Source organism: Thamnophis sirtalis, unplaced genomic scaffold (assembly GCF_051295495.1).
Source record: "Thamnophis sirtalis isolate CommonGarterSnake01/CBP01778 unplaced genomic scaffold, rThaSir2_p1.2 scaffold_10, whole genome shotgun sequence".
Lineage (NCBI taxonomy): Eukaryota > Metazoa > Chordata > Lepidosauria > Squamata > Natricidae > Thamnophis > Thamnophis sirtalis.
This window is the reverse complement of record NW_028261390.1, coordinates 62,781,012-62,925,190: the sequence shown is the minus strand read 5'-3', so window position 1 is coordinate 62,925,190 and position 144,179 is coordinate 62,781,012. Positions and strand designations below refer to the sequence as shown.

The 144,179-nt window shown below is 43.3% G+C and overlaps 1 protein-coding gene across 1 annotated transcript; it reads right to left on the bottom strand.

The window, feature by feature from the left end:
- Positions 1-55,266: 55,266 nt before the first annotated feature.
- On the bottom strand, positions 55,267-131,445 carry KDR (kinase insert domain receptor). The gene is made up of 30 exons (XM_087724731.1): positions 131,244-131,445; positions 113,380-113,470; positions 111,155-111,351; positions 107,737-107,858; positions 106,184-106,352; positions 103,544-103,683; positions 100,276-100,447; positions 98,932-99,043; positions 97,280-97,443; positions 94,560-94,716; positions 89,638-89,761; positions 87,454-87,562; positions 85,570-85,914; positions 83,471-83,617; positions 81,483-81,614; positions 76,904-77,010; positions 75,691-75,826; positions 72,487-72,591; positions 69,886-69,999; positions 69,474-69,562; positions 68,135-68,279; positions 66,335-66,435; positions 65,035-65,157; positions 63,926-64,037; positions 62,087-62,186; positions 61,705-61,810; positions 60,697-60,848; positions 59,287-59,383; positions 59,075-59,163; positions 55,267-56,105 (listed from the first exon to the last, which is right to left on the bottom strand). Exons 1-30 carry the CDS (start codon positions 131,314-131,316, stop codon positions 55,895-55,897), a joined length of 4,041 nt encoding a protein of 1,346 aa, XP_087580857.1. The 5' UTR covers positions 131,317-131,445; the 3' UTR covers positions 55,267-55,894.
- Between the last annotated feature and the right edge of the window lie 12,734 nt (positions 131,446-144,179).

The window sequence follows — 144,179 nt, the reverse complement described above, 5'->3', positions numbered from 1 at the left end:
TCCAGGGTCCTCCACATCCTCCAGAGCCGACTCATAGGGCCCTTCGCTGTCGGAGTCTGGTGGCAGCTCCAACGGCTCCTGCTGGGCCACAACAGACATCTATCTTTATGATATGGATACATTAACAGAATCTTGCAAGACTGATAATATCCCTGCTCTCCTTTCTTTTACTCTCTGAGGAACGGGGGAAGGTCCAGGGGTGGACTGTAACAAGTTCGCATGGGTTCGGGAGAACTCGTAGCTACGTTATGGCCAGTTTGGAGAACCTCCAAATCCCACCCCGGCTGGCCCTACCCACTCTGCCCTTCCCCTCCCTGGAATCTCCACATGGCCCATTTTGGATGCAAGATAAGTGCCAGTCCCGCACAGAGGCTTGGGGAGGGGGAAAATGGGCCTCCCAGAAGATTTCTGGAGCCCGAGGAAGGAAGCTCTCTGTCAGGGTTCCAAATAGCATCCAAAAGTAAATCAGAGTCCAAGGCAAAGGATTCCTCAAAGTTCCAATTTATGAAGAGAGCCATGTTGGCACACCTGGAAAAACCTGAATCTGAAAGCTTCCCGGTTTCCCCCACCCAGTTGAAAGTTCAAGATCTTGTCCCCACACCCACAAGTCCATCACATGGTCCAATCTCCCATTACCATGCTGGCAGTTCCACCCACCCAGTTCCGGTCAGGTGCAGAGACAAAGGATGACCTTGGCTTCCTAGAAAGAATGTTGTTGTGGCTACATAAAATGTGACTCCTTGCAATCCCCCCTCCCATTTTCCCACAATAGAAAATGCACAGCAGAATAATAGAAAGGAAAGACCCAAAAGAAAAGATGGCTGCAGGCCTGATACTTTCGCCCTCCCAGAGGCTCGAGGAAATCCTCAGGAGCCTGGGGAAGGCGAAAACGCCCCATCCGCCCACTGTGGTGCAGGAGGCTGACTAGGCCACGCCCACCATGGCCACGCCCACCCCAGCAACTGGGCAGAGAATCCGTTGCTGAAATTTTTGAAGGCCACCCCTGGGAAGGTCTCTTCTGAAAAATTTTCTACACCTTCTCTCTTTCTGTAGAAATCTTTTTCATGCTTGTTGTCCCCATCCTGTCTCCCGAGGTCATTCACGCAAACTTTTACAACGGGACCCATTTAGAATTGTTGAAGAATATATCAAATTTGCCTGGAGTACGTGCCTCCTGATGTCTTAAACTTTTTTTATTATTGTGAAATCATAATTTCAAGCCAAGAGTTTCTTCCATTAAAACAAAAGACTCTGACAAATTAAAATAACCTACGCAGTTATCCAAATTATGAAATGGCATGGCACTCTGCTGATCGTATCACGAACACAATTTTACATCAAGGCTTATAAAAATAACCGCTTACCAGATCTATGTGAACTCCACAAAAAAGATGGAAATTGAGCTTTTGTGTTTCAGGTAGCTAGAATGGTTTCTCTTTTATCCTTTTCTTAAATCTAATTATTTCCTTAATAATTCATGTCTCAGTTTGACAGGCATAGGCCGATAGACTGAAGTAATACTATTTTCCCCTCTCAGATCTAACTATAATATTCTTGTGTCAAACATTTTTATTAACCTGTATATTTTTAAGGTAGATTAATATTTTTAAAATCATACTTCCGAATTTTGAGCTCTGATTGTTTTCTATTCTTCTTCTTCTCTTTTTACAACATTCACTCGCATTTTGGAGGTCTGTTGTCTAGGAACCACACATACATTAATAACTTAGACATTATATATTTCAACTTCCTTGTTTTGGGCTGGTTGACAATTACCAGATGTCAGGCAAAGAAATTTAGGATGTCATGTTTGTTATGACTTTGTCATCAGATGTCTTTCCTATCTTTCAACTCATTTACATGGCCAAATGCTCTGTTCTTGGAAAAATGTAATTATTTGATCCACCAACTTCTTATACCACATCACATTATGAACACTGTGAATTTATTTATCACACTGGACCAGAGCATTCAAATATACTTCTGCTCCAACATGGAGATAGTAGCACATACAAATATTTACTCGTACCCATGGGTGGGTTCCGCCAGTCGTTACTGTCGGTTCACTCATGGCCGTGCAGCACTCATGCCCACTGTGTGTGCATGCGCAGTGCACTTTATCATTTGCTTGGAAATAGAATGGAATGGAATGGAATAGAATAGAATAACCAAGTTGGAAGGGACCTTGGAGGTCTTCTAGTCCAACCCCCTGCTTAGGCAGGAAACCCTACACCACTTCAGACAAATGGCTATCCAACATCTTCTTAAAGACTTGCAGTGTTGGAGCATTCACAACTTCGGGAGGGAATTGTTCCACTGATTACTTTTTCTAACTGTCAGAAAATTTTATTATTATTATTTTATTTTATAAATTTTATAAATATTATTCTTGAAAAGCCCTGAGGTCAATTCTTTTGTCCTCCCCTAGTTGTTCCACCTTCCGTATGTGTTTGGACTCCACATTGGCTGGAAATGCTAGGGAAAGCCAAGAGTTTTCTACTTCTATTCTACTTGTTAAGTGCTACTGAGATTCCATATTCCTATTAATATTTCACCATGCTGTATTATGCCAAATGATGTACGACAGCTAATCTCTTTTGTTCAAACATTTAGCCCACCGTGGGCAGCAATTGCAGCTTACTTCCATATCTGAAGATAAATGTAATTTTATCGTCTCAAGTGTGCTGGCATTCACTTGCCACGGTGGAGAGAAGGTATTCCTTGTGGCATATGTGTTACTGCCGAATTGCCCTCCAATACTGACAGCGGGTATTGGTTTCCTAGTCTGTCTAAACTTGGCATGGAAAATCCTCTTCGGTGCCCAATTATAATCGTTTAGTTCAGGTCCAATCCAAGTCCTACTGAATGCCTTGGAGAGACTCCTAATGGCTTTAGTGTGAGTTGCATCCATTTTTTTTTAATATCACCATAAATGGGTGGCTAGTTTGGAAGAAGGAAAAGATTTGTTCCAATTCTACCATTTGAAAAATGTTCAGTTCAAGGAACAGCTAATGCCATCAGAGGACTGAAGCTTTTACTAAATCTAGAAGCTGGTGGAATTAAGGAATGGTTGTTTTTACTGACTAGTATGGGATCAACTGAGATGGAATTACGTTCTTGAACATGACTCTGAAGGAGGCTCATGCTTTCCTCTGTCTGGAGATAGTTAAACTTCCATACATATTGTAGTATTGGAAGAAGTGTCCATCTGGGTTCAGTTCCAAGTGGAGGAAAAGACACTGGAAACATGGAGGCCTCAGTTCTAAGTTTGTATTTGTATTTGTATTTGTATTTGTGTTTGTGTTTATTTGTATGCCGCCCTTTTCCCTGGGGGGACTCAGGGCGGCTCACAATCCAAAGGAGGGGGGAAAACAGACTTTTACATATAAGACAGTACATGATTAAAACGCAACATTCATACCATTCGGGCGGGTTACAATCTTAGCCCCAGGCCTGACGGGATAGCCAGATTCTAAGGGCTGTGCGGAAGGTCTGGAGGGTGGTGAGGGTACGAAGCTCCACGGGGAGATCGTTCCATTGGGTCGGAGCTACCACCGAAAAGGCTCTTCTCCGCGTGGTGGCCAGTCGGCATTGGCCAGTTGCTTTTCTCCTTGATTAGTTTCCAACCATTGCTTCTTGTCCTACCCTCAGGTTCTTTGGAGAATAGCTTCACTCCCTCCTGTTTATGGCAGCCCCTGAGATATTGGAACATTGCTATCATGTCTCCCTAGTCCTTCTTTCTATTAAACTAGACATACCCAGTTCCTACAAACGTTCTTCATATGTTTTAGCCTCCAGTCCCCTAATAATCTGTGTTGCTCTTCTCTGCACTCTTTCTAGAGTCTCAAACATTTTTTCTACATCGTGGTGACCAAAACTGAATGCAGTATTCCAGGTGTGGCCTTACCAAGGTATTATAAAGTATATTATAAAGTGTAAATATTGCAGGAAACTGGTCCCAAATCACCTTTTTCTCGGCTGTTCTCTACTTCTATTACCTACTTATTAAGAAATGTGTGTTACTTAAAGATGAAGACAAAAGTGAATTGTTTTTATAATTCATTTTAAATGTTTCAAGCTCTTAAAGACTCTGAGAAAAATGTAAAAATGTGGTCTAGCAATTTGGCTGAATTCTAAACATAAAACAATAAATTTCGGGGCCTGGAAGTCTGGATCAAGACAGGACAACAAATGTTAATCCAAATCCACTACTCGTTATTTAGACTGGAAGTTGTTTTAAACCAAATCCGATTTTGGGTTTAGCTAATCCAGGAGTCCAGCGGCTCTGGAGCTGCATGTGGCTCTTTCATCCCTCTGCTGTGGCTCCTTGTTGCTGGTCGGTGCCACAATTTTGAGAGGAGCTTCCAGTTGGAGGGGAGGGAAGTGTGGCATGTCAGGAGGAGACTCTATGGCAAGGGGCGGGTTTTCCAGTCGGCTCCACAATTGATAGGGCTTTTGGTTAGGACAGGTCACCGTGCTAGGAGGAGACTCTATGGTGGGGAAACCAGACTTCTGGTCGGCTCCAGAATTGAACAGGGGGCTTCCGGTTAGGACCTTTGTGGCTCTTTGAGTGTTTAAGGTGGCCGACCTCTGACCTAATCCAATGTTGTCTATTCCACCTATCAGCAATTTCTCCAGGATCACATGTAGAGATCTTTCGTGTCAGCAGTGAGGGATGCAAACAAAACACCATCATCCTCTGAATTATACCCTCCACCATTCATCTAGGTTTCTTCCCATCCCCAAAAGAGGCACACAAATCTGTCTTTGTGCCTGCAGGACAACTAATGAATGAATACTTTCACAGCTGCAGCCATCAAGATGCTTCTCCCAAACCCCCCCCAGCCGACATGTTTTGATTTTCAGGGAAAGTTAATATAAGGGTTAGATAATACACCAAATGGAAATTCTGGGGAAAGAAGATTTTGGAACTTGTTCCTGGCAAGGGAATAGAATAGACAAAGCTTAGGCACAAACAAGTTTGCCCTTGTGATTTTTATTTTTTATTTACTTACATCCTTTGCCTTCTTCTTCCATTCTCCTTTTTTCTCCACTCCTTTTTTTACGAAGTGAATGGCATTTAGGAGTAGAGGAGATATGAAAAGGTGTGTTTTGTGTAATTTGTACTGGTTTTCAGAGAACAAAGCCAGGCTGTGACATGTAACATGCTCAGTGGTGATGTTTTCTGGAAGAGTATTCCATTGTCCTGGATGCCAACTAAAAGTGCTGCATATTTAAAAATGGCTGGAAATGGACTCCTTTCTGAGATACGTGATGGGAATTCAGAAGCAAGAGAGACTTAGTTGCTAATTAAGCTTAGTGGAATTTGCAGAGTATGTTTCTCAGAAGTAAATCCCACTGTTTTCACAGGGATAGACTCCCAGGAACAGCATGTAGAGGACAGGAGAGTTAATTGCAATTAATCTTTACAATATTGCATTTTTACATTTTTGTTGTATTAGTATCTGAACCTGGGAAATCAGCAAGAATGGCAAGGACGCCTAGATTCAACATCGAGGAGAAAATGCTTCCCAGATAGAGATATTCAGATATAGATATAGATGGGGACACATAGAGGTGGATAGATAGATAGATAGATAGATAGATAGATAGATAGATAGATAGATAGATAGATAGATAGATAGATAGATAGATAGATAGATAGATAGATACAGATACAGATACAGATACAGATACAGATACAGATACAGATACAGATACAGATACAGATACAGATATAGATATAGATATAGATATATAGAGATAGATAGATAGATAGATAGATAGATAGATAGATAGACAGACAGACAGACAGACAGACAGACAGACAGACAGACAGATATACACACAGATATTGATATATACAGATAGATAGATGATAGGTAGGTAGGTAGGTAGGTAGGTAGGTAGGTAGGTAGGTAGGTAGGTAGATAGATAGATAGATAGATAGATAGATAGATAGATAGATAGATAGATAGATAGATAGATGATAGATAGATAGATAGATAGATAGATAGATAGATAGATAGATAGATAGATAGATAGATAGATAGATACAGAGATAGATATACAGAGATAGATAGATAGATAGATAGATAGATAGATAGATAGATAGATAGATAGATAGATAGATAGACAGACAGACAGACAGACAGACAGACAGACAGACAGACAGATATACACACAGATATTGATATATACAGATAGATAGATAGATGATAGATGATAGATAGGTAGGTAGGTAGGTAGGTAGGTAGGTAGGTAGGTAGACAGACAGACAGACAGACAGACAGACATAGACAGACAGATATTGATATATAAGATAGATGATAGATGATAGGTAGGTAGGTAGGTAGGTAGGTAGGTAGGTAGGTAGGTAGGTAGGTAGGTAGATAGATAGATAGATAGATAGATAGATAGATAGATAGATAGATAGATAGATAGATAGATAGATAGATAGATAGATAGATAGATAGATATGGGAGAAAGAAACTAATGTTTCTCCAGTTAATGTGAACTCCAAGGATCCAGGTCTGGAGTTGTAGTCAATTCCAAGACAAATGGAATATGAGATTGTTGGTGGACCAGAAGTTTGTTATATCTACATAGGGCAAATTCAAGTCCCATAATTTCTTGAGAACTGGGAAAGTTAAACTAGTTTATCCTTGTAGTGCTGTTGGAAGAAATGTCGATCTGGGTTCAGTTCCAAGTGGGGAGAAAGACACTGATTGGAAAGATGGTTTAATGGTGAAGCAGAACCACCAAGCTTGTGTGATTCTGGGTAGCTAACCACATGGAGCGGAGAGTGAGTGTTATTTATACCCTCTCTTGGTCTTAACTTGAGCTTCCTGTTCCTGTGGCAAGGGCATGTATTCTATTGGCTATAGTCAGACTCCCAGGTGGAATCATATTTGTCTGAATCAGGTTTGGTTGAACCTTGGGCTGATGTAATGAAGTGGATTGATTGTGCCATGTGGTGAGCTCTTGTGACAGATAATCCTATTATGTCCTGAAGATGAAGGTTTTTTGTCTTGTAGATACCCTGGCACCAAAATATCTGCTGGGAGCAGGGAGCTGAGTTTCTGCCTCCCTTAAGATATCTATTTCTCTTTTAGGGGAAATATTCTGCCTTTTTTATATTTCCTAAAATATTTCATTCTTCTAGGAGAGGACGGTGGGTGATAACTTTTCACAGTGCAATTCTGTTTTTAAGCTCAACTTGCCGGGAAATTTAGAGATGTTTTTAAAAATCTTCAGTATTTTATATAAAAAAAAACCTGTTCTTTCTGATCGACATAGGCTAAAGTTTTATTTGCTGGAGAGCCAGTCAGCTGATTTCCCGGAGAAAAAATGAATCACTTCTTTTTGCAACTATAACAAAGCCTGGAAATATAACTGTATTTTTTTTTTAAACCCTTGAAAACTTTTCTCAAACTGATTACGTTACTGAGGCTTAGGGGAAAAAAACTTTAGTGCATTATTATAAAATGTTTACTGCCACAGATGTCAATGAATGGCTGAAAGTTTATTTTAAAGATAAACCAATTCATGCTTCTGGTAGGGGTTGCTTCCTCTTTGCGTAGGGAAGGGATTAAGATCCCACATTTCTGGGCATGTGATCAGTTAACCCCTGGATAGCATTTCTTTAGGAAAAGGGCATCATACTGCAGAAATTTAATTTGAAAGCTTGTAAATATTAAAGAAAGGTTGACGGTTCAAATCCCTAGTGGTGCAGAATGGAGTGAGCTCCCGTTACTTGTCCCAGCTTCTGCCAACCTAGCAGTTATTAAGCATGTAAAAAAAATGCAAGTAGAAAAATAGGGGCCACCTTTGGTGGGAAGGTAACAGCTTTCGGTGCGCCTTCAGCATTTAGTCATGCCAGCCACGTGACCACGGAGACGTCTTCGGACAGTGCTGGCTCTTCAGCTTTGAAACAGAGATGAGCACCACTCCCTAGAGTCGGAAACATATGCGCAAGGGGAAACTTTATCTTTATCTTTACCTGGTTTTTGCCTTTACGTTTACACCAGATGTGCATTTGTATCATAGCTAGGAAAATCTAGGATTCAAACTCACTTTTCTTGACAGCTAAATTCTTTGTGGAATTCATCTCAGTTCAATAGGTAAGGGGTTTTTGCTACCAGCGTAAGCCAATTTTGGTGGTGTAACATAACACGACTCAAGCCCTATAACTCCTTTACAAAGTTTGCATAGTGCCCAATAATTCCTCATAAAGCCTTAGTAAGGCCACACCTGGAATAGTGCATCCAGTTTTGGTCATCACATTACCAAAAAAGATGTCGAGACTTTGGAAAAAGTGCAAAGAGGGGAAACTGAGACAATTCAATGCCTGGAGACCAAAATTTATGAAGAATGGTTATAGGATTTGGGTTTGGCTAGTCTAGAGAAAAGAAGGACCAGGGAGGACATGACAATAGCAATAGCAATAGCAATAGCAGTTAGACTTATATACCGCTTCATAGGGCTTTCAGCCCTCTCTAAGCGGTTTACAGAGTCAGCATATCGCCCCCAACAAGAATCCGGGTCCTCATTTTACCCACCTCGGAAGGTTGGAAGGCTGAGTCAACCCTGAGCCGGTGAGATTTGAACCGCCGAACTGCAGATAGCAGTCAGCTGAAGTGGCCTGCAGTACTGCACTCTACCCACTGCACCACCTCGGCTCTATAACAGCAGTATTCCAGCACTTGAGAGGTTGCCACAAAGAAGAAGGGGTCAACTTTTTTTCCAAAGCACCGGAAGGCAAGACAAGAAATAATGGATGGAAACTAATCAAGGAGAGACACAACCTGGGATTAAGGAGAAACTTCCTAACAGTGAGGACAATTAACCAGTGGAACAGCTTGCCTCCAGAAATCGTGGGTGCTCCATCACTGGAGGTTTTTAAGAAGAGACTGGACAGTCACTTGTCTGAAATGGTATAGGGTCTCCTGCTTGAGCAGGGGGTTGGACTAGAAGACCTCCAAGATCTCTTCCAGCTCTGTTGTGATTGACGTTAGCAGAGAGTGCTCAAAGGTCAAGGGCATTCACAGGTCTGAAAGCTTTTGTTAATGGAATGGAATGGAATTTTATTATTTATATGCCGCCCTTCTCCGGGAGGACTCAGGGCGGCGAACAATTCAAAAGGGGAAAAAGGGGAACATAAAAAACGAAATACAAATAATAAAAATAAGCAGTTAAAACAATGCAAGAAGCATCATTCTGTCACACTGAAAGTGCTGTGGCCTGCCATATTACGACACACACATTAAAGAACGTTATATCTGATATAATGTCTGGTCCTTTAATATGTGTGTCGTATCATTGCAGGCCAGAGCACTTTCGTTGTGACAGAATGATGCTTCAATGGTGCAATGCTACTTTTATCATTTCCTTTCCTTTCCAGGCTCTGCCAACAGCCAGAGCGAGATAAGAGTTAAAAGATGACCACTTAAGCCCACAGACTCATAATCTTTCATTTACCTCTGCCATCCCAAACGGGCTGGAGTCCCATTCTATCAGAATATTCTACCAACGGTTGTCCCATATTCGAGATTGTTCGTTCCTCTTTTTTTTTTGCCCTTCCAAAACCATCCCAGATCTTGGTTTCACAACTTCTACTCTGCCTCCTTGTCTCTGTTACCTGCTGACGTTTGTAGATTAAACAAACAAAAAAAAATTTAAGGCACAAGGCAGAGAAGCAAAACAGGCTGGCAACTTTTAAAAACCATCCCGCTTACGTCTCCTCCCTCTAGTTAGAATTCTTCTGCTCCAATGTCACGGCGTCTCTGCGCGCTGCGAACGTTTGGCGCTTGTTCGCAGATCCTCTTTCAAGGGTCTGCTTGTGGAGTCCCCCCACCCCACCCTCTCTCACACACATAAACATTAACACATTTTGGAAAGTTGAAGATTGTGTGTGTATATGTTATTGTGAATGGATCTCAGAGAGGCCAGATGTTGGCATTATAAAGTGAGGGTCAAATTCACACCATTGTTTCGTCTCCTTTGTTTTCCTGCTTGGTCCTTTCCTGTCGAAGCCGGCTAGTGTGGCTTTTCAGCTGCGCAACGCAGCTCCTTAAGAGGCTTCAAACTGGAACTGCACAGCACATCAGTATGAGATGGCTCACAGTTTTCCCTTTCCTGTGCAGCTGGTGTATGCTAAGAGGAGCGATTTGTATGCGGCTTTATTTACCTAACTTCTTTCCTTGTCTTTTTTTTTGTTTTTAATCAGTGGACATCAACAGGCAAACTGTTCCTTGTAGATTCTGAAACAATGAATAACCTTAATTGGCACATGTGTGTAGATAAGGGGGGGGGAGAGAGAGAGAATCCTTGATCTGCAGGTGGGTGTCTTATGAATTCCTTTCCTTGTGAATGGCACAGGATGACTCATCGCTCCAGTCATTAAAGAATAAACTCAGAGGCAAGAAAAATAATCCACTATTTCCCCACATTTTAAAGCAAAATAATAATAATTATAGCCTCTGATTTTTAGCGCTAAGCTCTGAGAAAAGTCAGCATTAGGAATAGCTACTGACCAGGGGTGGGTTGCTAATCCCGTTCCAACCGGTTCGGTTGGAACGGGGCCGGCGGCGTCCTCGTGCACGCGCGTAGTTCACGCATGCGTCTTAGCACCTGTGCGATGCTCCAGCTGCTCGCGGAGACTCGCGCAGGCGCTGTATGTGCCATCCAGCTGCTCGCGGAGAATCGCGCAGGCGCTGTATGTGCCATGCGCCTGCGTGGAAGCGCAGTAGCCTTCAAAGACCGGTAAGGAGCGCAGGCGGGCGGGTGGGCCCTTCGCCGTTCCCGGAAGTTACTTACTTCTGGGTTCGTTGACCAACCGGTTCGCGGGGACCGCCGCGAACCAGTTGAAACCCACCCCTCCTACTGATCTAACAATTCTTTTGCTTCAAGACGGTTCCATTAGTCTCAGAGTTTCTTCAACGATGCCACAGAAGAGTCATTAGCTGTTAGTCTGAATAAACCTACGACCACAAGTGAGCCCAAAATTCCGTGACCCGTCAAAAGCGCGTTCCACAAAAGCGCGGTCGACGGAATCGCGTATGTGACGTCATCACAACGCGACGAAAAAGATCGAAAAATTGAAATAAAAATTAAATTACAGCAAGCCGATTCACATAAAGGTAAGGGTTAGGTTAAGGGTTAGGGTTAGGGTTAGGTTAAGGGTTAGGGTTAGGGTTAGGGTTAGAGCATTAGCGTTACGTTTAGCGTTAGGTTAAGGGTTAGCGTTAGGTTTTTCGTTACGTTAAGGGTTAGGTTTAGGGTTAGGTTTAGGGTTAGGTTTAGGGTTAGGTTTAGGGTTAGGTTTGGGGGGGTTAGGGTAAGGTTTTAGCTTTATTTTTACATTTTTCGATCTTTTCCGTCGCGCTGTGATGACGTCACATACGCGCTTTCGTCGACCACGATTTTGTCGTCCGCGGTTTTGTGGTGGAACCCAAAATTCATGCTACTAAGTGAGATATTTGTTAATGTCCTATTTTACCATCTTTCTTGCCACAGTTGTCAGCACCAGCGCTAGCAATTAGACTTATATACAGCTTCATAACGCTTTATTGTGATGACCTAGGCCTCCCAAAATCATGAAGCGGACTCCTGCAGAGTCCCAATAAAACCTCTTTTATTTAAGTTAAAGGGACTTCCTCTCCAGCAAAGTCCCAGCAAACAGTCTTTCATGAGATTTCACAACTACAGGCCTTGATCAGGCTTGGAGAGTTGCCAGGCTGATATCTTCCAAACGCCACTCTGTAGCAGACAATTACTTGGCAAGAAGTCAGGAACAGATCTTCACCCTGCCAAGAGCCAAGGTGGCGCAGTGGTTAAATGCAGCACTGCAGGCTACTGCTAGATCAGCAGGTCAGCGGTTCAAATCTCACCGGCTCAGGGTTGACTCAGCCTTCCATCCTTCCAAGGTGGGTAAAATGAGGACCCAGATTGTTGGGGGCAATATGCTGACTCTCTGTAAACCACTTAGAGAGGCCCGAAAGGCCTATGAAGCGGTATATAAGTCTACTGCTATTGCTAATGAATTGACTGGCCCATGTTCCTCCCCAACCTCCTCACAGTCTGAGTCTGCCACCAGCTCTGCTGGCCTCTGGCAGGCCATAAATTTTACAGCCCCCTCTAAGTGATATGTGTTTGAACTTTGTGCTTTGATATGGCCTATAGGTTAATCAATAAAGCTATAATAATAACAACGGTGTTGTAACTTTGAAGGGTTACTAAAAGAAGCGTAAGTTGAGGACCACCTATATTATAAGAAGCAGGTTCCTCCTTCCTGGAAGTCTTCTAGCAGAAACTGAACACCCACCTGCTAATAAGGCTAATAGCTCTGCACTTCCTATTTTCAGCAAAATGGTAAGACTAAATTACCTACAAGGATTCTCCAACCCTCAGACTGATTTGAGGACTCCCTGAGTGCCTGCGTTGAAATTCTCAGAATTCTGCCCATTTTGTCAAGAAAATTCTGAGACATTCAAATCATATGCCTGGAAAAATACCCAGGTTGGGAGAGGCTGTATTTGCCTGGAAAGCTATGGCTGCCAATTGTTCAACAACCTGCAGATGTTCTTTTAGTAGCAATTTGTTCTGCTGCAATTAGCAGAGAATAATGTTCAGCTCAGGGCTGGGAAAAGCTTCACCTGCTGGTGTCTGAATAACAAAGTTTTGAAAGGGCAAGAGGAAGCTTTTGACAAGATGCTCTTGTTGCAGCTGATTAACTCAACTCCAAACTGTTGGTTTTTTTTTTAAAGTAAGACATGCTTGCTTTCTGAGGGACGTATTTGGCTTAACCAGGTTGCAGCCTTACCCTTCCAGCTCACCCGAGAGTGCCAATCCCCAGGGTTTCTCCCAATTCTCCCCTTTTCCTGATGAGGGGGCAGAGGAAAGACATGAAGTAGAGACTATGCTTTGTCTCGAGAACAGTTTCCCCTGGGACTGCCTGGGGAGTTGAAAATTTAGTTTCCAAAAGTAGAGACCAGGCTTCATCAAGCTATTTTTCAGAGATGAGATTCCTCAAAGCGTTCCTGTGGTCTTGAAATGGCTCCTCTCATTATAATATGGAGGATGACTATAAAACAAAATAGTTGTTGTGACCAACCAGCGGCCAGTAAAGCTGGCAGCAGAGTCCGACAGTGAGGAGGTTGGGGAGGAACATGGGCCAGTCCTGGAGTGTGGGGAAGCCTCTGACATGGGCTCTGCGTCAGAGGCAGAGATGGGGCCAGGGCTGTCTGACAGTTATCAGCTGCCTTAGGAGTCGGACATCGGTGGGGCAGAAGAACAGCTGGAGCCTGTTCCCAGTGTGCACATGCGCAGAGATGCCAGGAGAAGGGAACAGCTAAGGAACAAGGGAGTAAAGCCACAGGTGGATGGTGAATGGCCCCTCCCATAGGAAATAAAGAGGAGCAAAAGGGGAGGGGAGTTTGCAGGAGACAATTAATTCAATTCATTCGGGTGAAGATCTGTTCCTGACTTCTTGCCAAGTATTGTCTGCTACAGAGTGGCGTTTGGAAGATATCGGCCTGGCAGCTCTCCAAACCTGATCAAGTTGTCTGTAGTTGTGAAATCTCTTGAAAGACTGTTGGCCGGGACTTTGCTGGAGAGGAATTCACTTTAAGCTAAATAAAAAGGGTTTTATCAGGACGGGGAGTCGGCCTCGTGCTTCTGGGAAGCCTAGGTCAGAACAATAGTGGTTTGATCCTGGACACTATGATATTTTCTTTATTTTATTATTTATTTTGTGTCCTGGACTTCTGGCGATTGTATGGACTAGCCCCTTGCAGCTTTTCTGGAAAGGTTTTTCAGAAGTTTGTTTGTCAATGCCTCCATCCTAGGGCTGAGAGACAGTGGCTGGCCAAAGGTCACCCAATTGGCTTTGTGACTTTAGCCTGGTGCCTTAACCATTACACAGACGGGCCCTCAAATGATCTTTTAGCCCTACTCCAAACTAGAAACTGGAATGAAATGGGATTTTTTTTCAACTGGGTACCAGTTCCACCCTCCCACATGCGCTCTCTCTCCACACACATGCCCAGGTAAGGCAGGTGTGATAGAGATATGGCAGATTTATTCACTTAGCTTCAACAAAGCTGAGAATTAATCTTATAAACTGGGGGAAGATAATGTCAAACAACCTAACAGTTATTTTGATATATATTATTTTGAGATATATTATTTTGAGATGCGAAGGTTGCTGCTGCTATTGTTAGTTGGATATGGTGACTTAATAAATTTTTCCCGTTGCCCTTCAGCCTCCCTCTGCATTCTCATCTAAAGAGCATCTAGTGAAATTTATATTTTTAGTTTATATATAAATTTAGAGACTGCCCATCTCACTCACAAAATTCCTCCACAATGCTAAAATATAGATCGTGGCAGGCTGCAGAATTCTGGGAATTGAAGCCCACCTGTCTTAAGGTTGCCAAAGTTAAAGAACATTGATTACTATAGACAGAAGCCAGGGAGAATTTGCAGAAAGATTAATCTACATTAAAAAAAAAGAATGTACCCATTTTTCTCCATGACCTTGTAACTAAATCCAAAGCATTTCTTTTGCATCATACAATCACAAAATTGAACCTGAAATATCTAGGAGATATATGCTACCCAACACTATTTTTTTAACACACTGACAGGTACTAGCATTACAAAAAAACAAACCCAACTCTTGCTGTTTGTTATAGATTAGAACAATCCTAATATCCCATAGATAAGAAAAATGGATTTGGCAGATGAGGAAGTGAACAAAAGGAGTGTAGAAATGACAAAACTTTTCAATTTGTCAGCAACAAAGTGGGCCACAGAATAAAAAATAGTTTCCACCACAAATCCGCGAAGCCCTTATCCGCGGAGACATAAGCGCGAAGACTAATTCGCGCCGTTTGAAGCGCTAAGGAAAAACGCGACCCTACCGTGATGACATAATCGCGGAGGGCAAATCCGCGCATTTCCAAGCACTCAGTACCCTAAACCTAACCCTAAACCTATCCCTAACCCTAAACCTAACCCTAAACCTAACCCTAAACCTAACCCTAAACCTAACCCTAAACCTAACCCTAAACCTAACCCTAAACCTAACCCTAAACCTAACCCTTAACCTAACCCTAAACCTAACCCTAAACCTAACCCTAAAACAAACCCCTAAACCTAATCCTAACCCTTACTTTAATTGAAATCGGCTTTCTGCTGCGGTGCCGTTTTAAAGCGCCCTTCTGTTGCTGCGCTGTTGTCACGGCGGTGATGATGCGCGGTGATGACATCACGGTGATGACATCACGGTGATGACGTCGTGGCTTTAGCGACGCGATTTTATCACCGCTATTTTGACAAGCGCCGTTTTGTCGTGCCACGTAAAAAATACACTGAAACTGAGAAATAAGACTAATACATGGTTAAAAATAATTATCGGTTCCTGAGCTAGGGGAGTGTAAAATACTTTGGTTAGGATTGATCCAATAGTTAAAAAAAAAATCTGCACTTTCAGGTTTCCTTCTGATCTCCCAATTTGCAGTTATTAATTCAAGACCGACAATTAGCCTCATTATCAGACCGGCCTCAACGTAAACCTCTAAATAGAAATGATCCTTGGCTCCATTTGCTGAGAAAGATATAATTCTATTAGAGATCCTATGACTCTCACTGAGTGTTGTATCTTATGATTTATGATGAATGTATTTTATGATTATGATTTATCACTTGCTACTTCTATGTACACTGAGAGCTTATACACTGGAGACAAATTTCTTGTGTCGCCAATCACACTTGGCTAATAAAGAATTCTATTTCTAATCCAAGCATATTCTGCAAAGTAATTAATCACCCCCCCACCCAACCCCCCCAATGCAATTCAACTTGGTTTCATATTAAGCAATCCAAGGGTGAAATTCAGCAGGTTCTAACAGGTTCTGGAGAACCGGTGGTGTAAATTTTGAGTAGTTTGGAGAACCGGCAAATACCACCTCTGGCTGGCCCCAGAGTGGGGTGGGAATGGGGATTTTGCAGTATGCTTCCCTTGCCACGCCCACCAAGCCACGCCTAGAGAACCAGTAGTAAAAAAAATTGAATTTCACCACTGAAGCAATCCCTTCCTAAATTCATGAAACCTTATCAACCAAGATTATTAACAACATTTAAGGATATATAGCCACATAATTTAGAAATAAAGAAGGTCTTCCAAAATTATACAAACCCCGGTATGAAGTAAAACAGATTCTCTTGAAAGCTTTTTGAAAGTATGAGAAAACGTCTTGGGATATGAATATGCTTAGTCAGCTGGAACTCTTTAGGATATAAAATTCACTTAAAAACTACTTTGGCAAGTCAAAAATTGAGAATAAAGATAAATGGCACTGCTACGCCTTAAAATTGCAATTTATTAATATCAATTTAGATTTGGGGAGGGGTTGTAAGATCGATTCGTGCTGCCATTTCTGGTGCAGTCCCCACGTAGCTAATCCTTTTGGATGAAGGATTTTGAGATAGATGGAATTACTCTGCAACAGCCTTCAATAGTTAATTGCAGGGCCCTTCCATATAACTGATTCTCACCAAATCTAAGCTGGCATTGTTTCCATTCTATCATCTCTTTCCTGCAGCTGAACTAATGAACTTCCAAGTCAGCTGAAACTCCAGAGGAAATGCTGGAAAAAAAAATAGTTTTGCTGCTTTAACGTCAGAGTTGAGAAAGGACAGGCTAAAGAAGGGGGTGTCAAACTCACCTCGTCAGGAAATCGTCATGTGACGTATCGGGATTTCCCCCCCCCCCTTCGTTAAACTGGGCGTGGGCGTGACACAGCCCACGGGCTAGGAGTTTGACAATCCTAATCTAAAGGATTGCTTTGTTCTGTCTTCTGGGCTATTACCTCTCAGTGGACCTTCAGTATTTGTTTTCAATTTTTGTAATATATTTGTAATATATTTTCAGTATTTGTAGCAATAGCAATAGCCCTTAGACTTATATACCGCTTTACAGTACTTTGCAGCTGTCAAGGCTGCTTCACTTATTAACCAGGAAAGAAACCACTCAACTCCATTTTGCAGAATTAAGAGTACTTTTACTGATTATAAGTAAATAGAAGCTAAGCAAAGCTGGATCTGAGCAAAAGCGCGCGAAAGCATTAGATATCAATACATGACCCATTCCCCTCTCCTTGGTAACCCCAGTCCATAGTCCAATCCAATATCTCCACAGCTGTCAGGTGGGAGACATCTTCAAAAATCATCATCAGGTTGGTATGCCGGACAGTTGGCCTTGGCGGGAAACTCCCCTCCTTTGCCACATGCGCAGAAGATGGTAAAAACAACTCTCAATTAACAATCCTCCTGTACAGATTATTGCCCTCACCCAAATACCATGCCCTCCCTCCCCGTTTCAATGGCAGCCGAAAAGCAAGCAGCAAAACAGAGGCTGACAGCAGCCCTCTCTAAGCGATTTTACAGAGTCAGCCTATTTCCCCCAACAATCTGGGTCCTCATTTTACCCACCTCAGAAGAATGAAAGGCTGAGTCAACCTTGAGCCTGGTGAGATTTGAACTGCCAAATTGCATGCAGCTGGCAGTCAGCAGAAGTGGCCTGCAGTACTGCACTCTAACCACTGCGCCACCATGGCTCATGTAACCTGTTATTTGTTCAGTCAAGGCTGTTTCCCATAATATTTCATAGCAATGGCCGTGCCTTTCTCCCAGACCTATCACCATTTTCCAAAATTTCTTGGAAAGCCACCATAGAACAACTGAAAGATGAAGGTTGAAGATAGGGTGTTCCCTTGAGCAAGCTTTGGCTCAATTTATCTTGAGATGTTCGTAAATTGGGGAGGATCAATTCCCCTAAAAGCTGGAGAGTGGAAACAGAAGCTAAATGAAAGTGACAGTGGCACAGTTTCATTACTCGTTTTTATTTTTTTCAGTTGAAAGAAAAATATGCAGGGCAAGAAATTAATTCAATGTTTATTGCAGGTGACTAGAGTTACCATAGCAAAACACCGGAAAATTAAAATACATATTTAGGGCGCTGGCTTTTAAAAAGAATGAGAAACAGGCTTGACTGAACAAGTAATAGATTAGCAGAAAATTCAGGTGACTTTTAAGTAAAATATCTTTTACTCGCACTGGTTCTCTATTTTTGTGGTTATTCCCATCAGCACAAGTGTCCTTCTGTATGAAAATATTGACTATAGGTGTTTGAACATTTGAGCCTTTCAGTAAGTTTACAAAGCTCTCTCTCTCTCTCTCTCTCTCTCTCTCTCTCTCTCTATCTATCTATCTCTATCTCTATCTCTATCTCTATCTCTATCTCTATCTCTATCTCTATCTCTATCTCTATCTCTATCTCTATCTCTATCTATCTATCTATCATCTATCTATCTATCTATCTATCTATCTATCTATCTATCTATATCTATATCTATATCTATATCTATATCTATATCTATATCTATATCTATATCTATATCTATATCTATATCTATATCTATATCTATATCTATATCTATCTATCTATCTATCTATCTATCTATCTATCTATCTATCTATCTATCTATATATATATATATATATATATATATATATATATATATATATATAAGATTTTACAACCCCCGGTATGCCCAAATATGGGAGGAAGATCACTACTTCCATTCTCTGTCCTTCGGCTCGTCACAAGAGACCATCCAGGCAGAAACCCAATATTTTTACTGTTGCCTTTTTGTTACATTTGTTGTATTTGTGCTGATAAATAAATAAAGGGAGACTAGTATAGATCTATTTCAAGCTATTTAGCTCTCATCAGCTAGCCATACCCTTACTGGGATTTGAACCTGGGCTATATTACATATTAGGCAGACATCTTAGCCATTAGGCCACAGGCTCTTATCCATTATCAGCCAAGCCAGGATGAAAGGTATCTATTAGATTTTACAACCCCCGGCATGCCCAAATATGGGAGGAAGATCACTACTTCCATTCTCTGTCCTTCGGCTCGTCACAAGAGACCATCCAGGCAGAAACCCAATATTTGGGCATACCTGGGGTTGTAAAATCTAATAGATACCTTTCACCCTGGTTTGGCTGATAATGGATAAGAGCCTGTGGCCTAATGGCTAAGATGTCTGCCTAATATGTAATATAGCCCAGGTTCAAATCCCAGTAAGGGTATGGCTAGCTGATGAGAGCTAAATAGCTTGAAATAGATCTATACTAGTCTCCCTTTATTTATTTATCAGCACAAATACAACAAAGGTAACAAAAAGGCAACAGTAAATATATATATAATATGCCCTTTGTTCTTGCTCTGTTTTGGCTCTATGTACTTCTGCTTTCTATTCCTTTATTTTATTTGGTTTCTTCACTTTCAATAGGTTGATCATATTTTGTTTTTAAAATAACAGGAACAAGAAGTCTCCAATTTCATTTCCTGGGATCACCCGCTCAAATAAAATTCAACAAGCCCGTTTAAAGTCCAACTTATCCAGAAAGTTAACCTGGGAACAGTCACTGGCCTCAAAAACCCACTGAGAACTAACAAGGTTACATTTCTGTTTCCTGGCTTAAGATAATCATCACTGGCAACCCAAAGGCCAACCTTGTCTGAATTGAAGCAGATCCAGATAATATCACTGCAGGATCCAATCTGGGTCAGTTACCGGGACCAGAGATTTAGTCTTCCAAGCTTTCGGATTTGTGCTGGATCCCATTCTCAGGGAACTTCTGTCTCACCAGAATGTGGTGAGAGAAGTTAAATCGAACCCATCTTTGGGTATTAAAGAAATGTAGGCATCCTTCCAAGAATCTGACATGGGATTCCCCTGTAGAATAGAATTCATTAAGTCCTTCACCAATGACCAACCAAGTTTGAATCTTGCAATATTATCCGCAGACATGTATGTTTGCCTTCATTCACCAGATAATACCCTCCAATTAATAATGAAATCAAAGTGTTTCTGCTTCTTGCCTCAAAGAATGTTTCAAAAGAAATAGCGATGATATAAGAAACAGAATGAGCAGCATCGCAAATGGTCATGTGATCAAAATTCAAACACTTGGCAACTGACTCATAGTTATGACGGTTTCAGTGTCCCGGAATCATAGGATCTCCTTTGGCGACCTTCTGACACGCAAAGTCAATGGGAAAGCCAGATTCACTTAACAACCATGTGATTCACTTAACAACAGCAGTGATTCACTTAACAACTGTGGCAGGAAAGGTTTGTAAATTGAGGCAAAATGCACTTAACATATGTCTTGCTTAGCAACGGGAATTTTGGGCTCAGTTCTGATTTAAGTCAAGGACTATCTGTAATTACGACATATTATGAAAATGAGATTTAGATTGGGTGGGGTGAGAATTGACTTACATTAAACTTCCTGCTAAGTTTTAAAAGCAATGCGATTCATCCAATTTTAGGGGACCAGGTTAGATGATGATTTGAAAATAATCAGATAAACATTTGCATGCATTGCATATTTTTCGATCAATAAAATCCCCTTTATTTAATCCCCAATGAGAAAGCAATTTCTTTTTCACTGAATGCAAAATAACCTTTGGATTGTAACATTCTGTGGCATTATGCTTCTATCTAGCAATCTTTCAAGCTTCCACTCTGAGGCTAAAGAACAAAATGGATTATTGTTGTTGAGGAATTTAGAAAAAGCAAAAGCAAAAATAAAGAGACATAGAAATTTAGAGTTACCCATCATGGGGTAAAGGGTGCTCATTATTCCTTCCGTGTCAGTGCTCAATTCAAACTCCTATTACCTCAAAACACATCTCAACCAGAGGTGGGATTCAGCTGGCTCAGGCAAACCAGATGCTAATTTTACACCTGGTTCGCCGAACTGGTAGTTGCAAGGACTGGCTGGCCACACCCCACCCAGGAGTCTCCATGTGGCCCATTCTGGATGCCAGGTAAATGCAGAGCCTGTATGGAGGCTCTGGGAGGGCAAGAAACGGATCTCCTGAAAGTTCCAGAAGTCCGGAAACAGGCCCATTTCTGGCCTCCCGTCCAGGGGAGACGGGTTTTGCCCTCCCGGAGGCTCAACAAAAGCCTCCGGAGCCTAGGCAAGGTGAAAACACCCCCCTCCCACGATGCAGGAGGCCGAGTAGGCCACCCCCAATATGGCCATGCCCACCCAGCAAGCAAGCAGAGAACGGGTTGCTAACATTTTTCAATCCCACCCCTGATCTCAACGTCTACTAAACATACATTTATTACATAGATTATTGTGCTAGGAATTTAGAAAAAAAAAACAAAAACGAAAATACAGATACATGGGAATTAAGAATTAAAAGCGTTCGATTATTCCTTTTGTGTTAGCCTTCAATTCAAAATCCTATTACATCGGAACGCATCTCAACATCTACTAAATAGACATTTATTATATAGATTTATCAGTTATTAATATGCCTTTTAAAAAGGCCTGCTTTTAGAAATTCCACTAGGATCTGAGCTGGCGGGTCAGCAGGTTAATTAATATTTATTTCTTGTGATATTTTAAGGTTACTTTTCAGGATTAAGTCTCCCAAGGCAGTCAGAGCTTATTAACAGATAAAACGTGATCGTATCCAACACCCCACAAAATCCACAATCTAAAAATACAAAACCAGAGAAGCGGTTTGACATTTCCAGCAGCAGAAAATAAAGCAAAGGCCAAGGCAGAGTATATTTTTAAAAAATGGAAAATGGGAACCATTAAATACAGATCTTCGCCGCATCAGCTAAACATCAGTTTGAAACATTATTTTTCAAGGCCTAATTGAAAAGTAATTATCCACACAAGGGCTTATTTACATCTGCCCAGTGACAAATTGCATGACTATAGGCCACGTTTTCTTGGCAATGGATGCCGTATGTATGAATGGTTCTCCACTAGAAGCAGTGGTTGGGGCTGCCACAGAGAAGAAGGGAGTCAAGCTATTTTCCAAGGAACCCGAAGGCCAGAGAAGGAATAATGGATGGAAACTGATCAAGGAGAGATTCAATCTGGAAATAAAGAGAAATTTTCTGACAGTGAGAACAATCAACCAATGGAACAGAAGTTGCCTTCAGAAGTTGTGGGAGCTTCATCGCTGGTGGCATTCACGTTGAATACAAACAGAGAGTCAGTTTGTTTGGTGAAAAACTTTATCTAATATTACGTGATAACCAGCACTAAATGACTATGATACAAAGGTAAGCAAATCCAAGTCAGTTCTAACCAAGTTAACACCATCACTCATATATATATATACCATTACCCCACCCAGCTCTACCCACAACTCAGTGGTGGGATTCAAATAATTTAACAACCGGTTCTCTGCCCTAATGAATGGCTGGGTGGGCGTGGCTCAGTGATCATGTGACCATGTGGGCGTGGCCAACTCAACGTCACTCACGCCAACGGGCGCTTCGCCTTAGCAGTTACAATGTAATAAGGGTTAACGGGAGAGGCAGTTTCTGTAAGCAGGGCAATAAAGATTAGGCTAGAAATAAAACCAGGATGTTTCTTTCCTGCCTTCCTTACAGGATTAATTAATTAAATTGTATTGTTGTTATGCTTTTAATATTTCCTTTGTAAGCCGCCCAGAGTCCTTTGGGATTGGGCGGCATATAAAAGCTTTAAATAAAATAAATAAATAAAGATTAGCTCTGTAAAGTGGAAAGCAACAAAAGGAGATTTTTTTCAAACAACTGGTTCTTCGAACTGCTTAAAAAGTTAACAACCGGTTCTCCCGAGTAGAACTGGCTGAATCCCACCACTGCCACAACTCCACACAGAAATACATCCAACCACCATCACCATGACCCACACCCTCAGCCACACCCCTACTCACTGTCATCATAGCCTCGTTCCTGGTTAGCCGCCTCCAAGCAGAAGAGTTACATCAGAGTAGGTAGTTGCACCCGAGTAGAAGAGTTACTCTGCAGAGTAGTGAGGGAAGCCGTGCAGCTACAGGCTCCGCCGACATCAGAGAGGCAATATTAGCGTTGGTTAGCATGTACGCATGGCCAAGCGGGCACAGTGGTGGGTTTCAAAAATTGTTCGAACCTACTCTGTGGGTGTGGCCTCCTTTGTGGGAGTGGCTTGCTGCCCATGTGACCGGATGGGAGTGGCTTGCCGTCCATGTGACCGGATATGAAGATGCCGACGACACTTGTCAGAACCACCTTAAATTACCTCACACACAGCACTGGCATGCATAAGAATAGGATGTAAACTTGTTTTTTAAAAGGCATCTTTGGTTTGCGTTAAAACAACTTCAACACACGCAATGTTCTGATTGCACCACAAACGCAGTAGTCATCCTTATCTTTCACAGAGGCACTGAGTTTTATAGATATGAGCATGATAGTGTAGAATAATCATATCCAAGGACCAGTGGTGGGTTTCAAAAAACTTTGGAACCTCTTCTGTAGGTGTGGCCTGCTTTCCGGGTCCACTGGTGGAACCTCTTCTTACCGGATTGGTAGATTTGACGAACCGGTTCTACCGAATAGGTGCGAACTGGTAGGAACCCACCTCTGAGCGGGCGTGATGATGGAAGGGCTGCCGCCTGAATGGCAGCCCGAGGGCTGACAACTGGAAGCTTTCAAGAAGAGACTGGATTGCCATTTGTCAGAAATGGTGTAGGGTCTCCTGCTTGTAGGTCAGATTAGATGACCTACAAGGTCCCGTCCAACTCTGTTAATCTATCTGTCTTTTATCTATTTCTGCATACTTAAAAAATAACTCCTAGATGTGGCAGACTAGCAGGCCAATAGTAATAGCACTTAGACAATAGCACTTCGAATTCTTGACTTGCAAGAGTTCATCCAGTGACATCACTGAAAATAAGTGACTGGGAACCATTTCTCAAACTTCTGACTATTGCAGCATTGCAAACGGTCACGTGATCAAAATTCAGGCACTTGGCAACTGTCTCATATTTATGACGGTTGCAGTGATCACCTGTTGTGACCTTCTGATCTGCAAGGTCAATGGGGAGCCCAGTTTCACTTAACAACCGTGTTACTAGCTTACTAGCTGCAGTCATTCACTTAACAAGTGTGCTAAGAAAGGTCGTAAAATGAGGCAAAACTCACTTAACAAACGTCTCAGTTCACGACATAAATTTGAGGCTCCATTGTGGTTGTAAGGTAAGGATTATCTGCATACCGCTTCACAGTGCTTTTACAGCCCTCTCCAAGCAGTTTACAGAGACAGCATATTGCCCCCAACAATCTGGGTCCTCGTTTTACTGATGTTGGAAGGATGGGACATCTGAGTCAATCTTGAGACAAATATCCATCTGGTTCAATTCCAAGCTTGAAGAAAGTCACTGGAAACAAAATGGAGGCTGGAGGCTGATTGGAAAGAGGGTTTAATGATGAATAGAACCACCTGGGTAACTAATCACATGGAGTTCAAAGAGGGAGGTATTTATACTGTCTTTTGGACTTTGCACTTGAGCTTCCTGTTCCTGTGCAAGAACATGTATTCTATTGGCTGTTGTCAGATTCCCATGGGGCCATGCACAAATCCTAGGAGTTTGTCTGAGCTTAAGTTTGGTTGAAGTTTCTGAGGGTGATGCAATGAGGTGGCATAGGGCAATTCCTATTGTGGCTGAGGGTTAATCCTACCTTTGGTGGATCTTGGGTGAAGGTATTTACTTATGAATAGAGCTACCATAAGAAAGACTGAGCGGCAAAGAATGGAGGCCTTTGAACTCTGGTGCTGGAGAAGACTCCTGAGAGTCCCTTGGACTGCAAGGCGATCCAACCAGTCAGTCCTAGAGGAGATCAACCCTAACTGCTCTTTAGAAAGCCAGATCTTGAAGAGGAAACTCAAAGACTTTGGCCACCTAATGAGAAGGAAGGACTCCCTGGAGAAGACACTAATACTGGGAAAGACAGAGGGCCAAAGAAGAAGAGGACAACAGAGAATGAGGTGGCTGAATGGAGTCATTGAAGCAGTGGGTATGAGCTTAAATGGACTCCAGAGGATGGTAGAGGTCAGGAAGGCCTGGAGGAATGTTGTCCATGGGGTCCCGATGTGTCCATGGGGTCTCTATAGGTCTGACATGACTTGGCAACTAACAAAAACAACAAGAGCTATCTATCTCTTTATCTCTTAAGTGCTGGCATTTGCTGAGGGCTATTAAGGAAGGTGGGGCTTTCTCCCTCCAGGGAAATAGACTATTCAGCCTTTGCAATATTTCCTAAAATTTTTCATTCTTCTAGGAGAGGCATAGGTGCTAACTTTCTACCTAATCATTATGCCACCATGGCTCTCCAAGGAAGTAGAGTTGGAATTGTGTTAAATTTGGGGGAGGGGGAGGAGAAGAGCAGAAGATGGTGGAAAATTCAAGATCAAACCAAACATTTTCTCCCATCAAAGACAGGAGCGCAGCCAAGAATGCATAGGAGGATCGTGGAAAACAACGTTGTCAGCCATCTAGGATTCTGAATCTTTCATTTTCTCTTTTTATAACCCATTCCCACCCCTATTTCCTGAATATATGAGTGGGCTTTTTAATTATTTCTTTATTTTACAGAGACAGGATTATCTGTTGTGCAAACCGTCAAGAAAGGCTAACAAAAATGACTTTAAGTGGGTTTGGAGTTAAGCATCCAACGTTATTCCATTTTTGATTGCTTTATTCCATTTTTTTTTTAATTTTGCCATGCACAGTTAAAGGACAGCATGAGAGCACAGGGAGATGTGATTATTTCTCTTTTTGCCTCTGGAAAGTGGCTAAATGAGGCATGTTTTCACAGGTTTTCTCAAGCCTCCCGAAGAAATTTTCCTGGAAATGACTCCGTTAAATGGAATTTAATTTCAGGGAATTTCCCCAGGATTGGGGTGTTTGAATGTTGATTTCTTGATGACAGTTTTTCAACCAGATAGTGTCAGCCTGGCAAATATAGATATTAATATCTGAGATAGATTAGAGGCATTTGGGTAAACAAACATACGGAATCTGTTTTACTTTTAACAGAAATTTCTCATCGATGGAGGGTTCCCCCCCCACTCCTGGCATAACTGAACTTTTGTGCCCTTTGTTTTCAGCCTGGTAGAGACTGCCTTCTTGTGGCAGAATCTTACCTGGAACCTGTGTCACCATCAAAATGTGCCTCCTTCATTTCTTTTAACCTTGATTAAATCGAGGCTTATGAAACAATTATAGATTTGAGTGCAAAATTCACACTGGCAATATTTTCATGAGCAGGCCTCAATTAAAAATATCCACTATGGTTTGTTTTTTTAAAAAATGGACTAACCCAAAAGTGCTTTTTTCAAGAGGCAACTGGACTTTCTGGTTTTTCTTTGAAGAAGTTTTGCTTCTCATCTAAAAGGAGCTTCTTCAGTTCTGACTGTATGGTTGGAAGTGGAAGGAAAAATTTTGCACTGCTCAGGTGACCCCTGAGGACACAGATAAATCTCCTCAATGACTCTCTAAAAGGATGAAAATGACCAGCTTTCTGCAAGGAATGTAGATCTTTCCATTCTCCACCCTCAGTTAGAACCAGAGAAGCTTCTTGGATGAGAAGCAAAATGTCTTCAAAGAAAAACAAGAGTCTTCCTTCTTCCAGTATTGCGCCACCAGCAGTCTAGCTGCGGTTATTAAATGCAAAATCGGGTTAATCTCTACAACTGTACAATCAGTAATTATACCTAACAGAAATAACTGAGGGGTAAACTTTATCCTTTTTTTAAGAACATTTTGCATAATCCACCATATTTTTATCCCAAATGCTTTAACTTTTTTACAAGTCCACCATATATGAAAGTAAGTAGCATCAGCACAATCACATATCCAGCATTTAGGTTGTAAATTCGGATACATAGAGGCCAGTTTTTTAGGATCTAAATGCCATCTATAAAACATCTTATAAAAGTTTTCTCTCAAATTTTGGGCTTGTGTAAACTTTACATTTCTTACCCAGATCTTTTCCCAAGAGCCGAGATGGCGCAGTGGTTAGGGTGCAGTACTGCAGGCCACTTCAGCTGACTGTTATCTGCAGTTCAGCGGTTCTAATCTCACCGGCTCAAGGTTGACTCAGCCTTCCATCCTTCCAAGGTGGGTGAAATGAGGACCCAGACTGTGGGGGCGATATGCTGACTCTGTAAACCGCTTAGAGAGGGCTGAAAGCCCTATGAAGCGGTATATAAGTCTAACTGATATTGCTATTGCTATCCAACATTATTGGTTCTAGACTTGCCTACTATTCAAGAATGGACATTGAAAGTAACAAACCTAGCTGAGAGGGCTAAAATATCTGCATATCTCAAGGACCACTCAAACGAGAGATATAAACTGGAGTGGAGAAGATGGATTGACTATACTCAAAATAAATATGGGACGAAGAAATTCCAGATAGCTTATGACTGAAGAAACAAGGAATGATATAATCTGTTTAGAGCTAGCCTAGCAAGGAAGAGTTAAAGCTCAAATGAAAGATGATATTAACTTTTTTTAAAGTTTATTTTAGAATGTTTTTGTTAAAGATTTATACCTTGTATTGGTTCTGGAAAGTCGGGGGGGTGGGAGGTTGGAGGGGGGAGGTTGGGGGGAGGGAAGTAAATATTTGTAAAAGTTTTTTTTTCCAAAATGCTCAATAAAAGAAAAAAGAAAAACAAGACAATCCAGCTGGCTCTTGAAAAACCGTCATCTGGATGGCTGAGAATCTCCACCTTTAGATAAATAGCTATACAAATATATGAAACTTTGTGGATGGCAAGGTAATATGATAGTATCTCGGTGGAAATATTAAAAGTAATGAACAAACAAGAGATAAACATTTTAACCAAATTGCTCAGTACAGATGATCTACATTTATCAACCACAATTGGAAGTAGAAACTCAAGTCGTTAAGCAAAGCAATAGCAATAGCAGTTAGACTTATATACCGCTTTCAGCCCTCTCTAAGCGGGTACAGAGTCAGCATATCGCCCCCACAGTCTGGGTCCTCATTTCACCCACCTCGGAAGGATGGAAGGCTGAGTCAACCTTGAGCCGGTGAGATTAGAACCGCCGAACTGCAGATAGCAGTCAGCTGAAGTGACCTGCAGTACTGCACTCTAACCACTGCGCCACCTTGGCTCTAGCAGTCACTAAGTGAAACCACAACCGTGATTTGTTACCTCAGCTTTCCTTTACAGACCAGTGAAGGACATAAATATGAGGATTGGTCGTATAAAGTTACTTTTTCGTAACTACAAATGCTGCCTGAATGAAGCAGTTGCTAAAGGAGGAGTACCTCCTTATGATTTTTGATACACAGATTACTTCAGACAATCAGCTAATATCTCCAATTCTTGCTCCACCTAAAGCAAATTGCAAGAAAAGGAAATTTAACCCTTCATGGTAAGCTTGGTGTGTCCGTTTTCTCCAATATTTCTTTAAAGTTACACAAAACAGGATTTACTAAAAAATGCAAATGAGTAGATTTGTTTGCTATCTGGCTGTAAGACTAGCATTTTTTTGGCATTGTTTCTTGCTAGCTCTTTTGTTCAGAGGAGAAGCATGGATAATGACAGCTATGGCAATCTGGAGAAATGATGCCTTTGAAACACGGATTTGCAGAAGATTTAAATATCCGGAGGCTGGATGGGTATGAAATAAAACAGTTCTCCCAACAATGGACTACAGTAAAGAAACACAATTTAAGAAAGGAATGGTTAATATTTAGGGCACATGATATTTGGCAAGGGATATCGACTGATGCAAGGAAAATATGGAAGTGGAACCTTAGCTAAAAAAATTAACATGCATGGTTGGGCATAAATATAATGCTTTCCTTGACTGTGCTGGTGATTAATCTCATAGAGCCGTGATGGCGAACCAGAGGAGAAATGCAGAGCCCTCTCTGTGGGCATGTGCGCCAAGGTGGCGCAGTGGGTAGAGTGCAGTACTGCAGGCCATTTCAGCTGACTGTTATCTGCAGTTCGGCGGTTCAAATCTCACCGGCTCAAGGTTGACTCAGCCTTCCATCCTTCCGAGGTGGGTGAAATGAGGACCCAGACTGTGGGGGCAATATGCTGACTCTGTAAACCGCTTAGAGAGGGCTGAAAGCCCTATGAAGCGGTATATAAGTCTAACTGCTGTTGCTGTTGCTGTATTGCCAGCTGCCCTTCCAGGTGGTCCAGGGCACATGTGTGCGGCGGGCAGCTGCTCTTCTGGGTTTTGGTGTGTGCATATGTGCTGGCTAGCTGGACCTTGTGTGAAGACCAGCTCACCAGTGCACATGCATGCGCCAGAACCTGGAAGAGAGAAACTGTCCCGTGTTCATGTGCACCATGGAACCTGGAAGACCAGTTGGCTGCCACGTGCATGCATACCAAACACCTGCTCTCTTCTGAGTCCTGGCGCACACGCGCATGCCACTTGCACACTCCAGCTTTGGCACTCAGTGCCGAAACGGTTAGCCATCACTGTCATAGAGTGTCATGCCTGCAAACCCCTCTTTTGTTTTTGGACTTCAGGCCTGCCACATTTTCTACTGTGGGGAAATGGGATTATATGGAGTTTGGTGATATGTAGCTATAATAACGTTCTTCTTAGAAACTCAAGGTCATCCTTTGTCTCTGCACCTGGGCGGAACTGGATGGTGGACTCTGTCTTCGTGGAAGTGGAAGATTGGACCATGGGATGAATTCGTGGGTGTGGGGGGGGGGGAAGCAAGATCTTGAACTTTCAACTGGGTGGGGAAAATCGGGAAGCTTTCAGATTCGGGTTTTCCCAGATGTGCCAACATGGCTCTCTTCATAAATTGGAACTTTGAGGAAACTTTTGCCTCGGACTCTGATTTACTTTTGGATGCTATTTGAAACCCTGACATAGAGCTTTTAAAACTCACAGATTTTTTTAAAAAAAAATATTTCAAATGGAACCCAGAACCATAGAAGTTTCATTATAACAACCTTTTTTTTCTGGAATATTTTTTCAGTTTCTTAATCTGGTTTAATACCCTGAAATATGTGGCTGGCTACAGTATAATTTGCCAGTCATATATTAACCACACTTCACCCTGCTTAATTTTTTTTTTTAAAGAATGGATGAATGTTAGGTGTTCCTATTTTCTTTTTAACAGATTAACAGAATGGGAAAGGACCTTGCAGGTAAATCTAGTCCAACCCCCTGCCTAAGCAGGAGACCCTGTATCTGCCTCTACCCGGGACTGTAGGAAGTTACCACCCAGCCCTCTCCCAGAAAAATGAAATATCCTAGGAAATATTGAAAAGGCAGAATATTTCTCTGGATGTGAAAAGGAAGAAACATGTTTTAAAAGACAGAATAGCTGCCTGTAGCTTCCTGCCCATCCCCACTTTGTCAATGGGCCATTAAGAAGGTCAAGCTAGCCCCTTTACATAATAAAGAGTTCTCCACTTCAGCTCCAGGAAGATGGGATTAAGGCATGATAATATTGGCCCTTTGCCCAACTCACCACATGGCATCTGAGAACTCAACCAAACCTGGATTCAAAACGCAGCCTGGAGAGTTGCCCCTGCATGGCCTCATGGGAGTCTGACAACCAATCAGAATACAAGATCACGGTCAAGAGCCAGAGAGGGCATAAAACCAGGGACTTTCAGCATCTCAGTCCTCCCTTCTTTTCTTCTCCACCAACATTGAAGCATGTGATCACCTTTTCTGTTCAGGGCTAAAACCATGTGGTCCTGTCCACCAATAAACCATCTTTCCAAGCAGCCTCCATGTCTCCAGTGTCTTTTTCCCCACTTGGAGCAGAACCCAGAAGGACATTTTTTTTCATCAGGACCAAACTTACAATCTCCTGATTGTGAAGCGAGAGCGCCACCTCTAGGCCACAGCAATTGTAACTTGCAAATCAAATCAAAAAATTCACACACACACACCCCCAGTACCTGCTAGATTCGGTCAAATTGGTTTCTATAGGGCTTCTATATTTGCACGGCAAAATAAAATTCAGCAGGCGAAGCTGTTTTGGCTTTGAAATGCAATGCAGAGTTTTTAGCAGCTAACTTCAAATTGTTCTTCCGCTACTAGTGTCACTGCCCATTAAATTGTACAACCTAATAGCAGGGTAAGTTTGGCACGGCTTCTAAGCTGTTCACTAATATCTCCCGGAGAAAATTAAAAGGAAATAGCAGGAACATAAATAGCTATAATTATATGCATATGCATTTGGAGCTGAAGATTTGATAAAAACAACAACGCGGTGCAATTCCACTTCATAATGACTTTAATTAACTAATTGGTGATGTAATCACCGACGCTCCTCCTGCTATCTCTTTCTAGGCTTCTCGCATTGTGCTTAATTTCTAATATAAAAACTGGCTCAAACGTGCTTGGAAATCCATCATCAAAGGGAGTAGTTTTTGTTAATGAGTGAAAAGGCACTCTGCTTGGGCCTTCTTTGTTATCTTCAGACACCCTCACAACAAAACGGTTGCCAAGAGTATCAAAAATTATATCATTTAAGGGTCTTAAGAAAGTTATTTATTCATTAAATACCAGAAGAGCAGAGCTGGAAGGGACCTTGGAGGTCTTCTAGTGAAACACACTGCTCAGACAGGAAACGCTATACCAGTGATGGCTAACTATTTTTGGTTCCCGGGGCCCAGTGGTGGGTTTCAAAAATTGTTCGAACCTACACTGTGGGTGTGGCCTCCTTTGTGGGAGTGGCTTGCTGCCCATGTGACCGGATGGGAGTGGCTTGCCGCCCATGTGACCGGATATGAAGATGCCGACGACACTTGTCAGAACCATCTTAAATTACCCCACACACAGCACTGGCATGCATAAGAATATGATGTAAACTTGTTTTTCAAAAGGCATCTTTGGTTTGCGTTAAAACAACTTCAACACACGCAATGTTCTGATTGCACCACAAACGCAGTAGTCATCCTTACCTTTCACAGAGGCACTGAGTTTTATAAATGTGAGCATGATAGTGTAGATTAATCATATCCAAGGACCAGTGGTGGGTTTCAAAAAAGTTTGGAACCTCTTCTGTAGGTGTGCCCTGCTTTCCGGGTCCTCTGGTGGAACCTCTTCTAACCAGTTTGGTAGATTTGACAAACCGGTTCTACCGAATAGGTGCGAACTGGTAGGAACACACCTCTGCCGGGGCCAAAAGCAGGGGAGTGCAGGACGGTCGTGCACATGGGTGCCACAACCATAATGCTATGCGCTCTCCTCCTTTTGGTGTGCTTTAGGGAGAAAACAGCCCCACCGAGGCCCTCCGGATCTTCCCTGAAGCTTCCCTGAAACCTCCGGAGGGCGAAAAACGGACCTTCGGGGAACCCGGAAGTTCGGGAATGGTGGCTTCCGGTTTGTGGGTAGGGCTGATTTTTGACTTCCAGAGCCTTCAGGCAAACCAGAGCTCGTAGGGCCGTTTTTCACCCTCCAGAGCCTTCAGGGAAGACTCTTGAAGGCTCCAGAGGGTGAAAAACAGCCCTAAGAGCAAACCGGAAGTCCGTTACCGAACTTCCAGTTTGCCCATAGGGCCAGTTTTTCGCGCTCCGGAGGCTTCAAGGAAGCCTTCGAAGGATGAAAAACGGCCTCAAAAGAAGGTCGAAGTCAGCTGGCGGAGGTGACAGAGCAACGCCTCATGTGCCCTAAGAAATGGCTCCACATGGCCCTATACCAGTTTAGACAAATGGTTGTCCAATCTCTCCTTAAACATTTCCAGTGTTGGAGCACTCACAACTTCTGGCGGCAAGTCTGATTCTTCTTGCTGCCACAGACAAATCCGATATTGAGCTGTTTTCTTGTAACGTAATGAAAACTCTCACATAAGATAGCAATAGCAATAGCAGTTAGACTTATATACCGCTTCATAGGGCTTTCAGCCCTCTCTAAGCGGTTTACAGAGTCAGCATATTGCCCCCAACAACAATCCGGGTCCTCATTTTACCCACCTTGGAAGGATGGAAGGCTGAGTCAACCCTGAGCCGGTGAGATTTGAACCGCCGACCTGCAGATAGCAGTCAGGTGAAGTGGCCTACAGTACTGCACTCTAACCACTGCGCCACCTCGGCTCTTAAGATGCATCAGTTATTATTTTCTCTCCAAGTTAGAGTGTGCAATGAGTGACTTTGCTGATATTTCTTGACAATGGTTCCCAATTTTCTTAGGAAAATTATTCATTGGCTGTGCCTCCATGGCTAATGGAAACTATCCATTGTAATTCAGTGCTGTTTGTGAATGGAGCCTTTCCCTAAATGGTTTTAGAATAGGATAGGATAGGATGGGATGGGATGGGATGGGATGGGATGGGATGGGATGGGATTGGGATTGGGAATGGGAATGGGAATGGGAATGGGAATGGGAATGGAATAGAATAGAATAACAGAGTTGGAAGGGATCTTGGAGGTCTTCTAGTCCAACCCCCTGCTTAGGCAGGAAACCCTACAATTCAGACAAATCGTTATCCAATCTCTTCTTTAAAACTTCCAGTGTGAGAGCATTCGCAACTTCTGGGGGCAAGTTGTTCCACTGATTAATTGTTCTCTTCTTCATATGTTATAGCCTTGATTCCCCTAATCATCTTTGTTGCTCTTCTCTGCACTCTTTCCAGAGTCTCCACATCTTTTCTACATTGTGGCAACCAAAACTGAATGCAGTATTCCAAGTGTGGCCTTACCAAGGCCTTAAAAAGTGGTATTAACACTTCACGTGATCTTGATTCTATCCCTCTCTTTATGTAGCCTAGAACTGTGTTGGCTTTTTTGGCAGCTGCTACACACGGCTGGCTCCTATTTAAATGGTTGTCCACTAGGACTCCAAGATCCCTCTCACAGTTATTACTACTGTTGAGCAAGGTACCACCTATACTGTACCTGTGCATTTGTTTTTTCTTGCCTAAATGTAGAACCTTACTCTTTTCACCATTGAATTTCATTTTATTAGATATTAGACTTTATAAATAAAGTGTTGTCTAGGTTTTCCCCCATTACATATTCTGTTATGCATAGTTCATTTTACATCTTATTTTCATTCCATATTTTCCAGCTTAGCTTCAATTTCTTCTTAATACATAATCAATATCATTATTTGCCTCTCCAAGTTGTTCAGATTTCACATATCATTTCCATCTGTTATTCTGATTTACTCTCAATTACATATATCCTCAAATCTAATTTGATATAGTAAACATTTCACTTAGTTAATTATCCACAATTAATAGTATTAATCTATTTCCCTCACATCATATTGGCTATATACCATTGGCTATATTTACCGAATTTCATTCTATTCTACTAATAAATCCTTTTCCTTCTTTCCTCCTTTCAACCATTTTCTCGTAGTCTCTCGGGAACTTCACATATTCTTTTTTCTCCATCCATCCGCCTAGCATTTTCCCCCCTGTTCTTGTAGTTTCTATATTTTTTCTTTCCCATCTTTTTTCTCCTTTTTAATTCTATTGTTTTAGTATCTTTCCCCAGTTTTCCCCTTCCCCATCTTTCCCCATTAATACCACCTTTGCGATTTAATTTTCACTTTTGGGGAGCTATTTCCCCCTTATCTCTTTTTGGTGTGTAACGGTAAATCCCAATACAATCAAGTATTTTTCTTTTTCAATCTCTTTTTCTTCTGTAGTATCTTCTTGTTCTTCATTTAGTCCCTTTTCTTTCTCCTTTTCTCCTTCTCCTTGTTCTAGGTGTTCCCTCTGAGTTTCCACTGTTTTTTCCCATTTAGCGTTTTACGTGCATTTTTCAGCATGTCTAGTTTTTATTATACATCCAAAATTCCATAATGTCTGCTTAGTTGATTTAACAAATTATTTAAACTTTTTCTGGGAAAAAAAATGTTGAGCTCAATTGTGATTGTAAGTTGAGGACTATCTGTGCAGAACTACCTCAGGGTTCACCGACAAATGCGTGCAGGACAAAAGCGCGCCGACAAAACCGCAGCGATAAAACCGTGATGTCGAAATTGCGCCCACATAGGCGCGCCAACAGAAGCGCGCCATCAACAAACAACGCGAAAACAACGTAAGAACCCTAACTCTTACCTTAACCCTAATCGCGCTTCTGTCGGTGCTCTTTTGTCAGCGCGCCTTTGTGGGCATGCTGTCGACGTTGCGGTTTTATCATTGCGGTTTTGTCGGCGCGCTGTTGTCGGGCGCGCATTTATTGAGTCACGCTACCTCAGTACTCCTCGTTTATTGTTTCCGGGAGGAATGATGAGTTCCAAAAATGATGAGTAACAAACAATTTCCCCCCATTATGGGAATTATGTAGTGAGTCACAAGGCAGCCGACAATAAGTGGTTCTATCTTATATGTGGAATATCAAACAAACAATGAGTACTGGGCCAACATTTTCAGGTCCAAAATGCATTGAGTACCAAATCTGATATTTCAAAACAGATGTGTACCAAGGTACCACTGTATTAGCAATGAAAAAAATTCGCACACAAAAAGTTCACAGCATTTGCTCAAACACTAGATGTCTCTATCATCACATTATTGGCCCTCACAGCTTCAGTTCTTATACTAGTAAAATGCGTACTACTGCTATTAACTACTACTTTCCTTGAACTTTTCTTTGGAAAGAGGAATAACACTCCTACATTCAATTATGAAACATCTCCTTGCTTTTCTTCTTCTTATCAACTCGTGCATTCCATCCAATTTTTTTAAAAAAATCCGTAAGCCCCCTACAGCGGCTGTGAGCAAGTAGACAGCTATGTAAATTATCTAAAATTTTAAAAAATGAATAAATAAGTAAACTGGCCTCCTAAAATTACTTCTGAATATGTTATGTTGTTTGTTTTCTAGCTCTCTAACTTCAACACACGCAATGTTCTGATTGCACCACAAACGCAGTAGTCATCCTTACCTTTCACCAACATTGAAGCATGTGATCACCTTTTCTGTTCAGGGCTCAAGCCATGTGGCCCTGTCCAACAATCAACCATCTTTCCAAGCAGCCTCCATGACTCCAGTGTCTTTTTCCCCACTTGGAGCCGAACCCAGAAGGACCATTTCTTTCATCAGTCCCTATGAATATATGGATTAATAGCTTAGGTTAGAGCCTAATTGTCTTTGATTATGATACTTACTCCTTGCTAGAGCTGGCACAAAACAGCATTCCAACCAATGGTGGGATTCTAAAATGTTAGCAACTGGTTCTCTGCTTGGTTGCTGGGCGGGCATGGCGTACTCGACCTCCTGCAACACGGTGGGAGGGGCTTCCCACGAGCCTCTGGGAGGGCACAAATGGCCTCCCCTGGGCTCCGGAGGCCCTCTAGAAACAGGCCCATTTTTAGACTTCCAGAAGTCCCAGTTTTTGCCCCCCCCCCCAGACCCTCCGCGTAGCCCCCACACTTACCTGGCATCCAAAATGGGCCATGTGGAGACTCCTGGAAGGAGCGGGGAAGGGTAGGCGGGATCAGTTCACCCAAACCGGTGCAAACCAGCTGAATCTCACCAGTGACTCCAACCTATATTTAGTGACATTTAATCATCAATTCAAAAAAGGCAAATTCCTGAGCTTGAAGCAAGGAAAAGAGAAGGAGGGTTGGGAAGGAGGGAGGGAAGGAGAGGGAAAGAGAGGGGTAGTGGAAGCGGAAGGAAGGAAGGAAAGGAGGGAGGGGGGGAGGAAGAAATGAAAAGGGGAGGGGGAGATGGAGATAGAGATGGAGGGAGAGGGGGAAAGGAAGGAAGGAAAGAAGGTAAAGGAGAGGTGAAGGGAGGAGGAGGGAAGGAAGGAAGGAAAGAAATGGAGAGGGGAAGGGAGAGATAGCGGGGTGGGAAGGAAGGAAAGTAAAGGAGAGGTGAAGGAAGAGGGAGCGAAGGAAGGAAGATAAAGGAGAGATGAAGGGAGGAGAAGGGAAGGAAGGAAGGAAAGAAAGAAAGAAAGAGATGGAGAGGGGAAGGGAGAGATAGCAGAGTGGGAAGGAAGGAAGGCAAAGGAGAGGCGAAGGGAGAGGGAGGGAAGGAAGGAAGATAAAGGAGAGATGAAGGGAGGAGGAGGGCAGGAAGGAAAGAAGAAAGGAAAGAAATAGAGAGGGGAAGGGAGAGATAGCGGAGGGGGAAGGAAGGAAGGAAGGAAGGAAGGAAGGAAGGAAGGAAGAAAGGAAGGAAGGAAGGAAGGAAGGAAAGGAGGGAGGAAGAAATGAAAAAGGGGAAGGAGAGATGGAGATGGAGGGAGAGGGAGAAGGAAGGAAGGTAAAGGAGAGGCGAAGGGAGAGGGAGGGAAGGAAGGAAGATAAAGGAGAGATGAAGGGAGGAGGAGGGCAGGAAGGAAAGAAGAAAGGAAAGAAATAGAGAGGGGAAGGGAGAGATAGCGGAGGGGGAAGGAAGGAAGGAAGGAAGGAAAGGAGGGAGGAAGAAATGAAAAAGGGGAAGGAGAGATGGAGATGGAGGGAGAGGGGAGAAGGAAGGAAGGTAAAAGAGAGATGAAGGGGAGGCAGGGAGGGAGAGAAGGAAGGAAGGAAAGCTGGCTTATGGTCCACCCATAGAATGGTCCCTTTCTTGAAAAGCCTTGCTGGAAATCTTAACGTGTAAATATTTTCAGCGGGAGCCGCAAATAGCTTTAACCTGCATTGATCTCGGCTGCTATTTCTCATCAGTCATGGTTACTTGCCTCTCATGACTGAATGGGGAAATATTCCAGTTATGATACATGTAATTAATTATTGTCAGAAGCTCTGCCCAGGCAGAACTGCTTTTCTGCTTTAGTTCAACTACCTCTTACAGTTAAGTAGGAGAAATTTAATTTTTTTTTTTAAAGGCTTTGATGCTGTGCATCGGAGTGAGATGGGCTAGAAGAATGCAATTACAGCAGGTGCTTAGGACAAAAGGGAAAGGCAGGTGGGGGTCTTTATGGTTTATTGTATAACGAGAGGGGGGAATTAGGGGAGGGGATGCATCCCAAATACCTAAAGAATTGATTTATGGAGGGTGGAAAACTTGCAGGCAGCTACTGCTTTCAAACCACCAATTCGCCATATGCCTAGATTCTCCCCTGAGATTTTGCACTCAGTTAAGCAAATGCTATATTTGGGGCGATACTACTGGGGAGGGGAGCTTGCATTATGAGCAGAGATCCCTTCCCATGTGGAGAGGTGAGATGCCGTGAGTGACCCACTTCTTCATGGACTATGTCTTGCTCTTTCCTTCTCTGCTGTGAAGCCCAGAGGGCAGAGGTGGGTTCCTACCAGTTTGCACCTATTCGGTAGAACCGGTTCGTCAAATCTACCGAACCGGTTAGAAGAGGTTCCACCAGTGGACCCGGAAAGCAGGCCACACCTACAGAAGAGGTTCCAAAAAAATTTGAAACCCAGCACTGCCCCCCCCACACACACAGACTGAAACACACACACACACACACACACACACATACAGAGAGAGAGAGAGAGAGAAAGAAAGGAAGAAATAAATAAATAAATAAAACAAAGAAAAAAGAAAGAAAAAGAGTGAGGGAGAGATGAAAGAAAAAAGGTACAGAGACAAAAGGAAGGAAAGAGAGAGAGAGAGAGAGAGGGAGAGAGAAAACACATGGCTGGCAAGCCACTCCCACCAGGTCACATGGCTGGCAAGCCACTCCCACCAGGTCACATGGCCGGCAAGCCACTCCCACAAAGGAGGCCACACCCACAGAGTAGGTTCCAAAAAATTTTGAAACCTACCACTAACACTCACACAGAGACAGACAGACTGACACAGAGAGAGAGAGAGAGAGAGAGAGAGAGAGGAAGGAAGAAATAAATAAATAAATAAAACAAAGAAAAAAGAAGAAAAAGAGTGAGAGAGAGATGAAAGAAAAAAAGAAAAAAGGGACAGAGACAAAAGGAAGGAGAGAGAGAGAGAGAGAGAGAGAGAGAGAGAGAGAGAGAGAGAGAGAGAGAGAGAGAGAGAGAGAGAGAACACATGGCCGGAAAGCCACTACCACCAGGTCACATGGCTGGCAAGCCACTCCCACAAAGGAAGCCACACCCACAGAGTAGGTTCCAAAATTTTTTGAAACCCACCACTGCCAGAGGGATTGACGGACTTAAAGAACCATCATCCCGAAAAATAATGATCTCTAAAAATGGTGCGCATGCTTCTCGGGTCCCACCTACCAACCTCACTGTCCCCGCAGCAGAGTTGAAATAATGGGGGCTCCAGGTGGCGGTGCCTCCAGTGATATATAATTCCTTGTCCCCCCAGCAACGTCCAGTAGGTGGGAGAGTTAGCAGCTATCATAGCCCTTTTCCTTCTCTCAGCATTTCGGACGTGAGCGACATTGAGTTGGCCACACCCACTCAATCACATGACCACTGAGCCACGCCCACCCAGCTGGTCATTAGAGCAGATAACTGGTTGTTAAATTATTTTAATCCCACTGCTGGTTGTGTCCCAATGTAATGTTTTAAGACCCAGAGCATCTAGGAGGCCCCCAGATGCACGGAAAGCCCATTGTGGATACTATTTGCTCCAGCAGTTATAATAATAATTCTTTATTGCCAGTGCGCAATATATGGACAATGAGATTTGTTGAGCTCCCTCAGTGCACCCCCCTCCCCACACAATACAACTCACAGTGAAGACCAATAAAGAAAGAAAATGGGGGGGGGGAATAGATTAGGGTTAGGGTAAGACCTGGGTAATACCTGGCTTTCAAGGCAGTGGTGGGATTCCGTGGGCGTGGCTTGGTGGAGGTGGCATGACTTGGTGGGCATGGCAGGGGAAGGATGCTGTAAAATCCTTATTTCCTCCTGATCAGCTGGGACTCGGGAGGCAGAGAATAGATGGGGGCGGGGCCAGCCAGAGGTGGCATTTCCCGGATCTCCGAACGACTCAAAATTTAGACCCAAAGCACAATCTACAGCTCTGTTCTTTTATATGAGCATCCTTGAGACAGAAACAATAGGGATGAAGGAGGTTAGAAGAGTCAGAACATCATTGCACCCACTTGTGACATTGCTGTGATGACTTCATAACATTTGGAGTCCTCCATATGTACAGAATACAGAATAAGAGAGTTGGAAGGGACCTTGGAGATCTTCTAATCCAATCTTTCTCTATCTATCTATCCATCCATCCAATCATCTACCGTCTGTCTGTCTGTCTGTCTGTCTGTCTGTCTATCTATCTGTATCTATCTATCTATCTATCTATCTATCTATCTATCTATCTATCTATCTATCTATCTATCTATCTATATCTATTATCTATTATCTATTATCCATTATCCATTATCCATTATCCATTATCCATTATCCATTATCCATTATCCATTATCCATTATCCATTATCCATTATCCATTATCCATTATCCATTATCTATTATCTATTATCTATTATCTATTATCTATTAATTATCTATATCTATCTATCTAGCTCTCTCTATATATATGTGTGTGTGTGTGTGTGTGTATCTGTATATCTTTATCTGTATATCTATCTATCTATCTATCTATCTATCTATCTATCTATCTATCATAATCTATCTTTCTATCTCCATCAACTCTATCTCTATATATTGCTATCTGTCTGCTTGTCTGTCTGTCTGTCTCTCTCTGTTTGTGTGTCAGAGAGAGTGTCAGTCCTTCTGTCTCTCTCTCTCTCTCTCTCTCTCTCTCTCTCTCCCTCTCTCACACACACACACACACAGAGAAAGAGAGAGAGAGAAGAGAGAGAGAGAGAGAGAGAGAGAGAGAGAGAGAGAGAGAGAGAAGGAACAGGAAGAAAGGAGGGAAGGAAGGAAGGGTATATGTATATGTATATGTATGTGTATGTGTATGTGTATGTGTATGTGTATGTGTATGTGTATGTGTATGTGTATGTGTATGTATCTGATATATGAGACCCAGCAGGAAAAAATCCCTTTTGTTTATTCTTCAACTATACAGGGATATATTTCATTATTATGCTTCTACTTTTCTTCATTCACAGGCAGTTGATTATCTTAATAAACTTTTATTTAGAAAACTAAAACTTAAATAATATTTAAAAATATTATACCAGTTTCTATGGTGCCTTGAAGCTCTCATCATTTAGAGCTTTCTTGGTTTATAAGATGACAAGGTTAGGGTAATCCTCCATGAAATCAATTGCCATGGCCCGGCCCATTCTAGTTTAGACAAACACAGGCTAAAGGGATTTATAAGTTAGCTTTGTTTACCTACAGAAAGATGATCTTTCAAGTAACTTCAGTAAAACCGGAGCAACTCTGAAGGCAAACAGCAATCTCCTTTTAGAAGAATCTGTCAACAGGTTAAGGGTAAAGGACCTGATCTTGAAGAGCTTGTAGCTGAATTTTGGAGGACAATCGTTTGTCATTGCCACGAATTCAGCTTTTTCCGAGTCAAAATATTTTCTGAAAAAATATTATTAGAAACACAAGCTGATGTCAGAAGAATACAACATGTTGTTTGTCTTAAAGGTGTACACCGTGGGTATGGTGTAAGTATGTGTGCATTATACTGTTTGCTTTTAAAGCTCTGAACATGAATGGCTAAACTTTTTTTTTTTTTTTGCAATTTGTTTTTATTTTTAAGCATAAAAAAACAATATAAAAAAATTATCAACCATTACATACAGCATGTCGTTTGGTTACAAGTGTTTTGCATCCATATTCTCAATTACATTTACAGTCTCAGATTTTTCATCTAATATAACTAGATACCTCACTTTCATTGTACAGTGTATATTCAATTACAATTAATATATTTTCCCCAATAAACCTAATTTCCTTACATTCTTGATTGTCTGTTTAATAACAATATAGCTTTATATAATCACATATCCCGATATGATTTTTTTTACCAACGATTTATATTTATATATCACTGTTTTCAATTATGTATAATCCTACCAATTAACTATCGAGTATGCTTATGTTCATTATTGTCATACATCATACATTCAAACAAAGATGTTATTCCTTCATTTTTCAACAAGGTATTCTAAATAGTCACTTCACACACACACACACACACACACACACACACACGTATGTATGTATGTATGTATGTATGTATGTTTTTTTTTATTTGTGCTGATAAATAAATAAAGGGAGACTAGTATAGATCTATTTCAAGCTATTTAGCTCTCATCAGCCAGCCATACCCTTACTGGGATTTGAACCAGGGCTATATTACATACTAGGCAGACTTCTTAGCCATTAGGCCACAGGCTCTTATCCGTTATCAGTGAAGCCAGGGTGAAAGGTACCTATTAGATTTTTACAACCCTTGGTAAGCCCCAATTATGGGAGGAAGCTAACTGCTTCCATCATCTGTCAATCGGCTCGTCACAAGAGTCCATCACGACAGAAACCCAATATTTTTACTGTTGCCTTTGTTATATTTGGGTTTCTGTCGTGTTTATTTATTAGCACAAATAAAATTAAAAAAAATATATGTATATGTCTATGTCTATGTCTATGTCTATGTCTATGTCTATGTCTATGTCTATGTCTGTCTATGTCTATGTCTATGTCTATGTCTATGTCTATGTCTATGTCTGTCTGTCTGTCTGTCAGTCTGTGTGTGTGTGTGTGTTGTGTGTGTGTGTGTACCAATTTTTAATTACTTCCTTATTAAAATTATTTATCAACAACAAGATATCTTTATAATATATACATTATATCATCAATCCTCTATCAGGTATACATAAATTCGTTGTTATCCTTATCCATTTTAAAACAATGAATGGCTAAACTTAAGTCACATTCCATCCCACTTAAAGAGATGGTTTGCTGGAGGAAAAACAGGAAAAAAAGGTTTGGGTTTTGTTTTGTTTTTTTTAAAAAGAGCAATGGATCTGAAATGGCTAGAAAGCAAAGTGATATAATTATGCAGATTATTTCCCAACATGGAAACCTCTGAATTAGAGAAAGCTGAATTAATGACTTGCTGACTGTGAAATGAAAGTTGGCAGGGAGTAGAAAAGCATTCCACCCATATCATCTGTCTGCGGTAACATTGTTCTAGCATAGATGATAATAACGTTGATTCCAGTTCAGTTTTTTAACTCACCTGTGAAAATTTAGAATCAGAATCAAAATAGAATGGCAATGGACCTTGGCAGTCTTCTAGTCCAAGCAGGAAACCCTATGCCAGGGATGGCTAGCCTTTTCCACATTGAGTGCCAAAACTGGAGCATGTGCACCAGTGGTGGGATTCAATTTTTTTTACTACTGGTTCTGTGGGAGTGGCTTGGTGGGAGTGGTGTGGCTTGGTGGGAGTGGCAGAGGAAGGATACTGTAAAATCTCCATTCCCTTCCCATCAGCTGGGGCTTGGAGGCAGAGAATAGATGGGGGCGTGGCCAGCCAGAGGTGGTATTTACCAGTAGTTCTCCAAACTACTCAAAATTTCCGCTACTGGTTCTCCAGAACTGGTCAGAACTTGCTGAATACCACCTCTCATGTCGTGGTATTCCAGAGCACTGGAAGAGCAGCAAGCTGCCACATGCATGTGTGCCGGACTCTGGAAGAGCAGCTGGTGATTGTGTATGTTCTTCATAAAGGCCCTATACCATTCATACATGTCTCTCACATGTGGGCCCCCGCGCACGCATGGCACAGACTCAAAAACCAGCCGTGCCACCTGCATGGTCAGGAAAGCTTTGTATATAGATTACTCTAGATTTTTCCAGGGGGAGGAAAAATTGGGGTCCTGAGAGGCTGGAAAGGTGAAGCTTAAACCCAAAATTCAGTTGCTATAAGGATGCATCGCTTTTATTTCTGAATAGCACCTTCATTACCAACCCAGCCATTTTACCTGCACAAGGCGAAATTATAGGGACACAGTTGGTAGCCCATGGCTTCCCCAGCAGTGTGTGGAAGTGGTTCAGGGCACCAGCATCTGGAGAAACCCATCAAACGCATTTAAAGATGACCTCAATTAACACCAGGTATCTCGTTCGTTTTGGGCTGTGATATCAAGTGACTGTGTAATCCACGGATCTCCTCTTAGCTGGGCTGGCCGTTTTGTTTTCAAAACAAACAGTCGGAGGGCACGATTCAAGATTACAGCCCCCCCCTCCACCCCCCCCAAAATAGGTCTCTTGAGAGTTTTGCAGGACCGAGGCTGAAATCCTACAAATAAACCGAAGAGTTACTGGAAAAAGATCTGCCTGGATTGTCCTATTTCAGAAGCGGGCAATTGTCGGCAAGATCAAAATGCTATTTCAGGCAGGTCCAAAATCCTGCAGCAAGCAGAATGGAGGACAGACAGATCCCTTTTTAAAGAATCATTTCACCAGACTTTTTAAAAAGAAGATAACTTTGTATCCCTGCCTCACAGTCCATAGAGTATATTTTATAAAGGCTGGCCATGATCACTCAGTGCCGTGTACCTGAAAGAGGCATTGTAAGAACAAAGTAACAGATTTAATGGCATCATTAAATGTTTCAGCATTTTTGTTTCCATGTAAACCTCTGTTCATAAACTCAAGGTGCTTTCCCCCCCCCCTGTACTTTCTAATGTCAGGGTTCCAAGTAACACCCTCAACAAAAAAAGACTCTGAGGCTAGAGGTTCCTCAAAGCTCCATTTTATTAGAGATGTCATATTGGCACATCTGGGAAAACCCGAATCTGAAATCTTCCATGTTTTCTCCACCCCAAAGAAAATTTAAGTCCCTTCCCAGCACCCACATGTCCATCACATGCCCCAATCAGACACCATCCAAAACTGGCTTGCCTCCCAGTCACCTCATCTCAGCTGCAGGGCAAGGTGGCCTTGACCCTTTGAGAAAAGAATGTTATTTTGACTATATATCACCCACACTCCATATAATCCTCCCCTCCCATTTTCCCACAGTAGAAAATGTGGCAGGCCTGAAGGCACTAATGTAAAAGGTGGCTTCCAGGTCGGACACCTAGAACTTAAGTCTATTTATCATTTCCTTAATCAAGGAGAGAAGCAATCTAGAACTAAGGAGAAGTTTCCTGACAGTTAGACTAATTAATCGGTGAAATGACTTGCCTCCAGAAGTTGTGGATAGTTAGAAGCTCTAACACTGGACATTTTAAAGAAGAGATTGGACAACCATTTGTCTGAAAATGTATAGGGTGTATATATTTGTGTGTGTGTGTGTGTGTGTGTGTGTGTGTGTGTGTTGCATTTGTGCTGATAAATAAATAAAGGGAGACTAGTATAGATCTATTTCAAGCTATTTAACTCTCATCAGCTAGCCACACCCTTACTGGGATTTGAACCTGTGCTGTACTACATATTAAGCAGTTGTGTTAACCACTAAGCCACAAGGTTCTCCTCCTTTATCCACTGAGCCAGGGAAATAGGTATGTATTTAAGTGTTACAACCCCTGGTATGCCCAAATATGGGAGGAAGCAGACTGCTTCCTTTCTCTGTCTAACGGCTCGTCACAAGAGACCATCACGACAGAGAGCCATTATTTTTACTGTTGCCTTTGTTACATTTGTGTTGCATTTGTGCTGATAAATCAATTCCACCACAAAACCGCAGTAGACTAAAGCGCGCTCGACGAAAGCGCGTACGTGACGTCATCACAGCACGACGAAAACAGCACGCTGTGAGCGGTAAACTTAAAATTAACGCGTAAATCTAAACCTAACCCCCCCAAACCTAACCCTAAACCTAACCCTATACCTAACCCTTAACCTAACGCTAAACCTAACGCTAACCCTTAACCTAACCCTAACGCTTAACGTAACCCTAAACCTAACCCTAACCCTTACCTTTATGTGAATCGGCTTGCTTTAAAAGCGCTTTTTAAAGCGCCCTTTTTTCTCCACGGTCGTATTTGTCGCGCTGCTGATGACGTCAGGTACGCGCTTTAATCGGGCGCGCTTTAGTGGACCACGGTTTTGTCGTGCCACGGATAAATAAAGATTCAAATCCCAGTAAGGGTATGGCTAGCTGATGAGAGCTAAATAGCTTGAAATAGATCTATAGTAGTCTCCCTTTATTTATTTATCAGCACAAATGCAACACACACACACACACACACACACACACACACACACACACACACACACACACACACACACACACATATATATATATATATATATATATATATATATATATATATATATATATATATAAAATCTAAAATTGAAAGTCATAATGTTCCACGTAAATATCTTTCCTCTGTCATTTCAGTGTAGCATCTATAGCATTGGAATACGTAAAGCAGCTAGAGAACTTTTTCTATATTGTAGCTCATATTCATCAGTATAATATTGAACAGGAAAAAAGCATCACAAGATATGTAGGCATGTTCCCATTTTTGAAGGCTTCTTCAACATTCAGAGGGTAACATTTAATTCCACCCCCAATTTTGGCCTTCCAGAACATCAATGCTATTTCACTAATCCAGAGACCCCTTCCCCATTCTGGGAGTTTTCAGGCATGTAGGACTACAATTCTCATCACTCCCAGCCAGTCAGAGTAAATGAAGGGAGCCATTATCTAACACACTTGACTGCACTAGATGGAGAAAGTTGATCTTATTATATATATATTAAAAGGAGGTTATATTTATTGTGGAAAAATTAACATTATTATACTCTAGTGCTATCTGCAGCAGCCATAAACTTAATGAGAATTGCAAATTGCTAATAAAACCTAATTATCAAGAAAACAGTCAAATCATTGGGAGAACATGGTTGAAAAGGCCACTGATTTAATAATGTGGCTGGTCTTTGTGTTGATAATTGCATTTGCTTTATCTGCTTATGGCATGCTGGTTTAGTACTTAACCAAGCTGTGACACTTAACAGCTCCTGGCACTTTAATAGTTTTATCAGAAAATGTAAAGAAGTCTTGGGGGGCTGCAATTTAAAACAAAACATTTAAATGCATCCCAAGAGCGGTTATCGTAGAATTCCCACACACATAACCTTGCATTTGACGCTATGAAACGAAAGTTCGTTAAATAATCTTCTACAAATGAAGGGCTGTCTTTCGCCATTCTGGTTTTGCCTCCTACTCTGAGTAGTGGTATAAGTGGGAATTTATTAAAGAACAAACATTAACGTAGATTTTTGTACGAATCGCCCTGACTTTGCATCAGTGGTGGGTTCCAGATACCGTTGCAACCAGTAGAGGGATACAGGGCTCGGCATCCACCACACGAACGCGGGCATGCATCCTTACCTCCTGTGCAGTGATGTCCGGTGAGGTTTATGGCTGGTGAGGCAAAAAGAAAGAAAGCAGCTTTTGGCCGCCCCGCCACCCCAGCACTATCTCCGACATAGAGGTGGGATCAAGAAACAACCTTTCTTCCCTCCTTCTTTTTCTCTTTTTTCCTTCCTTCCTTCTCCTCTTCCTTCCTTCTTTCCCCTCTCCTCCTCCTTCCTTTCTTCCTTCTCCTCTTTCCCCTCTCCTCTTCCTTCCTTCTTTCCTTCTTTCCCCTCTCCCTTCCTTCTTTCCCTCTTCCCTTTCTTCTTTCCCCTCTCTTCTTCCTTCCTTCCTTCTTTCCCCTCTCCCCTTCCTTCCTTTCTTCCTTCCTTCCTTCTTTCCCCTCTTCCCTTTCTTCTTTCCCTTCTCCTCTTCCTTCCTTCCTTCTTTCCCCTCTCCCCTTCCTTCCTTTCTTCCTTCCTTCCTTCTTTCCCCTCTTCCCTTTCTTCTTTCCCTTCTCCTCTTCCTTCCTTCTTTCCCCTCTTCCCTTTCTTCTTTCCCTTCTCCTCTTCCTTCCTTCCTTCTTTCCCCTCTCCCCTTCCTTCCTTTCTTCCTTTCTTCCTTCTTTCCCCTCTCCCCTTCCTTCCTTCCTTCCTTCTTTCCCCTCTTCCCTTTCTTCTTTCCCTTCTCCTCTTCCTTCCTTCTTTCCCCTCCCCTTCCTTCCTATCTTCCTTCCTTCTTTCCCCTCCCCTTCCTTCCTATCTTCCTTCCTTCTTTCCCCTCTTCTCTTCCTTCCTTTCTTCTTTCCTTCTTTCCCCTCTCCTTTCCTTCTTTCCCCTCTTCCCTTTCTTCTTTCCCCTCTCCTCTTCCTTCCTTCCTTCTTTCCCCTCTCCCCTTCCTTCCTTTCTTCCTTCTTTCCTTCCTTCTTTCCCCTCTTCCCTTGGTTCTTTCCCTTCTCCTCTTCCTTCCGTCCTTCTTTCCCCTCTCCCCTTCCTTCCTATCTTCCTTCCTTCCTTCTTCCCCCTCTCCTCTTCCTTCCTTCCTTCTTTCCCCTCTTCCCTTCCTTCCTTCTTTCCCTTCTCCTCTTCCTTCCTTCCTTCTTTCCCCTCTCCCTTCCTTCCCTTCCCACCTAGCTACCTACCTGGCTTCCAATGGTGCCATTCATATCCCTCCAATAAACTCTCCCAGATATACAGTCCCAATCCATCAATAGTTCCAAAAGCAAAATTCCTGTATGCCTGCGCCTTTAGAATAGTGACTCATAGGAGCTAGGGTGCTAATCTGGCTTTCTGTTTCTATAGTTAATTAAATATATTTCGATCCTGGCCCTTGTGGAAGTTTCCGGGTGTTGTGTACAGGGTGGCAGCCCCCACCCCCCAAAAATCTGTCAGTTTATATACTCAGAGTTACTGTGCATAGTCTGCAGATTATGATTTCGAGCCTCATGAAGCTAAGAAGATTAATAGCTAAACTACATCTGTGGGTTATGCTTTACACAACCCCACTTAGGAGTAACAAAGGACAAGTTTCCCAAATCCCATTAAACAACTTCTCTTAGATACTTATCAGCAGCATAACTTAAAGGGCTGTTACTCTTCTCCCACATGAGGCCTAAATGATGTTTTCCAGGACCTAATCAGTCTAAAAAGCTGGAGAGTGTGGGATTTAAATTACATTTAGCAGAAACACTTAGCCTGAAGTTCAGCATTCTTGAGGACTTAAATAATGTTATCTTTAACCAATTGGACGCGTAAGTCAACCTACAAAAAGCGAGGAAGTTCATTTTTTGAATTTCTTCCTCATTCCTTGCTCTGTGCGATATGTTAATGTTTAAAGGTAACGGTTCCCCTCGCATATATGTGCTAGTCGTTCCCAACTCTAGGGGGCAGTGCTCATTGCCGTTTCAAAGCCAAAAAGCCAGTGCTGTCCAAAGACGTCTCTGTGGTCATGTGGCCGGCATGACTAAACGCCGAAGACACCCGGAACACTGTTACCTTCCCACCAAAGGTGGTCCCTATTTTTCTACTTGTATTTTAACATCCTTTGTTCTGAGTTGGACCTAGCTCTATTTTCACTGGCAGAGGGCAGTAGGAGGCTGTCACAGCCGAAAATGGAGCTCTGGAGCCCGTTTTCACTGGCAGAGGCACCACAGATCCAGAGGTGGTATTCAGCAGGTTCTGACCAAGTCTGGAGAACCGGTAGCGGAAATTTTGAGTAGTTCGGAGAACCGGTAAATAGCACCTCTGGCTGGCCCCGCCCCATCTATTCTCTGCCTCCCGAGTCCCAGCTGATCGGAAGGGAATGGAGATTTTACAGTATCCTTCCTCTGCCACTCCCACCAAGCCACACCACTCCCACCAAGCCACTCCCACAGAACCAGTAGTAAAAAAATTTGAATCCCACCACTGGTGCACACGCTCCAGTTTTGGCACTCGATGCGGAAAAGGCTAGCCATCCCTGGCGGAAATTTTGAGTAGTTCAGAGAACCAGTAAATAGCACCTCTGGCTGGCCCCGCCCCCATCTATTCTCTGCCTCCCGAGTCCCAGCTGATCGGGAGGAAATGGGGATTTTGCAGTAACTTTCCCCTAGAGTGGGGAGGGAATGGAGATTGTACAGTATCTTTCCCCTGCCACGCCCAACAAGCCACGCCCACAGAACTGGTAGTAAAAAAATTTGAATCCCACCACTTCACGGGCCCGTTCTTTGCTATTTCTAGGGTAGCCCCACGGGCAAGATCTAAGCACTCCACAGCCGGATCCAGCCCTCGGGCCTTGAGTTTGACATCCCTGATCTAGGAAAAGCAGTAATTTTTAAGTTTCTTTTCACTGTTTTATTTCTTTGCAAACAACATATGTGTTGGCCACATGTTCAGTAAGTCTGCTAATGAGTAAAATTGCCATGGCCTGCATTAAGTTATACAGGTAGCCCTGTATAAACTAACACGATCAACAGCACTTTAAAAAAAATATACAAAATGTTTTATCGTTGGCATTTACCACCAACAAGATTGGCTAAAAGGTACCCAAACATGAAGCTGACCTGCTGGAAGTGTAAAAAAGTACAAGGAGTCTTATTATCACATATGGTGGACCTGCCCAGAAACACAAAACTATTGGACAAAAATTGGGAAATGGGTGCAAGAAATTACAGGAGAACAGATAAAATAAAAACCCCAAATCTTTCTACTGGGAATAATCAAAGGGAAATATACAAAGAAAATTAAGTACATATTAACACATCTGCTAATTACAGCTAGAATAGCACTTGCCCAATGCTGGTAACAAAATAATACCCCCTCGGACGAATTAGTGATAAAAAAAACTTTGGATTGTGCAGAGATGGACAAATTAACACTAAAATTAAAAGATAAAGAAGAGTCGGAATATTATGAAATTTGGAACAATTGGTATAAATGGCTGCAAAACAAGAATAAAATTAATTAAGCCAAAAAACAATATTTATAAATATATATGAAACTGTGTATAAAGGTGTGTAAATATAGAAGCGAAATATTATATTCATGCACAGGTATGATGACATAACAATGTTGCTATAATGACTGTAAGGTGTTGTAGAAGGGAAAAAATAATTTTAAAAATCTGCTAAGGAAGTTATACAGGTAGCCCTCAATTGAACCTCAAAATTATGTTGCTGAGTGAGAAATTTGTTGTCACTCAGCAACATAACTCTGTGATAATAAGTGAGTTTTCTCCCTTTTTACGACTTTTCTTGCCACGTTTGTTGATCAAACCACTGCCGTTGTTAAATTAGTACCCCCGGTTGTTAAGTCAATCTGGTTTCCTCATCGACTTTGCTCGTCAAAAGGATGCAAAAGCGGATCACATGACACAGGAACACCGCAACTGTCAAAAATCTGAGTCGGTTGTCAAGCATCCGAATGTAAATCGTGTGTCTATGGGGATACTTGCACTGGTCACAAATGTGAAAAATCGTGACCCGTCAAAAGGGCGAACGTCAAAAGCGACTAAAGCGACTAAACCGCGTCGCTGACGTCATCAACACGGCGACAACAGCCAGCATGGAGAAAGAAAGGCGCTTTAAATAGCGCGTTGAAAGAAAGCCGATTAACTTAAGGTAAGGGTTAGGTTTAGGGTTAGGTTTAGGGTTAGGTTTAGGGTTAGGTTTAGGGTTAGGTTTAGGGTTAGGTTAAGGGTTAGAGTTAGGTTTAGGGTTAGGTTAAGGGTTAGGTTTAGGGTTAGGTTAAGGGTTAGGTTTAGGGTTAGGTTAAGGGTTAGGTTTAGGATTAGGATTAGGTTTAGGTTTAGGTTTAGGTTTAGGGGTTAAGTTTAGGTTTAGGGTTTACAGCGTGCTTCTGTCTCCGTGCTGTTGTTGCCCTGTTGATGACGTCAGCGACGCGGTTTAGTCGGGCGTGGTTTTGTCATTCGCCCTTTTATCGGTGAACCATGAAAAATGATCATCAGTCATTTTTTTCCATGCCGTTGCCACTATGAGTGGTCACTGAGTGAACCGTTGTAAGTCGAGGACTACCTGTACAGGAGTTGTGTTACAAACCCACTTAATAGACCGTGTTTCCAAGCAAACTTTATCAGGGCTGTGAGTGACAAGATACACTTCCTGGAATAAACTTGACATGCAAAGGTGAAGAGCACTGGGTGTGTATGTGTGCCGGTGCAAAAAAGCATCTGCATTTACAGTGTCATCATTAAAATATTGTGCAGTCTTGACATCTGCTCAAACGGATGTGACCCTACACACACACACTGGCATTTCGCCAGTAACACTGAGACTAAATATAGATATATTTTGAAAGGCAGATGTTTTGATGGACCAGATGTTTTCTTCTTCTAAAAATAGGACTATTAGAGCAACAGGTTCCTGAGATGTTCCTGGATTTAAAAAAAAAAACTAGGAACAAACAAGGACAGGGGATTTCCCACCCACCCCCCCAAAAAAGCCCAGGTGTGGGATTGTTCTTTTGCTGATCTAATATTTTTTGCAAGGGAAAAAAAACCTCATAATCATATCAACCATTCGAAATGATGCAGAATTGATTTACTTGGCCCATTGGATATAAATGTGGGAATTCTTAACTTGCAGGGGAGATATCTTGAACATGATGGCTAACCTTTTTACATGCCAAAAGCGCACCTGCACCTATAATGCAATGCGCGCGTGACCCCTCCAAGCACCCTGCCCCCCAGCACATGTGACACCCGCACAGTGATGTGCGGGGAGGTTTATGGCTGGTGAGGCACTGACACGAATTTTTTTAGACTTGTGGACTTCAACTCCCAGAATTCCACAGCCAGGCCATGCTCAATGCCTCATCTACGTCAGGAATTTTTCGGCTTTTAACCCTTGCTTAACTCTGCTCGAGTGATCATAAAATGCCTTAAAGTCAGACTAGATGAGGCACGTCGTTCTCCTGCCTCCTCCTGTAGAGGGCGCTTTTTAGAGGCTTTTTTAAACAGTTAAGCACTAAGCAGAGTCATCCATGGTGACTCTGGCAGCAACTAGCTCAGCCTTTTACATTTTCTTTTCTTTTCATGATGACGCCTCCCCTGCCTTCCCTGACTCCACCCACACTCCCCCCACCCCCTGCACATGCGCAGGTTTCCCATCACTGATGCAGATAGGAATGTAAGATATGAAAGACTACAAGAAATTGCTTCAAGATTGTTGTGAAGTGATGAACTTACACATCAACTACTGTATAAAATTCCCCAAAGGGGATTTTTCAAGAGGCAACTGGACTTTCTGAAATTTGTTTAAAAGACATTTTGCTTCTTAGAAAAGACAGAAAAAAAACCCCAGAAGTTCCAATTTGCCTCTTGAAAAAAACACCTTTGTGGAAGAGGAAGAGTGGAGGAGAGGTAAGGGAAGAAGAAAGAGATAAGGAAAGATGGGTGGAAGGGAGAGAAAGAGAAAGAGAGGAGAGAGGAAGGGAGAAAAATAGGAGAGAGGGTAGGAAGGGGAAGAGAGAGGGTAAGAGTAGGAGAGAGGTAAGGGAAGAAAGAAGGGGAAGGAGAGGAGGAAGGAAGGAAGTAGAGAAGGAGGGGAGAGAGAAAAGAAAGAGAAAATAAGGTGGTGTCATAACAGACACTTGGGATCATAAACAATACAATACAAACTGTACTCTATAATCTATTAAATGGAATAACAATAGTATAAGATTGGCAAAGAAAAAGAATAACCATGTGAATGTATACCTAGAATTGTATGTAAGAGAATAAATGATAGTAAGAATATATAGCACATTATAGATAAACAATATTTGGTTATAAATAGCTAAGTATGAATAAATATAGAATTATACATAACAATGGATAACGAATAAAGAGACCATGAATGTAATAATAGAAAGGTATAGAAAGGGAAAACACTAACTGCAAAGAAACCGATACGGAACTGCTATATGATATATGATGGAACTTCATGTTCCTATGTTGCCTTAAGTCATGTGTTTGTTCTTGTTGATGTGTTTATGTGTGTAAAATAAAAACTTAAAAAAGAAAAGAAAAAACACCTTTGAGACAAACCATGATCTGGATGACTGACAGTCCCCATAGTTAGCAGTTAGCAGTTAGACTTATATACCGCTTCATAGGGCTTTCAGCCCTCTCTAAGCAGTTTACAGAGCCAGCACATTGCCCCCACAGTCTGGGTCCTCATTTCACCCATCTCAGAAGGATGGAAGGCTGAGTCAACCTTGAGCCGGTGAGATTTGAACCGCTGAACTGCAGATAACAGTCAGCTGAAGTGGCCTGCAGTACTGCACCCTAACCACTGCGCCATCTCGGCTTCAAAAATGTGAACATTTGAACCAGCCCCGTTTTTAAAAACTAGGAGCCCAAATATCCAGCGAACTCAAGGATACGTTCCACTCGGCTTTCATTATACAATATATTTATTTATTTATTTTCATAATATATTACAATTCTTTCTACATATCCAGGCTATAAATACCGCGATTGTGCCTTTTACATTTTTGTTAATCCGTGGCTTTGTTCTGCTTGACGTATTAAACAAAAAAATACAAAACCATGAATGGAAAATATAAAAGTAACCAAAAACAAAACACGTGTCAAAATAGCTTCGTGATACTTTCCGTAAAGAAAACTCTTTCAATGTATCTCACATGCTGTGTTCTGGGCTCTGGTTGACCAAATTGTGGAATCTTTCCACTTAAAAGTTCCATCAGGACATTCTGAGCAGCTAATAATGGTAGAGGGTCTCCTGGTTGAAAGGGGGTCGGACTAGAAGACCTCCCAGGTCCCTTCCAACTCTGTTATCTCAGTGATAAAACTGATTTTATGGACCATTTTCTTGGCTGTGCTACAAGAGGTTATTATATCAAAACACGTATTACTTTCCATAGTAATTACTGTCCAAAAAAGTCATACTGTATGTGTCTGCATCTTAGGAGCCATACAACACCGATCAAGTAAAGAAATGTTCGCCCACATTCTTTGGTGAATAATGGTTAAACTCTGGAATGATTTGCTAATTTTAAGCCTTTCTCAAGCCTATGGGGGTTCATTTCAGAAGGAAGCCTTCTTTGAAAGAATCGAAAAGACATCAAGGCACTAGGCACTAAAAACAGAGCTTTTCACAAAGGCAGTTGTCCTGCTTTTCAGTAGCTTTTAGAGGCTTACTTTTAACAGCAAGATTTAGACAGGAAGGGTCCTTCAATGGAAGAGATAAACATGAAAGAGGATTTATTTAGCAAAGGCAGGGGCTCAGAGGTGGTATTTAGCAGCTTCTGACCAGTTCTGGAGAACCGGTAGCGGAAATTTTGAGTAGTTTGGAGAACCGGTAAATACCAATTCTGACTGGCTCCACTCCCATCTATTCTCTGCCTCCTGAGTCCCAGCTGATTGGGAGGGAATGGGGATTTTACAGTATCCTTCCCCTGCCATGCCCGGTTCCATCACAAATCCGCGGTAGACTAAAGCGCGCTCGACGAAAGCGCGTACGTGACGTCATCACAGCGCGACGAAAACGGCACGCTGTGAGCGGTAAATTTAAAATTAACGCGAAAACCTTACCCTAACCCCCCCAAACCTAACCCTAAACCTAACCCTAACCCTAACCCTTAACCTAACCCTAAACCTAACCCTTAACCTAACGCTAAACCTAACGCTAACCCTTAACCTAACCCTAAACCTAACCCTAATGCTTAACGTAACCCTAAACCTAACCCTAAACCTAACCCTTAACCTAACCCTAACCCTAAACCTAAACCTAACCCTTACCTTTATGTGAATCGGCTTGCTTTAATTTTAATTTTAATTTAATTTATTTTTAATTTTATTTGTCGCGCTGCTGATGACGTCACGTACGCGCTTTGATCGGGCGCGCTTTAGTGGTCCGCGGTTTTGACGGGTCACGGCCACGCCCACCAAGCCATGCCACGCCCACCAAGCTACGCCAACACAGAACTGGTAGTAAAAAAAAAAATTGGATCCCACCACTGCAGGGATTGTACTGTTAGACACTGTCTTAGGCTCCAGACGTGTGTCTTAGACCACACTTCTGAAATCTCATTGCTGACGAACCCAAAACTCAAAGCAGCCTATAGACGGCCTATTTCCATCTTCATGTAACTGCATAGAAAGATGGCCTCTTTATCGGATTTTACAATGTTTTTGCATTCCAACTGAGGGTGAAACGGTTTTCTATGACTGTCCACAATGCCGAATATATCTTCAAGCTCTCTCAAAGTCTTGCATTGCCTCCACGGGATTCCTTATTGAAATTTTCTTCTTTTTATCATGAAATAATAATAATAATAATGGGAAAATTCATGTTTTTCTCCCCTCCTGTATTCTGGGTATGAATACAATGGGTTTCAGGACGAGGCAGTGTTTGGTACAAGTTCCAGTTGTCGCCGTTTTTTGGGGAAGTCCTTATACAGACTGCGAACTCAGAGAGATAGCAGGGCCATAGGCCACGAAGGAGGTCTGAGAAGCGTCGTCCCTGAGCATTAAGAGTTCTGTTTCCTCACTAGGATACATGGCAATGTCCATGTCATCAGAATGGTAGCCTGACTGGTAGCCGCTGGTGGGATTTGAAGCTTCAGACATAACAGATTCGTTGCTTTTGCTGGAAATCAGCCCACTGGAAAACAAACAAAAATAAAAATGGCTCGTTTTGCACCACAGTTCAGAGTATCTGTAATGGTGTGTGGGAACGACCTTGGGGGACAGAACTAAGAGATCCAGAATGGACAACTAGCATATAAAAGATGTTCTAGCCCAGGGGTGGGATTCTACTGGTTCGGCTGAACTGGTAGCTCTGACTCTCAGCTGGGAGCTAACTAGTTCACTCCAACTTTCAGCTGTGCCCGCCCGCCCATCTCTGCGCTATACTAATTCTATATTCTCTTTTCTGAAGCCAGCTGTTTTCCTCCCCAGCAGTAATGCGAAAGGTGATTTATCTGTAAACTGCATGCAGCAAACTGGTTGTTAAACCACTGGTGGGATTCAGCCAGTTCGCACCTATCCAGGAGAACCGGTTGGTAACTTTCTAAGCAGTTCAGAGAACCGGATGTTGGAAGAAATCTCCTTTTGTTTTCTTCTACTTCACAGGGCTAATCCTGTAAGGAAGGCAGGACGGAAACATTTTGGTGTTGTTTCTAGCCTAATCTTTATTGCTCTGCTTACAGAAACTGCCTCTCCGGTTAACCCTTACTACATTGTAACAGGTAACGCGAAGCACCCATCTACGTGAGTGATGTTGAGTTGGCCACGCCCGCTTGGTCACATGGCCACCAAGCCACACCTACCCAGTTGGTTATTAGGGCAGAGAACCGGCTGTTAAATTATTTGAATCCCACCACTGGATCCCACCCCTGTTCTAGCCCACAGAAGGCGAGGAATTAGCATACCAAATGCTTTTCTGGACTACCTGTTAGGCCTGCGGCCAGTTCCTTTTAGGATCTTTGGCCTGCCACACTCTCTCTTATTTTACTCTGCTGTTTCATTAGTGGGGAATTGGTAGGGGGAATAGTAAGGAGTAGAATGCGTTGTTATCAAAATTAAAAATTCCTTTCTAGAAACCAAGATCATCTTTTGTTTCCCTACACCTCTCAGCCTGACCGGAACTGGATGGGTGGAACTGCCAGTGTGGCAGTGGAAGATTGGACCATGGGATGGACTTGTGGGTGTGGGGGGCAAGATCATGAACTTTCAACTGGGTGGGGAAAACCAGGAAGCTTTCAGATTCGGATTTTCCCAGATGTGCCAACATGGCTGTCTTCATAAATTGGCACTTTGAGGAATACTTTGCCTTGGACTCTGATTTAATTTTGGGTGATATTTGGAACTACCTCACAGGGCTATCAACATGGGGTTTTTGCCTGGGCCGACAAATATGGAGGACATTCTGTCTGGCTTGGTACAGGGACAGTTACAGACTCCAGCAGATAGAGAGGATTGTACAATTGCAACCAGCCTGCCTTCCATTGAGGACTGGTTTATTGCAAGGGTCAGAAAGAGAGCTGAGAGAATATCTACAGACCCGTCACATTCTGGACATAAACTGTTTCAACTGCTCCCCTCAGGATGGCGCTACAGGATATTGCATGCCAAAACAACTAGACACACAGATAGTTTTATCTCTTGAGCCATCACGCTGCTAAACACTTGATTCTCACAGCACTGTCTTATGTCTAAGTATATTTACGCACATTGTATGGTCGAAGTATTATTATTATTATCATTCCCATCTTCTTTACTACATCTTCATATTGGTATTATCATCATTATTATGACTTCGCTGTTTTGCTTCTACACTTGAGAGCTTCTGCATTGGAGACAAATTTCTTGTGTCTCCAATCACACTTGGCCAACGAAGTATTCTATTCTATATTCTATCCTATTCCGTGTGGATGAAACACAGGGACAGATGGAGAAGCATCTCCATCTATCTGGAATGTATCCCCCTAACTGCCATTAGCAGCAAATAGTCTATCAAATTGCTACAGAGGGAGAGAGGGAAAGGATGCGGGAATAAATAAACACAGGATATAGTTGGACATGTGATTCCCAAAGTGACATTGGAACCCCAGGAAGTCAAAGTGCGGTATTGTGTGCTGACATTTTCTTCCACCTCCCAACATCTTACAGCAAAACATTAGAGTGTGGCATCATTGATGGAACATTACTGGGTAAGAAGAATAAATCTGTCCAAAAGAGAAGTGGATAACACTAGATATTTCCTCTCAAGTAGAGAATTTAATTTATTTATGTATTTATTTGTATATTTATGTATGTATGTACAGTATCTCCCCCCCCCCAAAAAAAAGACTTAACTGGAAAATAAGCTGTAGCATGATTTTTTCGGATGCTCATAATATAAGCCCTACCCCCCCAAAAAATAAGCCCCAGTTAAACTCTTCAGCCAGACGGATGCATTTAGTACCGTATTTCCCTGAAACGTAAAACCTAACCTCCCTATTTTATGTAAGCCACCCTGAGTCCCCGCGGGGAAAAGGGCGGCCTATAAATATTAATAAAATATCTAAAATATCTAAAATATCTAAAATATCTAACCAGAAAATCGTTTTGGAGCAAAAAATTATTTTTTAAAAAAAATATTCTTATTTTTGGTCTTATTTTTGGGGAAACCCGGTATGTATGTATGTATGCATGCATGTATGCATGTATGCATACATTTATGTATATATGTATTTATTTATTTGTGTATGTATGTGTGTGTTTGTGTGTTTGTGTATGTATGTATATATGTATGTATTTATTTATTTGTTTGTTTGTTTGTTTGTTTATTTATTTATTTACTAAATTTAGTTTCCTCCCATTTTACCATAGGATAACTCTGGGTGGCTTACAGGCAAAAAATATGTCTATACATACACAATTAAAACATAAAAAAATTAACACCAAACATTGAAATCTAAGGACACATGGGGAGGGCGGGGCGGAGTTGAGGGAGGTGGGATCCATTGTTTCTCAATCAACCACCCCCATTGTGCTGTTCCCCCCCCCTTTAATTTTTTATTGGGTACTACCTTGATTTATTTATTTATTTTAACAAAATGGGTGTAATGATTGTTTCTCCAGATTTACCTGAAGGGCAACGCCAATTCTTTTGCTTTCTCTTCTAACGCCTTTAGTTCTTCGGACGCGAGAATCATCCCGCTGTCTGTCTGATTTTCCTGGGGAAAAAACCAGGGAGGGGGGGAAAAGGCTGTTTGGACAATCAATGGAAACGCAGGCAGACAGTCAGATGGGACGGACCAAAAGCACCCCAAAAAAGAAGAAGTATAAAATGAACTTACATCTTGAACCACTTTTATGGTCGGTTCCACAGGCACAGATTCAAAGGTCTTGACACTCACAGGACGACTGTTCCTTCTACTTCCTGTGCGATGCTGACTAAAAAAAAGAAATAAATCTCTTGTTAGCGTACCGAAGCTGAGTAAAACTGGCTGGTCAAAATTTCACTTGCCTTCTGCAATTATTACCCAAAGGAAGCTTGCAGGCTACTTCTGCTGCCTGCTGGTCGCCTGCAATTTGGCAGTTCACTCCTGACCGGCTCAAGGTTGACTCAGCCTTCCACCCTTCTGAGGTCGGTAAAATAAGGACCCAGATTGTTGCGGGAGGACAAAATGCTGATTCTGTAACCCACTTAGAGAGGACTGTAAAGCACTGTGAAGCGGTATATAAGTCTAAGTGCTATTGCCATTCTACCCCTCTTCTAACCCTAATTATATGAGCTACAGTAGCGCAGTGGATAGAGTGCGGTACTCCAGGCTACTTCTGCTGACTGCTGGTTGCCAGCAATTTGGCAGTTCGATTCTCACCGGCTCAAGGTTGACTCAGCTTTCCGTCCTTCCAAGGTGGGTAAAATAAGGACCCAGATTGTTGAGGAAGGGCAAAACCCTGATTCCATAACCCACTTAGAGAGGACTGTAAAGCACTGTGAAGCGGTATATAAGTCTAAGTGCTATTGCTATTGTACAACTAGCATTCCACCAAGCTGTGATCGTCAGCAATTTTGACCCCAGGCATCGCTCAAAAATTGCCAGAATCTTGTATGATTTGAATTATTACAATTTTATCCCGTAGACAGAGGTACTTCCTATGGATTCAGTCGACCCCTTGCTGCATCTAAATGCTATACGGAGTCTGAAACCTGTATTAGATTGCATGAAGGGTTTGTACAGGGGTGGGTTTATGTGCATGTGTGAATATGTGCATATTTAGTGTCACCCTTTTCTGTCCCGAAAGGCTGCTTCTTGCACAGTCATAAGTCACATTTTTCATTGCCTTTGTAACTTTTAATGGTCACTATATGAACGCCGAGGACTATGCGTAATGCAATGGATCCTTGTGATAATGTGAGGATGGTGTAACCCTGGTTGAACGTTCATCAACTTCCCACACCCTCAGTGTGTGGAACCTGCAGAACTCTCCCAGCAATAGCGTCTCTGTTACATGGACGCTGAAGGCATTTCTGGGAAGTTAAAAAAAATGTACACAATTCATTCATCTATTGTTTACTGACTCAATAGTCACCTCGTCTCTTGGATAGGACACAAACTGTTCTCACTTAGTGTGATAGATTGCACTGAAATAATGAGCAACTCAAATGCCTTCCTCCTCTTTGTTGCGATCCCCACATCATGTGTCAACCTTGGGAAGGAATTGTTGAATGCTCCCAATGGAATGCTCCGACTATTACAAACCTTGTTTGCGACATGGTGTCACAAGGGAACAGAGAATCGTGTACTTCCTCTTCTTCCTTGCAGGAAACAGGTGACGTTGGCAAGGAGAATCCGGAGTCTTCTTCCGTATGGAGCAACATAACTTGGGGAAGGACAACATAGTCTTTACCATCCTGGTGTGAGAGACAGACAAAAATAGGTTTACTTTTTATTATTAATGAGTGGAGCAGACGAAGGGGGAAAAAACCTCAGGGAGTTGGTGGCGGCTTGTAGAACAGAGATGGGGAATGATGGCCCCTTTATGACTTCTGGACTTCAACTCCCAGAATTCCTGAGCCCAGCATGGCTGGCTTAGGAATCCTGTGCTGTGGCCCGCCAGCGGAGCTGGTGGCAGACTCAGACAGTGAGGAGGTTGGGGAGGAACATGGGCCAGTCCTGGAGTCTGGGGAAGGCTCTGATGAGGGCTCTGTGTCGGAGGCAGAGAGGGGGCTAGAGCCGTATGCCACTTATCAGCTGCCTTCAGAATCAGACATCAGTGAGGCAGACAAACAGCTGGAGCCTGTTCCCGATGTGTGCATACACAGAGCTGCCAGGAAAAGGGAACAGCTAAGGAACAAGGGACGACTCGGGAATAAAGGCACAGGTGGTGAATGGCCCCTCCCATAGAGAATAAAGAAGAGCGAAAGGGGAGGGGAGTTTGCAGGAGACAATTCATTCAATCCATTAAGGTGAATAGCTGTCCCTGACGTCTTGCCAAGTAATTGCTGCTACAGCTTGGAGTTTGGAAGATATCGGCCTGGCAACTCCCCCAGCCTGATGAAGGTCTGCAGTTGTGAAATCTCATGAAAGACTGTTTGATGGGACTTGGCTGGAGAGGAAGTCCCTTTAACCTAAATAAAAGAGGTTTTATCGGGACAAAGAGTGTGCTGCGTGATCTTGGGAAGCCTAGGTCAAAACATCCTGGCAGCTGAAATCCACAAGTTATAAAAGGCCATCATTCCCCATCCCTTCTGTAAAACATTTCCATACCTTGTGAACATTTGCTTGCAGTAAATTCCCTAAGCTCTCCACCAAATCTGAGAAGGTTGGTCTTTGTTTGGGCTCACCGTGCCAGCAGTCCAACATTGTCTGATACCTGGAGGATTAAACCTACTATCAATAAATATGTCCCAGAATAAAACCCATTCGGCTACTTGTCGATGGTGTTTGTTACAAGGAATAAAGGAAGAACGGGAAAAATCGATTTGCTTGGTTGAGCTTTGCGCTTTCTACCCCATTAACATCAAAACCGTGTTGGCCAACTAATAAGTGTGTTTTATTTTTATTGGAGCATTCCTAAATAGAAGGGAACAAAATGAAAGTATGGTCAACCTCTGTTAAAAAACATGTTTCCAACAGCAAAAGTTCTTACATTTCAGGCGTTGTATAATCTGGTGGCCTCATCCTCGTTCCTTCTTTCAATCTTCTGCAGAAATCTTCATCAATTTTTACACCTGGGTATGGCGAGGCCCCTAAAAAAGTAGAATTCTTTTTTTTAAAAAAAAATGCCTTAAAATTCGGGGCTCCTTGTTCTGCTTGTCTAAACTTCACCAATATGAAAAATAGCTACAAGTTTAACAGGTAGATCACTTCAACCAAAGATAGTGAATCCCACCACTTCAGCAGTGGTAGGATTCAAAATTTTTTACTACCAGTTACTACCATATAGGAATCTCCAGCATAGAAAGAATCCATAATAAATTTAATGCGACAACATTAATTTTCTAAAAAAAAATATCTGGATATTGTTTTGCTATACATTTTCCAACCAAAACATGTGAGTCCTGTAATGGCATATAAAAAGTGTGATAATTTATTTATCATCATGGTCCAATTTATTTATTTCAGGAGGGGAAGATGTCTTCATGTAACAAAACAGACACCTTCGCTCCCTCATTTTTTGAAACAGTTTCCTGGGTGTCAGAGCACCCCAAAAAATGGGGTGTAATGTTTTAAGAGGAATCCTCCAAAATTAAATGACAAGGGGTTCCAGACCCATTACAATCCATGGAACATTTGATCCAGTGGTGGGATTCAGCCAGTTTGCACCTATTCGGGAGAACCAGTTATTAACTTTCTAAACAGTTCGGATAAATCTCATTTTGTTTTTTTTCCACTTTACAGGGCTAATCCTGTAAGGAAGGCAGAAAGGAAACATTCTGGTGTTGTTACTAGCCTAATCTTTATTGCCCTGCTTACAGAAACTGCCTCTCCGGTTAACCCTCATTACATTGTCACAGCTAAGGTGAAGCGCCCATTGATCTGAGTGACATTGAGTTGGCCATGCCCACAGTCACATGACCACCAAGCCCCACCTACCCAGCTGGTAATTAGGGCAGAGAACCAGTTGTTAAATTATTTAAATCCCACCACTGATTTGATCAGCATAATAATATGAACAGGAAACAAACTCATGGACACCATCATCACCTTGCGGGGTGGTGTCTGGACAACTGAATGGAGCTGAGTGTTTACTGGCCAGACACCCTTCCTGTCACCAATGCGGAGCTTTGTTCAGTAGATATATTCTCAATGTGCCCAAAGAGAGAAATATCTGCCTCTACTTAGGATCGAACCCACAGCCTCCTGATTGCGAGGCAAGAGCTCTACCTCTACACCACCGCATCACAAACTCACAGACATAATTGGGCCTTATTGAAGGTCTTGGATTGTATTAGGTAAAGTTTTCCCTTGCACATATGTGCTAGTCATTCCTGACTCTAGGGGGCGGTGTTCATCTCCGTTTCTAAGCCAAAGAGACAGCACAGTCCAAAGATGTCTTCATGGTCATGTGGCCGGCATGACTAAATGCCTAAGGCGCACGGAACACTGTTACCTTCTTCTCACCAAAGGTGGTCCCTATTTTTCTACTTGCATTTTTACATGCTTTCCAATTGCTAGGTTGGCAGAAGCTGGGACAAGTAACGGGAGCTCACTCCATTACGCAGCACTAGGGATTCGAACTGCCGACCTTTCTGATTGACAAGTTCAGGGTCTTAGCCACTGAGTTACCACGTCCCTTGGGTTTTATTAAGGGGAAACAAATAAACATATTCCAAATACGTAAATTCCTACTGAATATTCACATTTTTGTCCTACACTGCTGGAGAAATAGGTCTCTACAATGACACTGCATTAAAAATAAACAAATATGGTTACATTTCAGTAGTTAAACTTCGAGAATATTAGCCAGCAAAGACATCTGACTTACCTAATGAAAATATCTCCCACAGCAGCACACCAAAAGACCACACATCACTTTGAATTGTGTAAACGCGATCAAAAATGGTTTCTGGAGCCATCCATTTAAGGGGTAGTCTAGCCTAAATAGTTAAGAAACAATGTTATATATCTAAATTTCATATCCAAATATCTAAATTTAACCAATTCTGTTGTATTTAAGTACAATGACAATAAAGATTATACTTAAAATGCCATCAATCGATGACAAGAACATTGTTGTCATAGTAACTTCCATAAAAGTTAAAGTTATAGCATAGTAAAATTTGAAAGCTTATAGTAAACTGATTGCAACATGTTTACAAATCAATGAAGTGGAGGTGGGATTAGGGATTCAGGATGTCATGGTTAACTTTTTCTGTTCAGAAAAAAAACAACAGTTGCTATCAACCTACCTTTCATTGACTGCACGAGTCAAAAAGAGGGTTGTGAAAATAACTACAGACCCCTCACATCCTCGACATAAATTGTTTCAACTTCTACCCTCAAAATTGGGCACTGTACACCAGAACAACTAGACACAAGGACAGCTTTTTCCCGCATGCCATCGCTCTCCTAAACAACTAATCCCCACAGCATTGTCAAATTATCTACTAAGACTGTATTACTATTATTCTTCTCTTCCTTCCTAGTACCCAGTGATGGGATTCAGCCAGTTTGCATCCCTTTGGGAGAACCAGTTGTTAACTTTCTCCAATCTAACTTTCCAGTTGTTGGAAGAAATCATTAGGGCAGAGAACCGGTTGTTAAATTATTTGAATCCCACCACTGCTAGTACCTATCTCTTTCCTAGTACCTATCTCTTTCCACTGATGAATATAACCATGTTGCTTGTAGCTTTAAAATTTATATTGTTTTATTTCTTTCCTAGTATAATTTGATTGCTTATTATGAGTATCACTAAGTGTTGCATCTTATGATTCTTGATGAAAGCATTCTATTTTATTTTTCTTTATGTACATTGAGACCAGATGCACCAAAGACAAATTCCTTGTGTGTCCAAACACACTTGGCCAATAAAAAATTCTATTCTATTAACATCTCGAATAAACGTCTCAAAATTTCAGGCACTGAACTTACATCTCCTTTCCTGACATAATCTGGATCTTTGTAGATATCTCGAGCCAGTCCAAAATCACAGATTTTGACCACGTTGTTCTCCGATAAAAGGATATTGCGAGCAGCCAAATCTCGGTGTATACACTGAAGCAAGATAAACAATCAGTCACTTGTCTGAATTCTTCCAGAAAATAGGGCTAACCTTATCTTAAAAGCTATCATCCCTGCAAGGCTTGGTTGCATGACTTTATACTTAATAGTAAAATATTGTCCCCCCAGTCTTGGAGCTATCTGTTCTGACCAAGGCTTCCCAAGAGCATGAAACAAATTCCTTGTCCCGATGAAAACCCCTTTTATTAATTGACTGTGAATTCTGCTCATTGACATCCAGCAAAGTCTTTCAAGGGAGGATTTACAGCCACAGACCTTATCTGGCTTGGAGAGCTGCCAGGCCGATATCTGCAGAACTTGGCAAGGAGTCTCAGAGAGTCATGAACCAATTGTGAACTAATTGTCTCCTGCAAACTCCACTCCCCTTTCGCTCCTCTTTTATTTCCTCTGGGAGGGGCCATTCATCATCCATCTGTGGCCTTACTCCCAAGTCAACCCCTGTTCTTTAGCTGTTCCCTTCGTCTGGCAACTGTGCTCATGTGCACACTGGGAATAGGCTCCAGCTGTTCACCTGCCTCACTGATGTCTGACTCTGAAGGCAGCTGATAACTGGCATATGGCTCTGGCCCCCTCTCTGCCTCCAACACAGAGCCCTCATCAGAGCCCTCCCCAGACTCTAGGACTGGCCCATCTTCCTCCCCAACCTCCTCACTATCCGAATCTGCTGCCACTGACAGGCCACAACACTCTTTTTTACATGCATCACAAATGTGACAAATGCTTTTTAAAAAGGTAGGGCTTCTATTGTTCTATCATGGCCACTATCTCCCCCCCCCATAGATAATTCCTGCTCTACAGAAAAATATTCTGCTCCACACCAGAGAAGCTCTCTTACAAATTACCGAAGAGCAGATGTGGATAGCAATGTGTTGACATGTTCATTTACATTCATGAAATAAATAATAAAATCTGATCAGGGGAAATGGACAGAGAGCTTCCAGCTCGTATTTCAACGTTGTTGGTGAATTCACAAGTGCCGATGCCTTTACCAAAGCACTTAGGAGTATCAATAGCTTAAGCTCCAGAATGCTCTGAAGTCTCGAACACAAACATTATGGTTTCCTTCCCCCAAACCTCATCCTTATTACAATTATTTCCTGAAGGATGTTGTCACTCCACCAGTGTCATTTCCCTACAAGAAATTTCTTACTTTCCGAGACGCCAGGAATTCCATCCCCCGAGCCACCTGGAAGCTGTAGCAGATGAGATCCTCCAGGCTCAGAGAAGCTTTGTAAGGATCTTCTGAAGTGGCTGCAAAGAAATGAAAAATGAATTTATATACAGTGCATACTCTACAGCACGTCCTGAGCAATATACCCCGTGTTTCCCAGAAAATAAGACAGGGTCTTATTTTCTTTTCTTTTTTTTATTTTTTTTCTTATAGTCAAAGATTCTTTTATTACATTTTCCTTTATACAATCACTTAAATACTGTGCAGTTAAAAAAAAAAGAAGCAATAAACAACTCATAACACTTCTATCCTACATACACCCTTCCTTCTACCCCTCCAACTTTCATTTCTCCCTTCCAACAATCCCCTCTTCTACTTCCCCTCCCCCTCAGCCATTCCTTTCTCCCCTTCCCACCATCTCACCCTCCTTACATTCCCTTCTCACTCCCTCTTAATTCCCCCCTCTTCTTTCCCTCTACACCTCGCTTCGGTGTATTTCTAGTATTCATTGGTCTATTTGTTTTGTACTAAAACAAAAGAAAAAAAAAGGAAAAGAAAGAAGAAAAGAAAAAAAGAAAAAAAAAGCAACAGTATCCAAGTGCATTCATTGTTCTGAAAATTGAGTCTATACTTCCACCCTCCCCCCCACCCACCCCCTGATCTTATTTTCTTTTAACACCCCCCCTCAATAAGCACTTATTTTTGTGGTGGTCTTATTATTTTTCGGGTGCAGGAAGCAGCAAGCATGGTCACTTCATGGCTACTGCTCTGTTGCAGTATTTTTGGGGAGGGCTTATTTTGGGGGGAGGGCTTATTTTAGCGCATGCACTCAAAAGCCCAATTGGGCTTATTATCCAGGGAGATTTTCAGGGAAACTGGGTAGTTAAAATTGTAGCGTGCATGGTGATGATGAGATATTTTCCATGGGACCTGCTGAGGATGGTATCTATCCTTCATCAGTTGAATTAACAGAATGGAATATCTTCCATGGAAAATACCCTTGTTTAGTTGACAGATACCATTCTTTGTTGTATTACAGGATTTTAAGAAAAAACTCATTGTGGATTAATGAGATATTAGCAGTGAATGAAAACCCTGACCATGGACGGTGACGCTAAAGAAATACCAATTAATATTAACAACCTCACTAATTAGCCCTTGAAGGTATTTTTTTCCTTCACAGAAATTAATTCTTAATTTCGTCAGATTATTTGGGTGTAAAGAGGGTTTTATTTCATAAAAGTGATAACCTGACATTGCCCGGGTATTTATTTATCCCAATCCTGTATTATACAGGAAAAGGAATGAATTATATCTATAGTGTCAAGTCAAAGTAATTCACTATAGATATAATTGATTCCTTTTCATTTCAGCAGCCCAGGCGTTCCAGAGTTATGCTGGAACACACAGACACAGACACACATGAACTTGCATCCAGAAGCACACTATTACTGTCAAAAGTACTGTGATTTGACTTCCTTTTCATTTCAGCGGCCCAGGCGTTCCAGAGTTATCTGGAACACACACACCCAGACAGACAGACACACACACCGAGGAGTGTTCAGGGTGTCTAACCCCCCCAGTATTTGTTTCCAGAGAGTAAGTCATCTATGTACCAAATTTGATTGAAATTGCTCGAGGCGTTCCAGAGTTATTCTGGCACATACACAAAGATAAAGATATGGATATGGATATAGATATGGATATAGATATGGATATTTTATTATACATTTCAACTTTGGTCGTAACATTTGCTTAAAATATTATGACAAATCTCACTTTCTCCTTCTTCCACATCACTGAGGGATCGCTCCTCGCCAAAGCCTGAACTTGCTGAGCTCTGGCTGCTTGCAATGCTATCCAAGCGTTTCTTTAGGTCTGCAGAGAAGTCACCGTGTCCTCGCCCAGATCTGGTATTATTGGTCTATGGCGGTTCAAACAAATATAATTACAAAAGAAGCAATCAAATTTGTATCATTTTCTGTGACAGCAAAAAAAAAAGGGGGATGCAGCCCCACAGTTCTTAGTTGCTGGTAAATAATGGAAACTATACAATAAGGTATGCAAGAAAATGTGGCGAAAAAGATAGCACCTATTTTGCTGGAGTTATATCAGTGGTGGGTTCTGGGAGGTACGGCCCGGTATGGGCGTACCAGTGGTAGCTGGGAGCAGCGGCCACCGTACCGGAACAGTGGATTGTTTGGCCTACCCGCCCGCGTTCCTTACGGCTTTTTGAGACAAACGGGCCAATTGCAAGTGTTGCTGGACGTGTGTGTGTGCATGTGCAGGCGTGCGCAGCACATGTGCCCGCCGAGGACACCCCTCCTTGTCGCAGTGTACCGGTTGTAATGGGATCGGGAACCCACTACTGAGTTACATACAGTATTTGCTTCACACAAGCAAAGATTCCACATCATGGTATTGGACCTGGGTACTTGAGAGACCGCCTGCTGCCAATTACCTCCACTAGACCAATTAGATCCCACAGACTAGGCCTCCTCTGAATTCCATCAGCCGGCCAGTGTCGACTGGCGACTACCCGGAGGAGGGCCTTCTCTGTGGCTGCTCCGACCCTCTGGAACGAACTCCCCATGGAGATTCGTACCCTCACCACCCTCCAGGCCTTCCGCATAGCCCTTAAAACCTGGCTGTTCCGACAGGCCTGGGGCTAAAGACTCGCTGCCCCACTTCGAATGGTATGATTGTTGTGTTTTTTTAATTATGTATGGTTTCTATGTTTTTTGTAACTTTGTTTGTTTTTTCCCTCCCTTTGAGTTGTGAGCCGCCCTGAGTCCCTTTTAGGGAAAAGGGCGGCATACAAATAAAATTAAAATCAAAATCAAATAAATCAAATAAATCAAATCAGTGGTTAATCTATGTTATCTTCATACTTCCTTTAATGAAAGTCGTTATCACCCACATTTTAATGTGGTCTGCCTTTTTTTTTAGCAGTTCAGCCTCAGAAATGCTATTGCCATAACCAAAGTTGGGTACTCTTGCCTTCAGCTGTTTTAAGCCTTCTAGTCTTGTCCCACCATCGTAACCTCTGTAATCACACAATGTTCAACAAATCTCATCACCAATACAGTGAATGGCTCTCCAAGTTCTGAAACCTCACCTTGTACGGAACGAAATCATTCCGTTTGCTTCTTAAGTACACAGACAAATTTCCAAACTTGCAGTATTCCACAATCACCATGAGGGGACCTGAAGAAAGTCCAGGGAGAAAGAAAAAAAGGGCAGATCATGAAAACAGACCAAAGCATCATCAGACAGAACCTTACAAGCCTTCAGATAGGAAGACTCAAAGAGTATTAAGCAACCATCAACCTGCCCTATTGACTAATCCTCTGTATGTTTTCTGTTAAATATTTCTGCTTAGTTTTGCATCTTTTTCTTCATTGCTGAACTCCAAGGGAGATCTACAAAATGGGTTGCCATGTCAATCCATCCATTCATCCACTCAGAGCAAAATTAGTCAATGCAGTTTCTAAGATACATGAGAGATGTTCTTAAGTAGCAACACTGACCTCCTGGTTTTGTGCAAGCCCCAAGGAGGTTGACCACATTGAGATGATGGCCAATATGAATAAGAATTTTGAGTTCAGACATCAGGGCCCGATGTTCGCTGTGAGTTGCACCCTCTGCAAAACAAAAGGCATACAAACGATTGCAGTAATAGCAATGGCGCTTAGACTTATATACCGCTTCACAGTGCTTTACAGCCCCCCTCTAAGCTGTTTACAGAGTCAGCATATTACCCCCAACAATCTGGGTCCTCATTTGACCGACTGCGGAAGGATGGAAGTCTGAGTCAACCTTGAGCCGTTCAGAATCGAACTCCTGGAGTGAGCAGTGAGTTAGTCTGCAGTGCTGCATTCTAACCACTGCGCCACCGTGATTCTTTTTAATAAACCGAATTCCATAAATTGTAGTCAGAATTTATTCAAGGGCCTCAGTTAGCTGAGCTGCCAACTTCCATTCCAAAGGTGGGGAAGATTTTTTTTTTTAAATCATCAAGTCTATCAAACTTCGTTGCTGCAATGTAAGATTAAACAGGCAGGCTTAAAAGGCTGCTCTAAACCTTGAATCATATTTATTGAAGCATCTTAGAGGAATGGCCACCGTACCAGACGTTCTTCTGGACTTTCCTTCGAGCAATTAACATCTCTATTTTATGCCTGTTCTCTCAAGTTTCAGTAGGTTGAGTTTCTTTCTACTGTAGACAAGTCTAAATGATGGGAGGGTGTTTTGTTTTGTTTTTAGGCAAACCACAATAGAGATCAAAATAGCATCTTATCAAGATTTGTGAGCAAACTTAATAGAGATTTGTTATTTTTAGAAACTGCATAGAGAAGGTGCATAATGTGCAAAGGAACCAAGCATTAGTCCATGTGTAAGAAGCCTGCAGGATTTATATATACAAATAGCACGTGTAAGGAATATGATAGCACAGCTTTCATTCATAATTCCTTGCGAGGCCCTCCTGCAGCCTGTTTTCATCTGGCAGAGTGTTGCTGGAGGCCGGGGAGGCCAAAAAATGGGGCAGAGGGGGCCGCACACACACACCCGTGCCCCATTTTGGCCAGCAGGGTGCTGCAGGAAGCGTCCATCCCATTTTCCCCCTGCTCCCGACCCCACGCCACCCCCACCCCTGCCAGCCCACGGAGAACTACAATGCTTATCTGTCCTTTGAAGAAATCCAGTTTGACACCCCTGGTTTAGATGATAGATGCTTGCTAATATTAAGAGGTTTGTAATGTGTAAAACCCTATCCAGAAACAGTTAACTTGAGAGACCGCCTGCTGCCAATTACCTCCCAAAGACCCATTAGATCACACAGGGGAGGCCTCCTCCGGGTTCCGTCTACCAGCCAATGTCATCTGGCTACTACCCAGGGGAGGGCCTTCTCTGTGGCAGATCGCAGAGATTCGGACCCTCACCTCTCTCCAGGCCTTCCGAAAAGCCGTTAAAACCTGGCTGTGTCGGCAGGCCTGGGGTCGATGAGTTCCCTTCCCCTCTCGAATCGTGTGGCTATTGGTTGTTTTTAAAATGCCCTGTACTTTTGTAGTTTTTTTGTTTTTTTCCTTCCCCTCCTTCGGGTTTGTGCGCCGCCCTGAGTCCCGTAGGGAATAGGGCGGCATATAAATAAAATGAAACTCAAACTCGAAACTCAAACTTAACAATTACCCAGACTAGATAGGAAATGCAAAAATGCATCTGTTAATGCATTAATACTGCTAATGTGCATGTTACCTGTCTTTTGGGAAACAGAGACAATTGTCTGAACCAAAGAATAAAGCAGGAGGACATCTTTCATCCCTAAAATTGCTAAAATCAACTAAATACAGTACAACAATCCTCCTTGCCCAAGAGTTATAATCTCTGTAGTTTCTACATTTGCTTATCATCACTTCCTTGCTAGGTGAGTGTAGATTCTTTTTTTCCCCCAATTTTTTTTAATTTTTTATTCTCTTACATGCCCTTTTAAGTATACATTCACACAATTGTTATTCTTCTTTACATTTATCATTCTTGTACATTTGTTATTCCATTTAAAAGGCTATTGTTAGGGGCATATCTGTTGGGGGACAGAAAGTAGCACAGCGGGATGAACAGCTAGAGAGAAGGAACGTTGCTAGTAGAAGAAACAGAGTCTAGTAAAAACAAGTAGCTTTACTACTACTAATAGCTTCACAAGCAGTGATAGTAGGTATTTGTCCAAACACAATTCAAAGAACAAACCATTGCTTACAGTCGCAGTTCACCTTCCAGTCATCAAGTGATCAAGTAGTTATCAAGCATAGGCCAAGCAGAGAGAGAGAGAGAGTGACCTTTCCTGACTCCCTCTTATTGCAAAGTTAATTACATTTGATTGTAAAGGTAATTACAGTTGATTACATTCACCCATTTAAAGCAACATTGACCATTTTGGTATTGTATATGAAGCTATATTGCCTACCCAACACTAGGAGTATACTCCCAGCAGCTATAATATACAGTTTGGGTTGCTTTATTTACCATCCCTCCCGCCTGTTGTAACACCGCCTTATTTTCCCTTTCTTTCCTCCCTCCCTCCCTCCCTTCTCTCCTTCCTTGTTCCTAGGTGAGTGTAGATTCGTGATTCTTACCTTTAAGCATTTTGACTGCTACGGTGCTACAGGTAGTCGTTTTGTCAATTCCAAATGCATCAGCTTCGATCACCTGACCAAACGCGCCTCTCCCGAGGGGCTTTCCTGGATACATAGGAAAAAAGTAAAGAGGGGTATTTATCCCCAAGTGGCAGGAAAGAAATTTACACATTCCATTTTAAAAAAAGTGTGGAAGGAAAGAGTCTGAGAATGCTATCCTAGTTGGTGATCCTTGCAAATATGTTTCAGTACTGGCCGCGGAAATTTTGTCATCAAATCAAGAATAAGATTGTATTATTTTTGAAGATATGAGATTATTTTATATGATCTACTGGTCTAGGGAAGGAGATGCAGGAGACTCAGGCACGCAAGAATAAAAGCTCAACTCTTTGCCTTAACTAGATCCCTATTAGTTAGCTACAATCAATCAATCAATCAATCAGAATAGAGCTGGAAGGGACCTTGGAGGTCTTCTAATCCAAACCCCTGCAGTTCCCACGGTTAGTAAGTTTGTCCTTAATTCCAAGGTTGCTTCTCTCCTTGATAAGTTTCCATCCATTGTTTCTTCTCTTGCCTCCTGGTGCTTTGGAAAAATAAATTGACCCCCTTTTCTTTGTGGCAATACTGGAACACTGGTATCATGTCACCCTTCACCCTTCTTTTCTCCAGACTAGCAATCGGTCTTGTATTTGTCCCCAGGCCTTTAATCATCTTAGTTGCTCCTCTTTGCACTTTTTCCAAAGTCTTTTTTGTAACGTCGTAACCAAAACCTCCAGGCGTGGCCCTACTGATGATTTATAAAGCGATATTAATATTTCATAGGATTCTGATTGGAACATTTTAACATTCCTGTGAAGTTAGCCAATAGGCATCAGGGACCTGACACTGGGCTTACTTGACCAATGAGTGCATTTGTAGCTAAAGCAAAACGGGAGCTACAAATATCCCGATCAATTCTCTTAGCCTAGTCTACGGACATTCTCAGTCATCCAGATCATAATTGTCTGAAAGGCAACAATGTTTTTTCCAAGGAGGAGGAGATGGGAGGAAAGGGAGGGGAAGAAGAAGAGGAGGAGGGGAGAAGAAGAGGCGGAGGGGAAAGGGAAGGAGGAGAGGAGGAGGAGGAGGAGGAGGAGGAGGAGGAGGAGGAGGAGGAAGAAAAGAAGAGGAGGAGGAGGAGGAGGAGGGGAAGGAGGAGGAGGAGAGGAGGAAAAGAAGAGAAGGAGGAGAAGAGGAAGGAGAAGAGGAGGAGGAGGGGAAGGGGAAGGAGGAGAAGAGGAGGAGGAGCAGGAGCAGGAGGAGGAGGAGGGGAAGGAGGAGGGGAAGGAGGAGGAAGAGAGGAGGAGAAGAAGAGAAGGAGGAGGAGAGGAAGGAGGAGAGGAAGGAGGAGGGGAAGGAGGAGGAGGAGGAAAGGAGGAAGAGGAGGAGGAGAAGAGGAGGAGGAGGGGAAGGGGAAGGAGGAGAGGAGAAGAGAAGGAGGAGGAGAGGAAGGAGGAGGGGAGGAGGGGGAGGGGGAGGAGGGGGAGGGGGAGGAGGAGGAGGAGGAGGAGGAGGAGAAGAAGAAGAAGAAGAAGAAGAAGAAGAAGAAGAAGAAGAAGAAGAAGAAGAAGAAGAAGAAGAAGAAGAAGAAGAAGAAGAAGAAGAAGAAGAAGAAGAAGAAGAATTCGCTTCTCATCCAAGAAGCTTCATCTGTTGTGACTAGTCCGGTCTTCTTCTTCCCCCTCAAGGAAAAAAAACCAGTCCACTTGCCTTTTTTGGGGAGGGGGGGAGAAGCACCTTTTAGACCTATACAAATCCTTCTTCTGAAAACGCTGAGGAAGCAACAATGTGGAGGACATGGTCTTGTTCAGCCCCAGTGGTTCAAAATCAGAAACCTGATGGCCTGGAGCTGCCCACCTAACGTCCCTTTAAGAAAGGACAAGTGCCAGGAAGGGCTTGCTCTCCTCTGGTGACAAAGTCCTGGCTGCCAATTGCATAAATCCGACTGTGTGGGTGTTGGGCCACTCTGGGACAAAGGCGTGTATTCTGGTTTCCCTGAGAGTTTCTTTTATTATTAAATAGCATTGTTGTGGCTAATGACACTATTAAGAGAGGGATTCCAACAGGCACAGCTTTGGCTTATTCCCCAGTGTGTGGCCTAGCTGAGATTTCACCGCTATACACACACTGCCGGTGACTTCACCGCTCAGAAATGGTGGAAATTAGGGATGATTGTGCCCTGTCTTTTTCGGTATTCTGCCACACGTCTCTTTGACTGTCTGATGACCTCCCTCCAGTTGAAGGATGGGACCTGGCTGGCTTCCAGTGCTAATTAAAACCCATGAACCCTCCTGGGAAACTCAAACACGGACCCGATGACAAAGAATACCCTGAAACAAAGCCCTGTGAACAATCTACAATGCCTGCACATCTACTCTGTAGTCTTCACTGGATTTAAGAAGTATCCCAGTGGGGAATCCAAGCACAAACATGATAACTTTCGAAGTGTCCTGTGATTTCTCCCTATATCCCTATATCCACCCACCCCCAAAAGTTCTAATTTAATGTTATGGCCCTCCAACTGACAGCAGAGCTGGCAGCAGACTCGGACAACGAGGAGGTTGGGGAGGAACGTGGGCCAGATCTAGAATCTGGGGAAGGCTCTGATGGGTGCTCTGTGTCGGGACGCAGAGTTAGAGCCAGGGCCATCCAACATTTCCCATCCACCAGAAGAAGCATCTGCCTTTGGAGGCTTAGATGAATGAGGAGGAAGAACAGCTGGGCCCTGTCCCAGATGCATGTGTGTGCAGAGCTGTTAGGAGAGGTGAACAAGGGAGAACAAGGAGCCGACTTGGGAAGCAAAGCACACGTGGGTGCTGAATGGCCCCTCCATGGCTGGGAAATAAGTATAAGGAAAGGAACTGTGGTTGTAGGAGAAAACAGTTCGTATTTCTGAAGATTCTGCTCATTGTGTTTCGTGCATCAAAGACTGCTTGCCAGGACTTAATTTGCAGCCTTTTGGCCTTGCAATTGTCACAAGGAACTGATAAGGTCTGTTGCTGCATTTAACTCCTTGCATCACTCTGGCGTGGACTTTTCGGTGGGCGAATGCCGTTAATTCACAAGAGGTAAATAAATAAGGAGTGTGTTTCTTGCTTTAGCTAAGGCTGGGTCAGAACATCTAATGGCTATCAGGACATATTGGTTTGAAGGAAGAGAGCCCACCTAGCTTCAGCCTATCCCGGGGGAATTCCCATTTATTGGCATCGTAAGGGAGACGTTCACACTGCTCAACCATCGGGACTTCATCAGGATCCATGATGATAGACAGGTAGCCAGTTTTTAGTTCTCCTCCATTGGCCTGAAAGAAACACAACATCAACAATAGTAGCTTACCCTTATTACAGGTTGTCCTCAACCTACAACCACAATCGAGCCTAGAATTTAGGTTGCTAAGTGAGCCTTGCCCCATTTTATGACTTTTCTCACCACCGTTGTTCAATTAATCACTGCAGTTCTTAAATTAATAGCACGGTTGTTAAGTGAATCTGGCTTTGACTTTGCTTGCAAAAGGGGATCGCATGACCACGTCATAGATGCGAGTCGGTTGTCAAGCATCCAAAATGTAAATCACGTGCCCATGGGGATGCTGCAACGGTCGTAAGTATGAAAAATGGTCATAGGTCCCTTTTTTTCCAGTGCCATTGTAACTTCAAACCAGTGGTGGGTTACGACTGGTATGCCCCAGTACTGGTGTACTGGTGCCTGCTGGGAGCAATGGGTACCGTTCTGGTACGGTGCTCCGGGAGGGGCACCCACCCTCCTTACCTGTATTTGAGCTGTTCGGCGCTTCCGCACACGCATATGGAGCGTACGGCGCCTGCGCAACACTCCGCCAAGCAGCTGGAGCGTCACGGAGGCGTCGCGGAGGCATCGCAGGAGGTAAGAATGCAACCGTACCGGTTGCAACGGGATCCGGAACCCACCACTGCTTCAAACAGTCACGAGGTGAGTTGTTGTAAGTCGAGGACTACCCATATTGGGTGATCTGCCCTCTCTCACTAGCATGGTTAAGACTTGAAGCCTTCTTTTCCTTTTTTCCAGAAATGCAAGAACATTGTTTCCCATAACTGCTCCGTAAGGCACATACTCATCAACCGACCTTAGAAACTTGCTTTATTACTATCTGGGGGTGGGGGGGGGGGGAAGGCCTAATTTTTTCTTCTCTCATCCCACCAATTAAAAGCAAAATATTTGGATGCCTTCAACGTTCTGCAGGAATGTGATGCCCCAAGGAAGGGGGTGGTGGTGGCGGGGAGAAGCCTCTGTTGGTTTCAAGACAAAGCCAAGAACCAGGACAAAAGGAAACCCATCAGGTTTCATTTGTTATGCAAGACTAATGCCAACAGGACAGTGGGGGAAGGGTAGCTTTCATTACCCGTTTCACAGTCCGGAGAATGATTACGAGGAGCAGCCAGAAGAACATGGCGATGATCGCTGTCCCAACAAGAATAATGAGCTCAAGGTTTGTTTTCTCATCCGTCCCTGGGAAGAAACAATGAAATGATTCATGGATAGGTTGCAAAGCCTTTCGGGATAGGCCATCAGCTAAAATACTTAAAAGGCACCCTTGTCCAAGAAAGAAAAACTTTAGATGCTCAAACACCTACCGTGTTTCCCCGAAAATAAGACAGCGTCTTATTTTCTTTTGACCCCCAAAATAAATGCTTGGCCTAATTTTCGGGGAGGTCTTATTATTTTCGAGGTGCAGGAGGCGGCGAGCATGGTCACCTCTTGGCTGCTGCTATGTTTGCAGTATTTTTGGGGAGGGCTTATTTTTGGGAGAGGGATTGTTTTAGCGCATGCGCTCAAAAGCCCGATTGGGCTTATTATCCAGGGAGGTCTTATTTTTGTGGAAACAGGGTAGAGCGCGGGCTGCCTTTCTAAATATGAACAAGCATGAGGATGCTCATTTCCAAGGGCGTTAAACATCACTGCAGCATCATTCTATGCTTGGGTGTTTTGCTCTGATTGATAGACAATGCGCTAAAAGACAAAGGACTCTGGGTTATTTAAAGAAAGTTTTCCATGGGCTTGCTCCTGCCATACGATAATGACAGTTTAATGAAAAACCATTATTATATTTTCCAGAGTAAACAATCATTTCAATAACTAAGTTCACTATTATATACAATATGCATATTACAGAGAGAGAGAGAGAGAGAGAGACTGAGAGAGAGAGAGACAGAGAAAGACAGAGAGGGAGAGAGACAGAGACAGAGACAGAGAGAGAGAGAACAAGACAGAGAATCAGACAGAGAAACAGAGAGAGACAAAGAGTGAATTGAATTTGAATTTATTATATTTCTATACCGCCCTTTTCCCCGAAGGAGACTCAGGGCGGCTCACAACCCAAGTCAAGTGGGGGGGTACAAATAAGGGGGGGAAAAGAACACGAACAAAACAATACCACAATTTAAAACACACAACAACCATGCCATTCGAGGGGGGACAAAAGCTTATTAGCCCCAGGCCTGTCGGAACAGCCAGGTTTTAAGGGCTTTGCGGAAGGCCTGGAGGGTGGTGAGGGTTCGAATGAGAGAGAGACAGAGACAGAGAGAGAGTGAACGAGAGAGAGAGTGAATGAGAGAGAGACAGAGAGAGACAGAGAGAGTGAATGAGAGAGAGAGAGACAGAGAGTGAATGAGAGAGACAGAGAGAGGGGGGGAGAGAGAGAGATAGAGAGGGAGGCATAGAGTAAAGCTTTAGTTGTTTCCACTAAAAAAGGAAAGAAAACATGCTAGATTCTGACAAAACAAATCTTATTTGTTAAATAACTGTTGTTATATATTTGCACAAAGGTTTATTTACAGACATTTTTCATCCAACAATAGAAGTTGCTTAGCACAACACATCCACCTACGGCTGGAGATTGAAAGAATAACAGGATGTAACTCTGACGTGCTTGTTTTTTTTAAAAAAAAAACTCGTGACACTGAAGCAGTACTTTTGAAAAACGGTATAGAGAAATAGTATATTGATATTTAAATGTATTAACATGAAATCACAGGCGTGTGCATTCCATACCAGAACAGAGTTTTGCAGCATGGAGGCATGAATCGTTTACTCATCTGAAACTCTTTCAAGCAGCTGCATCTTTTTTCCTAAGACCACATGTTAGTTGCAGAACCTTTTGCAATCTCAAGAAAGATGCAGCTGCTTTACAAAAGTTGAAGACAGGGACTATATAATATTTGCATTGCCATGTGCTCCAAGAATGCTCCAACACTGGGAGTTTTTAAGAAGAGATTGGACAACCGTTTGTCGGAAATGGTTTAGGGTCTCCTGCCTGAGCAGGGGGTTGGATTAGAAGACCTCCAAGGTCCCTTCCAACTCTTCTATTCTATTATTTTGATTGATACTTGGCTCAAATTAAAAGAGCCATTCAGAAATTATCTAAATGTAGTATATATACTACATTTAGATAATTTCCAAGTGCCTGTCTGTCTGTCTGTCTGTCTGTCTGTCTGTCTCTCTCTCTCTCTCTCTCTCTCTCTCTCTCTCTCATATCTCTACCTCTATCTATCCATATCAGAGGTGGGTTCTTACCAGTTTGGACCAGTTCAGACAAACCGGTAGTGGTTTGCCGACCTGGGTCACCGGAACCGACAGTGACCCAGGCCTACCACACCTTCAAACCAGTTCCCCAATCAGTGCAGCATGGTGTTTTTTTTTTCATTTTTTAATGTTCTGCGCATGCGCAGACCTATTTATGGGTAACTACACACTCATGTGAAACATGCATCTGGCACATGAAGGGCGCATCTGACAAACCAGCAGTAATGCTGGCAGCACCCACCCCTGATCTATAACTATATCTATAAGATAAAGGTAAAGTTTCCCCTCGCACATACGTGCTAGTCGTTCCCAACTCTAGGAGGCGGTGTTCATCTCCGTTTCAAAGCCGAAGAGCCAGCGCTGTCCGAAGACGTCTCTGTGGTCATGTGGCCGGCATGACTCAATGCCGAAGGTGCACAAAGCGCTGTTACCTTCCCACCAAAGGTCATTCCTATTTTTCTACTTGCATTTTTTATGTGCTTTCGAATGCTAGGTTGGCAGAAGCTGGGACAAGTAACGGGAGCTCACTCCATTACGCATTGCTAGGGATTCGAACCGCCGGACTGCCAAACTTTCTGATCAACACGCTCAGCGTCTTCGCCACTGAGCCACCGGTCCTGGTCATCTATATCTATATCTACCTATCTGGCAGAATCTGTGAAGAGCGAAAATCCCTACACTGCCACGACAGAACTCAGTCTAACGTCCCCTTCTTCTACTCTAAGCCGGTTGCCAACCATTCGTTGAGAAGATTCCTGTGCATAAACTTTTAGCAATCAATCAGTTTCATTGAACTTTCGTGTGCAAATTTGGATTTTCATGCCTGATAGTAGAATCCACATCCCTCTTAGGTTTCAAGGTTTTCTCTTCCATTTAGATTTTGGCACTTCTCCTATGGCTGCCATCCAGCTTCTGGATTTTCTGTATGGCCCCAGATTTGGCAAGCTTCTCTTGAGCTCTGTTTTTATTTCACTATCAATTAGCAACTGGAATTGCATTAATGTGTTAACTCAGTTGTTTTTTTTTAGCAGATTTTTTTATTATTTTTCCCTCCTACAACACCTTGCAGTCATTATAGCAACATTGTTATGTCATCATACCTGTACATGTATATAATATTTCGCTTCTATATTTATACACCTTTATACACAGTTCTATATATATTTATATATATATTGTTTTTTTTTGGCTTAATTAATTTTATTCTTGTTTTGCAGCCATTTGTACCAATTGTTCCAAATTTCATAATATTCCGACTCTTCTTTATCTTTTAATTTCAGTGTTAATTTGTCCATCTCTGCACAATCCAAAGTTTTTTTATCACTAATTCGTCCGAGGGGGTATTATTTTGTTTCCAGCATTGGGCAAATGCTATTCTAGCTGTAGTTAGCAGATGTGTTAATATGTACTTAATTTTCTTTGTATATTCCCCTTTGATTATTCCCAGTAGAAAGATTTTTGGGTTTTTATTTTATCTATTCTCCTGTAATTTCTTGCACCCATTTCCAAATTTTTGTCCAATATTTTTGTGTTTCCGGGAAGGTCCACTATATGTGATAATAAGTCCCTTGTACTTTTTTACACTTCATGTTTGGGTACATTTTAGCCAACCTTGTTGGTGATAAATGCCAACGATAAAACGTTTTGTATAAATTTTCTGAACATATTAATAATATATTAATAGATAGTAGAAATACACCGAAGGGAGGAGTAGAGGGATAGAAGAAAGAGGGGTAGAGAGGATGGGAGAGAGGATTGGAGGGAGGGTGAGAAGGAAGGGTGGGAGTGTATCGGGAGAGAGGAGTGGTAGAGGGGGAGGGGAAGTAGGGTAGAGGGGAATGATGGAGGGAAGATGGAAAGTTGGAGGGGGGCGAAAGAAAGGGTGTATGGAGGGTCGAAGAGGTACATTGGGTTTCTATTTTGGGGGGTATTATTGACAAGAGGAATGGCTGTGTTTATTGTTTAATGTTATATGGCCCCGGTTCTGCACAGTATATGCAGAACAGCAGTTCAGCGGTTCAAATCTCACCGGCTCAGGGTTGACTCAGCCTTCCATCCTTCCGAGGTGGGTAAAATGAGGACCCGGATTGTTGTTGGGGGCAATATGCTGACTCTGTAAACCGCTTAGAGAGGGCTGAAAGCCCTATGAAGCGGTATATAAGTCTACTGTTATTGCTATTGTTATTATTGCTATATGTGACTGTACGAAAATGGAAATGGAAAATAAAAACACATTTACAAAACATTTTGTATAAATTTTCTTTAAGTGCTGCTGATCGTATTAGTGCGTTAACTCGGTTCTAAGGAGTTAACCAACAGAGATGACACAATTCTAAGGAGGAAGGACACAGAAAGAATGGCTTTCCAATATCACCCTGGGAATGCATTATGCTACCAACCTTCCACTTCAAAAAATGCAGCTGCTTTCGTACAACCGAGGACATTGCAGGCGTGGCACGTATAAAGACCTTCATCCTCCTTCCTCACTCTTCGGATGGTGAGCCGTTGGTTCCCATCCTTCAGGACAATACCTTGTAGCAGAGACAACAAGAAACACAAATAACGTCTTTTGCTATGACTCCAAATGGGAGCATTCTAAAACTCCACATTACGATTTCTCTTTGAGGTGGCGCAGTGGTTAAATGCAGCACTGCAGGCTACTTCAGCTGACTGCAGTTCTGCAGTTCGGCTGTTCAAATCTCACCGGCTCAAGGTTGACTCAGCCTTCTATCCTTCCGAGGTGGGTAAAATGAGGACCGGGATTGTTGGGGGCAATATGCTGACTCTGTAAACTGCTTAGAGAGGGCTGAAAGCCCTATGAAGCGGTATATAAGTCTAACTGCTCTTGCTCTTGCTAACAACTGAGCTATGGAGCTGGATATCGCATCTATCTGAACCTGAGCTTGGGTGGATTAAAATCTGGATCGATTTTTGTGATGAAGTACAACCCTAAGACATATATATATAGTCATGATAATGGAGATACAATATGAGTGAAACCAGCCCAACACAGTTCTATCCTTAGGAGAGGCTCCCAATCAAAGTGCATGACCTCTGTACCAATCTGATGACTGTAAATATAATTAACCAATAGTTGGTTGGGCTTTGGACATCTGTTTTTCCAGATGGAACTATATCTTTATCATTTTTTTGTTGAATCAAAGTTTTTTTAATGATTTTTTTTTGCGGGGAGGGCTGGTTACTTTACTTAATCCAGTGGTCTCCAACCTTGGCAACTTTAAGACCTGTGGACTTCAACTCCCAGAGTTCATCAGCCAGCAAAGCTTTGCTGGCTGAGGAACTCTGGGAGTTGAAGTCCACAAGTCTTAAAGTTGCCAAGGTTGGAGACCACTGGCTTAATCAACAACAAATAAATCAGCTGGCAATGGTTTTCACGCTGCAACCCTTCAACATGATCAATGAATTGTATAATGCCTTTTTGTGAATGAAGTCGATGATTACTGGGATAAGAATTGGGCAAGAAATTAATATAGCTCTTATTAAAAGACGTAACCGACAAGCATCAGCGGGAGAGGTATCAGATGTCAGACAAAAGGACGGAGCGTATTGTCCAATGGAATCACAGCTTTGTTCATTGAATTATCAATGAGTGATAGGAGCATTTAAGAGACATAATAGACGACATAATTCTTGAATAAGCAATACATTGAGCATTGCAACATCAACAGGCAATTTAACATGAGCAATTGGAGAGAGCAGAACTTTCTGTTCTGAGCTAGGCTTCCTGATAAAGCATGAATCACAGGCTTAGTGCCCAAAAACCCTTTTATTTAAACGGCTGTGAATTATGGTCATTCACAGCCCGTAATGATTCACGAATAGTCTGTGAAGAGTCCAGCAGAAGTCTGCCACAGTCTTTCAGGGTAATGCTGATAAGCACCCGCCTTTATCTCCCTTGAAACGCTGCCAGAGATCTAATTCCAATTAGTTTTGCAAGGCCAAACAGAGCACAGAGTCAAACGGAGCTTCTCAGAGTTTGAACCGACCAGAACAAACTAATTCCTTCCTTCAAAGGCTCTCGTCCATTTGCTCCTCTTTTATGTCTTATGGGAGGGGCCAATCATCTCCAAGCCTTACTCCCGAGTCGCCTCTTTTTTCTTAACTGTTCTTGCCTTCTGGCAGCTCTGCACAGGTGCACACTTGGAACAGGCTCCCCCTGTTCCTCTGCCTCGCTGATGTCGGACTCCGGAGGTTCCAGAGGCAGCACAACACTTCCAGATGGCCTGGGCCCCCTGTCTGCCTCTGATGCAGAGCCCTCGTCCGAGCCTTCCTCAGACTCCAGGACTGGCCCATGTTCCTCCCCAACCTCCCCAATCTCCTCACTGCCAGCTCTGCAGACTGCTGGCAGACCGCAGCACTTTCTCACCTGAATCTTCAATCAGAGAATTGTTGTTTTTAAACCAAGCGATGTGTGGGGAAGGAATTCCACTTGCTGTGCAGACAACTTCTATTGTTTTGCCAATGTTCGTTGTCTGATTCTGAGGGTGTCCTGTAATTGTAGGTGCCACTGGTTCTGTTTGCAAGAAAGACAGGTGTTAACAGCAGGCCCTGAAAGGCAAACCTGAAAGCAACCGATGCTTCCTTATAATCAATGGGAGGCACACAATGCTTAGGAGCCTTGCTAGAAGTTCTTTCTTAAAATTGCAGAATGAACACAAAATGTTCCACCATAAATACATGGAATTTGTTTGTGTCCGTTAATTTATTTCAGAAGCACAACCTAAATCCCTGGGAGACATGAAAACAGCCAGAGATGGGCATTACATAATGTAACAACCGGTTCACCCAGAACCAAAAATGTGAGCATGCGCGCCACTTCAAACACATGGCGATTATCATAATTTTTGGAGTATAAGACGCACCTATTTCCCCCAAAAAGAGGCTGAAAATCTGGGTGCATCTTATACACTGAATACAGTCTTTGGCCCACCACAAAGTTGCACAACCCAACCCAGTGACGTGCGGTGAGATTTATGGCTGGTGAGGCACTGACACAGTGGTGGGTTTCAATTTTTTTTAGACTTGTGGATGAGTCTGCTTAACTGTTTAAAAAAGCCTCTAAAAAAGCACCCTCTACAGGAGGAGGCAGGAGAACAACGTGCCTCACCTACATCAGGAATTTTTAGGCTTTTAACCCTTGCTTAACTCTGCTTGAGTGATCATAAAACGCCTAAAGTCAGACTAGATGAGGCACGTCATTCTCCTGCCTTCTCCTGTAGAGGGCGCTTTTTTAAGAGGCTTTTTTAAACAGTTCAGCACTAAGCAGAGTCATCCCCGGTGACTCTGGCAGCAAGTAGCTCAGCCTGACCTCAGCTCTTGCCTTTTTCCTTTTACATTTTTTTTTTCTTTTCATGATGACAGTGATGAGGCTCTGCCTCCCCTGACTGCACGTCCCTGACCCAACCCATATTTTACATAGTAAACCAATGTTTTTATGCAACTCAACCAATGCTTTACATTGCAAGAAAAGACACACTTTGGGAATATCTTAAATACCGTATATCTATTTTGGTATGCTGCCTTTTCCTCTCTATTTTCTTGCATTGCACAACAACCACTCCTTAAGTGTTAAATTGATCTAAGGTGACCTCCTTAGACAATGATGGCGGAAACTGACCACACAACTTCCTGTCGTTTGGAGGCTGGGAAACACATGAAAATATGCAGTGATTTCCAAGCCTGCCGTTGGACAAAATTTGATTTCTCTCCGCGCCCACCATATAGAGCCTTTGTCTACCAATAAAATTAACTATCCTTGCCACAAAGCATTTAAAAGGAACACTACCGTTAAAGTGAGGGGCATATATAGAAACACGGGTGAACCTGATTTTCTTTTTTCTTATCCTTGGACGGATTCAATTAGGATGAAAAATAGATTGAATAAAAATTGAATACAACATTTTCCCATACAGCATTGGACTCAGAGGTGGTATTCAGCCGGTTCTAACCAGTTCTGGAGAACCGATAGTGGAAATTTTAAGTAGTTCAGAGAACCAGCAAATATCACCTCTGAGTGGCCCCCGTCCCCATCTATTTGCTGTCTCCCGTCCCAGCTGATAGGCTGGGTCTTCTTTGTTGCCCTGCACAGGAGAACAGAGCTGGAAAGCAGGTTGGGAATGGGGATTTTACAGTATCCTTTCCCCAGCAGTGGGGTGGAATGGAGATTTTACAGTATCCTTCCCCCAGCAGTGGGGAGTGAATGGAGATTTTACAGTATCCTTTCCCCAGCAGTGGGGAGTGAATGGAGATTTTACAGTATCCTTCCCTGGAGTGGGGTGGAAATGGAGATTTTACAGTATCCTTCCCCCAGCAGTGGGGAGTGAATGGAGATTTTACAGTATCCTTCCCCCAGGAGTCGGATTTTTCAGTATTGTTCCCTTGCCACCAATCCATGCCATGGCCACCAAGCCACACCCACAGAACCGATAGTAAAAAAAATTGAATCCCGCCACTGATTGGACTTACCATGAATGGTGAGGTGTTTGACAAGGCAGTGTTGGGTTTTGCTCTTTCTATCCACAGCGATGCACACGTACTCCCCGCTATCTTGGAGGGTGATATTGTGGAGAAAGAGACTCATGGTAACGGTCTCCCTATTGGCCTTTATGGTGGTGCCATTCAGTTTCTGGAGGGCCTCCAAATTCTTGCAAACAGGCATAGGCAGTCTATCCAGGTGAGTCCTTGAAACACGAGGGGTGAATTTAAACCAGGTGAGACTTTCAAAGGTGTGCTTGCCTGCGGTGCATTGCAAGGTTACGTTGTGCTTCTTAGTAGGCTGGCCTTGAGGCTGAAGGCTGATCTCAAGGCCTCCTGGGAATAAAAGGAAAAGGATCAGAAAGGATCTGAAGGAAAATATCAGAGAGCCACTGCCTGTCATCCTCTAAGAGATAATAATGCTTCAGGAGCCTTTGAAATATTCCGAGATCTCTTCAGGGATATTCAACACAGGAAAACAACTACAATAGCAATAGCACTAAGACTTACTGTATTTTTCGGACTATAAGACCCATCGGAGTATAAGACGCACCATGATTTTGAAGAGGTCAATATTAAAAAAAAGTTTTTGCACTCTTGCATCCCTCCCAAACCCTCTGCATGCCTTAGCTTCTGCAAAAAAAGGGGGGACATGCAGAAGCTTTGGGAGGCGTGTAGAGTGCTCCTTGGGCTGGGGGAGACAAAAACACCCCATTTTATTATCTTTTTTGCCCTCCCCACCCCTCAGGAGCACTTTGCAAGCTTCCTTAACCCTTTGCACGTCCATTTTTGCAAAGGGGACGGAGTTTCAGTAGGCCGAAAATGCTGTATTCAGTGTATAAGATGCACCCAGATTTTCACTCTCTTTTTTGAGGGAAAAGGTGCATCTTATACTCCGAAAAATACGGTATAAACTGCTTTCCAGTGCTTTGTAACCACCTCTAAGTGGTTTACAGAATCCGCCTATTGCCCCCAACAATCTGGGTCCTCATTTTACTGACTTTGGAAGGATGGAAGGCTGAGTCAACCTTGAGCCGGTGAGAATCGAACTGCCAAACTGCAGGCAGCCAGCAGTCAGCAGAAGTAGCCTGAGATACTGCACTCTACCCACTGCACCACCACAGCTCAGGCAAATGACTCAGGCAAAAACCTCAGCCCTTTTCACATGTATGAAAAAGGGAGAAGGTTTTGATCAAGCAATTGCAACTGTCATCTTAACATTTCCTGGAAAATGCTGGAGATGAGCAGACTCTGTTTCTATCCGCTACTTCCGAGGTGAGCCGAGGTGGCGCAGTGGGTAGAGTGCAGTACTGCAGGCCACTTCAGCTGACTGCTATCTGCAGTTCAGCGGTTCTAATCTCACCGGCTCAAGGTTGACTCAGCCTTCCATCCTTCCGAGGTGGGTGAAATGAGGACCCAGACTGTGGGGGTGATATGCTGACTCTGTAAACCGCTTAGAGAGGGCTGAAAGCCCTATGAAGCAGTATATAAGTCTAACTGCTATTGCTATTACTTCAAGGATGGGCCATAGACTAAAAAGAACATTCTTTCAACCCAGAGTGGGTGAAGCTGAACCTTCCGAGAAAACCTCTTCCCCGAGGAAAGTTTCAAAGGAGGGATGCTATAAGCCTGGTGTTTGACAGCAGTCGTCCATTTCTCTTCTGACCTAGGCTTTCCAAGAGCATGAAGCAAACTCCTCGTCCCGACAAAAAACCCTTTTATTAATTTACTGTGAATTCTGCTCATTCACATCCAGGCTGTTCCTTGATCCTAGCAAACCTGGCCTTCTTGCCGTGTTCTTTTACATTCATTTTGGAAGCACGCACAAATTGCCTTAGAAAAATGTGACAGATAAGTTGGGAAAGCAAGACTTACTAGTTACATGAAAGGAGATGATTCGTTCGCCTTCTCCAGCTTTATTCTTTGCCACACATCTGTAGAAGGTGGACACATTTGCTGCTTGAATGGTGAGGCTGCTGACCGTCTACAAGAGAACAAGTCAAGTGATTTAAGGCTAAAGTCTTGAGCTGGTCGTTTGCAAAATGAGTCAATGGAACAAGCTATCTTGTTCCATTGGAATAGCCAAGCTATTCCTTCTACTGCAACACAATCCACCTGTGATGGATGTATTGCAGTGGTGGGTTTCAATTTTTTTTAGAACCTCTTCTGTAGGTATGGCTTGCTTTGTGGGAGTGGCTTGATGAGCATGTGACTGGGTGGGAGTGGCTTGGCAGCCATGTGACTGGGTGGGAGTGGCTTGGCAACCATGTGACTGGGTGGGCGTGGCCAACTTGTAAAATGTGGTGAAACTCACTTAACCACGCTCTTGCTTAGCAACCAAAATGTTGGCTCAGAAACTCTGGCATTTGAAGCACATAAGTCTTAAAGCTGTCAAGTTACAAGACCCTTGCACCCCTAACCCTTTAGAAACGCCCCCAGGGGTGTTCAAACTTGACAGCTTTAAGATTTGTGGATCTCTTGTAGAGAACGCCTCCTCTTGCTCTTCATCTTGATGATGTGCAGATGGCCAGGGGGAGGGAGCTGGAACCGGTTCTAAACAGCACTGTAGATTTGTGGAACCTCTTCTATAGAAGAGGTTAGAACTGGCAGGAACCCACCCCTGATGTATTGGCATCTGAAATTTAGATTGACTACCCTCTGAGATGAATAGAAGTAAACTGTTTATCATTCCTCAACTCTCCCAATAGAGAGCTTATTGTTGTCCATAAAAATCCAGGGATGGAGTGAAGCTGAAAAAACCAGCACATTCTCCAGAAATATCTTTCGATATCACACTGATTGGGCTGATCCATGACTCATGCAAAACTTAGACTTCTTGAGTTCAGATTCAGAATGAATTTTCTGCTAAGAATTGATTCATTGACCTAAAAACCGTAATACAAATAGAGGCAGTAAATATTAAATAATGTTGCTTAAAATTTCAGCCTTAAGCTATAAACAAAACTGTATGCTTCCTGGAGAAAAGCCATTATCTTATGGGCCCCAGGTAAACACACATGCGACAGTTATCATTAGCATCCTTTCTATATGGCTTCTCATATCATATTACAAATTTCCAAGAACAATTAAAATGCCATTTCTAACTAAACCCAACGGCTTAGTTTCAAATCTTTTAAAATTTATCTTTTGTAAACCTTTTGTAGACCCTTCAAAATTAGCATTTCAATGCATTTATTTATGATAATAAATGTTAGAGATGATTAATAATGGTAACAAAAAAATACCTGCTAAGTTTTGTTTAGCTTGATCCATTATACTATGAAATCTATTTTACCACTAAGTTAAAGGTAAAGGTTCCCCTTGCACATATGTGCTAGTCGTTCCCAACTCTAGGGGGTGATGCTCATCTCCGTTTCAAAGCCGAAGAGCCAGCGCTGTACGAAGACGTCTCCGTGGTCATGTGGCTGACATGACTAAATGCTGAAGGCGCATGGAACGCTGTTACTTTCCCTCCAAAGGTGGTTCCTATTTTTCTACTTGCATTTTTGCCGTGCCTTTGAACTGCTATGTTGGCAGAAGCTGGGACAAGTAACAGGAACTCACTCCATTAGGCAGCACTAGGGATTTGAACTGCCAAACTGCCGACCTTTCTCCATGGTCATGTGGCTGGCATGACTAAATGCTGAAGGCGCACGGAATGCTGTTACCTTCCCACCAAAGGTGGTTCCTATTTTTCTACTTGCATTTTTGACGTGCTTTTGAGCTGGGACAAGTAACAGGAACTCACTCCATTAGGCAGCACTAGGGATTTGAACTGCCAAGCTGCCGACCTTTCTGATTGACAAGCCCAGCGTCTTAGCCACTGAGCCACCTTTTTACCACTAAGTTACTGGGGCTAAATGATAATTAAGACCAGCAGGTAACATTCTGGAGCCAAGGGATGCTCAGTTTTCGGTCATGGGATTGTGTCATTTTCTTTTTTTATGCACAGTTCTTTATTTATATGGAATTTTGTTTAAGCCCAACGTAGCAACTTAAATTCTACCGCCCAACTTTCCACCAGCTTTGCAAACAGCAAGTAAGAAATCCATGCCTCACCTTCATTTTCCCAGCTATAGCAACAAACTGGTCTTTTAAGATCTCAATCTGATTTCCCCCTCGTCGGTCTTCTATGGTTTTCCACTTCTTACATGCATAGGGATTGTTCCCCATTCCAGCTTGGCTGAGAAAAATCAAAGAAATGTCCTCTTACACTTGGGTGCTTTGCTAACAAAATTATCACCAAAAAAGTATCACAATTGTTAATATCAGATGGCAATAGCAATAGCAGTTAGACTTATATACCGCTTCATGGGGCTTTCAGCCCTCTCTAAGCGGTTTACAGAGTCAGCATATCGCCCCCCACAGTCTGGGTCCTCATTTCACCCACCTCGGAAGGATGGAAGGCTGAGTCAACCTTGAGCCGGTGAGATTAGAACCGCTGAACTGCAGATAAGAGTCAGCTGAAATGGCCTGCAGTACTGCACCCTAACCACCGCGCCACCTCGGCTCTTGCAAATGTCTATGGAGATTCTCACTCATCCAGGTCATGGTTGTCCCAAAAATGCTGTTGTGGCCCGCCAGTAGCCAGTGGATCTGGCAGCAAATTCGGACAGTGAGGAGGTTGGGGAGGAAGATGGGCCAGTCCTGGAGTCTGGGGAAGGCTCTGATGAGGGCTCTGTGTCAGAGGCAGAGAGGGGGCCAGAGCCATATGCCAGTTATCAGCTGCCTTCAGAGTCAGACATCAGTGAGGCAGATGAACAGCTGGAGCCTGTTCCCAGGGTGTGCACGCGCAGAGTTACCAGACGAAGGGATCAGCTAAAGAACAGGGGTCGACTTGGGAGTAAGGCCACAGGTGGATGGTGAATGGCCCCTCCCAGAGGGAATAAAAGAAGAGCGGAGTTTGCAGGAGACAATTAGTTCGCTTAATTAGTTCGTGACTCTCTGGGACTCCTTGCCAAGTTTTGAAGACATCGGCCTGTCAGCTTTCCAAGCCAGATAAGGTCTGTGACTGTAAATCCTCCCTTGAAAGACTTTGCTGGATGCGAATGGGAGGAATCACAGCAACTTAATAAAAAGGGGGTTTTGTTGAGACCAGGAGTCTGCTTCGTGGTTTGGGGAAGCCTAGGTCAGAACAGGTGCCTTTTTTTAAATACTTCACAAGAAACATTGCAGGAAAAATTGTAGTTTGCCACCTGCTGTCCCAAAGGTGCTTTTTTTTTTCAAGAGGCAACTGGAGTTTCTGTTTTTTCCTTGCAGGCGTTTCGCTTCTTGGATAAGAAGCGAAGAAGCTTATTGGATGAGAAGCGAAACATCTTCAAATATTGCAATATTTCTTGTGAAGCATTGTGCAACATTATCTCTCCAATACGCTACGATTGTTAACTGGTCATGTAGCTTGTGTGTGTGTGTGTGTGTGTGTGTGTGTGTGTGTGTGTGTGTGTGTGTGAGAGAGAGAGAGAGAGAGAGAGAGAGAGAGAGAGAGAGAGAGAGAGAGAGAGAGAGAGATCTAGACCTTTTGAGTGCTTTTGTTTTATTGTTTTAAAAAGTTTTTTAGCATTTTTAACTGTAATATATTTTTTTTGAATTGTAAGCCATCCAGATTCATTGACTAAGATTGGTGGCTATAGAAATTGAATGGATGGATGGATGGAACGTGACCCGTCAAAAGCGCGGTCCACAAAAGCGCGCTCGACGAAAGCGCGTACGTGACGCTTTATAAAAATAAAATTAAAGCAAGCCGATTCACATAAAGGTAAGGGTTAGGTTTAGGGTTAGGGTTAGGTTAAGGGTTAGGGTTAGGTTAAGGGTTAGGGTTAGGTTTAGAGCGTTAGGGTTAGGTTTAGAGCGTTAGGGTTAGGTTTAGCGTTAGGTTAAGGGTTAGCGTTAGGTTTAGCATTAGGTTAAGGGTTAGGTTTAGGGTTAGGGTTAGGGTTAGGTTAAGGGTTAGGTTTAGGGTAAGGTTTTCGCTTTAATTTTACATTTACCGATCACAGCGCGATGTTTTCGTCGCGCTGTGATGACGTCACGTATGCACTTTTGTCGAGCGCGCTTTTGTCTACCGCGGTTTTGTGGTGGAACCTGGATGGATGGATGGATGGTTTGGAAAGTGAGATTGAGTGCTTTTCTTTTTATTATTTTAAAAAGTTTTTTAGCATTTTTAACTGTAATATATATTTTTTGAATTGTAAGCCATCCAGATTCATTGACTAAGATTGGTGGCTATAGAAATTGAATGGATGGATGGATGGATGGATGGATGGATGGATGGATGGATGGATGGATGGATGGATGGATGGATTGGAAAGTGAGATTGAGTGCTTTTCTTTTTATTATTTTAAAAAGTTTTGTAGCATTTTTAACTGTAATATATATTTTTTGAATTGTAAGCCATCCAGATTCATTGACTAAGATTGGTGGCTATAGAAATTGAATGGATGGATGGATGGATGGATGGATGGATGGATGGATGGATGGATGGATTGGAAAGTGAGATTGAATGCTTTTATTTTTATTATTTTAAAAAGTTTTAGCATTTTTAACTGTAATATTTTTTTTTTGAATTGTAAGCCACCCAGACTCATTGACTAAGATTGGTGGCTATAGAAATTGAATGAATGAATGTATAAATGAATGAATGAATGAATGAATGAATGAATTGGAAAGTGGGATTTAAAACCATGTACCAGTGATCTCTCTTTGCATGAATCCCTTGGAGTAGGGGAATGAAATCATCTCATGTCTAAGTCTAATTAAGGTCTTACTTCCAACATGTTGTAGCTAAGTGATCAGCTGACCTCCATGGGAGTTCTACAGCTGAAGATGGATTTACGTAGGGATGTAGAAGTTGCTTATATGGGCTTTATGAATATAGTGACTCAATGAGAATATCTGATTGTGTAAATAACCTTGGTCACCACAACAATGTAAAAAAAGATGTGGAGACTCTAGAAAGAGTACAAAGAAAAGCAACAAAGATGATTAGTGACTCGAGGCTAAAACATACAAAGAACGGTTGCAGAAATTGGGTACGGCTAGTTTGATGAAGAAAAGGACTAAGGTTGACATGATAACAGTGTTCCAATATCTAAAGGGCTGCTACAAAGAAGAGGGTAAATCTCAAGGTAAATTGTCCTTATTTTGGCCAGCTCAGCCCAGTTAGATATTAAAGGTAGGAAATAGTGTTTTGCAAATAAACCAACAAATCGGAGTGAATTTTGTTAAAAGAAAGGCAAAGGTTAATGTGCAAATCAATATTTCTCTGGAGTACCCAGACTTGCATAGGAAATAGTTAGGCACCAAAGGAAGAAGACAGAAAGGAAGTTGTTTTCAAAACAACAACAGGAAAACAGATTCCCTTCTCTTTTTCTTTTTTTATTCTAAAAGGAAGTCTGTTCTTGTGCAAAATTCAGATAAGGGAAGCGAAGTGGCCCTTGGTCAGAAGCTCACTCTATCACTCCTGCCATCAATCAAAGGGTTTCCGCTGACATTCACTTTCATAGAGATAAGACACCCAGCCAAATGAAGGCCTGGTTTGTCCCAGGAGAGAGAAAACTGACGGAGAACACTACAGATCTGTTATGTGTATCAACAACAACAACAACAAATTCCAAAACAGAGAACCAGCAGTCAGCTCTAGCCAAAATCTGGCATACAATGAGTACAGTAGTGTAGAGTAGAGTAGGGTAGAGTGGAGTGAAGTGGAGTGGAGTGGAGTGCAGTGGAATAGAATAGAATAGAATAGAATAGAATAGAATAGAATAGAATAGAATAGAATAGACAGGGTTGGAAGGGACCTTGGAGGTCTTCTAGTCCAGCCCCTTGTTTAGACATGAAACCATCAGACAAATGGATATCCAACATCTTAAAAACGTCCACTGTTGGAGCATTCACAAATTCTGGAGGCAAGTTGTTCCACTGATTAATTGTTCTAACTGTCGGGAAATTTCTCTTTAGTTTTAAGTTGCTTCTCTCTTTGATTAGTTTCCACCCATTGCTTCTTGTCCTGCCCTCAGATGCTTTGGATAATAGCTTGACTCCCTCTTCTTTCTGGCAGCCCCTGAGATATTGGAACACTGCTATCATGTCTCCCTTAGTCCTTCTTTTCATTAAACTAGACATACCCAGTTCCTGCAACCGTTCTTCATATGTTTTAGCCTCCAGTCCCCTAATCCTCTTTGTTGCTCTTCTCTGCACTCTTTCTAGAGTCTCCACATTTTTTCTACATCGTGGCGACCAAAACTGAACGCAATATTCCAAGTGTGGCCTTACCAAGGCCTTATAAAGTGGTATCAACACTTCACGTGATCTTGATTCTATCCCTCTGTTTATGCAGCCTAGAACTGCGTTGGCTGTTTTGGCAGCTGCTGCCCACGGCTGGCTCCAATTTAAATGGTTGTCCACTAGGACTCCAAGATCCCCCTCACAGTTACTACTATTGAGCAAAGTACCAATGAAACCGGAGGGAATCTGTCTAGTTTTGAATTGTGGCATAACCGGATGTAGGTAGGCATTATTTATTTATTTTTCACATTTCCAAACCACCCGTCTCCCTCAAAGAGGGTTTCTGGGCGGTGCACCATAAAACATTGAAATACCAAAAATTAAAATGCTGGCGTTAAAATTTTGAGTTCAAGATTTTTTTAAAAAATATGGTATTTTGTTTTAAAGGAGGCAAGAATAACCCTGTTAAAAATCGGTGGGGAAAGGCAAAGCAAGGACTCTCGTGGCACTAAGCAACCTCACAACTCTATGCTCTTTTGGCCTTCTCAAGCATGGCCATGGAGCCATGTTTTAACCCTTTTTCAAAAGGATAGGAGACGGGGGACCTGCCTTATCTCCGGGGAAATAATTTTCCAAAGGATCAGAAGAGATTTGCCAAGAGATGTCCAAACAAGTCACCAACACAATGTATTTGTACAAAATCAAATGCACGGAGGGGCAGGGGGGAAGCAATCACTGGGAAATCGCGTTCTGCTTACTGTGGATTGAAAGTGCATTCTTCTTCCAGTTGCCAGTACCACTGAATGTGCCTCACCATGGGAGCCGCATACACCGTACACGTAAGAGTTTGGGTGGAGCCATACTTGTAGGAATCCACAGAAGATAGGAGCGCATTCTCCCCGATTTGAGGTGGCACTGCCAGAGGAAAAGATAAGTAAATGAGTAGCAATCAGCAGGAAGTAATTCTGTGAGAAGAGACGGCCATGCTTTGAAACACAGAACTTTTCTATTGTAGTGTATTGTATTTTATTATTTGTATGCCGCCCTTCTCCGCGAGGACTCAGGGCAGCAAACAATTCAAGGGGGAAAAGGGGGAACATAAAAAACAAAATACAAATAATAAAAGTAAACAACAGTCGCACAACCATATGTCGAGAGGGGAGGGAACTCATCACCCCCAGGCCTGCCGGCAAAGCCAGGTTTTGACGGCTTTTCAGAAGGCCTGGAGAGTGGTGAGGGTCCGAATCCCTGCAGGGAGTTCATTCCAGAGGGCCGGAGCTGCCACAGAGAAGGCCCTCCCCCGGGTAATAGCCAGGTGGCATTGGCTGGTAGATGGCACCCGGAGGAGGCCAACCCTGTGAGATCTAATGGGTCTGTGGGAGGTAATTGGCAGCAGGCGGTCTCTCAAGTATGTTGAAGAACATTCATGGCTGCAATTTCAAACAGAAATCTACTTAATCAATGTAGTTCACCGGCATTTCCCCTTTTTCCTCTTTCACTGGCTAATAAGAAGCAATATCTAGCATTCCCGTTCTGTTACTGAGGTCCTTTCATTGGAGGAAACTTTATTGTCTGCCAACTCTGGATGAGTCAGGACTTTAGGACATGAAAAAGGAAGCTTTCTGCAACTGATGAATTAATAAAATTGCTACCAGAAGATCTGATGAAGACTGTGAGATTTGACCAATTGATGGTAGGAGAACTCATCAATGGCACACAATCATGGCGCCTTCAAGCATTCTCTAGGTTTGGAAGGCATCTAACTACTTCCTCACTCCCAATTGTAGAGAATAATAACAGGACAATGGATTCAATTTTCAACTAGAATTCCAAACGAAGTTTGGTCTCATACTAAATGAAAAATAAGCAACCACATTATGATTTAGGGCTGCAGGCCAACCAGCAGAGGTGGGTTGCACCCAGATCGGCCTGGATCGGGCAAACAGGTAGTGGTGGCAGCGGGAGGCTCCACCTACCTGCCGGGACACCTCTGCACATGCACAGAAGCATTGCGCGAGTGTACGCATGCGCCAGGGGTGGGTTTCTCGCCCCGTTCCAACCGGTTCGGTTGGAATGGGGCCGGCGGCGTCCTCGTGCACGCGTGCAGTGCACACATGCGTACTAGCGTCTGTGCGATGCTCCAGCTGCTCCTGGAGGATCGCGCAGGCGCTGTATGCGTCCTGCGCATGCGTGGAAGCGCAGAACTCGTCAAAATCGGGTAAGGAACGCGGGCGGGTGGGTGGGCCCTTCGCCGTTCCCGGGGACCGCCGCGAACCGGTTGAAACCCACCCCTGCCACCACCACTGCACTAACCTGGCTGTTTTCTTTTTAAAGCAAAGGCAAGGAAGTTTTTTGAGGATGCAAAGTGAAGCTCTAGACGACAGGATGGGCGAGGTAATGGGAAGTAAACAATGTGGTGCAGGAGTAAGAAGAAGAATGAAGACAGGAAAAGACCAGGACACAAAGCCCAGACCAAAATATATATATACAAAAACAACATTCTTTCAGTAACAAAACTGGATTTTCAAAAGCCTGCCTCTTTCCCCTCCTTCTTGAAAAATAAATAAACAGAGAAGGTTACTGAAGTCAGACAAAATAAATATGTGCCCTCCATACATCCACCTACCGTATTTTTCGGAGGATAAGACGCACTTCCCCCCCCCAAAAAAAAGAGGGTAAAAATCTGGGTGTGTCTTATACACTGAATACAGCATTTTTGGCCTCCTGAAACCCTGCCCCCTTTGCAAAAATGGCTGTGCGTTGCCTGACTGTTATCTGCAGTTCAGCAGTTCTAATCTCACCGGCTCAAGGTTAACTCAGCCTTCCATCCTTCCGAGGTAGGTGAAATGAGGACCCAGACTGTGGGGGCAATATGCTGACTCTGTAAACTGCTTAGAGAGGGCTGAAAGCCCTATGAAGCGGTATATAAGTCTAACTGCTATTGCTATTGCTAACTGCTATTTAGGAGGCTTCCAGAGTGCTCCTGGGGGCTCAAGAGGGCAACAATGAGAAAAAATGGGTCGTTTTTTGCTTGTTTTTGCCCCCCAACCCCAGGAACACTCTACAAGCCTCCTAAAGGCTATACATGCCCTTTTTTGACAAAAACGGGCCTGTTTTCACAAAAAAAATGGCCCATTTTTAGGAGGTCTGCAGAGTGAAAAAACTTTTTTTAAAATTTGCCTCTTCAAAATCTTGGTGTGTCTTATACTCCGGTGCGTCTTATACTCCGAAAAATACGGTATATTGTTTTTGCAATTTCATTACGTACATTTGGCCATCTCCCCTGTATATTTCTTAAGTCTGCTTTACCCTTTTGATAAGTAAGCTTCTACAAATGTACCTGTTCTTGGTGCATTCCTTGCTTTAGCAACAATCTCTCTAAACTTAATAGAGAACGTGATGCCAGCTTCCTCCCCTCCCCAGTTTATTAGCAACTGCAAAAAATGTAGCTTTTTTTTTAAGTGGAGCAAGATCTTACCGTTTACCACCAGATGAAATGTGTGCTTCTCTCGCTGCTGGTTAATGGGATTGGTCAGCACGACGGTGTAATTCCCAGCGTCTTTTTCGCTCATTTCAGTAATGATTAAAGAGTAACCAAGTTTCACCGTACGATTTGCAACAATGGCTTCTCCATTTTTATACCTGCAAAACACAGGTATAATGCGGCTTGATTGAAAAATGAGGACAGGGAACAAAGAAAACAATCACCAATGGCGAGGTTCAAATAATTTAACAACCGGTCTTCAGCCCTAATGACCAGCTGGGTAGGCAGGGATCAGTGGTCATGTGACTGGGTGGGTGTGGCCAATTCAACATCACTCAGGTTGATGGGCGCTTCGCCTTAGCTGTTACAATGTAATAAGGGTTAACCGGAGAGGCAGTTTCTGTAAGCAGGCCAAAAAAATGAGGCTAGAAACAACACCAGAATGTTTCCTTCCTGCCTTCCTTACAGGATTAGCCCTGTAAAGTGGGGGGAAAAAACAAAAGGAGATTTCTTCTAACAACCGGTTCTCTGGACTAATTAGAAAGTTAACAACCGGTTCTCCCAAATAGGTGTGAACCGGCTGAATCCCACCACTGCTGACCACCTTCTATTTTCTACATTCTCAGTACAGAATCTGATTTGGCTGCAAAATATTCCTAAGATTAGGTTAGAGTTGGGTGGGGGGCAGTGGGGGGTTCCAGATCCCTTTGCAACCGGTACGGTTGCAACGTGGCCCGGCGTCCTTCACATGAATGCGTGCAGCGTGTGCACACACATGCGCAGCACGCACATGCATCTTACCGTCCAGTGACACCTCTGCGAGCCTCCAGCTGTTCAGCGTAGCATAGTGCAGGCGCTGTATGCAGGCACGGAAGCGCCGCAGAGTTTAAAGATAGGTAAGGAGCTCGGGTGGGCGGTTGGGCCCTCCGGAGCACCGTACCGGAATGGTACCCAGTGCTCTGGGCAGGCACCGGTATACCCGTACTGGGGCGTACCACCTACAACCCACCATTGGTGGGGGGGGAAAGGTTGCAAGTCTGCAATTCTCAGTGAAGTTCAGTGCTAAATAAAGATTTTCATTTGTTTAAAAAGAAAAATGTAAAAGAAAATGGAAGCAGTTAAATACTAAGCGTATAGTTCAGGGGTCGGCAATCTTAAACACTCAAAGACCCACAAAGGTCCTAACCAGAAGCCCCCCATTCAATTCTGCAGCTGACCAGAAGTCCTGTTCCCCCACCATAGAGTCTCCTCCTAGCACAGCATCCTTTTTCCTCTGCCAACCGGAAGTCCGGTTCCCACCACCACCACCATAGAGTCACCTCCTAGTGCGGCATCCTTTTTCTTCTACTTGTCCTAACTGAAAACCCTATCAATTGTGGAGCCAACCGGCAACAGGGAGCCACAGCAGAGGGATGAAAGAGCCACATGTGGCTCCAGAGGTAATAATTTTATAGTAAGTCACATCACCATAATAACAAAAGCATAAAACTTCATTTGGGGTTAGGCTTTCTTCCGCTACTCACAAAGGAATCAGAAGCCCAACATTTTCTTTTACAACTTCAGTGTTTCTATGTGATTGGACATTGTAAAATGCATACAGAAAGGGAGAGAAGCCAAAGAAGAATAAGATTTGCTCAGGTTCTTACCATTTTGCTTCTGGGAGAGGATATGCTTTGAATAATACAGGCACTTTAGCTGGTTCTCTGAGAATTGTCTCCACCAGAAGTGGCATTTTGCCCAAAAAGAGAAAAGGCTTTTCTGTCAAAAATTTAAAAGATGATCATTTAAAACAATGGAAAGTACAGTTGACGACATTAATAATATAATGGATACTGTTCCCCCTATTTTTCAAATTGCTTATTGACTTTAGAAACAAAAATCAGACTTTAACCACTCAAAACCACCAACTTATGATATTTATTTTCAATCATCCTATAGTAAAAAAAAACCAAAAAACCTATTGAATTGACCAATATGAAGGGACTCAGATATCCTGGTTTGTGGAACAAGCCACAGTAGCAATAAGAAATAAGCCATGTTCCTTGCTAAACTAAGACCCAGCAGTTTAGCTAGCATATGTCTGAACCCATCCATCAAACCACAAAGACTGTCAGTCAAGGTCACCCCAGTGGTGGGTGAGTGACATCCCCCCTCCCAAAACCTAATTCAAGATTTAAAATCATTACATTTTTTTCAAGACTTTGTGGAATCCCTGTGTTGTGGCCCACCAACGGCCAGGGAATCTGGCAGCAGATTCGGACAGTGAGGAGGTTGGGGAGGAACGTGGGCCAGTCCTGGAGTCTGGGGAAGGCTCTGATGAGGGCTCTGCATCAGAGGCAGAGAGTGGGCCAGGGCCATCTGACAGTTATCAGCTGCCTTCTGAGTCAGTGGGGCAGAAGAACAGCTGGAGCCTGTACCCAGTGTGTGCATGTGCAGAGCTGCCAGGAGAAGGGAACAGCTAAGGAACAAGGGAGTAAAGCCACAGGTGAATGGCCCCTCCCATAGGGAATAAAGAGGAACGAAAGGGGAGGGGAGTTTGCAGGAGACAATTAGTTCAATTCATTAGGGTGAGGATCTGTTCTTGACTTCTTGGCAAGTATTGTCTGCTACAGAGTGGCGTTTGGAAGATATCGGCCTGGCAGCTCTCCAAGCCTGATCAAGGTCTGTAGTTGTGAAATCTCTTGAAAAACTATTGGCCCTGACTTTGCTGCAGAGGAATTCACTTTAAACTAAATAAAAGGGGTTTAATCGGGACGAGGAGTCGGCTTCGTGATTTTGGGAAGCCTAGGTCAGAATATTCTGTGACGACATCGCATATCCACAGCCCATGGATTGAGAATCACTGGCTGGTAGGATTCATTCCGAAGATGAACGAAGGTTTGACTCAAGCTGTTTGCTTTGCTTTTTGTGGACAATTCATTTCATGGTTTCTCCCAGTAGCTCACATTTTAGAACCGTAAAGTCCAAGTCCATCCTGAATCAAGCCTTACCGTGAACGATGACATTAATTTTGTGTTTCCTTGTCATCTGGCTACTGGTGGCTGTGCAGCTATACACACCCCCGTCACTTAAAGTCACGTGTTCGATGGTGAGAGTGCTCACAAACTTCTTCATTTCACTGCCCAGGGGTGTCATCCCTTCCTTGAATGCAGCATTCATTTTCTGCAATAGAGTTCAAAGTCATTGATTCAGCATTATCCTTTCAGCCGCAGACTGGGCTGGTTCAGGAGCAGAGGTGGGTTGCTACAAGTTTGCACCTATTCGGTAGAACCGGTTCATCAAATCTACCGAACTGGTTAGAAGAGGTTCCACCAGTGGACCCGGAAAGCAGGCCACACCTACAGAAGAGGTTCCAAAAAATTTGAAACCCACCACTGCCACACAGAGAGAGACAGAGACAGAGGCAGAGACAGAGACAGACAGACTGACAGAGAGAGAGAGAGAGAAAGAGAAAGAAAGAAAGGAAGAAAGAAAGAAAGAAAGAAAGAAAGAAAGAAAGAAAAAAGAAAGAAAAAGAGTGAGAGAGAGATGAAAGAAAAAAGAAAAAAGGGACAGAGAGACAAAAGGAAGGAAAGAGAGAGGGGGGGTCACATGGCTGGCAAGCCACTCCCACCAGGTCACATGGCCAGCAAGCCACTCCCACAAAGGAGGCCACACCCACAGAGTAGGTTCCAAAAAAATTTGAAACCCACCACTGTTCAGGAGAAAGCATTACAATCAAAGATCCAGTCCTTTGCACAGGTATGCACAAAAGGGCCAGGCTCACTCACAAGGCTGTGTCCAAAATCTTGCAGATGTCCCTGGCCTTAAAATTGGTAATTGGACCAGAAGGAAGAAAACGGGGAGTATTTATTTATTAGCATTAGATTTCTGACTCCTAGGACATGTAGCCACTGAAGTAGATAGCAATTGCAGTTACCCTGTTTCCTTGAAAATAAGACCTCCCCAGATAATAAGCCCAATTGGGCTTTTGAGCGCATGCGCTAAAGCAAGCCCTCCCCGAAAATATTGCAACACAGCAGCAGCCATGAGGTGACCACGCTCGCCGCCTCCTGCACCTCAAAAATAATAAGACCTCCCCCAAAATAAGGCCAAGTGCTTATTTCGGGGGTCAAAAGAAAGTAAGACTCTGTTTTATTTTGGGGGAAACACGGTAGACTTATATACTGCTTCACAGTGCTTTTACAGCCCTCTGTAAGCGGTTTACAGAGTCAGCCTCTTTCCCCCAACAATCTGGGTCCTCATTTTACCAACCTCGGAAGGATGGAAGGCTGAGTCAACCTTGAGCCTGGTGAGGTTGGAACTGCCAAATTGCAGGCAGCCGGCAGTCAGCAGAAGTAGCCTGCAGTACTGCATTCTAACCACTGCGCCACCGCGGCTCAAGATAAACATCCCTCCTCTGTTTAAAAAATGGCACCAGATGGGAATGAACCATTCAACAATTGCTTCATGAGATTTCTGCCCCGTGAATTTCCTTTCTTTGTCATGGGACCAAAGTTGCACCAAGAAGAAACTCTACGGGGGGACGGTGGGGTGCTTCTCAGCCTGCAATTCAATGGTGCTACTGGGGTTAAGAGGGGTCCAATCAACTTGCCCTTTGAACAGGCTCCCCAACCTCTAATGGACATTTTTGGGTAAAACAGAACACAAATAAATAAATGTATGATTTATAGTTTTAGCACTTAACTTATATACCACTTCGTAATGCTTTTTACAGCCCTCTCTAAACGGTTTACAGAGTCAGCCTATTGCCCCCAACAATCTGGGTCCTCATTTTACCCACCTCGGACGGATGGAAGGCAGAGTCAACCTTGTTTTGATTATTTGTCAGGGTAGAATACAGAAAGAAGAGAGTTAACTTGTAACCATAGAATAAGAAGTAAAATTATAATTGGGCTTGTAACGTCCAACAAGATTGGAAGTTACTTCATTGTATCTTTTTGCTTTGTTTCCCTACCTTTCTCTTACTTTTTTACTTTCTTGAACTTTTATCTTTTTCTTTTCTTTTTGTTATTTAAGATGCTTTAGTGTTGTGGCCCAGCAGGTGCCACTGGAGCTGCCACCAGACTCCGACAGCGAGGGGCCCTCTGAGTTGGCTCTGGAGGATGTGGAGGACCCTGGACAGGGTTCTGACTCCGAGCAGGGCGCAGAGAGGCTAGTTGGCCACCAGGAGGCACCTGAGCCTTGGACCAGTGGGGAGGAGACTTGGGAGAGTGAGCCGGAGGCCAATAGTGAGTTGTTCCTGGATGCACACCATCGAAGAGCTACTAGGCGTCAGGAACAATTATGCAATTACAGGAAGTAATTGTGCTCAGCTGGTGGTCATTAGGCTCCTCTCCAGACTATAAAAAGCTACTTGTGCACATGCCCCTCTTTGCAGAAGTCAACGCAGGATTGAATGTCGGAGGACATTATTGTGAGCTTGGCAGGCTGGATTGCTGCCAAGCCTTATCTGTGTTTATTGCTGCCTGAGTTTGTCTGAGTTGCTGCCAAGGTCCTTATCTGTTTATTATGCTTGGCTTTCAGCCACCGAGGTTTTGGTTTCTTGCTATTAAAGTACATTCCAGTTAAGCTTGTCTCAGCAGTCGTTACTGGACAGAGGAGGGGGTCAGAACAGTTTTGCATTACTTTTTATTTTCTTTTTTTAAAAAATAATAAGAAATAGCTACATAAAAAAGAACATGATCCCCGATGATCCACAGAAAATCACACCCCAGATTTATTTTCCCTGCTTAGCCCTTCCATTTCAGCACTCTCAAAACCTCTTCCATTTTGTCTTTTCTCTCTCTTCTTTCTCACGACCCTGGCTTCACGTAAGTTTTGTGTAAACCAGTTGTCTCTAGGAAACAGAGAAGGGAGATGGAAAAGAATCAAATCTTGGTCCAGAGCAGTGGTGAAATTCAGCCGTTTCCAACCAGTTCGGGCAAACCGGTAGTGCTGACGGTGGGAGGCTCTGCCCACCCACCCGGACGTCATCACGTCCAGTTTTTGACGCTCTGTGCATGCATGGTGGGTACTGCGCACACGTGGAGATGGTGGGGACTTGAACTTGAGAAACTCCTAACTGACTCCCAATGGTCCAGCTCAGCCAACTCTATTGTTACTAATAGTCAGACATCAACTGATTGAGGACTAGATTGATGACTGAAATTGATCATTTCGATCAATGCCTTTGGAATATTTTTTTTTAAAGAATAACACACAACACAGTTCCTTAGCAAATTCCTCTTGGATTTGGAAGCTCCCTGCTTCTCTTACCTGTTTCGAAGGGAAATCCCACTGAAACTCAATTCTCACATTCAGCTCGGTCCTTGCTGTGCAGTTTAAGGATAGCTTCTCTCCTGCAGCCAGTTCCACTTGGTGCAGAGGGCTCATGCTGAGCTCATGAATTCTATATCCTAAAACGGAGGGGGACAAATCAGAAGAGAAACTCCACTGAATATACAATTGTGAAACAAAACGAATAGCAATAGCAGTTAGCAATAGCAGTTAGACTTATATACCGCTTCATAGGGCTTTCAGCCCTCTCTAAGCGGTTTACAGAGTCAGCATATCGCCCCCACAGTCTGGGCCCTTATTTCACCCTCCTCGGAAGGATGGAAGGCTGAGTCAACCTTGAGCCGGTGAGATTAGAACCGCTGAATTGCAGATAACAGTCAGCTGAAGTGGCCTGCAGTACTGCACCCTAACCATTGCACCACCTCGGCTCTTGATGTGGGGAAATGGGTTATCGGAAACATTAAAAAAACAGATTTTTTTTTTTGCACCAATACAAACAGTACGCATCCTATTTAGTTCTGCTACTAAAGAGAAAGACCTTGAGGCTTCCACTAAGTGTCCTGTCAATGGACTATAGCAGGGGTGTCAAACTCACATCATCACGGCGGCATCATGTGACATATCGTGATTTTTCCCCCCTCCCTTCGCTAAATCGGACGTGGGCAGTGTGGACTATAGAAATAGTGCTTCTTCTTTAATTGTGGAACATTTTGCCGACACCCAGATCCCCAAGTATTTTGCTTTCTTAGTTATTTGCATTCTGGTTGCTACTTCCAGTTCCTCTTCTTGCTTTTTTGTCATGTTCTTGGTTATCATTTTTGTTTTGTCTTTATTGATCTTTAGTCCTGCCACTTCGCCATATTCTTCTAATTTTTGAATTAATTTCAGGCTGGATTCTAATGGGTCCTCTAGAACAAATACTAAGTCATCGGCATAGGCTTGGGCCTTATATTCTTCATTTTTGAGTCTTAAACCTTTTATTCCCTGGTCCTTCTGAATTTCATTTAATAAAATTTCCAAAGTTAATATAAACAGCAAAGGAGAGAGGGGGCATCCCTGTCTGACACCTTTTTTTTTATTTCAATCTTTTTTCAGAAATACAGATCTCTGCTGGTTCAGTGCATGCGTGATTTGTGTGCACTCCGCGTGCATGCGCAGTTGCCTTTAAATAGGTGTGCGCATGCACAGAATATTTAAAATGTCAAAAAAAAACATTCCGTGGTGTCCAGGGAACCGGCCTGGGGGCATGGTGAGCCTGCCATCCCTACCAGTTTGACGACCCAGTCGCCATTTCTACTACCGGTTGGCGTGAACCGGTAGCAATCTACCTCTGATCTGAAACCCACAGAAATTGTAAATTGTAGAGGAACATTAAAAGAGCGAGGTTGAGGTTTATTGGATTTATATGCCACCCTTCTCCCAAGGACTCAGGGCAGGGTACAACATAAAATAAAACACATATTACAAAAATTTAAAGGGACATTAAATAAAGTATCCAAAAAAACCCCACAATTGATATTTATAATAAAAATTTAAAAATTAAATGAAAATTAACAACCAAATTAATCCTATGTTTTATTCTAATCAGGCCAGGCCAGCTTGCTGGAAAAGGCAACTTTTTAGGGTGTGTCGAAAGGACCGGAGGTCGGGGATTATGCGACACTCCGGGGGCAGCTCATTCCAGAGGGAAGGCGCTCCCACAGAGAAGGTTCTCCCCCTGGGGGTGGCTAGCCGACACTGTCTGGCCGATGGCACCCTGAAGAAGCCAACTGGATGGATCTGTGGCAACTTGCCACAGCCAACTTGCCACATATAATTTGCCCCAGAGAACTCGCCATGGCCAAGTTGCCGAGGGACAAGAATTCTACTAATATCAAAGAAATAGTGGAATAGAATCATTAAAGAAAGGATGCCAAAGGAGGGACAGCATGAAATGTGAAGGACAAACATTTTAAAAAAATTAAATTATTTTAAATAATTGAATTGTCCCACAGCGAGTTATCCTGTGGTGAGTTGGCTGCGACAAATTGTCCCATTCGGAAAGAGAACATGCAGGTAGTCCTCGACTTACAACAGTCCATTTAATGACCGTTCAAAGTTACAACGGTACTGAAAAAGTGACTTATGGCCATTTTTCACACTTATGACCATTACAGAATTCCTCCCGCAGTTACATGATCAAAATTTGGACACTTGGCAACTGATTCACACTTATGATGGTTAAAGCATTCCGGGATCACAAGATCCTTTTGTGAAAAGCAAAGTCAGTGCAGAAGCCAAACTCACTTAACAACCATGTTCAACTTCAGTGATTCACTTAACAACTGTGGCAATAAAGGTTATAAGATGGGGCAAACCTCACTTAACAACTGCCTTGCTTAGCAATGGAAACTTTGGATTCAATTGTGGTCGTAAGTCGAGGACTAGCTGTACTGAAAAAAAACAAGAAAGTGTTCCAAGAAATCTTTTTTGATGTCAGCTATCAGGTCATTAAGTTCCATCTGAGTGGGACTTTATCTTCCCCTTTCGATTATCAAGCTGTTGAGGTGGTTTAAATTCTCATTTTCCAAATAGTTACTTTATAAACACCCAAATAAATAAAAAAAGCCCATCACTTACCTAAAACAACCACGACATACATCACCGATTGATAGCTCTCGCCATCTATCTTAGTTTTGCAAAAGACCATTCCCACATCACTGATCATGTTAGTGGGAATTGTAAAACCTTTCTGATTATCCCACGTAACTGACTTTCCATCGGGAACAAACGTTTTTTCTGGATATTTCTAGATGAAGAATGAATCAACAACAAATTTTATTCTGATGTGTTCTAAAATAGTCTAGAAGCTACGGTAGATAAAGAACTAAAAGGCCCCCATTTGAAGGGCATGTAAAGGAGTAAGACATCAGTAAAGCCTAAATTGAATTTCAACCGAAATGTAATAAAAATAAAAAGTAATTAAATGCAAATGCATGGCAATTATTTATTTCCCCATATATTAAATCACCTTTCCATTCCGGCAAATTCAAATTTACAAATGCTTCATCGTTTTTGGGGGAGAGTTTTGGAAGGCACATCAAGACTTAGGGGAACAGTGATCTAATACTGGGCTGTAGCAGAGGTGGTATTCAGCAGGTTCTGACCAGTTCTGGAGAATCGGTAGTGGAAATTTTGAGTACTTCAGAGAACCGGTAAATATCACCTCTGGCTGGCCCCGCCCACATCTATTCTCTGGCTCCCAAGACCCAGCTGATCGGGAGGGAATGGGGATTTTGCAGTATCCTTCCCCTGCCATGCCCACCAAGCCACACCCACCATGCCTCGCCCACCAAACCCCACCCACCAAACCCCGCCCACAGAACTAGTTGTAAAAAAAATTGTATCCCACCACTGGACTGTAGGTTATACACCTTGAATCTAGTAAATTATGGAAGTATCTTTCACAACCTAATTCCCCTGTCTATTTACAATTTTTTACACAGTGCCGTTTTATCAGGCCATGTGCCTCAAATGTAAAATGTGTGTTGTCAACATGAACACAAAAAGGAGCTAGAATCAAAAATACATATATGGCTGGAAAAAAATGATAAATCAGCATATTGATTTAAAGCCAGGAATATTCTTTTGTTGGGGATTTTACCCGAAAAATATAGTAAAGGGAATGCATATTTACTTATTCATATATTAACTGCAGCTAGAATTGTATTTGCCCAAAATTGGAAAAGTGAAGAGATGCCCACAGATGGAATGTGATTGGGAAAATATTAGAACGCGCAGAAATGAATAGAGTAACACTAGCAATGAAGGAGAAAGAACAAACTGAATGTTATATGACTTATTTTTATCAATGGTTAGATAACAAAAATGGAAGTTAGAAACAGGGTAACAAAAGAAAAAGATTAGTGCGATAAAGAAGATATGTTAAGAGAGAGAAGCAAATATTATGATTATTATGTTTAATATTATTATTTTAATATTATAGAATTAATGCTAATGTAATGAATATTGTTGTAAATTTTGATTGTCATTTTACAAAGATATTTGTACCCAGAATTAATTGAAGATGGAATTAGTATGTATGTATGTATGTATGTATGTATGTATGTATGTATGTATGTATGAAAAGTGCTAGAATCACTGGCAAAATGAATTATGATCGTTTGCCTTACTGAATGGAGTGATACGTTCAGGTTTGATGAGGATCCGAGACATGGAATCACTACGGTTTTGTTTCCTGTTATATATACAGCTCCAGGCTCGCTGGCTGACATCACAAATGGAGATCTGTAATCTGAAGAATATAGAAAATTCTAAATATCATATCAACTTCAAAACGGAGCTTGAGTTTAAACCGACCAGAATGAGCAAAGTTGTTCCCTGCAAAAGCTCATGTCAGCTTGCTCCTCTTTTATGCCTTATGGGAGGGGACAATCATCTCCAAGCCTTACTCCTGAGTTGCCCCTTTTGTCTTAGCTGTTCTTGCCTTCTGGCAGCTCTGCACATGCGCACACTGGGAACAGGCTCCTTCTGTTCCTCTGCCTCATTGATGTCAGACTCCAGAGGCTCCAGAGACAGCACGTAACTACCAGATGGCCCTGGCCCCTTCTCTGCCTCCAACGCAGAGCCCGCGCCCGAGCCTTCCCCAGACTCCAGGACTGGCCCATGTTCCTCCCTAACCTCCTCCGTGGCACGACAAAACCGCGCTCGACTAAAGCGCGCCCGATTAAACCGCGTCGCTGACGTCATCAACAGGGTGACAACAGCGAGTGCGGAGAAAGAAATAGCGCTTTTAAAGCAAGCCGATTCAAGTTAAGGTAAGGGTTAGGTTTAGGGTTAGGTTTAGGGTTAGGTTTAGGGTTAGGGTTAGGGTTAGGTTAAGGGTTAGGATTAGGTTTAGCGTTAGGTTAAGGGTTAGGTTTAGGGTTAGGTTTAGGGTTAGGTTTAGGATTAGGTTTAGGGGGGGTTAGGTTTAGGTTTAGGGGTTAATTTTAGGTTTAGCGTTTACAGCGTGCTTTTTTCTCCGCGCTGTTGTCGCACTGTGATGACGTCAGCTACGCGGTTTCGTCGAGCGCCCTTTAGTCGAACGTGGTTTTGTGGTGGAACCAACCTCCTCACTGTGTGACTCTGATGTCAGCTCCATTGGCCGATGTTGAAAAATGCTCAGAGTGCTGGGAAGCACTGAGGAGCGGTATAAAAGTCAAAATGCTGTTGCTATTTCCTATTTTACTACCCAGAACATCTCTAGTCTAACAGCACGTTGAAACATTCAGCACCTGTTTTAGTAATATAACACCAAATAAGAATTCCAAATAGCGTGGTAATGGACTACAGATCGGTTTTTACACCATCGTATTCTCCAGAACTATGACTATTCTGCATTCCTGCTGGTGCTGAGTATTGCAAAAACATAAAAGCAACTGGAGCAAAGTGTCTTTTTTCTTAAAAGGTAACAGGTGTAAAAAAAATAAAAAATCCACGGGCCTTTTAATTCACTTTCTTACAGCCCAATTAATTTCATGATTGGCGGGGAGGACTGAAAAGAGAGCTTCCAGGAATAACCCATAATGCCACTTCATTTGGAACACGGCGTGCCCATTCTGATTGCTTCATTTCCCCAAACGATATATATTCCAAAGCAGAACAAAATGTAGTGTGGGGGGGGAAGCTGTCAAAACTTCCTGTTTGGGAATAATTGCAACATTTTGGGGCTTTTTTTAAAATTTGGAAAAGGATAAAGAAGAACACTGAAAAAAATGCATCGGATTATTTTTGCTTTCTCTGATATTAGTGGAACCCAATCAATAGATGAGGGTTCAAGACAGAACATAAAACATCATCAGAGTAGGAAGGGATCTTGGAGGTCTTCTAGTCCAACCCCCTGCTCAAGCAGGAGATTCTAATCTATACCATTCCAGACAAGTGGCTGTCCGGGCTCCTTCAAAGCCTCCAGTGATGGACACTCACAACTTCTGGAGACAAAACATTCCACTGGTTAATTGTTCTCACTATTGGAAATAATCTCCTTAGTTCTAGGCTGCTTCTCTCCTCGGTTAGTTTCCATCCATTGTTTCTTGTCTTGCCCTCTGGTGCTTTGATTGAAAGGTTCATAGACTGAAAACCCCACCCCTCCTTTGTGGTAGCCTCTCAAATATTGGAACACTGCTATCATGTCACCTCTGATCCTTCTTTTCATTAGATTAAATATACTCAATTCCTGCAATCATTCTTCATATGTTTTAGCCTTCAGCCCCCTGGTAATCTTGGTTGCTCTTCTCTGCACTCTTTCCAGAGTCTCAACATCTTTTTTATATCATGTTGACCAAAACTGGATGCAGTATTCAAAGTGTGGCCTTACCAAGGCCTTATAAAGCGGTACTAATACTGCAAATTATCTTGATTCCATCCCTCTATTAATACAGTCTAGGACTGCATTGACTTTTTTAGCTGCTGCCACACACTTCTGGCTCATATTTAAGTGATTATCCACTAGGACTCCACGATCCCTCTCACAGTTACTGCTATTGAGCCAAATTTCACCGAATCTGTAACTTGTACATTTGGCTTTGCTTGCCTAAGTGTAGAATCTTACTTTTCTCCCCATTGAATTTCAAGATAGGACCCAGTGTTTAAATCTGTCAAGATCTGTCTTGATCTTGAGTCTATCTTCTGGCGTGTTTATTTATTTATTTATTTGTCTTGTATGCCGCCCACTCCCGGAGGACTCCGGGCGGCTTACAAAAGACAAGGGAAAGAGGGGAACAAGACAAAGACAACATATTAAAAACAAAACCAACATTCACAATTTCTATGGAGGTAGATGTTGGCTATTCCTGCCAGCTTGTTATAAAACGAATAAGGAAATAAAAGAACCCTCTCCCTTCATGGCACCCAGAAGTAAATGTGGTCAGTGCTAGTAAATGTGATCGTGACATCCACCGATTTGTGTAGTTCCTAAAACCAATTAGATCAATTGCTTCAGGAGAAACCATCAGTGGGATTTTGTTAGAAAAAATTAGGTATTTTCAGAACTTGAAGCGTACTTGCCTCTTTGCACAAGTTGCTGGAGAACGCAAGTGAGGAGGTGCTGTTGTGTTCGCGCCAATTTGTAGATTACTAGTTAGCCGGCATGGTGGCATCAAGAGGATGGATCAGTGGAATTTCTGTTCTAATCTAGAGAGCCGAGGTGGCGCAGTGGTTAAATGCAGCACTGCAGGCTACTTTAGCTGACTGCAGTTCTGCAGTTCGGCTGTTCAAATCTCACCGGCTCAGGGTTGACTCAGCCTTCCATCCTTCCGAAGTGGGTAAAATGAGGACCCGGATTGTTGTTGGGGGCAATATGCTGACTCTGTAAACCGCTTAGAGAGGACTGAAAGCCCTATGAAGCGGTGTATAAGTCTAACTGCTATTGCTATTGCTATTGCTATTGCTATTGCTATTGCTATTGCTATTGCTATTGCTATTGCTATTCTATTGCTATTCTATTGCTATTGCTATTGCTATTGCTAATCCAATGTGCTTCACCTTATGCAACAGTAAACCATGTTACCATTAAACAGGAAAAAATGCACTATCCCGATAGGCACCTACCTTGTACATAAACATAAACACTTGATGAGGTGTGGTTGTCTTGGTAAAAACACTTGTAGGTCCCAGTGTCATTGCCTATTGCTTCCGTCAGGGTGAGCATCTTACAATAGGCGTTGCTGGCACACTCACTCAGCACGACTCGGTTTTCAATGCTGGTTTGGTTGCTAGGCAGAAGCCAATCCAAAGCCCTCTCACCACTGGGGAGTAAAAAGTGAAATCCATAAGCTACTTAAAGAATATTTGAACGCCCTACGGCATTCTGTGTGATAGTCTGTGTTAATATTCTGGGTGAATAATATTCTGTGTCAAATCAACCAGAAGACAATTGCGATAAATACAGTGGTGTTTCACTCATTTCAAGAACAATGGAGAGAACACACAGCCTCGAAGGCAGTGGTGGGTTCCGGACCCCAGTGCAGGGGGCCAGGTGTCCTAGATGAGCACGCCCGCTGCACGCCCTTGCACACAACATCGCCCTGCGACACCCAGCTGCCCAGCAGAGGTCACGCAGGTGCTGCATGCTGTGCACATGTGTGCAATGGGCTGGTCGCGTTATTAAATGGCCATGGAACGCGGGCAGGCGGGTGGCACCAAATAGTACGGTAGCCGCTTCTCCTGGTTACTTCCTGTACTGCTGTACCAGGCCATACCGCCCAGAGCCCATCACTGCCCAAAGGGTGCCTATGTTAATTGCCCAGGTACTAGATGTGATTTTTCAAAAGGGCAAAAATGGCCTCCCAAAACTCCAGAGGCCCTTCCCGAACTTCTGGTAGGCCTGTGTGCGCCCTGCACTTACCTGCATCCAAGACAGGGTGCATGGGGACGCCTGGGAGGGGTGGGGTGGGCAGGGCCAGCCAGGAGTGGGATTTGGGGGTTCTCCGAACTGCACAGAATCTTAGCTAGAGGTTCTCCTGAACTCCTGCAAACCCTCAGCAGCCCATCCCTGATTCCATTCCCAGGTTCTTGGTCTTGGGATGGCTTAAGACGCCACAAAGATCGCTTTTGGGTTCTCCCTTGTCCCCCCACAGCTCCCTCCCTCTACTCTTGGTGTATCTGAGATGGGGGGGTAGCAGCAGATGGTGGTGATCTCCTCTCAAACCTACGGAAGGACACATTCAGATCATCTGCCAGTTGACGGTTCTCTTCAATAAGGGAGAGAGGTCTACCAATGAGGTTCTTCAGCCTTCCCTTCACATGAGCTCATTGTTTTTATCTTTTTATGAAGAAGTAGAAGGCACCATTCATATCCTTGGATGCTGCCGCCAATGTTTGCACTATTTACACAGGAAGCCCACATAAAAGGATGTGCTAAACAATATCCCAAAAATAAAAAGTGTGACTCCTCCCTTTATATACACAGCAGGAAAGAAGGCCGGCACTCGAACAAGAGATGGTAAACACAGATATCTAAACTTATAGGATGCCAGCTTGGATATACTCAATATTAGCAGCACTTGGGCTGAACACAAGCTATTGATCAGTCCCTAATTGGATGGCAAATTGTTACAAATTGGGGATGAGGCTGGCAAATAAGGGACCAAATTTCCTAAATTGGCAACAAGCTGTCACTCTGATCATGCCATAACCATCGGATGCCAGAGGGAGGGAGAATTGGGTGAACCGTCTAGAACCATGATGGCGAACCTATGGCACTCGTGCCACAGGTGGCACATGGGGTCATTTTGTAGAGCATGGGAGGCATTGCCTTGTCAGCTCCAGTGTGCATGTGCTTGCTGAACAGCTGATTTCTGCCTTCATTTTTGGCCGTTTTTCGCTCTCCGGAGGCTTCGCTTCCCTGAAGCCTCTTGAGGGCGAAAAACGGCCCAACACGGAAACTGGAAGTTGGAAAATAGGCAATTTCTGGTCTCTGGGGGGCTGTGCGGGGCAGCAGGGGGGGCACATGCACATGCGCAGGGGACATGCTGCAGGGGGGGGCATTGTTATGGGGGTGGGCACCCGAGCACGCCGATAGCGAGCACTAAAAAGGTTTGCCATCACTGGTCCAGAACTTCAGCAAATAACAGTCACCAAATCCTAAGCCTAATTTCTTTATCCTAATTGTATTTCTCTACAGAAAAAATGGCTGGGGCATAATAAAATTCTTTCTTTTTATTTTCTATGTAACTATTTTGTGTTTCTGTTCACATCCTCAAGATAGACATGCATCATGGGAGGAAATTAAGACAATACATTAAAAACCAAGAATAACCACCCACTTTCCTTACCTGCAAGTAATCTGTAACGTATCATTTGCAGCTATCGTAATCATATGTTTTTGGATACTAAGAGACGGTGGATCCGAAGAACTAAATGAACCTGTAAAATACAAATATATATAAATTGTTGTTAGTTAGTTGTTGTTAGTTGCAAAGTCGTGTCCGACCCATCTCAACCCTGTCCTCTACCATCCTCTGCAGTCCATTTAAGCTGATGCTACTGCTTCAGTGACTCCATCCAGCCACCTCATTCTCTGTTGTCCCCTTCTTCTTTTGCCCTCCATCGTTCCCAGCATTAGGCTCCTCTCCAGGGAGTCCTTCCTTCTCATTAGGTGGCCAAAGTACTTGAGTTTCCTCTTCAGGATCTGGCCTTCTAAAGAGCAGCCAGAGTTGATCTCCTCTAGGACTGACCAGTTGGATCACCTTGCAGTCCAAGGGACTCGCAGGAGTCTTCTCCAGCACCAGAATTCAAAGGCCTCCATTCTTTGGCGCTCAGCCTTTCTTATGGTCCAACTTTCACAGCCATCCATTGCAACTGGGGAAACCATTTCCTTGACTATACACACTTTAGTTAGCAGGGTGATGTCTCTGCTTTTTAGTATGCTGTCTAGATTTCACACACACACACACACACTTAGCAGTAATTGAATACATAAAATTCCATGGACTCCAAACGATGGGAAAATACGTAACAATAGGATACAATTAATTTTGAGCTGTATTTTTAGTGTTTTAACCGGCAATCTAGACCAGTGTTTTAACTCCCAGAATTCCCCAACTCATCATGCTGGCTTGAGTAATTCTGGGAGTTTAAGTCTGTGCATCTTAAACTTACCAAAGGTTGAGAAACATGCCCTCAACTAAGATACGGATTAAACTCTAGCGATTCTTTGTTTATAAACTAAAGCACAATTGAAACCAGAGGGATTTTTTTTCCCCTTGGGATTAATGGAGAGGCATCTAGAAAAAGTCATGAGATTATTATATGCTCAAAAGTGGAAAGATTTAATACAAGCCACCCTGGGGGAAATGAAGATGATGGAACTTGAAATGATGGCTAAATTAACGTCTTCTTTGCTTAGAGAAAAGACCTGGATATACATGTACGGCTGGCTAGAAATCTCTTTTTCAATGAAACAGAAATCAATGCACTTAGGATTTGTGATTCCCGTGATTTTTTTTTAAAAGAAAGGATGATAGAAAAAAAAGGAAGCTTTTTTTGTAACCATAGAGTAAGAGATAACTTTGCAAAGGAAATTGGAAACACCTTTTTTTCTGTTTCTTTTTTAATCTTTTATTTCTGCATGCTTGTTTTTTTCTTTTCTCTCTTTTTCTCTTTATTTTATTATTTTTAATGTATTTAAAAATTGATTATACACACACACACATACTCCCATACTTATATCTCTTAGACTGCATGCTTTTAATCAGGGGGTCAGCAAACTGCGGCTCTGGAGCCGCATGTGGCCCTTTCTTTCCTCTGCTGCGGCTCCGTCACCGGTCGGCACCACAATTTTGAGAGGAGCTTCCAGTAGGGCAGGGGGAGAGAGAAGCACAGTGTGCCAGGAGAAGACTCTATGGCAAGGGGAGGGTTTTCCAGTTGTCTCCACAATTAATAGGGCTTCCAGTTATGACAGGTAGAGGAAAAAGTATGCCTTACTAGGAAGAGACATTATGGTGGGGGAACTGAACTTTCAGACAGCTCCAGAATTGAACAGTTTCTGGTTAGGATCTTTGTGGCTCCCGATGTTTTCTTTTCTGTGGGAAACAAGTCCAAATGGCTCTTTGAGTGTTTAAGTTTGCCGACCCCTGCTTTTAACGAATGCATCTTTCAAAATTATAAAACTGCATACAAAATTTATAGGTTTGGGTAAGTGCCCTACAAAGCTAGGTGGGGGGGGGATTCTTGCTTTTTTACTGCAGCAATGGATTGCAATCAAAAATCTGAAGGCATGGGAAGCTGTTGTGGATTAGACTTAATAGACTAATTTCTCTACCTATAGCAATAGCAATAGCAGTTAGACTTATATACCGCTTCATAGGGCTTTCTGCCCTCTCTAAGCGGTTTACAGAGTCAGCATATTGCCCCCAACAATCCGGGTCCTCATTTTACCCACCTCGAAAGGATGGAAGGCTGAGTCAACCCTGAGCCGGTGAGATTTGAACAGCCGAACTGCAGAACTGCAGTCAGCTGAAGTAGCCTGCAGTGCTGCATTTAACCACTGCGCCACCTCGGCTCAACCTAACCTGTTGTCTAATTTAAGCCAGCAAATAGATTTAGGAGGATGCTAACCAGGGGTGGGTTCTGACTTCCGCCACAACCGGCTTGCTCAGGGATGCGCCCCATGGGCGCGTGCTTGATGTGTGCCATGCGTGCATGCGCAGCACTGAAAAATGCTTCTGCGCATGCGCAGAAACAAAATACAAATGGCATCTCCATCGGTGCCACCGATAGAACCGGTTCGTGGGCGTGGCCAGCCAAGTTACCACCTACTTAGCCGAACCAGGCCAAACCTCTAACTAATAGCATCCAAGGGGAAAAAGGCGATTTGTCCATTGAAAGGGTTAAATTGGGAAGCATGAAACATCAGACTGAAATTCACGAATGTTATCATAACAGGAAGAATGGGCAGATGTTCAGGCACTAGCAACTCAACTCTACAATTCATACGGCTGGGGTGGAGTTCCTGTTTGGTTGCACTTCTAACTTCAAGGTCCAGCGAAAGGATATGCGCATTGAAATACGGTGAACTCGGTTTTAATAATGATCTCATTTTTCTCAGGCGTGACTTCAACGTCCCCGTCGTTTAAACAGAAAACCACAATTTGCTCCCTGATCAAATTAATTAAATTTGCTTGGAAGGCTTCCAAATAACGTGTCCGTCTAAGGTCGGGCTATTGAAATGAAAGCAGCTAGTCCGTAAGGAAAGAACTTTGCCAGAAAGTGTGAAACAATTGGATCACTATGGATCAGTATAACCAATTTCATTGTATTTATTTTGTACAGTGACAATAAAGACTCTAACTACCAAAACATTTATTCTTTTTTTTTTCATTCAAATGTTCGCTGTGCAACTTTAGTTGTGCTTTTGACTTTTAGTTGTTTTTTTTCTTCTTTTACAATGCCTGGTGTGGTTTTTCTTTGTCTCATCTTTGTCATTTCTATTTACCATATTTTTGGAGTATAGGACACCCTGGAGTATAAGACCCACCAAGATTTCGAAGAGGCAAAGTTTTTTTTTAAAGTTTTTGCACTCTGCAAACCTCCCAAAAATGGCCCATTTTTTGCAAAAACAGGCCAGGTTTTTTTTTTCAAAAAAGAGCATGGATAGACTTTAGGAGGCTTGTAGAAAGCTCCTGGGTTGGTGTGGGGGGCCAAAAATGAGCAAAAAACAGCCCGTTTTTTGAAAAAATGGGCCTTTTTGTCAAAAAAAAAAAGGCATGGATAGCCTTTAGGTAGATGGTAGAGTGCTCCTGGGGGCCAGGGAGGCAAAATTGAGCAAAACATGGTCCATTTTTTGCTCATTTCTGCCCTCCCCTGCTCCTAGAAGTTTCTGAAAGCCTCCTAAAAGCTATGCACAGCCATTTTGGTGAAGGGGCAGGGTTTTGGGAGGCAAAAAATGCTGTATTCAGTGTATGACGCACCCAGATTTTCAGCCTCTTTTTTGAGGGAGAAGGGTGCTTCTTATACTCCAAAAAATACGGTAACTTAAGAAAAGGGAACATGCTCTACAGCAGCATTTCCCAGAGGGCGCATGGGGTTAGTTAAAAAGGGAGCATCACAATGCAAGGCCCACCCCATTTGCCTTGTTTGTTTGATGCCAAGGCACATGCAAAAGAGGCGAGGCTGGCATCATACTCCTCCATCCACCACCTATCCATCACATAGCAGTGAGAGGGATCTTGGAGCCTTAGTGGAAAACCAATTAAATATGAGCCAATTGTGTGCAGCAGCAGCCAAAAAAGCCAATGCAATCCTAAGTTGCATTAACAGAAGGATACAATCAAGATCATGTATAGTACTAATACCAATCCATAAAGCCTTACTAAGACCACACCTAGAATATTGCATCCAACTTTGATCATCACACTATAAAAAAGATGCTGAGACTCTAGAAAAAGTGCAGAGAAGAGCAACCAAGATGATGAGGGGACTGGAGGCTAAAACATACGATGAACAGTTGCAGGAACTGGACATGGCTAATCTAGTGAAGAGAAGGACCAAGGGAGACATGATAGCAGTCTTCCAATAGTTGAGGGGTTGCCACAGAGAGGAGGGGGTCAAGCAATTATCCAAAGCACCCAAAGGCCAGATAATGAGTGGAAACTGATCAAGGAGAGATTCAACCTGGAAATAAGGAGAGATTTCCTGATAGTGAGAACACTCAACCAAGGGAACAGAACTTGCCTTCAGAAGTTGTGGGAGCTTCATCACCTGAAGCCTTCAAGAAGAGACTCTTCTCTTCAGACTTAAAAGAGAGACAATTTTCCCACATCCCATTACAACACTGTAATGACTGCGTTCTGAAATAAATTCATTCGGAGTGATCGTTTTTTTATTTCCTTTATTTTGAAGACATTTCATAATTAAGGAAACTGTATCGACTGATATTTTTAGATGTTCTTATAAAGTTATTCTCTCAGAGAGACAGACAGATTCTGCTGCCTGGATTGTTATGTGTCCATTAGCAGTTTCATGAAACTTTCTCAGCTACCGTTGCCATTACAGATGACAATAAGAGGAGTTTTGACCTAGTTCTGTTGTTCCTATTGTATTTCCTTTTTCGTCACCCAAGTGCCTAGAGTTATAAGAGGCTCACAATGAAGCCTGTTGGTATAAAGATATTTTAAGTGGTGCAAAAACAGCCTTGCCCAGATATGTGAAGAGTTTGCAGACTGCTGGGTTGAGCAAAGAGAGATCATATAGTAAGTGTTCTGTTGAACTGATCACTCAGTTTTGAGTGGAGACCAGGTAACTCATAGCATCTAAGCCAGTGTTTCTCAACCTTGGCAACTTGAAGACGTCTGGATTTCAACTCCCAGAATTCCCCAGCCAGCATTTGCTGGCTGGGGAATTCTGGGAGTTGAAGTCCGGACGTCTTCAAGTTGCCAAGGTTGAGAAACACTGATCTAAGCAAACAAATCTGTTGGAAAAACCTATATAGAGTCAAAACCAGTTGGGATGGAATGAGGGATCACTGAAACATTCCAATTTCCAAGGCTTGACTAGAGAATTAAAAAAAAATCAGCGAAAAAAGCAATGGCCAACCAGTTTTGTATTGTTCTAAAGAAAACCATGTTGGCAAGTCCATAAAAAAGGCTTGCCCAATGTGGCTTAGGAAATTTTTCTCTTCAACATGAGTGCCAGAAAGTATTAAGATACAAGTATATGGTTAAAAATGAGACATAGAGGGGAAAAAATAGTTAGGACATGATAGCGAAGGAAAGGGATTCAGAAAGGATAAGCGTAAAATTGTAACCAGGTTTGGGGGACTTTTGAGGCCCAGCAGGAGCCGTTGGAGCTGCCACCAGTCTCCGACAGCGAGGGGCCCTATGAGTCGGCTCTGGAGGATGTGGAGGACCCTGGACAGGGTTCCGACTCTGAGCAGGGCGCAGAGAAGCTGGTTGGCCACCAGGAAGCGCCTGAGCCTTGGACCAGTGGGGAGGAGACAAGGGAGAGTGAGCCGGACGCCAGCAGTGAGTTGTTCCTGGATGCCCGGCACCAAAGAGCTAATAGGCGTCAGGAACAGTTGCGCAAGTACAGGAGGTAATTGCACTCAGCTGGTGGTCATTAGGCTCCTCTCCAGACTATAATAAGGACTGCTTGTGCACACGCCCCTCTTGCAGAAGTCAATGCATTGACTAAAAGTTGGAGAACTTTTGTAACTACCTTGGCAAGCTGGATTGCTGCCAAGGTTTGTCTGAGTTGCTGCCAAGGTCCTTATCTGTTTGTTATGCTTGGCTTTCAGCCACCAAGGTTTTGGTTTCTTGCTATTAAAGTACATTCCAGTTAAACTTGTCTCGGCATTTGTTACTGGACAGAGGAGGGGGTCAGAACAGGGGACTATCACCCCAAAAATACACCAGTTGCAAGTTGAAAAGAGATAACCACAACAGAAAAGGAAAGGAAGAGAGAAGAGAGGAAAGGGGAGAGAAGGAAGAAAGAGGAAAGGAGAGGAAGGATGGAAGGGATAGAAAGAGAAAGAGAGAGGGTAGGAGGGGGAAGAGAGGAGTAGGGGAGAGGAAAGGGAAGAGGGAAAGGGAAAGGAGAGGAGGAAGGAAGGAAGGAAGTAGAAAAGTGAGGGAGGGTGAAAAGAAGGAAAAATAGGGTGGTAAGAACATAAAATAGGTTTATGGGATGGTAAGCAAAGCAAACCAGAATGTATATTTTAACATTTTATATGGAAAAATAAATATGTTAAAGTGTTAAAGAGAAACAAGAATAATAACTATGTGAATGGATACCTGTAAGTGTATGTAGGAGAATAAAAATAAAAAACTTTTTATAAAACAAAACATGATCTCCACTCAAGTCAAGCAACCTGGCAGAAGGAGGGAGTGGGCTTAAGAATATTTGGCAGCAAATGTTGGAAATGTAACCAAAAACAAGGACATTTTATCATTTGCGATGGACTTGTGTAAAAGCAAAAGAAAATGGACAAAAATACACAGGAGGAAAGAAAAGGTAATAGGGAAACATATAGATTTTAAACCTGAACTGTTTTTATTAGGCATAATACCAGAAAAAACTTGATAAGCAAAGTCTATATTTAATATTGCACGTCTTAACAACAGCAAGGATTATATTGGAATATTGGAAAAAGGAAGAAACACCACGAGACGAAGAGATAATTAGGAAAAGATTAGATTGTGCAGAAATGGATAGACTTACATTGAACAGAAAGAAGACACAGAATGTTATCAAACATGGACCTTATTTTAGCAGTGGTTGGAAAAAAGGAGTAGAGGTTAAGAATGTAATCTGTATTGTTAAGCAAATTCAATATCCAGACAACATGATGTTTATTATGCACTAACAAATGTAAACAGAATATTAATAAAATTTATCAATTAAAAAATATTTTGCAGCACCCAACTTCCTTTTCTATAGGGAAGCTCTGGGATTGGTCCAATTTCAAAGTTGGTCACATTCCAATCAGTTTTTTGAGAAGTTATCTTGCTGACTCAAAGAGATTCCTAAGCACCATTGTGTAATTTCTTTCCAACATTTTCCTTAAGTTGAAAAGAGTTACAAAAGGTTTCAAGTTGTTTTTCAGGCAAGGCTTTAATTCTGGAATTACCATAATCATCATTTCCACTCGTGCTAAATGGATTCCTGTCACAAATGTTCTTTGGAAGCAAACATCCAACCATTTATTATTAAATGCCCCAAGAGACATATTTCTTCTTCTTCGAGAGTTTCTGGGCTATTTGAAACACGTAGAGTAATTTAAAATAATCTATCCTGTGCTGAATATTCTTGGCTTTTATTTATCTAAGTCTACCGTCCAAGATATGTGTGTTCCATAACAAGCCCCAATGAACTCAACATGTTTATGCATCAGTCCAAATCCCACTGAGAATCCATCATAAGTAATTATGAGCCATTTCCTATACATGAACCTGTGCATGTCTTATTGATTTCACTATGCTGGTTTATGACCGCGGTAACGATTTGATCTGATTGATTTTAATGGGGCTCAAGTGCAGATGCCATCTCTATATATTTCCCTATATATATTTTTAACAGAATTGTCTGTCATTACAAGTGAATTTTTGGTGGGGCTTTAGCCTAGTAATAAACAAAGAAGCCTACATTCTCCATTATTCCTGTCAAGAAAATTTGGAAACAGAAAACAGAATAACAGAGTTGGAAGGGACCTTGGAGGTCTTCTAGTCCAACCCCCTGCCTAGGCAGGGAAACCCTACACAAGCATTCATTGAGTCTCTACCCCAACGGTGCATTTTTCAAGCGTGGCCCGACAAAACCGCGCTTGTCAAAATAGCGGCGAGAAAACCGCGTCGCTAAAGCCGTGACGTCATCACCGTGACATCATCACCACGGCGACAACAGCGCAGCGACAGAAGGGCGCTTTAAAACAGCGCAGTGGCAGAAAGCCGATTTAAATTAAGGTAAGGGTTAGGATTAGGTTTAGGGTTAGGTTTAGGGTTAGGTTTAGGGTTAGGGTTATGGTTAGGTTTAAGGCTAAGTTTAAGGCTAGGTTTACGGTTAGGTTTACGGTTAGGTTTATGGTTAGGTTTACGGTTAGGTTTAGGGTGCTGAGTGCTTCGGAAGGCGCGGATTTGCCCTCCGTGGTTATGTCATCGCACTACGATCGCCTTTTTCCTTAGCGCTTCGGACGGCGCGGATTTGCCCTCCGCACTTATGTCGGCGCAGATAAGGGCTTCGCGGCTTTGTCGGTGAACCTTTTTCAAGACGCAACTGGATTTTCCTTGCTTTTCCTTGAAGATATTTTGCTTCTCATCCAAGAACTGAAGAAGCTTCTTGGATGAGAAGTGAAATGTCTTCAAGGAAAAACAATGAAAGTCTAGTTGCCCCTTGAAAAATGCACCGTTGGGACAACCGTGGTCTGTATGGCTAAGAATCTCCAAAGACATTTTGAGTCTCTACCTATCAAGCTAACAAAACGTATCTTTCCTACATAACTGCTTGCTATACAATGCATAGAAAGCACCTGAGACAATCTTTAGTCCTTCACATTCTTGGCAACATCAAAGTTTTGCTATTTCCATACAATTACACTCTTTCCTTACCCTGAATTGACAATAACATACCTACACCCCAGTGGTGGGTTTCAAAAATTGTTCGAACCTACTCTGTGGGTGTGGCCTCCTTTGTGGGAGTGGCTTGCCACCCATGTGACCAGATGGAAGTGGCTTTCTGCCCATGTGACCGGATATGAAGATGCCGACAACACTTGTCAGAACCACTTTAAATTACCTCACACACAGCACTGGCATGCATAAGAATAGGATGTAAACTTGTTTTTTAAAAGGCATCTTTGGTTTGCATTAAAACAACTTCAACACACGCATTGTTCTGATTGCACCACAAACGCAGTAGTCATCCTTACCTTTCACAGAGCCACTGAGTTTTATAAATAGGAGCATGAGAGTGTAGAATAATCATATCCAAGGACCAGTGGTGGGTTTCAAAAAAATTTGGAACCTCTTCTGTAGGTGTGGCCTGCTTTCCGGGTCCACTGGTGGAACCTCTTCTAACCGGTTCGGTAGATTTGACGAACCGGTTCTACCGAATAGGTGCGAACTGGTAGGAACCCACCTCTGCTACACCCACACAAACACCCACACAAATATATACACAGACAAAAATATGTTGATATCAATAAATGTTGATTGGTTGATTGAGTTTATTGTAGCTATTTATATAAGACCAATTAGTGGGCATGAAATCCTCTTATCTTCACTACCGGTTTGGTAGCTGAAGCGTGCACCTCTGGGCATGCACGGAACCTCCTGTGCATGCGCAGAAGGTCCGTGATGATGTCAGGGTGGGTGGTTGGGCCACCGCCACTACTAGTTTGTCCGAACCGCTGCAAATTGGCAGAGTACTACCTCGGCCAATTAGTAACCTGTCTGTGATAGAAAGAATCAAGTAGTCTTTAAAAAAAAGTGTCTGGAGATCATTCATCCTTCCCTGTGCTATTTTTTTCATTCTCTTTAGTTACACATCTCCCCGAATACAAAAATAGTGCTGACACCTGCCAACGAGATACAGCTAAGACCTTGGCTCCTTTTCGCCTGTGGCATGATCCAGATTTCACTTTGATTTTAATGACTGGTAGCTTATGATATTGGCCTTTCTTTAGTTGGAAATGAAGAATATGGATATTGAAAATATTAGAATGTGCAGAAATGAACAGATCAACGCTGGCGATTAAGGAGGAAGAACAAACAGAATACTATATGATATGGGAATTATTTTTATCAATGGTTAGAGCCTAAAAATGGAAGCTGGAAATAAAAGGATATTGAAGAAGAGTAGAAAATATGTTAAGATAGAGATGTAAACAATATGATAATTGTTACTATTATGATGAGGAGGATTATTATCAGAGGTGGTATTCAGTAGGTTCTGACCAGTTCTGGAGAACCAGTAGCGGAAATTTTAAGTAGTTTGGAGAACCGGTAAATACCACCTCTGACTAACCCTGCCCCCATCTATTCTCTGGCTCCTGAGTCTTCCTGGCTAGATCGCTAACCTCCTACTTAATTCACCTAAATGATCCTTTCCTTGGCTTCACTTCACTGAGCCAAGGTGGCGCAGTGGTTAGGGTGCAGCACTGCAGGCTACTTCAGCTGACTGTTATCTGCAGTTCGGCGGTTCTAATCTCACCAGCTCAAGGTTGACTCAGCCTTCCATCCTTCCGAGGTGGGTGAAATGAGGACCCAGACTGTGGGGGTGATATGCTGATTCTGTAAACCGCTTAGAGAGGGCTGAAAGCCCTATGAAGCGGTATATAAGTCTAACTGCTATTGCTATTGCTATTCCCTTGGCACCCCAACTACTATGGAGTATATTAATCCTTTCTATTGCAAGCATAAGTGTGCCTCCTCAGAAACGGAGGTTGAGAGAGTAGTACAAACATTGTTACGCACCCCTGGTACCTCCCATGGCATCTGACGTTCATAAATCCAATTATCAGAAATGTTCACCGTCTTTCCGAACAAAAGATTATAATTTTGCTTCTGCAAGGTCAAAAGTTGACAACTTTCTAGTGTTACCTATGAGTTATAGAAACTGGATAATAGTACTATCTCTATCTCTCTCTCTCTCTCTCTCTCTCTCTCTCTCTCTCTCTCTCTCTCTCTCTCTCTCTCTCTCTATCTATCATCTATCTATCTATCTATCTATCTATCATCTCTCTCTCTCTCTCTCTCTCTCTCTCTATCTATCTATCTATCTATCTATCTATCTATCTATCTATCTATCTATCTACAAACACACACACAGAAGTGAGTATTACAGAAGTGAGTATATCCCCTCACATTTTGTAAATATTTAAGTATATCTTTTCATGTGACAGCGCTGAAGAAATTACACTTGGCTACAATGTAAAGTAGTGAGCATACAGTTTGTGTAACAGTGTAAATGTGCTGTCCCCTCAAAACAGTGCAACACACGGCCATTAATGTCTAAACTGCTGGCAACAAATACTTACATATTTACAAAATGTGAGGGGGTGTACCCACTTCTGTGACATACTGTAGATTATATATAATTTTATTTATAGTTTTTTTTTTCTTTGACATACATAAGAGCTTAGTGAACAGTGTATTGTCTGGGTCAATTTACTTTAGTCACCAGACTAATAACAATAGTAATACTATTCAGGTATACATGGTAATGCTCTTTCAGCGTCTAAAATTTCGGTCTGCATAGTCATTGTAATAGGAATCTCTACATGCAAATATCCTATGTCTTTATTCATTGTTTGAAGTTCATTGGTTGGTTGGTTTTTTCCGCATTTTAAATGTTGGGTTTGGTTTTATTGGTCTGAAACCACAAATAAAATGAAACCAAAGCACGCCTCCCCTTCTCTGGTGTACTCTAAATGCCCTGGATTACAACACCCATATCTCACAGCACGATGATAATTATATATATATATATATATATATATATATATATATATATATATATATATATATATATATATATATGTGTGTGTGTGTGTGTGTGTGTGTGTGTGTGTGTGTGTGTGTGTGTGTGTGTTTTATTTGTGCTGATAAATAAATAAAGGGAGACTAGTATAGATCTATTTCAAGCTATTTAGCTCTCATCAGCTAGCCATACCCTTCCTGGGATTCGATCCTGTGCTGAATTGCATCTTAGGCAAACGTCTTAGCCATTATGCCACAGGTCTCCTCCTTATCAGCTGAAGCCAGGGAAGAAGGTATATATATAGTGTCACAACCCCTGGTAAGCCCCAATTATGGGAGGAAGCTAACTGCTTCCATCATCTGTCAATCGGCTCGTCACAAGAATCCATCACAACAGAAACCCAATATTTTTACTGTTGCCTTTGTTATATAAGGCAACAGTAATATATATAAATTTATTTATATTTATTTATATATATACATACATACATACATACATACATACATACATACATACATACATACATACATACACGAGCCACAGTGGTGCAGTGGTTAGAATGCAGTGCTGCAGGCTGCTTCTGCCGACTGCCTGCAATTTGGCAGTTCAAATCTCACCAGGCTCAAGCGTGACTCATCCTTCCATCCTTCCGAGGTGGGTAAAATGAGGACCCAAATTGTTGGGGGCGAGAGGCTGACTCTGTAAACTCTGCAAACTGCTTAGAGAGGGTTGTAAAGCACTGTGAAGCGGTGTATAAGTCTAAGTGCTATTGCTATATGAGATTTGGGACAACAATATTTGGCCTAAAAGACTATTAGCTGTACTTCCATTTGCAAAATAACCAGCAATGGGTTCGCATTTAGTGCAACCTCACTCCCATTGCTACAGATCTTCATAAAATCTGCAAATGAGCATTGTCAACCTTTTACTTTTGTGCAAGGAAGAGATTAAATCCCCCCCCCCCGGATTACAATCCAGAATTTTTACACTTTCCTTTCATTAACTCCGAAGTGAACATCTTTTTTCCTTACTCCTTCCATCTATGGGCTAGTCTAGTGAAGAGAAGGAGCAGGGGAGACATGATAGCAGTCTTTGAAGGGCTGCCACAGAGAGGAGGATGGGGGCCAAGCTATTTTCCAAAGCACCCAAAGGCCAGACAAAGGAATAATGGATGGAAACTGATCGAGAGATTCAATCTGGAAATAAGGAGGATCTTTCTGACAGTGAGGACAATCAACCCATGGAGCAGAAGTTGCCTTCCGAAGTTGTGGAATATATTTCCCCATCCCACTCCTTTTATCACTGGAGGCTTTCAAGAAGAGACTGGACTGCCATTTGTCAGAAATGATGTAGAATGTCCTGCTTTTTGGGTGGGGGTTAGACTAGATGACCTACAAGGACCCTTCCGAGGTGGCGCAGTGGTTAAATGCAGCACTGCAGGCTACTTCAGCTGACTGCAGTTCTGCAGTTCGGCTGTTCAAATCTCACCGGCTCAGGGTTGACTCAGCCTTCCATCCTTCTGAGGTGGGTAAAATGAGGACCCGGATTGTTGTTGGGGGCAATATGCTGACTCTGTAAACCGCTTAGAGAGGGCTGAAAGCCCTATGAAGCGGTATATAAGTCTAACTGCTATTGCTATTGCCTTCCAACTCTGTTAATCTGTGCATCTGGCTGTGGAGGACATAGCTCAGGAAACGATGTGGGATTTTTCAGCACCAGCTAGTCTGGTTTCCTGCAGGTGAGAAATATTTTCCTTGTTTCCTCCATTAACAAGGAAAGAGGTCAGCCTCAAAAGAGATCCTGGCAGAATCACAAACTAAAAACTTTTGAAATGCCATACCTAGAGGAAGCTTTGCCGGCCTGGCAGGTCTCTTGCCCAGTGCTTCCCTCCCTGTAGTATTTCTGATCGTGACCCATCAAAACCGCAGAGGACAAAATCGCGATCGACGAAAGCGCGCATGTGACGTCATCACAGCGCGACGAAAAAAATTAAACATTGAAATAAAATTAAAATTAAAGCAAGCCGATTCACATAAAGGTAAGGGTTAGGTTTAGGGTTAGGGTTAGGTTTAGAGCGTTAGCGTTACGTTTAGCGTTAGGTTAAGGGTTAGCGTTAGGTTTAGCGTTACGTTAACGGTTAGGTTTAGGGTTAGGTTAAGGGTTAGATTTAGGGTTAGGTTTTGGGGGGGTTAGGGTAAGGTTTTCGCTTTATTTTTACATTTTTCGATCACAGCGCGATGTTTTTGTCGCGCTGTGATGACGTCAAATGCGCGCTTTCGTCGAGCGCGATTTTGTACTCCGCAGTTTTGTGGTGGAACCATTTCTGATATCTACAAATCCTGACTTTCGGCATTATTCTAGGATTGTGTGTGTTACACACCAACATGTGTGCAAAAACCCAAAAGAGGACCATCCCTTGTAACTTGTTTCTCCCGCTAGAACAGGACAGGGCCAGCATGTTAGTACAGGTAGTCCTCAATTTACAACAGTTCATTTAGTGACCGTTCAAAGTTACAACGGCACTGAAAAAACATGACCATTTTTCACAGTTGCAACCTTTGGGATAACAATTCAGACCCTCGGCAACCGATTCATACTTATGACCGTTGCTGAGTCACGAGGTCCCCTTTGGAAACCTTCTGACAATCGAAGTCAAAGGGGAAGCCAGACTCACTTAACAATGGGTGACCAACTTAACAATGGCAGTGATTCGCTTAACAACCGTGGCCAGGAAGGTTATAAAAGGGGGCAAAACTCCACTTAAGAAATGCCTCCGTTAACGACTGAAATTTCGGGCTGTATTTATTTTCGCAGCAGAGAAGTAAAAGGCTTTTTGCAACCCAAGGAGAATACCAAAAAGTGGCCCATAAGAGATTCAGGGTGGATCTTGAGGCCAAGCAACTCCCAAACAGGAGTGGACTGCTGGGAGTTCGGGAGAATCTGTAGCTAAGATTCTGTGCAGTTCGGCAATTCCCCCAAATCCCACTCCTGGCTGGCCCCACCCACCCTGCTCACCTCACCCCGGAGTCTCCACGCGGCCCGTTTTGGCTGCAGGGAAGTGCAGAGTGCCCCCAGAGGGTTCCACCACAAAACCGTGTTCGACTAAACCACGCTCGACGAAACTGCGTAGCTGACGTCATCAAAAAGGGCGACAACAGCGCAGAGACAAAAGCACACTGTAAATGCTAAACCTAAAATTAACCCCTAAACCTAAACCTAACCCCCCTAAACCTAATCCTAAACCTAACCCTAAACCTAACCCTTAACCTAACCCTAAACCTAACCCTAAACCTAACCCTTAACCTAACCCTAAACCTAACCCTTAACGTAACCCTAAACCTAACCCTAACCCTTAACCTAACCCTAAACCTAACACTAACCCTTAACCTAACCCTAAACCTAACCGTAACCCTAACCCTAACCCTAACCCTAACCCTTACCTTAAGTTGAATCGGCTTGCTTTCAAAGCACTATTTAAAGCGCCCTTCTTTCTCCACGCTCGCTGTTGTCGCCCTGTTGATGACGTCAGCGACGCGGTTTAATTGGGCACGGCTTAGTCGAGCGCGGTTTTGTCATGCCACGCCCCCAGAGCAGTGATGGGTTCCTACCGGTTTTCATTGCACAAATTTAATCTTTTTTTCATTTTTTAACTTGGTGCATGCGCAGACCTATTTATGTGCAAATGTGCACACATTTGTGCCCACACCGAGCTGGCAGTAATGGCAGTAGCCAACCCCCCCTGGCTCAGAGGCTCGGGGAGGGTAAAAAACGGGCCTACCGGAAGTTCGGGATGGGCGGAAATGGGCCTGTTTCTGGCCTACAAAGGGTCTCTGAAGCCCGGGGAGGGCAAAAACAACCCCCCTCCCATCATAGTGCAGGAGGCCAATAGGCCACACCTATCCCGCAACCGGGCAGAGAACGCAATGCTAAAATCTTTGAAGCTCACCCCTTCCCCTAAACCAGTGGTTCCCAAACTTGGCAACTTTAAGACTTGTGGACTTCAACTCCCAGAATTCTCCAGCCAGCAGAGCTGCCAAGTTTGGGAACCACTGTCCTAAACACACCTCTTCCCTTCTTGAGCAATTTATATATGCTGACAAATGACGCAGTTATAAACGCTCGTTTTATTCCTGTGACCGTTATAAGTTGAATATTTCTTCCAAATGAAACGGTGCAAACAGTGGAAATCTACCAATGGGCATTGCACCGCTGGGTTCCTCTGACAGCACCAGGGACAATTCGGAGGCATTGGGGGGAAAATGCTAGAGTTAATAACGTTTGTATCCCGACTGTTAAGAACGGTGACTTAAATGTTAATTACCTGCCAAGCAGGGAATGAATCTCAGGCTCCTTTACGCTGTTGAGGGGGGGGGTTACATTTCCCTTTTCTGTTCCCAATAACACAACAATTATTTATTCAATTTATTTTATGTCCTAGATTTATATCTCACCTCTTCTTCAGAGCTGCTCTTGTACTCCCCACTACAACAACCCTGTGAGGTAGACAGGCTGAGGGAGATACTCCTCCAAAGTCCGTCAGTTTCCAAACTATCGGGAGAATCCGAACTCGGCTCGCCAAGCATAAAGCCCAACAACTTAATCCCTCAGGACAACAGGGTCCATAATTCACATCATTTCACCTCCCCACCCATAATCCTGCCCCAGTGGAAAATATAGACCGCCGTAGTGTTTTCTTTGCCCCTGCATCCCCAACCTGGTGCCCTCCAGGTGCGGGAGAGTGGTGGCCAGCTAGTTGCTGAGCCTCCCTGTCCCTTTAGAGTGAGGTAGTCCTCGACTTACGACCACAACTGAGCCCCAAATTTCTCTTGCTAAGTGAGACGTGGGCTGAGCAAGTTTTAACCCCATTTTGCAAACTGTCTCGCTGAGGACGTTATGTGAATCGCTGCAGATGTGAAGTTAGTAACGTGGTTGTTAAGTGAATCGGGCTTCCCCGTTGACTTTGCTTGTCAGAAGGTTGCAAAGGGGGGATCGCATGACCAGGGGAGACTGCCAACGTCATAAGTATGAGTCAACGGCCAAGCGTCTGGACGTTAATGGCGTGACCAAGGGGGATGCTGCAATGGTCATCAGCGTGAAAAGCAAGCAGAAGCCTTTTTTCCCCCAGTGCCGTTATAACTTGGGACGGTCACTAAGCAAATTGTTGTAAGCCAAGAACTTAGCTGTGATTTATTTACCTAGCTATTCATATAGAAGGCTATTTCACAAGCGGTGAACTCTTGGAGGTGTAAAAGCATAATGACAATGAAGACAGCGTCGCCATTAATAAAATAAAAGTTTTTTAAAAAAAACAAAAAACAGAGAAGGCCCAAGAGTGCGGGAGGATCTCCAATCGCTCTCCCGGTGGACGTCAGGCGATCCACTCCCGGAATCCCGCTCTTGAACAGCCTATTCCAGCCCAACCCAGCCGGATAGAACCGATCCCTGGATCCAGTTATGGAGAGCCTATTCCAATCCAGCCCACCCGATTGATCCGATCCCTGGATCCAGCTATGGAGAGCCTATCCCCACCCAACCCAGCCGGATAGAACCGATCCCTCGATCCAGCTATGGAGACCCTATTCCCCCCAACCCAGCCAGATCGATCCGATCCCTGGATCCAGTTATGAAGCGCCTATTCCCACCCAGCCCAGCCGGATAGATCCGATCCCTGGATCCAGCTATGGAGACCCTATTCCCCCCAACCCAGCCAGATCGATCCGATCCCTGGATCCAGTTATGAAGCGCCTATTCCCACCCAGCCCAGCCGGATAGATCCGATCCCTGGATCCAGTTATGAAGCGCCTATTCCCACCCAACCCAGCCGGATAGATCCGATCCCTGGATCCAGCTATGGAGACCCTATTCCCCCCAACCCAGCCAGATCGATCCGATCCCTGGATCCAGTTATGAAGCGCCTATTCCCACCCAGCCCAGCCGGATAGATCCGATGCCTGGATCCAGTTATGGAGACCCTATTCCAATCCAGCCCACCCAATTGATCCAATCCCTGGATCCAGCTATGGAGACCCTATTCCCACCCAAGCCAGCCGGATAGATCCGATCCCTCGATCCAGCTATGGAGAGCCTATTCCCTCCCAGCCCAGCCAGATCGACCCGATCCCTGGGTCCAGCGGGACAGAACGGACCGACCCTTCCCGGTGGTTTTCCTAGCTTGACACCGCACCTTCCCCGGACCCCGATCGCCGTCCCCGCGGGCGCCCCTTACCCGAATCCCCCAGGCAGGGCTCGGCAGCGAAGCACAGCGCCAGAAACAGCCCCGCTCCCGCCGTCAACTTCATGGCGTTTCGGCTCTCAAGGGACGGGACGAGCCTTCCAGCCGAATCTCCCGTGGCGGGAGGCGGAGGATCGGATGCCAAGGAGCGCTGAGCTCGGGCGACGCGCTCCTCCTTCCAGCGGCCGGCCGGGGAGCGTTTGCTGGAGCGAAGCCTCGGCCGAGCGCTTCTTGTTTCGGAAGCGGGAGGAGCTTGACGGCGAAGCCCCGCCCCCGGGCCCCTTCCCCAAATCGTCTGTGGGGAGCGGGGGGAGGCTACCTGAAGTCCCGACATCTCAAATCTTTCCCAACAGATGCTCCAACTACTTTCTTGAGGTCGGAGGGCGTTCTGATCCTCTCCAGACACAGAGATTAACAGAGTTGGAAGGGACCTTGTAGGTCATCTAGTCCAACCCCCCCCCCCGCGCCCAAGCAGGAGACCCTACACCGTTTCTGACAGACGGCAGTCCAATTTCTTTTAACAGATTAACAGAGTTGGATGGCACCTTTATAGGTCATCTAGTCCATCACACACCCCCTCCTCAAACAGAAGACTCTGCACCATTTCTGACGGATGGCAGTCCAGTCTCTTCTTGAAAGCCTCCAGTGATGAAGTTTAAGGAGTTGGGTGGGGAAACATAGGTGGATGAAATGAAGACAGATTGAGGCAATTGAGTTTTGTCTGAAGCCTGAGAACTCCATGACAGTTAGTCTATTTTTTTAGAATAGAATAGGAGCTGGAAGGGACCCTGGAGGTCTTCTAGTCAAGCCCCCTGCTTAAGCAGAAGAACCTATATCATTTCAGATAACCGACTATCTAGTTTCTTCTTAAAAACCTGATTTATTTAGTGACCAAAGTTACAACGGTACTGGGGGGCAAACGTGACTTGGGACCATTTTTTTCACACTTAACTACCATTCCAGAATCACCATGGTTGAGTTATTTACATTTGGATATCTCAGTCACTGATTCATATTTTATGACGTTATAGCATCATCTTTTGCCGTTATAGGTTGCGTTACAGGATCATCTTTTGCCATTTTCTGATGAGCAAAGTCAAACGTCAAGATTTGGCTAATGACCGTGTTACTCACTTAATGACTGCTGTGATTCGCTTAATTAACAATAGCAAGAAAAGTCGTAAAATGAGGCAAAACTCAATACATTTCTCACTTAGCAACATAAATTCTGGGCTCACTTTTGGCTTGTTTTATAGGAAAGACAAAAGGTTAGCTAAGGGAATATCTCCTTAGAGCAGCGGTCACCAACTGGGGGTCCGTGGACCTCCGGTAGTCCACGAGAAAATTTTGGTGGTCCGCAGAAAAATTATTTGCATTTTTTTATATTGCACTAAATCAGGGGTCCTCAAACTACGGCCCCTGGGCTGGATACCTACAATGAGCATTTGTGTTGCTGCAGAGTCTCCCCCTTCGGGGTCTTTTTGTGCAGGTTGGAATGGGGCATATATTCCGACTTGGGGTCTGCTTCAGCCTCCTGGTGAGGGGCTTTGGGCGAAGGCTGGAGGGAAGCACTGCTGGTGGCAAAGAGCCGGAGGGCCTCGTTCCAGTGGGACTGCATCATGGCCTGGAACTGGCTGACCAACTCAGCTCGCTGAGCCTCCATGCGCCAGTACCTGACCTCGCGCTCCTGCAATCTTCCCTCTGCTTGGAAAGCCTATGCTCTTCATCCTCAGTGAGGTGCTTCTGCTGAGCCTCCTTCTCGGTCAGATCCAATCTGAACTGGGCCAGCTATTTTGCCAACTCTTTCTCGTGGTGCCTACTTAGCTCCAACAACTGCTTCCCGTTGGGGCCTTAAGGAGCCCGGGTGGGCAGGCGAGGAGTGGTGAGGAGGGGAGGGGTGAGTAGAAGCCGGCGAGGTGCCCCTCAATGGTTCCACCACAAATCCGCGAAGCCCTTATCCGCGGAGACATAAGCGTGAAGACTAATTCGCGCCGTTCGAAGCGCTAAGGAAAAACGCGACCCTACCGCGATGACATAATCGTGGAGGGCAAATCCGCACATTCCCAAGCACTCAGTACCCTAAACCTAACCCTAAACCTAACCCTAACCCTAAACCTAAGCCTAAACCTAACCCTAAAACAAACCCCTAAACCTAATCCTAACCCTTACCTTAATTTAAATCGGCTTTCTGCCATGGCGCCGTTTTAAAGCACCCTTCTGTTGCCGCACTGTTGTCGCGGCGGTGATGATGCACGGTGATGACGTCGCGGCTTTAGCGGCACGATTTTATCACCGCTATTTTGACGAGCGTGGTTTTGTCGTGCCACGCCCCTCAACATGAGTGACATCAAGTTGGCCAGGCCAACCCAGTCACTTGACCACCTAGCCACGCCCACCCAGCCAGTCATTAGGCAGATCATATTAGTGTCTGTGGGATTTAAAATTATGAATTTAGTGGTCCCCGATGTCCAAAAGTTTGGGGAGCTATGCCTTAGAGCACTGGGTTTTTTTTTTTTCCAAACTCAGCAAGTTTAAGATGTGTGGACTTCTGCTCCCAGAATTCCCCAGATATTGAGCACTTAGAACACTTAATTGCACTTACCGGCACAACTGACCTGGTTTTTCCAACATTTTAAAGTAAGCTTTTTAGAAAACAAGACAGAGGTTCTGGAGTTTCTCATTTTTATGCACTTTCTTATTTTGCCCTAAGATGGTTTTGAAGTTTAACATCAGGCTTAGTAGTTAAAGGTATTTGTTCATATTTGGAAGGGGAAACGATGGGACATTTCCATGTAGTTTTCTTGATAATAGCAGAGTGTTTTGTCAAGATTCCCACCCTCTCTTTATTCATCTGCCCTTTGCACCCTGTTCGTGTACATAACAACAGCAACCCCACAAAATCCATCATAAAAAAAACAACATTGCACTAAATCCAGAACTCGATTGAAGAGGAAAAACGGAATACTTAATATCAAAAACAGAGTTCACAGAGTCAATCAGCCACAAAATGATTAGATATTAAAAAGTAGGTAATAATAAACTTTGTAATACGAAGAGGTTTCTGATGCCAACGCTTGGCAAAGCTTTCATCATTCCTGACCAAATTCCTTTCAGAAAGTTTAATGTTATAATTTGTCAACTTTCTGGCACACCAGCTTAAAGGCTAGTTAACATTAGTACAGTTACAGATACAGATTAACAATGTTGGAAGGGACCTTATAGGTCATCTAGTCCAACCCCCCACCCAGCAGACCCTACACCATTTCTGACAGATGGCAGTCCAATCTCTTCTGCAAAGCTTCCAGTGATGAAGCACCCGCAATTTCTGAAGGCAACTGTCAGAAAAATTCTCTTTATTTCCAGGTTGAACCTCTCCTTGTTCAGTTTCCATCCGTTATTCCTTGTCTGGCTTTGGAAAAAGTCTAATAATCTCAGCTAAATAAAAGCAACATACACAAACATTTAAGTCTGTGTGTATGTATCTATCTGTGTGTATGTCCAATCAGTCAGACTGGACACCATCTATGCTAAATATCCTACTTTTTTCCAAACTAATTTGAAAGAAATTTAACCCACCAACCAAGGTCAGCCTTCATAAGCCTATCCTACAAAAGAAATATAAAATCAATATTTTTCTAACCAGGAATAATATGGAATTAAGTATGTACTCCACTCATTCAAGTTGATCAACGGCATGAAATTAGCAGTTCCAATCTATATATAGATATATATAATGGCTGTGTGTGTGTGTGTGTTCCAGCATAACTCTGGAATGCCTTGAGCAATTTCAACTAAACTTGGTACACAGATTACCGTATTTTCACGACCATAAGCCGCACTGAAAATCCTAAAATTTGATCCAAAATCGGCAGTGCGGCTTATAACCCGGTGCGCTTTATATGTGGAAAAAGATCTCCCAGCTGCTTTGCTCCTCGCGACTGCAATAGATGTCCAGAAGCGGCCCCTGGGGCCAATGGGGACCGGACCCCCAGCTCGACAGCCCCTGTCGCCTCTGGACGTCCACCGCAGCTGTGAGGAGCCGAGGAGAGCGCGGAGAAGAGCGCGCGACGGCCCCCGGCGCTCCGGGAAGCGGGAGAGGCGCGCGGCCCGGCCTCTCCTCCCTGGACGCCGCAGCAGCAACCCCAAGCGCACCGATCCCCGCGCCCTTCGCATCGGGGCATGCTCTTGCAGCACGCCCCGATGCGAAAAACACAGAGATCGGTGCGCCCGGGGCCGCCACCGCCACGACGTCCAGGGAGGAGAAATCAAACCGCGCGCCTCTCCCGCCTCCCGGAGCGCCAAGAACCGTCGCGCGCTCCCCTCCACACTCTCCTCGGCTCCCCACAACCGCAACAGACGTCCAGAAGCGACAGGGGCCACCGAGCCGGAAATCCAATCCCCACCAGCCCCAAAAGCCGCTTCTGGACATCTGTTGCAGTCGCGAGGAGCGGCACGAAGGCTCCCGGCGCTCCAGGAAACACCGAAAGCAGCTGGGAGAGGCGCGCGGCCCGGCCTCCCCTCCCTGGACGCCGCAGCAGCAGCCCCAAACTCACCGATCCCAGTGCCTTTCGCATCGGGGCGCGCTGCAAGAGCATGCCCCGATGCGAAAAACACAGAGATCGGTGCGCCCGGGGCCGCCGCTGCGACGTCCAGGGAGGAGAAACCAAGCCGCGCGCCCCTCCCAGCCGCCCTCGGCGCCCCCCGGAGCGCCAAGAACCCTCGTGCCGCTCCTCGCGACTGCAACAGATGTCCAGAAGCGTCGGGAAATGTGCGGCTTATAACCCGGTGCGCTTTATATGTGGAAAAAGTTTGAAAAATTAACGTTAATTGATACTGCGGCTTATAATCCGGTGCGGCTTTTGGTCGTGAAAATACGGTACTTACTCTCTGGAGGAAAATTCTGTGGGGGTAAGACACCCCTAAAACCCCTCGAGATGTGTGTTCTATTCAGATGCAGCCTGTTGTGCCTTAAAATGGCTTCTACTGTACAAGTCAGTAGACCTGCCATGGTAACGGCTTCACAGTACTCCACAAGGGGGTTCCCTCTGGTAAGGGGGAAATTAAATGGGTCTTTAATTGACCCATTACTCTAATAAAATCAATATCATCATTGGTTGGGAAGAGAGAGAAAAGGACACAGTTTCGCAAGCTGCTAAGACACTTATCTGAAAGCAACGTAATAGTGATTTTTCAACCAAAGCTGTCAGTGCTAAAAAAAAAAAAAAAAAAAACACCCCAAGACAGCATCCACAATGGTGCAATCCAGTGGTGGGATTCAGCCAGTTCGCACCTATTCGGGAGAACCAGTTGTTAACTTTCTAAACAGTTCGGAGAACCGGTTGTTGGAAGAAATCCCATTTTGTTTTTTACCACTTTACAGGGCTAATCCTGTAACGAAGGCAGGAAGGGAACATTCTGGTGTTGTTTCTAGCCTAATCTTTATTGCCCTCCTTACAGAAACTGCCTCTCCGGTTAACCCTTATTACATTGTCACAGCTAAAGCAAAGCGCCCATTGATGCGAGTGACTTTGAGTTGGCTACGCCCACACGGTCACATGACCACTGGTCCACGCCTACCCAGCTGGTCATTAGGGCAGAGAACCGGTTGTTAAATTATTTGAATCCCACCACTGGTGCAATCAAATCTCTGCCTGATTTTTTATGTGAATTGCACAGAACTTCCATTGCACCATTGTGGCTGCACTATCTTGACTTGTTTTTGACCATAGCTTGTGGACGTGGTCCAGAATGGGGAGCTGGTCTAACCATGGCTTTGAGAAGGAGAATCTTTCGTCTGTGTAAACCTGCTGTGTTTTGTTGGTGATGGAAACCTCATTCAGAGCAACGCAGGAGAGAGAGGAGGGAAGCGAATGGGAAATGCTCTCAGGAATCTACAGGAAACGTAAAAGAGGCCTTCCCTTTCCCAGTCAGCCTCACCGCATGTTGTCCCCTCCTGCTGCTCCCAATTCTGTCACGACTTCTCTTTCCTGTTCTGCTGGGGGAACACACACACACACACACACATGCCACAGACAGCCAGAAGAAGCAGGCCTGTTAACAAGCCGCCTTTTGTTTCCTTAATTGTTGAAAATAAGAAGGCATTCCTGACCCAAAAGGCCCTATCCTACAGTCAGATTTATCACTTCTGCAGCCAGTGGGCAATGCAAAACAAGCGTCTCACTTGCAACTTTGGAACTCCCCCCCCAAAAAAAATGGGGGTGTATGGGTGGGAATATAACATTATTACTTTTTCCTAACGAGGTTTGTTGATTAATCAGAACGTCAACTTGGAAGGCCTGGAAGAATGTTGAGCTCAGTTTCCCGGTCTAAAATGAGAATCCGGAAGTACAAGATGGAACATTCAGGTCCTAGAATCATAGAGTGGGAAGGCGTCAAGTGTTTCTCAGCTGTTTGGAGAGGTGTGGACTTCAACTCCCAGAATTCCCCAGCCAGCAGACTATGGCAAGTCTGGGGATTCTCAGTCATCCGGGTCTATACAGTATTATAAAATACAAAAGTAAATAAGAAAAAGATACATTTTTTTTGCATAGAGGATTAATTACTTATTAGTTATAAAACGCCACTTTAAAAAACTATTCAGCTTTTTAATTTATTTCTATTTATTATTCACTTATTTATAATTAAAATAGTATGCTGCCTGACTTCCAATCATCAAAACAAACAAATTATATATATAGAATTTATATATTATATATAAATTATGGTTCCACCACAAAACCGCGGTGGAATAAAGCGCACTCGATAAAAGCGCGTACGTGATGTCATCACAGCGCGACGAAAACATCGCGCTGTGAGCGGTAAATTTAAAATTAAAGCGAAAACCTTACCCTAACCCCCCTAAACCTAACCCTAACCCTAACCCTTAACCTAACCCTAAACCTAACCCTAAACCTAACCCTTAACCTAACGCTAAACCTAACGCTAACCCTGAACCTAACCCTAAACCTAACCCTAACGCTTAACGTAACCCTAACCCTAACCCTAACCCTTAACCTAACCCTAACCCTAAACCTAACCCTTACCTTTATGTGAATCGGCTTGCTTTAATTTTATTTTAATTTTAATTTAATTTATTTTTAATTTTTTTCGTCGCGCTGCTGATGACGTCACGTACGCGCTTTCATCGGGCGCGCTTTATTCTACCGCGGTTTTGACGGGTCACGATAAATTATATACAGAACCAATTTAGCTCAGGATTCATATCATCTCAGAAACTGGGATGGTATATCATCCCACTGAGTAGACCAGACCAAACAATCAACTCTATAGGAAAGCTAAAATTACCTTTTTAAAATAGATATTGGCTATAATAACAGAATCTTGTGCCGTTCCTCCTCCTTCTTTTATTGAATTCAGTATAAAGTATGTATCAACCTGAGTCATTTCAGAATGTTATTTTGATTCCCAGGACTAAAAAAAAAAAAATCCTACATCCCTTTTGTCTAGACAATTGCCCCACCATATTTCTGTCAAGGTCAACGTCCTTACTCTCTATAGGAAAACACCGTGTGTAAATTAGGTCTTCTCTATTGATTGAGGTCAAGTTAAAGATAGCGGATCCTCTTATGTCGTCCTTGACCCTCCTAAAAGAGAAAGTTATCAGCAACTTAAATGAAGAATTTCCTGGAAGGTCTATGCTTAAAAGAATTTGCTCATCTCAGCAATATCAGCTTGCTGATATTTAGCATTGAGTGTGTGAATATCTGGTTCTTATCCATATTGCAGTCTTTTAAATTCAAGCTGTTATTCTCCCTTTGGTTGGCATTGGCTAGAGTCAGAAAAGGATTTCCCCTACTTACAACAGCCCTCTGATTTCCTAATAATCTCCCTCCAGATATGAACCATATCCTGTGTAGCTTTTTCAAGAGCAGCCAAGATGAAAAGAGAGAGAGAGAGAAACAGCAATAGCAAATAGCACTTACTGGTATATACTGCTTCACAGTGTTCTCCAGCCCTCTCCAAGCGGTTACAGAGTTAGCCTATTGCCCCCAACAATCTGGGTCCTCATTTTACCGACCTCGGAAGGATGGACGGCTGAGTCAACCTTGAGCCTGGTGAGATTCGATCTGCCAAATTGCTGGCAGCCAGTGATGAGTGATCAGCAGAAGTAGCCTGCAGTACCGCACTCTAACCACTGCGCCATCGCGGCTTAAAATGTTTATGGCTTTTTTCCAAATGAAGTTGCTTCCTTATTCTTGAGCTTGGACTGCATGCTAGTCAATTTTGTACCTGTGAGTAACCTGAAAGGCTGGAAAGTTGGTCTATTAAGATACTTGGTGTTTTTCTTTTTCTCTGCTTTATCATATCAGATAGATCGAAAGCGATCTTGCCTGCAAAGTCACGATTAGTTCTGCTACGTAGTAGAATATTCAGAATAAAAAATAGGAAATACCTGCAGATTGTGGAGGATACTCATGTTACTTAAGGGAACACAATCTTTAGGAAAAAGAAAATTAGTAAGAGTGCACACACAGACACACACCTCTTAAAATAGCCAAGGTAGGACTCATTCTGAGTTGGAATAGTAATGATAGTGCATTCTATGATAGAGTATTCTGATCCAGCATTGCATCATTCTGATTACAAATCACGTGTGTTTGTGTGTGTATGTGTGTGTGTTTCTAAAATATCTTTGAGTTCCCAATGATTGCAATATATTCCTTTTAAGAGACTATCTGTTTATTAAACTGTTTAACTGTTTATTAAATTTATAGGCCGCCCAATCCCAGAGGACTCTGGGCGGCTTACAGCAACAGAAATTAAAAGAAATTAAAAACAGATAAAACACGACAAATTTAAAAAGACACAACATGCAACCAATCTAAGCGTGGCTGGACCTCAATCCAGAGGTCAACAGCCCCAGGCCTGCCGGAATACCCAGGTCTTAATAGCTTTTCGTAAGGCCATGAGGATGGGTAGGGTCCGGATCTCTGGGGGTAGCTCATTCCACAGGGCCGGAGCAGCAACAGAGAAGGCCCTACTCCGAGGCGTCGCCAGCCGGCATTGTCCAGCTGATGGCACCCGGAGAAGGCCTATCCTGTAAGACCTATGACATTCAATGCCCAAGAGCTTCCATTGGGTTACATCCTTCTGGCAGGTGTTAAATTGCATTGATCATTAAATGGTTATCTTTATTCTCATAGATAATAGCCTTGAGTATTATTCGTTTAAAGAAAAGCACGATATACCCAAATAATCACAGCTACTGGATAGAAAGGAGAATGGGCTTTCAATAGCCAACAACATTAAGAAAGAAGTTATGAATCAATGCCCATTTAGTACAATAACTAGGTCTTCTGGTGTCATATCCGTGATCGGACATTGGCGATCGTGCCAGAATTTTGGATAGCATTAACTGTGGATTTGAGAAACATTGGTTCAGTTTAGTGCTATGTATACGTGATGTATAAATGATGACATTTTTCCTAGGTCTGCATGAGTTTAGTTACCAAATAGATTTCAGAAGATGAATTTTCACCCTGCAGGATGTTTTAAATCATTTCTGGCAGTGATAGAAAAGTGGTAACCATCCGTGGTCTAATAGCTCTCCATAGGAATTAACTTTTTACATAACTGCCACTTCAAATTCTCTTTTTCGCTGCTGCAGCCTATGGATTTCTCATCGGTCATTGCCTGATAATAAAGTGCACCATCTGGAACAGTTTGAAGTGCTTTCTAGCTGGTGACTCGGGCGACTCCACTTAAGCGATTACGGGGAAGGGGGGTCAGTGGAATCAACTGGAGCAAAAATTAATTACAGGTAGCCCTTCGATTGAACCCAGGATTTATGTGGCTAAGGGAGAAATTTGCTAAATGAGTTTTTGCCCCGTGTTACGGGTTTTCTTGCCATGCTTGCGAAGGGAACCGCTGCGGTTGTTAGCTTAGTAACCCGGTTGTTAAGTGAAACTGGCTTCCCCCACTGACTTCGCTTGTCAGGAGGTCGCAAATGGGGGTTACGTGACTCTGTGATGAACCAGTTGCCAGGCATCCGAATAGATTGGAATGGAATGGAATTAGAAAAAGAATGGAACGGAATGGAATGGAATGGAAGGGGATGGAATGGAATGGAATGGAATGGAATGGAATGGAATGGAATGGAATGGAATGGAATAGAATAGAATAGAATAGAATAGAATAGGAATTGGCAATGGCAATGGCAATGGCAATGGCAATGGCAATGGCAATGGCAATGGCAATGGCAATAGAATGGAATGGGATAGGAATAGGAATAGGAATAGGAATAGGAATAGGAATAGGAATAGGAATAGGAATAGGAATAGGAATAGGAATAGGAATAGGAATAGGAATAGGATAGGAATTGGCAATGGCAATGGAATGGAACAGAACAGAACAGAACAGAACAGAACAGAACAGAACAGAACAGAATAGAAGCACCACACTTGCCCTGCTCACCGCTCACTGATTGGCTGGCTCACCAATCGCCCCACCCACTTCTAAGAGTCCTATCTAAACCTTAAAATATTAAAGCTGTGAAGTTTGAACACCCCTGGGGTTTTTTTCTAAAGGGTTAGGGGTGCAAGAGTCTTGTAACTTGACAGCTTTAAGACTTGCACACTTCAATGCCAGAGTTCCTGAGCCAATATGACTGGAGGAGGAATTCTGGGAGTTGAAGTCCACAAGTCTTAAAGCTTCCAAGTTTGAACACCCCTGAAGTTTTTTTTCTAAAGGGTTAGGGGTGCAAGGGTCTTGTAACTTGACAGCTTTAAGACTTGCGTGCTTCAAATGCCAGAATTTCTGAGCCAACATTTTGGTTGCTAAGCAAGAGCGTTGTTAAGTGAGTTTCACCACATTTTACGTTGCCACGCCCACACAGTCACATGACTGCCAAGCCACTCCCACCCAATCACGTGGCTGGCATGTCACTCCCACCCGGTCACATGGCCGGCAAGCCACTCTCACAAAGCAGGCCACACCTATAGAAGAGGTTCTAAAAAAAATTGAAACCCACCACTGAACAGGATGCAATTCTCTGGATGAACCAGGATTGTTAGCTAAACTGGACCAGGTCTGAACAGTTCTATTATTGCAACTTGGGGATTAAATCTGCAGTTAACTGTAAAAGTGTTCAAACTGTAAAAGTTAACTGCAGCTGTTTCCCAAAGGCCTGTTGGTAAGCCCTGTTTAATTTAGGAGTCAACAGGAAATAAAATATTGGCTACTATCCTGAGCCTCTTGGCTGCTTGAATCCTTGGGGGGGGAAATGGCACAGCAGTAGAGTTTCACTTCTTGAATGCTGGCAGATGTCTCTACCTGTAAGACTCAGTTCACAAGAATAAGTTGGCTCTATTTGAGGAGAGCCTTCACCTGGTTTTCAGTCCATTGCAAGTTATTTTGCAAGCATTATCTGTGGTACATGTTATCTGGAGGATTGCTTCTATGGATTATATATGGCAAGAAAAGGGGAGAGAGAAGAAAAAGGAGGTTTCTGAAAGGAAGAACAAAGATAACTGCACCTTCTTTCAATTCTTCAACTATAATCAGGAGTCGGCTTCAAAGATTTCAGCAACGGGTTCTCTGCCCAGTTGCTGCGTGGGCGTGGCCATGGTGGGCGTGGCCTAATCAACCTCCTGCACCATGGCAGGGGGTGTTTTCGCCTTCTCCAGGCTCCAGAGGCTTTCCTTGAGCCACTGGGAGGGCAAAAACTGCTTCCCCCACACTCCGGAGGCTGGAAACGGGCCCGTTTCTGGCCTTCCAGAACTTCTGAGAGGCCCGTTTTTCCCACTCCCCGAGCATCCGCATGGGCCCTGCACTTACCTCACATACAAAATGGGCCACGTGGAGACTCCTGAGAGGGGCGGGGTGAGATGGGCGAGGCCAGCCAGAAGTGAGATTTGGAAGTTCTTCAAACTCGCCATAATGTTAGCTACAGATTCTCCCGAACCCGTGCAAACCCGTAGCAGCCTACCCTTGCCTATAATTTATTTAGCGCTGCCCACCAATAGGCTGTTAGAGAAGGTAATCCTCTACAGAAAAAGATTGCAAGCCCTTTTCATGCGAGAAGATCTCAGGGTAATTAATTCTGTCATAATTATCAAGTATAATTTTGTTTTGTATATTTAATGCACGTCAGAAGGTTCTGAGATTTTTAGAAGTGTGGGGAAACGGGAGCGGATTAGCTCAATTCCTCTCAAAACCATCTCAGCCACTTAGTGCCTTCTGGATATTTCAGAGGAAAACAGGATAAACTTCCAGTATTTTGCAGAGTCCACGATCAGGGAATGTCATTCTCCGATGCCATTTGTTTCCCTCTGAAGAAGGATGTCACCAAGAAAATGAGCTGTAGTGTGCAGAACGCTGTTTTGGCTTCTTCCCCAGTCCATCCACATGTTTCCTGACTTGTGGGCTTTTTCAGGATGGAGCATTGCCTCCCCCCCCCCACACACACATACGCCTTCAATCTATCAACAGAATTGCATCCTACCCCTTTCACAGGCTCAGAAATTGTTCTTTTCAACAAAACCCTTCCCATGTACTGCAACAGCTACTCTGCTACATAAATCCAAATCAGTGGTGGGTTCCTACTGGTTCAGACCGGTTCGACCAAACCGGTAGTGGTTTGGCAGCCTGGGTTGCTGGAACCGGCAGCGACCCAGGCCTGCCACGCCCCCCTAAACCAGTTCCCTGGTCTCTTCTCCCATTGCCAGCATGTTTATGCGCATGCACAGAATTGTTTTCAAAAACTGGTTTCTGCGCATCAATGTGTGGCGGGCATGCGCCAAGTGAAGTGAGCAGCGTGTGTGCAAAGCTCCCTCTCTCAGCAAAACGGTAGTAAATCAGTTTAGGGACCCACCACTGATCCCAATGCTGCCAAGTAATCTAGGATCTTTTGCATGAATCTCAAAATAAAATGATTCAGTGTGGACCAAGGATGTCCTGAAGGTATGGTCT

What these genes read in the sequence shown, in the direction of transcription:
- KDR (XM_087724731.1), bottom strand. Translation starts at nt 131,316, where the DNA reads ATGAAGTTGACGGCGGGAGCGGGGCTGTTTCTGGCGCTGTGCTTCGCT. An exon ending in AATTCCTGGCGTCTCGGAAA is followed by an intron (nt 65,158 to 66,334) that starts GTAAGAAATTTC and finishes ATCTTGCTTCAG; the next exon opens with TGTATACACCGAGATTTGGC. An exon ending in GACACCATGTCGCAAACAAG is followed by an intron (nt 59,384 to 60,696) that starts GTTTGTAATAGT and finishes TCTTTTTTTTAG; the next exon opens with TCAGCATCGCACAGGAAGTA.